Genomic DNA, 135357 nt, shown 5'->3' on the forward strand with positions numbered 1-135357 from the left:
CCATCATTGACTTCCAACTTCTCCCACTGTTTCAACAGCCTGAGGACCTTCTGGTCAGCACCATGCCTCTCACGCCTCGATGGCCGCTTCCGAACAGCGACAAAGGGCAACACCTTGGAGATGCAGGGGTCCTGCTCCTGACTCAACCTGAGCTCCTCGGTGGATAACATTGGCAGTGTATCCTGACCACCCGACAGATGCTGAACGTGCTGGACCAAACTGAGTGCTGTGAATACTGATGCATCAGGCCAGTCACATTTGGCTTGACAAAAAGCCCTGACCTCAGCTGCATCACAAGCAAACCCAGATCGCGCACTACTCAGTGTTTGGGACTGGCAACTGAGTCTGAAAACATCTTGCACAGAGTCCCCCTCAACCCCGTCGGCTTCCTGAACAAGGGCCGGGTAGGGCTCCCTAAGTAGCCTCTGACTGACGGGCTTGGAAAAAGGGTCGCGACTCAATGCATCCGCCACCACGTTTTTCTTCCCTGGCAGGTGTTTGAGATCGAAGGTGTAAGATGCCAACTTAGACACCCAGCGGATCTCACACGCGTCAAGCTTCGGCTTCGTTAGGAGATAAGTCAGCGGATTATTATCTGTCCAAACGGTGAAGCTTTGACCCTTCAGCCAGTGGCTGAACTTTTCACAAACACTCCACTTCAGCGCCATGAACTCCAGTCTATGAGCTGGATACTTCCGCTGTGAGGCACTGAGGGACTTGCTTGCAAAACCAACAGGTCTGGCCTTGGACTCTCCTCGGGGTACTTGAGACAGCACCGCACCGAGTCCGTCCAAAGACGCATCGACCGACAAAATGAAAGGCACCTCAAAGTCTGGATGGGCAAGCACCACACACTCCAGTAACATCGTCTTCAACAGATCAAATGCTTCCCCACATTCCACCGTCCAGTCTGCGGAGGTAAGCTTACGGAAGCTGCCATGGGGCTTCTTATCCTTAGCCGACCTCCCCCTCCTCTTTTGTCCAGCTGTAAGGGCGAACAGGGGCTTAGCCACGGAGGAGCAGTTCGGGAGGAAATGCTGGTAGTAAAATACCATACCAAGGAAAGATTTGATCCTACGAACAGAAGGCGTGCACCCATCACCTTCCATGAGATCCTGCACTGTCATGTTGGAGATGACCTCTACTTTGGAGGGATCGACAGACACACCTCCGCCATCAACCACGTGGCCCAAAAACCGCACCCGCTTCTGCAGCAGATGACACTTCTTCGGAGCCAGTTTCAAGTTGTTCTCCCTCAACCTCTGAAACACAGTGCGGAGCCTCGACAGAGCCTCAACCTCTGACGGCGCAAAGACAAGAAGATCATCAAGATAGCACAAAAGCTTCGTGAAGTTCAGATCCCCAAAGATCCCAATCATCATTCTCATGAAGGCTGCAGGGCTATTACAAAGGCCCTGTGGCATGCGATTGTATTCATGCAACCCAAGGGGAGTCGTGAAAGCAGTGTACTTCTTGTCATCTTCATGCATTGGGATGTTGAAGAAGCCAGAGGTGAGGTCCATCGTACTAAAGAGGCAGTTACCACCCAGCGCGGCAAGACAGTCCGACTGGTGTGGCAAGGGATGAGCGTCTTTCAAGGTCCGAGCATTCAGCCATCTGAAATCAGTGCAGATCCGAAGCCCGCCATCCTTCTTCCATACCATAACCAGCGGTGAAGCGTATGCGCTCGAGGACTTCCGGATAATCCCTTTCTCCTCCATATCAGTGAGAACTTGTCTCAACTTCTGATAGTGGGCTGGGGGAACCCTCCTGTAGGGCAAGCAAAAGGGGCGCTCATCCACCAGATGGATGCGATGTGTGTATCCTGTGACCTCGCCACAGTCCAGAGAGTCCCTGGAGAAGATGTCATGGTACTCGGTGAGCAGCTGAGTGAGCTGGGACTTGCATGCCTCACTAACCTGACAGGAGCTGAGGTCAATGTCACTGAGTCCGAGCTCTGACAAACTCCTAGCCGGCTGGACAGGGGGACAGGCACTATCTGTGGCGTTGGACTCATGCCTCCCTGCAACTGATTGCAGTCCCTGGAAAACATTAAAGTCCTCAATCGCCAAGCATGGAAACACATCAGCCAACTTGCAGTTCCTTTTCAGTGTGATGGCTTTGTCAGATGGATTGACAACAGTCATGGGTACCCACCTATCACCCCAGAGCGGTGTGACAAGTCGACCTACGAGGACACTGCGTGGCATGGCCTTGGAGTCTGTCGGCTCCACAACAACAGTGCTTCCAGCTGACATAGGCACCTTAGCAGGAAGTCTGCCCCAGACTAAGTGCTCGTGCCTCGGTAAGAGTGTCACGGCCTGGGTGAGCTTAACAGTACCTATCTTCTCAGGAACTGCACCACCCCTCCAGCGCTCTACATTCGTGAACATGGACAAGAACTGTTCAACGTCAGGACTAGACGGATGTTCCTGTCTGGACGCGATGTCCCAGTACTCAGTACCACTCTTGAGTACATGGGCCACATGTTTAATGACGTTTGTGCCGACTATCAGATCATCATGCTGACCGGGCACGACCAGAGTGGGTATGACAAAGGAAACACCATAAAGCTGCATGTTGAGGTCATAAAAACCATCAGGCCTAGTCTCCAGACCACCGCAGCCAATCAAGACAATGTTCTCTTCAGGCTGCTGCTTCTCAGGTAAAACACCCCCAGAGCGGAGCTTCTCTACTGCATTTTCACTGATACTGCATGACATAGAGCCAGTATCCAACATGCCATTAAGCTGCACACTCTGGTTGATAAGAACAGGAGCATAGAACAAGTCACTGAAAGCCTGAATCCTCTGTGTCGCCTGAATGACCATACGCGAACCCTGAGGTGCTTTGGCACACTTGTCTTCATACAAGTGAGCCAGGTCGGAGACATCAGTGAGGGATACATCTACATTACCCACACCATCCCTCTCTAGGTGTGGGTTTAGTAGTTTAACGGACGAGACTGACGACCAGCTCTTCCACCAGGCTGAGAACGGAGCTGGTTGGGCGGCTGAGGGTGAGGACAGTCCCTCTTCCAATGACCAGGAGACAAACAGTTTATACATCGGTTCTCCCGGCTGCAGTGGGAAAATGTGGAGTGATCCGGAGACTTACAAACCCTGCACAACCGCTGCGGTGCGTCTGGCACCCGCCCTGCAGCGCTAGCTGGCGGTTGAGTCCGCGTCGGTGTCTGGACTGCAGCGCTAACTGGAACCTGAGTCTGCATTGTGACCAAACGGTCTAGCAAGCTCACCAAACTCCTCATATAGTCATCACCGCCAAAGACAGGTGCGGGAGACGGTGTAGGACACCTTGCACAAAATGGTGTAGATGACGCATGAGCCGGGACGGGAGATGGTACCACCGGCACGGTCGTGTTCAAGTCGGGAGCCACGTCGACTACAGGGACATGAACCTGTGAATGGAACCTACGCTCTACCGCGCCTGCTTCACGTTGTCCACCTGCAGCAACACGGTACTTCCTCTCCAGCATGTGCTCATCAAGCCTCTCTTGGATCTCGCTAGCAGACCATTTCCCTGCGGACTTGAACTTAAAAACATTGGCAAGAGACTGATCTGGACAGTGTTTGATAAACATCATGCTTACCTCATGGCTTGGCTCTTCAATACTACGGCCTTGCCGCTTCAAGCATTCGTCAGCCACCTCCACTGTCTTATTAAGCCTAATCCAATACTCCATAGCGTCCTCACCTGGCTTGGGCAGCGTACTGTAAAAGTCCGCCAGGGGCATGCTCGAGTATGTGAAGTCACTAAAGTGTTGCTTCAGTACATCAAAAATAATGTGGGGGTTCACTATGTGGTCGACAGATGTGTTGCGCAGCTTTATCCTCACCACGTCCCTTGCTTTCCCCATAAGCTTAGCTAGAATCTCATGTGACTGCTCACTAACTGGAATGGCTCGCTTCCTCAAATACAAAGTCATAAGGCTCTCCCACTCATGAACTGTAAACTTATCAGAGCTGTCGCCCCTGAAAATAGGAGGCTCCCTAGCGTCTGTCTGCATTACTACTCTAACACTAGGCACTGTCTCCGAACACTGTTCAGCAGACCTAGCACTGTCTGTGTGTGTGTTTCTAAGCATTTGTGTTTCCTGCAGCTTAGCAGTGATTGACTCTCCTATCTTCTCTGCTAACCGAGTAATGAGCATGGCTAACTCACCCACTGGCTGCTCGCTGTTACCTAGCACAGCCCCTTCGCTGATACCTGGCCTGGCCCGTTCTACGTAGCGTGTGGAGGTGAACTGAGGAGTGCCAAATGTGGTCGGGTCTCTAGGTCCTGGTGCTCTGGTGTCTGGTTCCCCGCCCTCTAAGAGCTGCCCGAAACTCCTACCTACACCTAGCCGTAAACCCCCACCCACATCTAACTGGTAACCCCTCTCCATAGCACACTGGCGATCCAAAAGATCCTGATCAGCAATGTTACCCCCACCTATGTACGAACCACCCTCTGCCATGTTCCTACCTCTAACACTCAGATAAAAATAAAAAATAAAATAAAAAAGTGAAAAGCTCAATTCATTTAAATAATTGAATCTAGAAATCACTAAGAGATTGAAACAATCACACACAATCAACAAATTCACCAATAGATGAATCACATATGCACATATCCAGTAGTTTAGATCAATAGATTATTCACACGAGTCCTTCAATCACATCAACATTAACCTTTTTTTCCTTTTTTTTCGTGTGTTTTTCTTCCTTCAGTATATACAAATGTCCTGTTCACAAGCCCAGTCCATGGTAACCACAGCTATGACTGTCCAGTGTCCACACAGCTCAACTCCAGTCCACTGTAACATGAGTGTACAGTCTGTAGAAATACCTGAGGACGTCTGGAGCTTGATGACGACAGCAGCCTCCCGCGGCGAGCAACTGATGTCACTCTCAGGATCCAGGAGGGTCACGGCACCAATGTAACGGGGGCAGTCCTATGCTGTTCTATGCTGGTCAGCCTGCTGCATGCCCGTCACTCTCATCAGTAGCTCTGCGTTGTGTTCTAGTTGTGTGGGGCCCCAGGTGTTGTGGGGGGCCCTCAGTCTCTCATCATCATCATCATGATCAAGGAAGGAGCGGGGACACACAGGACTCTATTTGGCCCACCTTGCCATTTATTTTGGTTTCAAACCCTTCGACAACCGTCCAGTCCTCCAGCGGGAGCGGTGTTTCTTACGGACGTGGGGGTCGAAGTTCAACCACTGCCCGGACTCCACTCGTGTGCGTTAGAAGTAGAAACCGTCCACGGGACTCCGATGTAAGAAAGGATAAACAAGTATTTTATCCTACAGCTTGCAGTATCTTCTTACAGGGATACTCAAGGTTACGTTCTCCTCAACCAGCAAAACTGTCCCACGGTAAGAAACACGTGTGGCTCGGCTCGATTGCTGCTTGAGACTCCTCCCACAAAACAAAAATGGCCTCTCCCGCGTTCCGTCTTCCGTGTACCCATAAGACCTCTCTCTTAAAGCGACAGTACACGTATATGACGGTCGTTGTAAAACACATAAAAGTAAATAATGACATAAAATAAAATGTAGTAAACACAAATAACAGCACACAGACAGGATTTGGTGATATTTCATACTCAAACAAAATAAAATAAAAACATTAATTTTAACCTGGTTACATAATGGTGAGTGCTTCTCTCATTGTCGCAGAATATCTGAGCTTAACCAGTTCACTCGTTTAGCCCGTAAATAAATTGTTCAGTTATCATCCGTTGTTGCTGTTGGAAAGAGTACTTTGAGGAGCTGATGAATGAAGAAAATGAGAGAGAGAGAAGGTTAGATGATGTAGGGCTAGTGAATCAGGAAGTGCAGTTGATTAGCAAGGAGGAAGTGAGGGCAGCTATGAAGAGGGTTAAGAGCAGAAAGGCAGTTGGTCCTGATGACATACCTGTGGATGCATGGAGATGTTTAGGAGAGATGGCAGTGGAGTTTTTAACTAGATCGTTTAACACAATCTTGGAAAGTGAAAGGATGCCTGAGGAGTGGAGAAGAAGTATACTGGTACCGATTTTGAAGAACAACGGTGATGTGCAGAACTGTAGCAACTACAGAGGTATAAAGTTGATCAGCCACAGCATGAAGATATGGGAAAGAGTGATAGAAGCTAGGTTAAGAGGAGAGGTGATGATTAGCGAGCAGCAGTATGATTTCATGCCACGAAAGAGCACCACAGATGCGATGTTTGCTTTGAGAATGTTGATCGAGAAGTATAGAGAAGGCCAGAAGGCGTTACATTGTGTCTTTGTAGATTTAGAGAAAGCATACGACAGGGTGCCGAGAGAGGAGGTGTGGTATTGTATGAGAAAGTCGGGAGTTGCAGAGAAGTATGTAGGAGTGGTGCAAGATATGTATGAGGGAAGTGTGACAATGGTTAGGTGTGCGGTTGGAATGACAGATGGGTTCAAGGTGGAGGTGGGATTACATCAAGGATCGGCTCTGAGCCCTTTCTTGTTTGCAATGGTGACGGACAGGTTGACAGACAAGATCAGGCAGGAGTCTCCATGGACGATGATGTTCACGGATGACATTGTGATCTGTAGCGAGAGTAGGGTGCAGGTTGAGGAGAGCCTGGAGAAGTGGAGGTATGCACTGGAGAGAAGAGAAATGAAAGTCAGTCAGAGGAAGACGGAATACCTATGCATGAATGAGAGGGAGGACAGTGGAATGGTCAGGATGCAAGGAGTGGAGGTGACGAAGGCATATGAGTTTAAATACTTGGAGTCAGCTGTCCAAAGTAACGGGGAGGGCAGGAGAGAGGTGAAGAAGGGAGTGCAGGCAGGGTGGAGTGGGTGGAGAAGAGTGTCAGGAGTGATTTGCGACAGAAGGGTACCAGCAAGAGTTAAAGGGAAGGTTTAGAAGATGGTTGTGAGAACAGTTATGTTATATGGTTTGGAGACAGTGGCACTGACGAAAAGACAGGAGGCGGAGCTGGAGGTGGCAGAGTTGAAGATGCTAAGATTTTCACTGGGAGTGACGAAGAAGGACATGATTAGGAACGATTATATTAGAGGGACCGCTCAAGTTGGACGGTTTGGAGACAAAGCAAGAGAGACAAGATTGAGATGGCTTGGACATGTGTGGAGGAGAGATGCTGGGCATATTGGGAGAAGGATGCTGAATATGGAGCTGCCAGGGAAGAGGAAAAGAGGAAGGCCAAAAAGGAGGTTTATGGATGTAGTGAGGGAAGACATGCAGGTGGCTGGTGTGACAGTGGAAGATGCAGAAGACAGGAAGAAATGGAAACAGATGATCCGCTGTGGCAACCCCTAACGGGAGCAGCTGAAAGTAGTAATAGTAGTAGATCATCTGTTGTTGCAGTTCATTGTTAGCCCCAGGGTAAAGTTGATGGAACAGCCTCTCTACCTCACCTGCATGTTTTGGCAGGGACTCGCCGTGCTCCCTTACTCTGTTTGAACTGAATCGTAGCCACTGCAGCTTGGTTTTCTTCTCCGTAGCGGAGGGCTAGAGCTTCGCATAGCATTTCATAATCACATCACGGCTGTCTCAATAGGCTAGCTAGCGCTGTCCTAGTAGCATCCCCCGCTAAACTGACGGCCAGCTAAGCACCTTTATCTTCATATCCCCATCTATTGAGTTCACTCACAATCTCGAACTGAGTTTGGAAAATCTCCCAGCTGGACTTACCCTCATAGGTACACAGTAAAAAACTGAGTGTTAATTTAACTCCGAGAGTGTACAAATGGATCCTTTCGGGTTCATTTGTACACTCTCAGAATTAAATTAACACTCAATAAGTTAAATGAACACTCAGGATTTTACTGTTTAAGGGGTTGTTTGCGAATCCGGTGATTTTCCCCTTCCCCGTGTCCTCTCTCAACCCCTGCTGCACCTCCTTGCACCTGTCCTTTCCATCTCCAGTTCGGCTAGGAGGCGTTCTGTTTCTTCCATTAGTTTATCCAGTCGTGCCCGTCGGCTGCTTGGCTGCATTACTACTGGCTCCTCATCCTCCTCGTCGATACCGTCTATCAGAATCTGTCATCGTACTTCAGACCTCGCGCCTCCATAGCTAGCTCCTGACGGCTCAAAAGCTTATCTCTCCCCCGGCGTGGATTCCCAGTCACGGATCCCACTTCTGACACCACTGAAGCATTTCAATCCATTGAAAGGCCAGGACCACGTAATATCAGTTGAAACAGTCAGGTTTATTGCCCTTTTGTTTACAGTCACGACCCGCACTAGCTGCTTGCCGCCCAATCCAAATCATAAGACCCCCCCCCTATACACACACACACACACACACACACACACACACACACACACACACACACGTTCATCAAACAACCGCCCAAAAACCCTTAAAAAGCCCACCCCTAGCGGTAGCTGACCCCTAGTGGTCGCCTAGTTCCAACTAGTTATTGTAGCATATCAGAAAGCTGATATGCTACAATATGAACAAAACATTACTGCGTCTGAGAAAGGAAAAACTCATTTAAATTCAACTCTTAGTAATAAAAAAAAATAAACAAAAGGAAAAATACTCAATATTCAACTGTTGTGCAATAGAAAAAAGAAAGCCACTGAGAAGTAAAACAAAGTGGAATTGACTTGACTTATGCATTTTGAATCCACTATTGGGAACCTTTCTCCAACATGCTCCATTCCATTGTTGAGAAAGAAGTCTTGATGGCTCTCATTGAAGTTGAGGTTGTGTCTGTTGATTCCCAGAGATTCTGTCCCATAGTAGAGGCAGTTGGCCACCAACTTGGGGTTCTAATTCCTTGGCAGCTGGTGGAGTGTGTGCCTTAGGGGCAGACATCAATAACATCTCTTTACCCTGCTTCTTCTTTATTCTTTTTTTTATGTCTGTGTGGCTCCACCAAAACTTTCCTCCCTCCACCAAAGCCAGCTCTCCCACCCCTTCCTCCTCTACCCCTTGGGGTGTCCCTGTTAGCCCCTCTCCCTGATGATTTGAAACTGCCACCCCTACACCCCCCCCTCCACAATCCCCAAAGCCTCTCCCAGCTCCTCCACCTCGCCCACCACAAAAGCCTCCTCTTCCTCCACCTCATCGGTACCCACGAGGACTGAAACCGGTGGGAGTGTACAGGGGCAGCATGGGCATCAGGTCTGTCTTACAAAAGTCCGTGTTACAGCACTCTATAGTCCTCCAGGTATGAGACATCTTACGCTGGATGAAGGAACCTTCGTATGGCATACAGCCTGAGGTGAGGATAGCCTCTCTATGCTCATCTTCTTCAGTCATGGCAAAACAGTCCGTTGGTCTGGCAGGTGTTGTTGCTGGCGTTTTCAGGACAGTGTCCTGAGCAATATGTAGCCCCGGTAAACAAAAGTCCTTTAAAAGGGTTACAGTCAATAAGAGCAATGTAATGTAGCAAATTCGGGGGACAACGTAACCACAGGAACTGCCGCGGCCGGGAAGCGAACCCGTATCGCCCGCACCGCAGAAAACGTCGCTAACCGCTCGACTCAAGCGTCAGACTCGCCAACCAGCAGCCAGCGTGTCTTCTTATCCATGCACGTTACAATAAGTTAATAAATAACTAAATAAGTTAAAGAGACTAACATGCCCTTTCTGAACACATTTTTTAACATTGGGAGTTTGAATCACAACCGAAAATAGGAGGGTTTTATGAATTCAAAGCTACTGTCTTCCTGGGTGGTTGGGGCTCGGTACCGCTCGTCATTTGTTATTTACAAGGGCGATCCTTTACGAGGATTACAGTTTCGGGGAGGATTCGGTGATACAAATAACTGTTAGACAGATAGATGATAGATATTTAGATAGGTAAATATCAATACGTCGTAGCAAGATCGATAATAAAGTCTCAGCAAAATAGCACAAACTCGAGCCAAGTAGCTAGCAGGAGGGGGTGAAAAACGGCTTCTCCGTGGTTTTATAGCATCTCGCTACAGACGCACCCTATATGCAAATTCACTGGCGTCTACGTACCACCGGCACAATTTGACACTGTACACCATCTACAGTCAATCACAGATCTCTCGAATTTTCAGATTTTGATGTCAGTATCACTTTAAGTTCATGGTTTCATCTTAAATGTTGTTAAAAATGTTCAAAATAGTTGTACTATTCCTTTAACGACGTGACTGTAACAGCCAATCAAATAACTCCAGCTCCGCACACAGGAGGAAAAACACGAGGAGCACAGCAGAGCCTGTTAGCGAATAGTGAAAAGGAAGAAAACAGGAAAGAAGTAACTTTTGATGCTGCAAACTTTATTTTTAATTTTTTTTGGGATGATTTTTCTTTGTTTCACACGGTCTACAGTGCCGAAGATTGTATTTAACTAAGTTGAACAGGACTTGGTGGGTTTCTTTCGTTTACTGTGTAATTAGCGCATTTCCTCGTTTTATCTGTGAAGTGTTTAGTTTTATCTGCTTTATGACCAAGCTATGGTGGCAATACGCGGCTTGGAACTGTGTATCTTTCAGTTTTTTTGCTGAAAAAACGAAGTAACAGGCTAAATCAAGTTCGGACATGTTAGTAACTGCGCCGCCATTAAGCTGTGTGTGTGTGTGTGTGTGTGTGTGTGTGTGTGTGTGTGTGTGTGTGTGTGTGTGTGTTTACAGCTAAAGCCTGTATTTTGGGTGTAAAACTCCACTCAGGTATTTGAGTTAAACTAATTAGCAGAAGGAAGACTAAATTATTTTTTATGTATGTTGTACTGTTACAACAAGAGGTGATTTTTGTTGGGGTTGAAGAATTGGTTTGGCGTTGCATCCCCGCGCGCTGTGGAAACAAGATGGCGAGCCACCCAAAGGGATAAGCTGCTGGATAGACATCTTTTGTGAACGGTATCCTCACACTACAGATAAGGACATTGCCATGTTTCACTGGAAAGGTGGTAGGACGGAGACATTATTTTCTGGAGATTGCTGCGAACCGCAGTGGATGCTTGTGGACAGTTCCCGCGTCTTAAACAAGGGACTATTGTATTGGTTTGTGCTGTCTGAAGTTATTGTTTATGCACTGGATGGTGAACTTTTGAGTTATATTTAAGATTTAAGTTGTGTTTAATTTAATTTTAGTTTTGAGGTATACTGGTAATACAGATGAGTGTGTTACTGTGAAATATTATGATTTCTGGTTAATATAAACAAGCTGGCATTTAAACTTAGTTCCCAGTCTGTGGTCTATTATTGCCATTGTTTTAATTCATCTACTGCTCCTCTGAACCTAGTCTCTGGTCCTAGATATCTGTTTACCCTCACAGATGCTACAAATAGCAGCTGAGGAAGCGGGCAGCATCCTTTGGAGCCACTGTGGATTCCTCTCCGGGCCGGCGGGCCTCAGATTTCACCCCTGTCCCCTGAAGCACGTGGTCTGGGTTCTGCCCTGCAGCTGCAGAGTCAGACTCTGTGAGCTGAGGCTCATCAAGCTTTGGCGTCCAAGTGATGTTGCCATCGCAAAGGTATGCATTGCACACCCACTTGAGAAAGCTTTTGTGAACGGGGCTCACGTATGGCTCGCAGACTGTATTTGGGCAGGACTCTGTAAACATATCACGTGCAAGAAGGTCTACCACCGGCTGGTCGTTGACAACACAGCAATTGGTGTGCTCACAAAGCTGCTCTAACCCGTTCACCGTGCCAGCTGTCTTAAAAATGGTGGCAAACTTAATGTATCAAATTATAGACCTGTGTCTTTGCGACCTCAGTTTTCTAAAATACTTGAAAAATTCTTTGTAAATAGACTTGATGACTTTATTGACAAATATGAGTTATTGAGGGACCATCAATATGGGTTTAGGAGCAATCGATCGACATCTATAGCAGTGATGGATTTTATAGACAATAAAGCAACAGCAGTAGATAAGAAACAAAACACTGTAGGTGGTTTTATTGATTTACGTATAGCATTTGCCACGATCATTCCTTACTCTTGCAGAAATTGGAACACTATGGTATACGAGGTGTCACACAATGCTGGTTAAGAAGTTATTTAAATAATAGGTTTCAATATGTGAAAATTGAAAACAGCGAATCACATCTAAGAAGAGTAACTTGTGGTTTTCCACAAGGTTCAGTTTTGGGACCTAAGTTGTTTATACTTTATTTAAATGATATTTCTATGGTATCTAATATGTAGAAATATATTACGTTTGCTGATGATACAAATTTATTTTATTCTGGGGAGGACATGAAAGAATTGTTGAGAACAGTAGAAAGGGAATTGAGGATGCTAAAAAAATGGTTAGCTATTAATAAATTATCACTAATGGGGCGTCCGGGTAATTTAGCGGAGATCGCTCGTTTGAATCCCTGTGTTACCTCCGGCTTGGTCGGGCGTCCCTATAGACACAATTGGCCGTGTCTGCAGGTGGGAAGCCGGATGTGGGTATGTGTCCTGGTCACTGCACTAGCGCCTCCTCTGGTTGGTCGGGACGCCTGTTCGGGGGGGGGGGGACTGGGGGGAATAGCATGATCCTCCCACGCGCTACGTCCCCCTGTGAAACTCCTCACTGTCAGGTGACAAGAAGCAGCTGGCAGCTCCACATGTATTGGAAGAGACGTGGTAGTCTGCAGCCCTCCCCAGATTGGCAGAGGGGGTGGAGCAGCGACCGGAACAGCTTGGAAGAATGGGGTAATTGGCCGGATACAATCGGGGAGGAAAGAAATAATAATAATGAAAAAAAGTTATCACTAAATGAAAATAAAACAAAATTTATGGTGTTCAGTGGTTTTAGGGTTAATTGTGAACTAAAACAAGTTAAATGGAGTTGAAATTGAAAGAGCATTTAAAACAAAAATTCTTGGAATTGATTATCGATCATAAACTGTCAGAAGCCACGTATAGAATATATTAAACGGAAATTATCTAAATCTTTTGCTATTCTTTTCAAAACAAGGGATCTGCTGAATAGAAATGTTTGCGTATATTGTATTCATTGATAATGCCATATGTCATACTGTGTTGAGGTTTGGGGAAATGTTTGTAAAACAAATATAGACCCTATTATTAAATATCAGAAAAGAGCTATTAGAATAATAAATAAAGCTTGTTACCGTGAATCTACTTCTCAATTATTTATATTGTCCTGCACCTTAAAATTCTTATATATTGTGTATTTAAAAACATTGGAAATACTTTTTTGTGCTAGAAGTAAAGCCTTACCGTTTGTATCCAACATTTTTTTAAATTAAGAGAAGGAAACTATAAGAGGGTTGTGTATTTTTTAAACATAAATTGAGAACCAATGTAAAATACAGATGTGTTTTAGTTTTGGGAGTCAAGCTGTGGAATGGTCTTAATGATGAGTTTAAATTGTGTAGCTCACTGTTGAGTTTCAGAAAATCTTTAAAATGTAAAATAATTAAGGATTACAACTTAGTATAAATTCTTTTTTGTTCTTCCTTTTGTAATTCTGATATTCTAGCTTAATTTAAGGACTGCATAGGATAGGCAACAATAAGCCTGTGTCTGACATTCTTGTGTAAGAAATCGGGTTGGTGTGAAGCGTCTAGTGTGTTGGTGTAGTGTTCTGTGCCTGTCACATCTCACTCTCAACCTTCACCGCTGGCTAGCAGAAATGCGAACAGGAGAGCCGAGCATGTAAGTCTCCCTGCTAGTACATAGCCTCTCCAACAGCAAGCCCTATGTAGTGCCTCCTCGTGGTGACACATGGTAACTGGGTACACCTTGGACCCTGGCTGAACTACAAGGGACTTGGAGGAGGTCTGGCTCCTAGACGTGCGGTACGCAGGCCCACCAGTGTGTGGATATTCCCTGGTGCCCATGAACCAGCCCCCAGCTATGGGTTAAATAGTGCCACTGCCTAGTGGATACCCCGGGAGAGGAATAGGTTACGGGAGTAAACCCCTACAGAAAATCAACGTCCACAGTGCTTTTGTTTTTTGTTTTTCTTGCCCTTTTGTATCTGTTTAAGTTGGAGAGTACTGCTTGCGTCGTGTGTGGCTGCCACTTCTCCCTCTCATAGCCCCCCCTTCCCATCCACCCCTGAATGTTTGTGCCATGTTTATCTGTTGTCTTGTTTCACCACCGTTTATTGTAAAGCGACTTTGAGTGTTAGAAAAGCGCTATATAAGGTTGATTTATTATTATTATTATTATTATTATTATTATTATTATGCCTTGGGCTTCAGCCTATTCCTTTTTCGGTCATTGATTGAGTTTTGTTGTGTGAAATGGTCTGATGTAAATATGTACGAGGATGATTTTTTTTTCTGTCTGTCGCATATGTACACAAATGTATGACCGAAATAAATCTTTTATTCATTCAAAAAAAACAAACACTGATTCTCGAGATAAGGGACAAAACATGTCCTACATCGAAAAGTCTTTATTGCATTAAAAATCAAAATTAATAATAATAAAAATACTTTAAAATTTAAATTTGAAGGAGGTCTGTATACTTATGAAATTAATTTCATATACTTTTAAACAATTTCATTAGAATTTGTCAAAATGCAGACTGTACTCTGAAAGTACATGTAACTTAACCTGTCCTCAGCAAGAACTCATAATGTCAAACTGCCAAAAAAGTGTTTAAAAATGCTACAAACTAAATAAATATTGGGCGGCACGGTGGTGCAATGGTTAGCGCGGTCGCCTCATAGCAAAAAGGTCCTGGGTTTGAGCCCCAAGGTAGTCCAACCTTGGTGGGTCATCCCGGGTTGTCCTCTGTGTGGAGTTTGCATGTTCTCCCCGTGTTTGCGTGGGTTTCCTCCGGGGGCTCCGGTTTCATCCCACAGTCCAAAGACATGTAGGTCAAGTGAATTGGCAGTACTAAATTGTCCCTAGGAATCAATGGGTGTGTGTGTGTGTCGGCCCTGTGATGGCCTGGCGGCCTGTCTAGGGTATCTCCCTGCCTGCCGCCCATTGACTACTGGAATAGGATCCAGCATCCCCCGCGACCCTGAGAGCAGGATAAGCGGTTAAGACAATGGATGGATGGAAATGCTACAAAATAAATATCAAATGAAATTAATGGTTAAATAAGATGTCACATAAGACATAAAGTGAACTTTAAATGATTTTTCCCATAGAAAACTGCCTATCAAAGTTGCATCCTCGCTTTCCGTCAACTCCGTCAGATTTTTGGTAACACTTTCTATGAAGCTTGCATCTATAACGCCCTATAAGCATCTATAACGCCCTTCAAATGTAGCTATAAGTCATTGTAAGATTCATTATAACCATGTATACGCCCTCACAACACCTCATAACCACCTTTATGATACACTATGTCAATTTAAAATGGATTTACGCATTATAAATAGTCATCATTAGCCTGTTTATCTGTCAAATGTCATAATGCATCATAGCCAAATTGTTTTGCTTAAGCTTTGTAGAGATGCATAATGAGACTTCAGTGCTATTTCAGTCTTCAGCCATAGCCGTTAGTCATTGTAATACACATTATAGGAAAGTATGGGCATTATAGATGTAATAGATGCTTGTAGGGTGTTACAGATGCAAGCTTCATAGAAAGTGTTACCAATTTTTTTATAATCCTGAATAAATAAGGCAATGTCATGGTCAGCTAAAACCCTGAGGACCCCTTTTCTACTTCCTGCTGTTGATGTATGCAACAGTGGGACACTTGTTCTGGTAAGTTTTCAATTTTATTACATGTTAAACAAACAATGTTGATATCACTGCAGTCACAGCTTTGACATGTCAACACTGTCTTCCCATTATGATAATCTTAGTTAAGAATTGTGGAATAAATGTTGGCATTTAAGTTTAGGGTATAGAGAAGGCTAGCAACTGCAGAAAAAAACAAAATGGTTCCATTGTACCAGACACGGTTAAGATGGAAAGACAATTCATTTTGTCAACTCCATCAGATGTCAACTCCGTCAGCTTTTATGTCTGATGGAGTTGACGTTGTCTGTCAGAGTTGACGTTTAAGGTGATGGGGTTGACAAGTGCTCCCAAAAACTTTTTATACAATGGAGCCATTTTGTGGGTAACAACCACATATGTCCACATAAGACAAACCTATATTTATTGCTTTTATCTGTACTGCAGGCAAGCATGGCTAGAAAGAAACTGTCACTGGAAGAGCAAAGAAAGAGAAGCGGGGTATCAAAGATTAAGAGAAGAGAGAAATTAAACAGTGACCCAGATGGCAGAAGTGAGATTATAAAGAAGGAAAGACAACGGTGGAAGGAGAGGATTCAAGACAAGACAGTGAGGCAAATAGGGGTATTGGGATCAAGGGAGCAGAGGTGTCAGAAAAGGTATTGGAGGGAAAAGGTCTAGAAAGTGCAGGGCTATGCAGAATTCAGTGCAGCAAGTAGACACACCCCCACATAGTCCACTAGACCAGAGTACCGAAGAGCCAAATATGAGCAGATGTGCTCTTGCAAGTGAGAGGGAGAGAATAAAAACTAGGAAAGGCATTCATGGGAAATAAAGGCTTTGAAAGAGAAAATTAAGAAGATAACGAAACAGCGAAACCGACTGAGAAATCAAAAATGGCGAAAAAAGAAGGCTCAAATAATTGACAATTCCAAATGACAACCAAAAAAGAAGAGATAAAGCGCAAATAGACTCCTCACAGACAGAAACTGAGAGGATGATATCAGGAAGCCGACTTAGAAATCCTAACATCAAGAGAGCTCTTCTCTTCCACAATGTTCTCTGCCAAGAACTTAACATGAAAAAAGTAACACCTGTGTCACGGAGATGGGCACCTGACAAATCATCTCATTGACAGCTGACATCAGGCAAGATTCTAAAGAAATATCACCTTCTTCATAAGATCTGCCAGTTTGGTTTAATGTATATGCTAATGAGTGAAATGAAACAGACAGCACAGAAAAAGACAAACATTTTCCAGGGTATCAACCAGACTGTTCAGGAGTTCTTTGTGAACTCTTCTCGCATGACAACAGATAAAACTGACACCATCACAAGGAACAAGATTAAGCACCAGCAAATGATTCTGACTGACTCCATGATCAACCTCCACAGTGAGTTATTGAACAGGAACCCAACTGTGAAGCTCAATTACTCTTCCTTCTGTGTTCTGCGGCCCTTCTATGTTGCAGCACCAAAGGCATCTGACAGGAAGACATGTCTGTGTCAGTATCATGAAAATGAATACTTAATGCTTCAGGTTCTAAGGTCATCGAGTGTTGTAAAGTCAACCAAACTAGAGGACAGCTTTCAATTAGTTTGTTGCTCTCCAGCAAGTGAGGCCTGCCTGCCTTCTTAAATAAACACACAATTCTGGCCCCAGAGCAAGATGGAATCAATGTTGAATGGAGGCAATGGGAGCGAGTTCAAGAAGAAACAGCTAGTGGAATCCACTTCAACATGAAACTTAACTTGCACAGCGGGAGTCTTTCAGAGCTGCTCCGTCTATACGAGGAGATATTACAAAGTGAGACCACAACATATGTGTGCTTGGTTCACAATCAAGCAAAAGCATACACAAATTTAATTGAGACCTACAGTGAGAACACAGTCATCATACATGTTGATTTTTCAGAATCCGGGAAGTGCAATATGCCTCTTAAGTTCATGCCAGGTAGCATTTTGCACTGTGTCAGAGTCGAAGAGACAAGATGCTGCAGCAATCTGGACATACATGGATCCAGTCCTAAAAGATATTCAGACAAAATTTCCATCAGTTACCACTGTGCACTTTTGGTCAGATGGTCCCGGTAAACAGTATAAGAACAGGAAGAACTTCTTCCTCCTTTCTGAGGTACCACCCACATTGGGCTTCAGCATAACCACATGGAATCATTTCCCAACATCCCACAGCAAGGGTACCCCAGATGGCATTGGGGGAACAGTAAAAAGAACCACAGACAAATTGGTTCTGTGAGGAAATGATGTGACGGATGGAAGAGAGTTCTTTCAGAAGATCTCAAACAGTCTGAATGGTGTTCAGCTGTATCACACTGAGGAAGAAGACATGGAAAAATATGACACACTTCTCACGCAACAACACAAACAGGTTCCATCGACAAGAAAAATACACCAGGTCATCCCACATCAAAATAGTGTCTGCCACAGACAGCTGTCATGCTTTTGCAGTGAGCCATTGAATTGCCAGTGCTTTACCCCAGCTACTTTCTGTTTACATGGCTGCACAGAGGAACAGCAGACTGATCCGAGGGCCAGGAAGAGAGGTCCTGCGGCCATTGTTGTAGACACTGTGCACCAAGATGTGAAAGTGGAGTTTATGCACCCCCATGGTCCAACAGCAAATGTTCACCCAAAACAAGGGAGGAGGGATGTCTGTTTCTGTCCAGTCAAAGACATTCTTCTGAAACTTACAGGGTCCACTCCAATCAAGCTGTACAAGATAGCTCTACAGCATAGCCTCTGATGTAAAGGACTTCATAGAGCGCAAGCATGTCTGATGCCTGTTGCCCAATGCCTAAGTCATGCAGGTCAGACAAAAATCACCAGGCAGTCTTTATTAGTTAGTTTTCGTAGTCTGTTGTCATCTCAGTCAGTTCAACTTATGCATGACTCCCCTAATGGGGTATAGGCTGTCGACAAGGGACCTCTCTTGGTCATTAGTTTTCTTTTGATGCCAGGTACATCCTAGTCTCTTGATGTCTGCCTGGAGATCCCGTTGCCAGTTGTTCTTTGGCTGGCCTCTCTTCCACTTCCCTTGAGGGTTCCATGTCAAAGCTTTTCTGTTCTCAATCAGTTGTTAGTAAAATGTATTTGTAAATACTTAAATCAGTTTTCATTGCCATCAGTTGTTTGTCAACACCGTCAATTGTTTGTTAACACTGTCAGTAATTGTCAACACATCAGATGAAAGTTTTTGTCCTTTTTCAAAGAAATATGTTACTCTTTGTTCAATTTATTGTGTTTATATATTAAAACGCCAGCTGAACTACATGCAATGATGTCTTCTTTGCCTAAGAACATTGATTATATATGTTTAATATTAAAAATGAATGTAAAAAATTAGGGGATTTTGAAATTGGATTTTTTAAAATAGTGTGAAATCAGAACAAAAGTGTATATAATGCATTTTATTACTTAACTCTGTTACAGAACACCATTATTAGATACTTGAGGACTTTATACTCTTGTTGAATTGATCAAATTAAAATATTATTATTGGTGTGTCTGACAGAGTTGACACAAATCAAGTAATGAAGTGAATAAATGTTAATTTTCATAAAAAGTGTTTTAATAAAAAACCTGTTCCCTTACATGGTTTGTTAGCTTAGACCTTTGTTTATAAATATATTAATTTCAAATTAATGTATATAAAAAAATAGAAGACCTACAACATGTTTTGTCCCTTATCTCAAGAATCAGTGAAAAAACAAAGCCTATCGTTTTATATTGTTCAAGTTATTGAAAATTGTTTTAATGAAATACATTCATTTTGTTCAATTTAATTGGTACTCTTTTTTTATGTTTTTGGTCACCCACCTGTCAGTTCTGCTCATTTATTTTTCTATAACAATTACTGTAGTTAATACAAGACACAACATTCCAGTGCTAATCATTTATCTTTATTACACTGAGTTAAAGCACTCCAAATAACAACAATCACTGTCAAAACACTCAATACAGAGAGCAAAATGAGACATCCGCAGATCGAAACAGATGGAACAGAGGGAGATAACAGATAATTAGAATATTTATAATTACAATTAAGACAAGTTCTCTTTCTAATCAAGCATCAAATCAAATCTAATATAAGCTAAATCATATCTAATCAAAGTGCTATATAAAATGCAACTTGATTGATTGATTGATTGATTGATTGATTGATTGATTGATCCAAAAATATGAGGAAAGTATTGTTCTTGCAACTGCTTTTGTAATGGGTTTTTTTTAACTCAAACTTAATTTAACCATGGTAAGTGAGCTGCCACTTCAGTACACTTTAACAACAAATATTAGTGCACTACAGAAAATTACAGATAAACATTTAAACACACAGTATTATATTATATACACTACCACTGACTATCCCTGACAACAAAGTCACACCATTCAAGTCCAGAAATTAACAGCTGACCCTGGATCTGCCAAAATCCATGGATGGGATTTCCCTCAGTGTATGTGCCCTCACTGATCTTAATGTATGGTAACTCGAAACATTTGGACATTTAATTTCTTCAGGACCAAACCCTGACTGCCCCTTTGGATCATATACTATGCCATCAGGTATACTATGCCCCATCCCAGGTGCGTCAGGGTGGATAAGGAACCCACAAGGATATTGATTGACCTCCCTTGCTCTGCAGTACTCTTCTACTGCTGCAGTTTCCATGACCAGCCCCCTCCTCATGTCTGCAGTCTGATGGCTGGGTCTCAGAAGCCTTTTCGCCAGATTTTCAGCAGAGGTCCGTCCCCTGGTGTGACAGACCTCTGAATTTGGTGGAGGTGACACAGGACCGCCTTAGTTGGGGCCACCTTACACAGGAACTCTGCTGTTTTGAGCTGTTCTCAATGTTGTGAGCCGTCTCGAATTATGTTGCCCGGGACATCATGTGGAGCTGCTGATGCTCAGAGCAGATGAAGGAACAGGTAGAGGGTCCCAGCCTGTAACCAGAAAGTGGCATCTGTGGGGGAGAATGGGCATCTGAGTGTGGACGGGTCTTCGGCACTGTTTTGTTGGCAAGTGATAGGACAACACACTTCCTTCTTGCACTTTACCCAACTTAGATTCTACCAGAGGCACTATGGCCGTAGTTGTTATGAGAGAAGCCACATCACTAGAAAGGTCACTGAAGACCTCGTCCACCCTGAGCGTGCAAAGTTCATGCAGAGGTGAACTGACTTCCATATAGAAGTTGCTCCTATGAAAAAGACACAAAAAAAACTCATTCTCACTCAAAAAGATGAACTCATTGTTTGCATAAAGTAAGCTAAAGCATGCATTCAAATGAAATACCTGAGAATAAAGAAATACCTTATTTGTATTTAAGGAGTAGTAGAAAGACCTTATTTGTGTGAAAAGCCTGAAAAGATCAGGTTTGGACTTTTTTTGCTTGATCCACTGACAGTACGAATGCCACCAATAAATGCTAAAACAAATTTTTTTCCTATAATGTAGCAGATGATTACTTTATCTGATGTCTTACTGATAAGATTACTACAAAGAATATATTTTGACAATAATAATAATAACAACCTGATGCCTTCTACCAGTCTCCTTTCCCAGGGTCTGGCTGAAAGAATCACCATGTCATTCACCAGACCAGGTTTAACACCCTGCATTTAAACAAAAACAAGTTTTCAATACACATAAATAAATATCCATAAATAAAATAAAAGTACCGTGTTAAGAAAGTTAGTTACCATGGTTCTTGGTTTATGCCACTTCTGTTAAGTTTCTGTACAGTTGTGTGTTGGGGGAACAAAGGTGATCTTCAGCTGAGAATAATGTGCAGTCCGGTAAAGAAGTGCTGCTACATGGTTGCATAAAGCTGTCCCTGCCACACAGGTACACTGGGAGCTTTGTAGCTGCACAGGATGGGAATCCCTAAGTACAATCTTTGAAAATACACATATCTTTTACAATACATATACTGTACTTTCTGTCAGTGCAGTTAAACATTAAAACATTCTTCTTATAAACAATAAATTAGTGAACTTTTGTTATAAAGGAGAATACATGAGTACAGAGTGAAAAATATGATGTATGAATTGATTATATGAATGAGAAAAAAATGAACCAAAAAAACAACAGTTGATACGCACTAGTGTGTAAATAAAAACTTGTAGCCAAATCACTACTAATCTCATTTAACAGAATGTGTGTAAAACAAGTGACAGAACGCAATATAGTTTCTGTGAATCCCATTACTTATTTATTACTAATTTTACACACTAGGGTTATGTATGGGGTATCTTCGTGTAGCGAATTCGGGAAAGCAGTCCGGGGCCCGCTGCAGCTAGGACACGAACCCGGATCTCCCGCACCTGGGGCGACTACGTTAACCAGTCGACTAAAGGGTCCGACCCGTTAGTCAAGGGCTAGCGAGTCTATTTATCCGTCCATGTTACAATACGAAATGTAGCCTTTAACAGTATTAGATTCATAGCAGTCATATTAATCACTGATTTGACGAACAGGAATTTGTCTCATGAACCAGTCTGAACTGAACCTGCAGGATAAATTTCCCTTATGCTCAAACTGTGAGGCTTTTGACATTTCCTCATAGATCTATAGCACTCAACCCTAATGGATGGTTCTCCTGTTGAATCCTTGTTTCAGGCTTTTCACGTTAGGGAAATTGTAAAAGTGATTGACGAATAGAAACATAACTGTAATGATCTGTGCCCTCTGGCTATGTTAACTTATAACATTAATAAAGCAAGGACGACTTCTCTCGTGCTGGGTGTTTATTCACCGACCGGATTCCGACTGACGTTGTTACGTACATCACGTGACTTTGTTGTGGCGCTACGGAAAGCCGTAAGGGACATTAGCAAATCAAATATTACTAGCAAATATTACATCACCCTTTTTCTGAAAAGTGCTGCTTTCTCTGCAGAGATACAGACCACATTGAGCACGTTTATAAGCGAATACAATCTTAATAAGAAAGAATATGAAAGTGGAACTCTTATATAACTGGACTGCAACAAAGTAGTGTAAAACATTTCCTTCACTGTCTAAATGTGACACTGTAATAACAGTTCATCTTTTTTTTTCATTTCATTACTGGTAACTGCAAACAGCATGTAGGTACACAAGGTAAGTGAACGCTGTAAATATTTCTTTTCAAAACATAGCAGGTATAGTACAGGTTGGTGTACAATTCTCTCTTTTTTTTACATTCATAAGTCAAGGATTTGTCTTGGTTTGATCGTGCGACCTGACCTCGGTGTAACCAGGCTGTGTGTCTGGTTGTCGCTGATTGTTCGTGTCTGGAGGTTCAGCATGCTCTTGCTGATGGGCTTGTGTGTTGTTGTTAGCGCTGGTAACAGTCTGCTGTGAAGTGTGTGTGTGTGTAGTGTGAGTGTTCACTCTGCTTTGTCGCAGGTGTTGACGGTTGCGTTGGTAGATCTGACCTTCTTTGGTTTGGATGTGGTAGCTCCTGTCTGTGTTCGCTGGTCTTTCCACAGTTGCAGGTCTCCAGGATCCATCCTCCTGCCGGAAGCGGATTGGTGTGCCTGCGGGCAGGTGGGGCAGAGGTTTGGCTGTTCGGTTGTAGTATGCCTGCTGGCGCTGTTGACATACCTCTCTCCTTTTGTGAACATCCTCCTGACTGGCGATCTGTGGCTGCAGGTGTTTTGCTGTTGATGGGAGAATGGACCGCAGCCTCCGACTCATCAGTAGCTGTGCCGGTGATTTCAGGTTGTCCACCGGTGTGTTGCGATACTCCAGTAAGCTCATGTAGGGGTCTTTGTTCTCAGCTTTGGCTTTGTCCAGGATGCGTTTGGCCGTCTGGACAGTCTTCTCGGAGAGGCCGTTGCTCTGTGGGTAGTGGGGGCTTGTGGTGGTGTGTGAGAAACCCCATGTCTGTGAGAAGTTGTGGAACTCACCAGAGCTGTAGCACGGACCGTTGTCGCTTATGATAGTCTCGGGGATTCCGTGTCGAGCCATTGCTGCTTTCAGCTTCATGATGACGGCAGATGAGGTGCAGCTGTAAAGTCTCTCTAGCTCGAAGAATCTGGAGTAGTAGTCCACAGTGACTATGAAGTCCTGTGAGTTCCATGTGAATAGGTCTGTGCCTATCACTTGCCACGGCCGCTCGGGTATGGCGTGTGACATCATTGGTTCCTTTGCATTTGCGCTGCGCCGTTCTTGGCATATGCTGCAGTCTGCTACCGCATCCTCGATCTGTTTCCCCATGCCAGGCCAGAACAGTAAGTCTCTTGCTCGGCATTTGCTTTTTTCCACGCCAAGGTGGCTGGCATGGATGCGCTGTATCATGTCCTTGCGAAGCTTTTGGGGGACAATGATTCTCTCACCTTTGAACAGGATACCGTCCATTTCTGAGATTTCTGCTCTGTGGTTCCAGTATTCCTGGATGCTGGGCGGGCACTTTTTCTTTGTGTCTGGCCAGCCAGTGAGTGTGGCTCGTCTGAGTGCGGTGAGCTGTGGATCTTGCGCTGTTTCCTGCTTGATTTCTGTGAGTCTTGTGTCGCTCACAGGGATGTTGCTGAGGACTGTGTGCACTTGGGCCTCCATCCCTTCCTGTAGGTCACTGTCGTGGTGTTCTATTGACTTGCGTGACAGTGTGTCGGCCACCGGTATGTCCTTCCCGGGGCGGTGGATGATTTGGATGTCGTATTTTTGGAGCGCCAGGATCATCCGTTGCAGCCGGGGTGGTGCTGCTGCCAGTGGCTTTTTTAGTATTGCCTCCAGAGGCTTGTGGTCTGACTCCACAATCACTTTTCGTCCGTACATGTACTCGTGGAACCTCTTGCAGCCGAAGACCACAGCGTAGAGCTCCTTCTCTATCTGTGCGTAGTTTTCTTCAGTGCTGTTGAGTGACTTGGACGCATAGGCAATTGGTTTGCCATCTTGGAGCATGACAGCCACAAGGCCACTTTTGGATGCATCCACTTGGAGTTGCAGCTCTTTCTGCGGTCGAAATATGAGAGTACTGGACCTGGGTGCTGTGTAATGAGATTCTTCATCTCCTGGAACGCCTTGTCATGGACTGCATCCCACACAAACTCACTGTCCTGTTTCAGAAGCTGTCTGAGGGGTGAGTTTATCTGTGAGAGGTGTGGAGCGAATCTGGCGAGGTAGTTGATCATCCCGAGGACTGTCTCCAGCTCTGCTTTGTTCTGTGGGGGTTGCATGTCCTTGACCGCCTTCACCTTGTGTGGGTCTGGTTTGATGCCTTCGTGTGAGAGCGTGTTGCCGAAGTAGCTTACCTCGGACACGCATATGTGACACTTGTCGGGGTTGAGCCTCACCCCTCGCTCCCTTGTGCGCTTCAGCATCGCTCTGAGACGCTGGTCATGTTCCTCTTTAGTCTTGCCGAACACTAGTATGTAGTCCACTATGGCCGTCACACCGTCCAGTCCTTCATATGTTTCATCCACGCGTCTCTGGAACTCGTCTTGAGCGGACACGATTCCGAATGGCAGTCTGAGGAAACGATACCTGCCAAACACTGTGTTAAATGTCGTCAACATTGAGGATTCAGTGCTCAGTTTGATGGCCCAATAGCCTGACCGCGCGTCTAACACGCTAAAGTACTCAGCTCCAGCGAGCTTTGTGGTGGCGTCCTCCAGCGTGGGGAGGGGGTAGTGAGGTCGTTGTATCACTTTGTTAAGATCTCTGGGGTCTAAACACACTCTAAGTTTGCCTGTCTTTGGCTTCTCAACAATGACGAGTGCGTTCACCCATTCTGTGGGTTCTGTTACCTTACAGATTATGCCGCCTTTCTCCATGCTGTCAAGCTCGTCCCTCAGTTTGCTGCGTAGGGCGATGGGGATTCTGCATGGCGGGCAGACAACCGGCGTTGCATCTGGTGTGACGCGGAAGGTGCACTCGCCTGGGAACTCTCCTATTCCCTGGAAAACATCTGCATACTCATCCATTATGCTCTGTGATGTGACATTGTTTTCCTCGCTCACAGCCATCACTATTTTTACCAAGTTTAGGTCACGGCATGTTTTCATTGCCATGACTGGTGGGGCGTTTGTGTCAATGACGTAAAAGTCCAGCATCATTGCATTGTCTCTGTACTTACATTTGAGTTTGCATGTGCCTTTCACGCTCAGCGCGCCTCCTCCATATTCAGTGAGTCTGTATTGCTGGGTTCAGTGTCACATTTTTGAACAGCGCCTGGAACAGGTTGGTGGGAATAATATTGGCCTGTGCCCCAGTGTCTAGTTTAAACTTTACCTTCTGTGGAGGTGTGCCAATTCCAACCTCTACGTAAGCCTGCTCGTTGCTTTTTCCGTTGTTCTCTATTGAGATGCAGTCTATGTACAGCTCTGTCTGTTCTCCCACAGCGGTGCTCTCCACTGTAATGTTGTCGAAGTACAGTTCTTCCTGCTCTCTGTCAGTGGTGTACTCTTCTGGGTTCTCTCCGACGGCATGTACTGTGCCGCGGTAGTACTTTGTCTGTCCCTGGGAGCTAGACTTGCATACTTTAGCAAAATGATTGAGCTTCTTGCATTTAATGCATTGTTTACCCTTAGCTGGGCAAGTGGCTTTAGCGCCGTGTAGCCCTCCACAATAGCTACACGCCCTGGCGGCGGTGCTAACGTTACCCTCCCTTTGTCTGAAGTTAGCGTTAGCTGCTTTGGGTGCGTTCGGTTTGTAAGTCTTTCTGCCTATTGCGTGCACCGTTTCATGTGTGCTGCCCTGGCCCATAAACTTTAGCTGTTGCTTTGCTAGCTCGTGTGAGCGGGCTACATCTATGGCTTTTTCTAGCGTTAGCTCAGCTCCCTGGCTAAGTAGCTTTTCTCTCACTCTGGGTGAGTTGGTGGCAAACACGATGCGGTCCCTGACCATCTCGTCGGCATTTGGGTAGCCACAGTCTTTGACTAGGAGCTTTAGCTCAGTTACAAATTGTTCGAAGGATTCACTCTCTCCCTGCATCTTTTCATGAAATTTATATCTGGCATAAATCGGGTTTGCTTTGGGGGTGATGTACTCAGTGTACTTATCGTAGTACGTTTCTAGCTTCTTGGCTTGTTCTCCGCTGAGTGTCCAAGTGTTGTGCACATCGCGCCCTTTTTCCCCTATCCAGAGCAGGAGGTAGCTGCATTTCTCCTCTTCGTTCTTCCCGCGCAGGGGGCCCTTGAACATTAGCTCCGTTGTTTGTCGAAATCGTCTCCATGCTTCAGGTAAGTTCGCCGATTCCCAGTCCATCCGTGGAGCTGGAACGCCGTACGAATCCATATTGGGTATTTAAATCCCGCTACTCTGACACCATGTAATGATCTGTGCCCTCTGGCTATGTTAACTTATAACATTAATAAAGCAAGGACGACTTCTCTCGTGCTGGGTGTTTATTCACCGACCGGATTCCGACTGATGTTGTTACGTACATCACGTGACTTTGTTGTGGCGCTACGGAAAGCCGTAAGGGACATTAGCAAATCAAATATTACTAGCAAATATTACAATAACGTTAGCAGTAACTTATCACTACGCTAGCACTGGCTAGTATAAAAACATGCTAGGTGCTAAATTACACGTCCGGATCGTACCTTCGTAATTGTGTGGATGTAGCTTGAAACGTAAAGTTTGAAGTCCTTCTCCTTTGTGGTAACATGTGGCATGCTTCTTGGATAATGCGACAAACGTCATTAACCGTGAGTTTGGGTAGATCTTGGAGAGACCGAGTGAAAATCGCCATCGCTTCGCTGTTGGTGTCAGTTGTCTGTATTACTTCCGGCGCTGCCCGGAAATGATCGAGCTGGCCGAGTCGGAATGCGGAAGAGTATGCATATAGTCCATTGCTCGAGCGATTCTTGTCAGTCATTGGGAACGGATAAGTATCTCGTTGGGATGACAGCCGTGACAACAGAAAACGGAATTTTCAAGGACCCAAATGAGATCGGAAAGTTTGTAGGGCGAAAACTTGGAGATGTACGATCGATCAGCATAACCAGAAGTGTTTTTTTTTAACTAGAAGTGGGATGGTTATCATTGATTGCGTCTCAGAGCGATAGAGCCCTTAATATCGCGATATTTAGAAGTCTATGTGCGACTTGCTCCCCACTCGGATTAAAAGCAAAGAAGGGCGTGCTAAGTGACGTACACTGTCGGTAGAGGCTGAGATGTTTCGGGTTGTTGCAGGTGTGTGTGGGGCAAGAATGACTCCCGAGACGGAGAGAAGGTCAGTAAGTCTGTGTTTGACTTCTGAAAGAGAGTTGCCAGAAAGAGTATACCTTGATTATGTGAGCCTTTTGCTATCGAGAATATGGACATGTTTCTGCAGTATGTAAAGGACTCAGAAGATATGGGAAGGACAACTGCAATGTCGAAGATTCTAAAATTGAGAAAGTGCAAGTAAAGTGCCTGCACTGCAAGGGAAATCATGATTACGGGCTCAGCAGTGTCCCAAAAGAATCAAGGAGGAGGAAGTGAAAAGTGCGAACTATACCATGGCTTTTGCGGCCATAACGGCTGTGCTTCACAGGAGGGGAAACAGATGGGGCCGAAACCCGGGCCATAGGCGGGGCCGAAGCAGGAACAGAGGCAGGTGCCGGGGCTGACCTAGGAGGGCGTCCCCGCCGCGGGGGTAGGGCCAATTGCATTGGCTCCCCAATGTCCAAGTGAGCGGGCTTGAGACGGTCTATAGCGACCCGCTCCGGCCTGCCCCCCATGTCCACCACAAAGTTCTTATCCCCCGCCTCCAGGACGCGGAAGGGCCCGTCGTATGGGGGCTGCAGCGGGGACCGATGGCTGTCGTGCCTAATGAAGATGTACCTCGCCGATGGCAGATCCTTGGGGACGTAGGACCGGGGGAGGCAGTGTTGAGACATCAGAACGGGAGCGAAGGCACCGGCAGTGCTCCGGGACGCACTGAGGTGAGAGGCGGCCGACCAGGGAGCCGTAGCATACAGAAGAAACTCCCCCGGAACCCGCAGGGGCTGGCCATACACCAGCTCAGCGGAGGAGGTCTGGAGGTCTTCCTTCGGGGCCGAGCATGACCCACGGGAGCCGGTCCATCCAGTCGCAGCCAGTGAGGCTTGCCCGCAGAGCGGCTTTCATGTCCCCATGGAACCGCTCACAAAGTCTGTTGCTCTGCAGGTTGTACGCCGTAGTGCGGTGGATCTTCACCCCCAGGTGCTCAACGACCGCCGTCCAGAGCTCCGAGGTAAACTGGGAGCCCCGGTCGCTCGTGATGTCACCCGGCATGCCAAAACGGGCCACCCAGCAGCCGATGAACGCCCGTGCTACCTCTGCTGCCGTCGTGGAGGACAAGGGAATAGCCTCTGGCCACCTGGTGGCCCTGTCCACAATAGTGAGGAGGAACGTATAACCACGGGAGGGGGGCAGGGGACCCACCAGGTCAACATTGACGTGGTCAAACCGCCTCTCTGGAACCACAAACGGCGCCAAAGGGGCCTTGGTATGGCGGTGCACCTTGGCGCGTTGGCATGCCACACACGAGCCGGCCCAGGCTCTAACATCCTTATGGAGGCCAGGCCAAACGAACTTGACGCTCACCAGCTTGGTCGAGGCCTTCACTCCCGGGTGGGAAAGGCCGTGGATGGTGTCGAAAACTCGGCGCCGCCAGGAAGTAGGCACCAGGGGGGGCGGTTGACCGGTGGAGATGTCACAGAGGAGGGTGGTGTTGGCCGCGTCGAACGCCACGTCCTCCAGCCGTAGCGCCGTAGGGGTCGACCGGTAGTCTTGAACGGTCGCGTCCTTGGCTTGGTCCGCTGCCATAGCGGCGTAGTCGAGTCCCAAGTGAACGGCGTTAACAACCGCCCGTGAAAGGCAGTCGGCGGCGACGAAGTTATCCTTGCCCGACACGTGTCGTATGTCCGTGGTAAACTCGGAAACCGCCGCGAGATGGCGCTGCTGACGCCCAGACCACGGTTCTGAGGTTTTGGCCATACAGAACGTCAGCGGTTTGTGGTCCACGAAAGCGGTGAACTGTCGGCCCTCCAATAGAAACCTAAAGTGTCTGGTTGCGAGGAAGAGACCCAGTAGTTTCCTATCAAAGGTGCTGTATTTGCGCTCGCTCTCACGGAGTTGTTTACTGAAGAACGCCAACGGCTGCCAGCCCCCCTCACCCCACCCACTGCTCACACACGGCCCCCACGGCGTAGTCGGAGGCATCCGTTGTAAGGGCTATGGGGGCGGCAGGCGACGGGTGAGCTAGCAGCGCAGCGTTGGCCACCGCGGTCTTGGCGGCCACAAAAGCCTCGTCCATCCCCGAAGACCAGTCCAGCTCGTCCTTAGACTTCTTACCCCGCAGGGCCTCATACAGGGGACGCATGATGTGGGCGGCACGGGGCAGGAAACGGTTATAAAAGTTCACCATCCCCAGGAATTCCTGCAGCGACTGTACAGTGCGGGGGCGGGGGAACATGGTGACAGCCTCAACCCTGGCAGGGAGGGGAACGGCCCCCTGTGGAGTGATGTGGTGCCCGAGGAAGGTGATGGACGACTCCCCGAACTGACACTTAGTTGGGTTGATGATGAGGCCATGTTCGCTGAGCCTGTCGAACAGCTGTCTGAGGTGCGTCATGTGTTCCTCCGCCGACGCGCTGGCCACGAGGATGTCGTTTAAGTACACAAACAAAAATGGCATGTCGCGGAGCACAGAATCCATAAGGCGCTGAAACGTCTGCGCCGCCCCTTTAAGGCCGAAAGGCATACATAAAAACTCAAAGAGCCCAAAGGGTGTGATGACAGCCGTTTTTGGGACATCCAGTGGGTGGACCGGCACTTGGTGATACCCCCGCACTAAGTCGATTTTGGAATAGATGGCAGCGCCCGCCAGGTGGGTAGAGAAATCTTGTATGTGCGGTATGGGGTACCGGTCGGGGGTCGTGGCATTGTTTAGGCGACGGTAGTCCCCGCACGGGCGCCAACCCCCGTCGGCCTTAGCAACCATGTGAAGAGGGGAAGCCCACGGGCTGTCAGAATGGCGGACAATGCCGAGGCGCTCCATAGTCGAAAACTCCTCCCTGGCTATTGCGAGCTTGGCCGAGTCGAGGTGTCGGGCCCGGGCGTAAACTGGGGGGCCCACTGTGGTGATATGATGTTCCATGCCTTGCTTGGCCACCGCCGAGGAGAAGGTGGGTGTGGTGAGCTCGGGGAAATTTGCGAGCAGGCATTGGTATGGATCCCCGGTGGAGAGTGTGTTAGCGAGGCACAGCGCTCCAGCCCCCCCAAGCGTACAGGGGTATGACGCAAAAGAGACGGCATCAATCACGCGACAGTTTTTAACATCCACCAGCAGGTTGAAAGCACAGAGGAAATCCGCACCTAGGAGCGGGGTGGATACAGCAGCCATCACAAAGCCCCAGCCGAAACGTCGGCCGCCAAAACACACGTCCACATGTCTGATACCGTACGTCCGAATGGACGTGCCATTGGCGGCGTCCATCTGGGGGCCGTGACTGTCGGTCATCGTGTCCACAGCTTGTGCTGGTAGTATGCTGCGTTGAGCCGCCGGCCCGACAAGGAGTCTCTGATGAACAACAGCTTGCAGTCACGGCCGTTAACGAGCGCCGGCCTTGGCGTTTCCCTGAACCCTGTAACTGCAGGGTTTGCGACACTGTTTTGCTTTTGCCCCAAACCTGGCATGGTAATAACAGAGCCCGTCGTCAGGTTGGCGGCGGGCTGTCACCGCAGCCGCGGTGTCCATATAGTCGTACACAGGTGGTGGTGGGGCGGTCTTGTGGGGTAGCAGGGCATGCACAAACTGTTGCCGGTTGGCCAGGAAAACCCTGTCTGCTTCAGCAGCCAGAGAACGGTAGTCCTTGGAGGCGGCGAGAGGAGAACTGGCCAGTGCTGTGCGTACAGGTGCGGGGAGCTGCCTCAGAAAAATGTGTGTGAAAAGAAGGGCCGGATCAGCCGATCCCAGCACAGATAGCATTTTTTCCATTAACTCAGATGGTTTGCCGTCGCCGAGGCCATTCAGGGACAGTAAACGGTCTGCCTTCTCCAGCTCCACAGTTCAAATAGTTTCAGGAGGAATGTCTTTATAGCATCGTACTTGCCAGCAGCTGGCGGAGCTTCCAACAGTGTCATTGCTCGCGCCGTTGTCGATGCGTCTAACGCCGCCACTACGTGGAAGTACTGCGTTGCATCCTGCGTTATCCCTCTCAGCTGGAACTGGGCTTCCACATGTTGAAACCACAGCCGTGGATTATGTTGCCAAAAGTCGGGTAGCTTCACAGTAGCGGTGTAAATGCTAGCGTTAGCAATAGCCATGTTGTTAGCACCGGCGTCGTCGTTGTCAGACATACTCGTATTAGTAGTTCGATCACGTCGGGGTCACCAATGTGGAGTTAGAAAACAACGAGACAGGAGACATGAGAGTAGACGTAGTCGAGGTAGTTTACTAGCTCCAACTTTGCATGTCATACATTCGACAACGACACTGAACTGTGTACCGGAAGCGGAAGTGCATTATCTGACCCCTCGCCTCTTCCCTTAAAGGTACACCGTCCTCTTAGGTGAATGTCTCTAGTTATATAGATGTGGGTCACCACAAGCTCTTTTTTTTTTACCGGGTGAGCGCTTGCCTCAAAGAAAGGGCTTACTGTGACTCTTGTTGCAGAGAAATATTTATAGCTGCAAGCATTCTTTGATGTTCTTACCTGGATTATTGAGCATGCATAAAGAGGAGGAGAAGGAGAAGAAGCAACATGTCGCCATCCCGCTTTCGGTGTGGGAAGATGGCGGTGCGAATTCACGTTTGCGGCGGCCTCACCCAGTACCGTCCATGAAGTGTCCTTGTCCACGTCTGCGTCTAAATTTATCTTTGTTTGATTGCTGGGAGAGCTTGGTCTGCCTCGTCCTGAGGGCCCAGGGACCACGGCCCTGCCTGGAGCGGTGCCCGAAGAGGTAACACCGAGGTCGGTCTGACAGAACGCGGAAGCGGGGCAGGCTAAGCTAACTGTTAGCCCATGCAGACCGGCAGTGCCGATAACACCGAGGGCAGACTGGCGGCGGCCTCGCTTGGCGTTGACTGTGTTTTAGTGTCGTCGTGTGGAGTGCGGGGAGGTGTGTCGGAGGTGTCTGGCTGGGAGAGCTAGCGTTGGATTGGCTGGGGGAGCTTGGTCTGCTGCGTCCTGTGGGCACAAGGACCACGGCCCTGACCGGAGCTGCTCCCGAAGAGGAAACACCGACAGTCATTCTGGCTGGCGTTTGGTCTCCTTGACAGTTTGTTTGTTTGTTTATTTATTTATTTGTGATATATGTGATATGTTGTTTAGATATGTGTTCATGTAGTTCTTAGATATGTGTTTTTGTCTTTGTGTTGCACTGCTGTGGGCTGGGGGAAACGATGTTTCGTTTCATTTCATGCGCGCAAGGGCATGAATTGAGTGTTTCTGATTCTGAACATGAAGGGCCCCGACAGGGGGCACTGTCATAAGGAACGAGGATGACATCTGCAATCCAGTTTGACACTGAAGAAGAGAGTGTGTGTGAAAAAAGAAAGCACAGGCCGTCACCACATTAAACATTAGCTAGTACAGGCTTCGCTAGTGCTGCTATGTGCGATCAATGATCTTATACTGGGACTCAAAAGCCTGAGGACAGAGAGTAACCGCTGAGAGCGGGCCATGCTGTTCTCGGAAAGGTAATGAGCCGTAAAGCCCTTGGGTCTCGGCTTAGCAGCGCCCACAAACTGCAGCGAAACTGGAATGATTGGCAGCCCAGGTTGGTATGCCTCCGCGGGTAGAACTGGTTGAAGTAGTGGTGATCGGCCGGGCCTGAAGCTCGGTAGCTTCACTTAGCATCTGTGGCCACATGGGAGGGCATGGTTAGCCGTGTGAGTCACTGTAATAACGTGAGCTAGGAAAGCTTCGGGTTATCCTCCGAAGTCTCAAGCTAGAGTTTATTGGACGCTTAGCGGAGTCCAAACTGTGTAACAAGCTAAAGGGTAAAGTGTGTACGCGCTCCCGCCTTACTGTCGTAAGCTAACTTGCTTCCTCTTTCTTCTGCTAGGTGCTCGTATTTGAACCCATTTACTTGAAATCTATTCATCGATTGATTTAGGGAAAAACCACGGGCTATGATCGTACACTTAACCCTACACATTCAATTCAATAGCATGTTTAACCTAACCATAGAACAGGGTAGACGTATAGCTCCCTCTGTGTTGCCTGACTCAGTCCCTTACAAAGCTAACAAGCGTTAGCTATATGACATTGGCTATCGTGATGCGATGTCTTCGCAGGACCGTAGTGATTGAATAAGTGACATGGCATATGGCTCGTATCGGCGCGGCCATTGATAACATGCGGCTGTCATTAACGAGTGTTTTGTCTGCCCCGCTCGCTACTTAGCTTGCCAGACAGCCAACTGCTAGCTTCAGCCCAGCCAGTTAGCTTTCGGTCAAAGCTACCCCACCCTTTTGTAGAAACCCAGTGTCGACCCACAAAGTACCTTTTGGCTTCAGCCGCTCAGGTACCAACCTGCCGCCCGCAACCCTGATGATCTCCAACTGCAGCTTATAAGGCATGAGGCACACAACAACTTCCTTTGGACGAGTGATGGATGTTTGGAGACGCGATGTGTCAGTAATTTAATACATATCGACCCATCAGTTAGTCATGTTACAATTTCCTTCCAAGTTAAGATTGTCTTAGCTAAGCAAAAAGGAAGGTTTTGGTGTCAACAGTGAACATGCAACTATTCCTCGTCAGTGAGAATGTGTCCTTGTAGAACTACTCCAAAATGTACCTTGCTAGTGAAATAAAGCAGTGGGGTAAATGCTAAGTTTCATTGAGGGATCATTATCAGTAGGGTGTCACAATATTCCATATCTGGTGCATGTCTTAATAAGAGAACAAAGGTTGAACTAAATTGAGGAAGAAAGTTAGTAAATGAGAATCCAGTCTGCAGCCATACACCACCTGTCAAGCCAGTAGAAGATGTGAATGACTTTCACATCTTTTTAATTCTTTTTAATTTTTACTTGCACTAAAATGTGTAAGAATGTATTTTTTCTGCCATCATGACATTTTGGGGTTGATTTTAATGTGATGTTGAAATAGTGACAACCTCAGTCTTCCCCATATTTCTAGTTTACTTCACCGCATTGTAGGGTCTTTGTTGGACTTCGCTACCTAATCTTTGTTTAACACTTGTTTTGGAGATTTTTCAGTTGCTTGTTTGCTTACTAAATCCCACACACTGCAAGCTTGGAATCTCAAAATCTATTAAAACAGTCTGTAGGTAATTTCCTACCTCCCTTTTAGCTGACCAATTTACTCCATCTGTTTATTGCTAGATTGATTATGCTACTGCTGATTTCAAATTGGTTACCTACATACTGTCTAGGTGTAGGCTACATTTCTCGCTTTGCCTCTTTCAGAATATGTACTAGTGTCTACCATTGCCGCATGCAGGAAATCCAATTGTTTAACTAATATTGCATCATAGATTCATTGAAATTTGGTCATTACAATTCATGAGCACACTTGGTGTTTTACAGCTGTACAGCCCCTCCCCCGAAATCCCAACTGGGTAGAAATACTATATGAACATCAACTAAGCTTAGTTGACATTGGCATGCCACCAGAATAACTAGTATATGAGAAACACACAATTAACTCGATATCAAATGACAAAGGTACTTTTTCACCTAAATATCAGTAGTAATTTCTTCACAAGGTACTGTGATTACAATCAAATGACACAGATAATATCAATGTAAAATAGACATTCCGTTTAACATAAATCCATTTTAACCTCTATAAATGTCATCTCCAGATTCAGTGGGCTCTCTAAATAGCTGTACTCAAAACATGTTGATTGCAGTCCACATTTAAGCAAAGAGACACATGCCTGCTCTACTGGACACAAGGAATCAGTTTCCAACTGAGAGTCTACCCAATGCATTTAGGCTTTAATCTTAGCTTTCCCTTGATTATTCTGATGTTCAGAATTACTCAGCATCAAATGTGCCTATGCACAGATTGTCAGCAATTGTTTAGCTGTTACATATTGAGTTACAGTTTAGCATTAGCATAGGTCAGATTTAACTATGATCAAAGGTATCATCTTTCTGTTTATTACTATCTATTATGAAGGTCATCAGTCAGGACTTATGTAAATAATTAATAGCTGTTGAATTTCAGTGGTCGTTCCCTCTTCACATAGACGGCCTGTTTGACTCTCCAAACACTGGTTTGAACGGGGAGTCAGAGGCCATCTATGTGAAGAGGGAACGACCATCCTTGAACTTGGGGGGGGGGGGGGTGTTAAGAGTACATCTGTCGCCATCTTGCAATGCTGTGATTGTAAACATTCCCAAATCATCTATGAATAGTACACACGGCCATTGAAACTCTAGTTAATGCTCACGGTAATTTGCATATGAAACCGATCGTTTTCATTGTTCATTGTTTATTAGGGTGGGGATACCTGCAGCCAGGTGAGACTGAAGAGATCACTTAGATGAGTGATGAAACATTTCTCTCAATAAACATGTCCAGATGAACTGATTTAACTTTCTTCTTTCTTTGATCAGCTGAGGAGTTGGCACTCAATTGTGGTATAAAATGCGTTTTTCAAAGGTTTTGAAACATCGCAACCATGAGAGATCCTTGATCATACAGTCATAACTGCACAAAAATGTTTAGGCTGACAGGCCCAGTAGTGTATGAAATTACCTGCGGACACACACACAAACCCACATGCGCGCGACTAAACGCTACTGCCTCGCAGGCATACTAATACACTGCGTGTATGTGATATAGATGGATAGTTGAGTATGATCATTTCTAAACTTCATATATCTGTAATCAGGCCAAATAGATTTTTGCTCCTTATAAGTGAAACTTGGAAGTTTAGCTAACATTGATACCTGCTACCGGCACATACATGATACAAGGTTTCAAGTAAAAATAGTTTTCTGTTTTCTCTTAATCATAAATCGTTTTGCAGAGACTTCACATCCAGAAGTTAGAGGAATATCCAAGTTGGAGTACTTAAAGAACATTAGCTTTATTTAAAAAAAAAAGCCTTATTAAATTCACGTGTCTGTGCAGATGCCAATATTAGTTTGACTTCTGTGTCAAATGGAAAGTAGAGAAAAAACATTTTTGTGCTCCTAAATAAATGTTGATTTAGAAAATTAAAAGGTGGGCTTCCGGGTAGCACGGCGGTCTGTTCTGTTGTATAACAACACTGGGATAGTTAGTTTGAATCCCCATGTTACCTCCGGCTTAGTCGGCGTCCCTACAGACACAATTGGCCGTGTCTGTGGATGGGAACCCAGATGGGGGTATGTGTCCTGGTCACTGCACTAGCACTTCCTCTGGTCGGTCGAGGCGCCTATTTGGGGGGGATGGGGGGGGGGGTAGCGTGATCCTCCCATGCGCTACGTCCCCCTGGCGAACTCCTCATTGTCAGGTGAAAAGAAGCGGCTGGCGACTCCACATGTATCAGAGGAGGCATGTGAGGGGATGGAGCAGTGACTGGGACGGCTCAGAAGAGTGGGGTAATTGGCCAGATACAAATTGGGAGAAAAGAAGTTGGTGGGGGGGTAAAAAATGAAAATAAAAAAGGCAATTGCTTTGGGAAACGCTGGTTTTCCTAAAATGCTAACCTTTTTGTCAAAATGTAGGCACCGATATTTGTTGTACATTTGTCAGTGTTTATTCTTTACCCAACTATGCATATAACTGGCTAACTGGTTCCCTTTCTGTTTGGATCTGAACATGCCTTCAAATGCTCCAGAGGTGACAGTGTGTCAGCCAGCCAGGACGGTGTGAAGTGCAGCGCCTCCCGAGACCTCGGCCCTGCAGCTCTCTATGACGCGGTGCCCTCGGACTGCCCTGGCTCCCCACCTTCACTGCGCAGTGATGCCTATGTATCTACAGATCCACTTGAAGAAGAGGGTGAGAGCTCTTTCACTGCCGGTGGGGGTTTAGCCGAAGCTCTCTTAACTGTAGTGGCTTGGGTTGAGTGTGGATTAAAGACGTTGTGACTATTACTTTAATTACGCTTGCATGTATGGTCACACATAATTTAAGGTAGTTTGATGGATTGTTTGTGCACATCTCCAAAATGTTGGTCGCTGTGTCTGTAAGGTGCAATACCCACGTAACCCATGGGGGCAGTATACAAGCAGTAACCGCAATCAGTGACGTGTCTGTGAATGTTCTCATTCATCCAGGTCCAAAGGAATTGAATCAAGTGCAACTGGACATATAACCAAGTCCAGTTGCACTTGATTCAATTCCTTTGGACACAGTCAGTGACGTAACATGTACGAGATAGATGGCAGATGGAAACATTACAAGAGAAGCTGCCAGCGCTTGTGCCTTACCTTACCTTTAATCGATTTATCTTTTAAATGTTCAGTCAGTAAATATGCAGACAAGTGTGTGAACAATGCCTCTTACGTGGCCACCACTTTGCGTACGTACAGGTAGCATTATTTAAGTGTGTTTTTGGCCTAATTATAATAAACAAATTGTTACTTAATCTGTCCATTGTTTGGTTTTGGCTGATAAATTTGTGAAGTTCATGATCAGTTTGAATTAGGGTAGAAATTTAGAGTTTTAATCAGTTTAACTTTTAAGACTCAAAGCTGCTGAAGGCAACTTTCTTTAACACAATTTCCTGAAATCTCCTTCATATACCAACTGGTATCCATCCAGTGTACTCTAAAAAAAAAAAAAATCCAGTCTCTCTGGCAGCTCATGGGGCTTCATTATGAATCATCAAAAAATCCATTCGGTCTGAATGAAACAACACATTGCTGCTAATGAGCATCGCTAACCAAATCATGTAGTGTACACATGCAGGGCAGCGTACTTTGGAAATAGTGATCTTTATAAGCACCTCACCTATAAGTAAAACATTGCCTCACAACAATAATCTTGGAGTAAGAAAGGGATTTGCTGAAAAACTTTTTTTTTTACCTGCATAGATTATCAACAACGATACAAGTTTAGCCAGCTACGACAGACAACACATACATGCGCGTGAGCTGGTTTGGAGGGAGGCGTTATGGGAGGGAGGAAGTAGTCAGGGGGTGGTAGTAGTAGTAGATTTTTTTGGAGGGTGTTATGTCGAAATTGCCCACCTCTTCAAAGTTACCTACAGCAGCCTTAAAGGGAGATTTTTTTTTCCATTAATAATCTGCACTTCCAGTAAATGCTGGCGGTCTGTCTGTCTAAATCTGTTGGTAATGCTCAAGAATTTGAACAAAAAAACTACCAGATACTGTAGGCTCTCAGCGGCTTTGAGTCTTCATTATCCCTGCTAGTTGTGGCCGGCTGCAGTGCAACTGCACCCCAGTAGTATCCCCAGCTTCTCATTGTAGTATTTCTTCTAATTTTTTTTATTGTTCTGGTTTATACAAATAAGTCTTGATTTTTAGACTGTGCCATATGTTAATGAAATGCAAATTCATCCATAATGTCCTGTACATTGACACTGAGAATTCATTTTTGTGTTCCAAAATGCTTCAGGTATGTTAGTCATGTAACATCACCATGGTGAACGGGGAAACTGCCCCCGGAGCAGAGGTTAGAAAACAAGCATCTCAACCAATTCGCTTTGTTGTTCTTCCATCATGGCAATAGAGGCAACATTGACAAGTATTGTCTGTTATAGAGATGCCACCCCTATGGGTATTACGTGGAAATAAGGTTGAAGATTAGTGAAATTTCCCTTTTAAGGTTTCTAAATGCCTCAAATGAACTAGTTTGTATGATGCACCATCTGACCATATTGGACAAGTTATTTATACATTTCCCAAACTAGAAGCTGTCCCCCATAGAGGGGAGTGTGATTATAAACAGGAAGTCTTTCTTATTGCGACACGAAGAGCCAAACAAATGCGATTAAAGGTGAACACTCTTTAGAGTTTTTCCTTCAAGGTATTCATGTTGAGCATTTAACATGGTAGGGGGAGTAGTTTTGTGACCAATGAATAGATAGAACTTGCAGACCATTTGAAACCTGGCCCATTTTCACACCTCAGAGAACGTGGAGAATCACTGGGGAAAGTAGGCATAGACTTTAGAATGTCTGTTTTGGAAAGTCACGAAAATGTTTGAATGTAGAACTCCCCAATCTGATACCTTTTTTTACACTAAGAACCCGTGGTCAACCCGAGCTTCCCAACATGGGACTGACCTGTATGGGACCCTTTTTATACCAAACCTGATGACTTGTGTTCTACCCATGAATAGCCGTTTGCACAAGAAAATGGGACACCTGTCAGGCATTGCATCATGTTGTCTACTGTGTGGTTTATGTCATTAACAAAGGGTGCAAACTTTATTTACAGTCAGTTCAGCATGGAGCTGACCATGGTGGACAATTTCTCCTGGACGATTGCATTACTTTGCTTCATTTCTTAGTTTATCTCAAATGCTGCAACTTTACCAACTCCAAGCAGTCATTGGGCAGAGGAGAGTACAACGGATGGTGGAGCGGGTCAGACATCACCAGCAGTATTTATAGGGGAGGAGAGCGTTTCTGTTGTCCTTCACTGCGACTCTTGAGAGTCTGGGTCACATTAGTGCATCATGTCAGTCAGTTATTGTTCAACCTGTGTCAAGGTGTTTTCACTGAGTGACCTGCATTACACACGCAGGTCTGATCTTGATCTCGAGGTGGGTCGTCCACACAGGTTGCTGGACACGAATCAACCCTTTTACATCAACGCTCAATGTGCGTCTGACGCAAGGGGTGTGAACATCTTACAGGAGCTTTCCGTCACTGTCCGATGCTCCCTTACATTCTGAACACCAGTTCGTTTGAAGCATGCCACAGTGCTTAGTCCATGCTTTAACCATGACAAAGCCTTGTACTATCCATTCTCTTGGTGTGATAATGGTGATGTTTACATTAGCAGAGCTGTGAAAATATATACACTATTCAAGAATTGACTTCTTTGGGTAAAGTGAGATTTTCGTAGTGATACAGGGCAGTTGGGCTGTTGAAGTGAGGCCTCTACTACCATTGGTTTCTTTTTTTGCTTTGAATTTATTCAACTCAGTCACACTTGGTCTGTTTTAATAAGCCTCTGGCATGTTACATATAAGGCCCTTCAAATCTCTGCGTTGTCTGCCTGTCACTTTATAATGATGTTCTCCACATGAAAGGATATAATTACTAGTATTGCCTGACTATATTCCTAATGTGTCAATAATCAAATCTGAAATAAAAGAACAAAAGCAGTAGTACTCTGTGAACTCGTAAGAGCCCTGTAGGTCCTTCAGGGAATTCTTGTGTGTTGCCGTTTGTCATCAAATGCTGTTCTTATAACATTCAAGTAGTTTTATTGAACATAATTTGCTCATCAGAAATTTCTGAAAATGGAACGTAAGATTTAGGAAGATACAGCAAAATATACACCTGTCACTTATACCCCCATTTATGTAATACCAAATTCTCTAATTCCATTCTAAAAATAGAAAATTATTTGAGGCTCCCATATTAATTTAGGCCATCAATTATGGGGTTGAGGCCTGAAAAAGAACTAGCAGATTAGATTGATGTCTAGTGATATGAAACAGTGATATGTCTAGTGATATGAACTATGAACAGTGGCTGTGTGGATTTGACTATACCACCACTGACACGCCTTCCCTTATGGGTGTTTCTAAGGAAATGAAACAAAAACCAGACTATGACTTTTTAGATTTTTTTTTTAATCTTTTTTATGGGCATTAGGAGTGGTATGTGGAAAGCACCTTGCCTTCCAAATGATCTCTGTCATCTGATGAGAAATAGATCTCTTTATTTAATCTTTCTGCTGGTGGATCTCATCCATATTTGCTCTCTTCCACTGTAGTTGCTTTAGTAAACTGCCCGCAGTAGCACTATGTCAGAGAAACTTAAATGACCTTGGAGTTAAATAGTAAATCTGTCAGATCCTAAGGCCAATACTGATGTCAGACACAGGCCACGGTACTGTACTTTTTGAGGGTTTGTGGATTTTCAGGAACCAGATTGCAGAATTCAATCCAGGATTAAAACAAAGACTCAAAACAATTTAGAGAAAAAGAATTGATTAATCCTAGGGGAAGGTGAGACTAATTGGAGGGTGGTTGGTGAGATGGTCTTCGGGGATGGGCAACATGACCCAGAAAGGGCCGGTGTGGGTGCAGGTCTTTTTTTCCAAACAAGCAGTTACACATCTGAGTCTACAAATCAAGGTCCTTAGCAAAGACTTGGTTAACTAGTAGAATCAGGTGTGTAACTGCTTGGTCTGAACAAGACTATTGGTTGACTAGTAGAATCAGGTGTGTAAATGCTTAGCTGGAACAAGACTATTGGTTGACTAATAGAATCAGGTGTTTAACTGCTTGGTTGGAACAAAGACCTGCACCCACACCGGCCCTTTCTGAATCATGTTGCCTTCCCTGCTTAACAAGAATAGGTCAAAACCTAGTATATGGCTGGAATGTGTATGGTCAATGTTTAAAATTGTTGCCAGTTTTTTTTTTTTTTTTTTTTTTACAGGGTGAGTCTGGTAGTATCTATAATATGAATTCCTGGATATTAAATGTTCATCTGCAATTTTCTGTAGTGGTCCCAAGGATATTTGTTGTTAAAGTGTACTGAAGTAGCATATTACATGACATGGTTAAGCTATGTTCGAGAAAAATACTTTCCACTCATATCTTGGGATGTTTGACTTGAAAGAAAACTTAATTTCAAGTATACTTATTCTAATTATCTGTTAACTCCCCATCCTCTTACGCCTGTTTCTATCTGCGGATGTCTCTCATTTTCTAAGCCTCACTCTGTATTGACACAGGCGAATGCACAAAGAATGGATTGTGGCCACTAATAGCACCATGAATTGCGCATCATTTGTGACTGCTATCTGCCCCGTCTCAAGGTCTGATTCACAACAGATATTGCGCGTGGGGTGTCCGGGTAACATAGTGGTCTATTCCATTGTTTACCAATACAGAGATTGGCAGTTCGAATCCCCGCGTAACCTCCGGCTTGGTCAGGTGTCCCTACAGACACAATTGGCCGTGTCTGCGGGTGGGAAGCCCGATGTGGGTATGTGTCCTGGTCGCTGCACTAGCGCATCCTCTGGTTGGTCGGGGTGCCTGTTCAGGGGGGAAGTGGCAGCTGGTGACTCCACATGTATTGGAGGAGCCATGTGGTAGTCTGCAGCCCTAACCTGGATTGGCAGAAGGGGTGGAGCTGCGACCAGGATGGCTTGGAAGAGTGGGGTAATTGGCTGGAGAAGGGGGGGGGGGACAAAAGATATTGCATGAATGATATTACAGCGCAAACCTGCTCATAAAGTTTTGCAGCTGAGTGCAGTTTGCTCTTGTTTTGCATCTGATTGCAATTATCCATGTGGCAAAGTGGCTTTGCGCCAAGAACACAGTAGGCAGGTTCAATGTCATCCTTTGATGTCATCAGGTATAGTAAGAATTGTTGGACCTGGCAACCTGTATCTATGAATATTTTCAATCTTGGTAGATAAAAAAAATGATATTCTCCTGCGAAATATCTTCTTATGAGCACGCCTGGTATGACGATGCCTTCGTCTGGGCAGGAAACCCCTTATAAATGCACTGCAGTTATCACCAGCTCTCTGAAGATGCTAATAATTTTCCCTTTAACTGCGTATGGCTATTTGCGCTGGGGTTTTTTGAATTGGATTTTTTCTTTTTTTTTTGCAATTGGTGTCATTTGCATAGAAAGGGGTCAATTTTGCGGCAAATGTATGCGTATTACCACATTTAAATACGTGCAAATGGCACTAGAGTACCGAGATGCTATTTGCTTGGTAGCGGAATTAGGGGTGCGTTTTACACTTTGCGGGTGTTTTGAGAATTACATTGTTTCTGAATGACTTATTTCGGCAGGTTTACCTTCTGTAAAAGCCACGCAATCCTTTTGTGAATTCGCCAGTGAGTGTTTTTTTTCTTTTTGGATCCCCCCCCTTCTCCCAATTGTATCCGGCCAATTCCCCCACTCTCCCGAGCCTTCCCGGTCGCTGCCCCAACCCCTCTGCCATTCTGGGGAGGGCTGCTGACTACCACATGCCTCCTCCGATACATGTGGAGTCGCCAGCTGCTTCTTTTCACCTGACAGTGAAGAGTTTCGCCAGGGGAACAAACAGGTGCCCCGACTGACCAGTCGAGGCACTTGTGCAGCGACCAGGACACATACCAACATCCGGCTTCCCACCTGCAGACACGGCCATTTGTGTCTGTAGGGATGCCTGACCAAGCCGGAGGTAACTCGGGGATTTGATCTGGCGATCCCCGTGTTGGTAGGCAATGGAATAGACCGCTGTGCTACCCGGACGCCCTCCAGTGGGTGTTTCATCAGTGATTATTTGGAGTGCTTTAACTGTGTGACAGCGCTAACCACTGTGCTACCATGCACTGGAAGGGCACCCTAGAGGGCTTTTTATCTAATTTTGTCCACTGGAAGGGCACTATATCATATTGTCTTGCACATTGGGCCACCCTAGAGGGCCCTTTATCATGTTTTATTTTGCATAGGGGACATGCAAGACGGCACTTTTGCCGTGTTTTTAAACCCCTGACTGAGTCTGCTAGTTCCTTCGCAAAACAAAAGATGGAGCTTTTTTAAAAAAATTTTTTTTATAATGATCTAAATCTAGATTTTGATGCTGATCATTTTAACCCCATTATCTCCTGAACCCTCCCAACCTAGGTGGATATGAAGCTGGTAGAGGTCCGTGTGACATTACATTTGGTTGGAAGTCGCTGGGGGAAGAGTTGAGGCTCAATGACGTGACGGCGGATTTGACTCCTTTTCAGCATGGAAACCGTGCTTTAGCTTCAAAGGACATGAGGAAATCACAGGGTAAGTCTTTTGACTAATTAGACGTGTCTCAATCAGGAGCTTCATTTGGATCACTCAAAACTGTAAAACGTATTCAGATGCCTTGATTAAAATGAGGGGAGTGGACTTGTCATTTATGATTCAAGATGAGATGTTTCTTGTCACATTGTTATTTACTTGTGTGATGCAATTTTTCCTTAGCATTATCCTCAAGAGCTCATGGTTTATTCAGGTTTTTCTTATAAAATTGTACTAATCTGCACTTTCAGTAGTTAGGCAAACTTGGGGAACGTAAGTTTGAAAAAATCAGGATGGATATAAACTAAATTTGACCTTAAGTTTTATTATCTCTGCCAGGCACTAGCCTGGAGGGGATTGTGTGTTTGGTCGCACGCAGGTGTGTGCGTGTGTGCATGTCTTGTGTCCACGGCTAATGTTGCAAACTATTGGACGTACAGGGCCTTGCAAAAGTATTCAACCTCCTTGACAGTCATCATTAATTTCTGGATTATAAAAGATACTCATACATCTGTTCCTGAACAATATTATTTTTGTGAACCCATAAGCTCTAACAGCATGTTCCCAAACCAAAATAAGTTGTTTCGCTGACTTTTTATTAAAAGCTAAAATATAGTGCTTGCGTAAGTATTCAACCCCTTGTGCTCTGAAAGCTCCAAGTTTACACAAATGACAAATTATTCCTAAAACAAACTCAGGTAAACACAATTGGACATAATTAGTGTGCACCTGTAAGATATTAAAGTAATGGTCTCATTTATGGGTATAAAAAGCATTCTGTGTTAAGTTCATTAGCTGGGCGTGAACTCGCATCAGAAAGTAAGGAGCACAATACTGAAGTAAGAGACAAAGTGATTAAAATGCAGAAGGTGGGAAAGGGATACAAAACAATATCCAAGTGTATGGATGTCCTACGGAACATTGTTGGATCCATTGTCAGAAAGTGGAAGCGGTATCACACCAATCGCACCACCCAGATGCTTTGTAGGACAGGCCGGCCCTCAAAGCTAAGAGTCTGAGCAAGATGTGGGCTGGTGAGAAAAGCCAAAGATGATCCTACAATCACTTTGAAGGAGCACCAGAGGTCAGTGGCTGAAACTGGAGTAAAGGTGCATGAGTCAACCATATCATGGGCTCTCCATAAATCTGGCCTGTATGGAAGGGGTGGCAAGAAAGAAGCTGTTGCTCAAAAAACGTTATATGTATGCATATAAAAGTAAGCATGAGAGAGATCCAGTTAGGATGTGGGTAAAGGTTCTGTGGTCAGAGGAGACAAAAGTTGAGCTTTTTGGCTATAACTCACAAGTGTTATGTGTAGCACAAACCTAACACTGCTCATGCCCTAAAAAGACCTTCCCTACAGTGAAGCTGGCGTTGGCAGCATAATGCTATGGGGTTGCTTTTCGTCTGTAGGCACTGGGAACTTTGTCCAAATTGAGGGAAAAATGGATGGAGCTAAATACAGGGAAATATTGGAAGAAAACCTGTTGCAATCTGCCATAAAACTGAAGCTTGGCTGAAGGTTCATCTTCCAGCAGGACAATGATCCTAAGCACAACGCTAAAGCAACAATGGCATGGCTCAGCAACGAAAAGGTGAGGGTTTTGGAGTGGTCAAGTCAATTTCTGGACCTCAACCCCATTGAAAATCTGTGGCACAGACTGAAAATCGCAGTCCAGAGGCGCCATCCCACCAACCTGCGAGACCTGTACAAATTCTGCCAAGAATGGACAAAAATTTCTCCGGAAGAATGTGCAAAGCTTGTACATGCTTACCCTAAGAGAATCATGGCTGTTATTGCCGCAAAAGGGTACTCTACAAAGTATTGATACGTGGGGGTTGAATACTTACGTAAGCACGATATTTTAATTTTTAATTCATTCAAAAAAAAGTCAGTGAAACATAACTTATTTTGGCTTTGGAAACATGCTGTTACAGCTTATAGGTTCACAAAAATATTGTTCAGGAACAGATGTGTGAGTATCTTATAATCCAGAAATTAGTGATGACTGTCAAGGGGGTTGAATACTTTTGCAAGGCACTGTATAAGCCCAAGTTTTTTGTATGATTAAAAACTTTGGAAAAACGTTTGTTCTCACTATCTCTGCATTCACTGTCCCTCTCTGCATTCATTGTCTAGCTCGCTCAACCAATGCTGCTTTTCGTCGCTGCCCGCTCTGAGTCAACCATGCGTGACTCTATCTATGGTTGAGTCAGATCAGGCAGTAATGGTGTCAAAACCAAAACATCATGTATTTGGGAATGAATGAGTTTTCAAGTAATTAGAAGTCGGTCGTATTTCACAAGCCAATAAATGATTCACTGCTGATCTCAGCCAGGAGAACTGGAAGAAGACTGGATAAACCAAAAATAATTCTCCTTTTTCACCTAACTGGTACATGGAAGTGCCGTAAGCTCCAGTGTTAAAACTCCACTATAAAAAATACAATTTCAAGACTAGGATTGATCACAGTCACAGCTGGAAATCATCTCAGTAGCTACAATAAAACATTTTCCCATGGCTGAGCTATGTTTTCTTTCCGTTTTATGAATGAAACTCTTATCAGCAGAGCAGCCATTTGCCTTGATTCATTTTGTATCATGAAAACCCATCCATCCATCCATTCCATTACCCAAACCGCGTATCCTGCTCTCAGGGTCGTAGAGATGCTGGAGCTTATCCCAGCAGTCATTGGGCAGCAGACGGGGAGACACCCTGGATGGGCCACCAGGCCATCACAAACCCCCCCCCCCCCCCCGCCACGCACACACACCTAGGGACAATTTAATATGGTCGATTCACCTGACCTACATGTCTTTGGACTGTGGGAGGAAACTGGAGCACCCGGAGGACACCCCCATAGACACAGGAACATGCAAACTCCACACAGAGGACGCCCAAGGAGGCCCCCAAGGTTGGACTACCTCAAGGCTCAAACCCAGGACCTTCTTGCTGTGAGGCGACCGTGCTCACCACTGCATCACCGTGCCGCCATCATTCAATTCAATTCAACTTATTGTCATTAAAAACAATGTGCAGGCGCATGTTAAAAATGAAATGAGGGCTGTGGCTTCACCAAACAGTGCAAGACGGACACAGACCAAAACCGCAAACACAATATAAGATATGCACACATGAAGACCAAAAGCTAAAAATAAGTTAAAAAAGAGCTGGAGTGCAAAATATCATGTCACCATCATGAAAACCATGATGGTTAAACACATTTAATGTCTTTTACTAAGGGCTTTTAAATGATAGCCTGATCTGTGTCATTACATGTTAGACTTGGCTGCTTTCATGCCAGGGTAGGCCTGCATATTAAACCCCCCCCCCCACACACACACACACACATTTCCTGTTCAACTGTCTTGGGCACTGTGCCAAAATCTTATAATGGCAGGATGGTTTTTTTCTGTCTGTGCTTGTGTGTAGTTTCCCTTTTCCCAGTAGGTGGAAAAAAGGGGTGGTTTGTCACCAAGACTGAGAAGTGGAGATGTGTAAGCCTGACGGACTCCTCTGGTTTAAAAAAAAAGAAAAAAAAGAAAAGTGGAAGTCGGGGCCCGGGGGTGCCCCAGTGGCTCACTTGGTGGAGCGCGTACTTTATCGCAGAGGCCTGGATTTGAATCCGGCCTAGGGCGTTTGCTGCATGCCTTCCCCTCTCCCTCCCCTGCCTTTCCTGTCCTGTCAATACAAAATGAAAAAAAGCAGAAATGGCGGAAAGTAAAATCTTTATCTTTAAAAAACTGTGAAAGTTACCGTCGCTCTTTTATATGCACTGTTTGCTGTTTGTCCACCACAAAACACAAGAAGATTAACCTGGTTGTCCGCTTGCTCAGAAATTGTCAATGACTTTCTTGCCAACGGTTGTAGCAATTGGATATGTAATGTTTTGAATATGACATGTTGCAAAACTGAGGCTGACATTCATGTGTAAGCTGAGCTTGTGTGTGGTCCTTCCCATGCAGACAGAGGCATGGCTCACTCAGAGGAGTCTCGGCTGGCCAACCTCCTGCGCCGCGTTTCCCGAGAAGATGACCGGGATCGCAGGCTTGCCACCCTCAAACAATTGAAGGAGTTCATCAGCCACGTTGAAAACAAAGTGGTCAGTCCAGTGTAAATTAGGATAGATTTCCAGTATAGATAATATTTGCACTCCTCATTTCCCAGTACAATCAGTTTATTCTGAACAAATCTCAGTTTTATTCTTTGTTTATTTGCAGGTTGTTTTAAGCATCGTGCCAAATTTTTTCTCTGTTTGATGTTTACAAGACGTACAGCAAATATATCTTCAATTATTTCAGTTCAATGTCTTAAGCTATTGTAAGCACTATTATCGTGTTGCCAATAAGTTTAAAGTGTGTGTAAAGACTCAAAGTATGAGGATTGTTACTGGTTGGAGTTTTATGCTAACCTTTTTATAAATCAGCAAATTGACAAATCTGATTATGTAAATTATCTCCCTGAATACTGCAACATGCAAAACAGAAAGGGGTTGTTGCATACCTATCCATCTTTCTGCTGTCACATGCTCAATCTGTTAAGTCTTTATTTTTCTTAATTATTTTTCTTACAAACCAGATTACCAGCAGATAGTTCCTAGTTAACTCAAAAGGCCATCCGGATTTTATGTTGAATCTCAAGTGCTGTCGAGGCAAATGGATCAATTTGGTAACTCTGTGGTAGTGTGCCGACACTTTTGTCGTACAGTATGTCATATTGATAAGGTATTCTTTACAAAGTGATAAATCCACCAACTCTTATAGGGGGAGTGATGGGACCAAAGTCATTCTGACTACTTTTTTTTTTTTTTTGCAGCTGTCACTATGGTAGCTTTATTGCAGTGTATCAAGTAGCTCTAATTGTTTTACCCTTCTCCAGGCTCTGGTGAAACAGTTGGATACCATCCTTAGTACTCTTAATGACATTTTGAATGAAAGGTAAGCTGAGCCCCTCCGGTGTTCCATCCTTACTCTAAGGGCAATCATTTGTTTTGTCAATTATGTATTTTGTACTTAGTACTGACCAAAATGCTCCTTTAACAAGCTGCATCAAAAAATCTTCACTGCTAATGATTTGCAATGCACTATTTTCAACATCTGTCTATTCCTTATCCAATGGCCCTCCCCCTCCTTGTCTCTCTACACCTGTGTAGTAGTAAGCTGTTGTGGGAGATGAGGCAGGAGGCAGCAGCTTGCCTTGGCCTGCTCTGTACAGCGTTAAGCTACGAAGCTGAGCGTATCTTCAAGTGGCTCTTCCTAAAGTTCAGCTCATGTGGCCGCGAGGAAGTCAAGCTGCTGTACTTGGTGGCAGTATACCGTGCCCTGGAGGCAGCTGGCGAGAGAAAGGCCTTTTCGCCTGTCATGCAGGTAATGAGACCAAATCCGTCCGTGTTTATACCATTTTCTAGTTTGGATTCGTTTGTTGATATGATCAAAATTTAAATGGAAACCTCACCGTTTTTCAGCTTTATCTCCATTTATAAATCCTCCATAATACTCACTATAGGACGACATCATTTCAGTCTACTTGCTCTGTGTTTCTGGGGAGTGCTGTGGATAGGCTGAACATTTACCTGCTGATGTTGTCATCGCTGGGCATTTCAGACTAATGAAAAACACAAGTCGTTTCTCTTCCTGATTCTTGGTCTCGCCTCCAGGGAGAGGGAACAAGGCACACGGGGCAGGAGTCTACTTTTAACAAGGAAGAGTTGATAAATGATACAAGATTCAAGATTACTTTTTGTCTCAAAGGAAGTTTGTCTTGGACATGAAGGCTGCCACATAAAAATACATACATTATAGTGCAGTAACAGACACAGTGCATAGCACAGACAAGTGCAGACTAGGGGTGTAACGGTACACGTATTTGTACTGAATTATGGGTCTTTCGGTTTGGCACACATGTACTAAACAAATGCAGCGTTGTTTTAACCACTGCGCGTGTGTAAATTTTGTGTGCAGTATTTAATTTAAAACTCACCGAGTTTCCCCCTAGCAGTTTTTGCAAAGGGCCGGATGTTGTATGTTTTTTATTTGAGAAAATATTTATGTTGCACAGTCCTAATGTGAAGCTGAAAGCTGCTAATGTGAATACAAGTACAGTAAAATTCAAGGCTGCACCTTAAAGTATGTTTAATTTATATTTTTTATTTATTTGAGAGAATATTTATTTTGATTTACTTTTAAGTAAACCTACTTTTAGTAGGTTGCAGCCGGTGGCAGCAAAATCCCCCCCCCCCCCCATTTAAGAAAGAGAGCCATGGGTTTCCAGGTGGTGTGGCGGTCTATTCCGTTGCCTACCAACACGGGGATCAGCGGTTCAAATCCCTGTGTTACCTCCGTCTTGGTCGAGCAGCCCTACAAACACAACTGGCTGGTAGCATAGCAGTCTATCCTGTTAAATTCCAACACGAGGATCGCCAGTTCGAATCTCTGTGTTACCTCCGGCTTGATCGGGTGTCCCTACAGACACAATTGGCCATGTTTGCGGGTGGGAAGCCGGATGTGGGTATGTGTCCTGGTCGCTGCACTAGCATCTCCTCTGGTTGGTCGTGGAACCTGTTCGGGGGGAAGGGGGAACTGGGGGGAATAGCGTGATCCTCCCCCATTGTGTCCCCCTGGTGAAAAAAAGTGGCTGGTAACTTCACATATATCAGAGGAGGCATGTGCTAGCCTGCAGCCCTCCCCGGATCGGCAGAGGGAGTGGAGCAGGACCGGGACGGCTTGGACGAGTGGGGTAATTGGACAGGTACAATGGACCTATCGCTAAGCCCCGCCCCCCTTAGTTACTGTTGCTAACTCGGACAAGCTACTCGGGCTGACTAGAGTGTTACAATGGCAGCTATCGGTGTCAGAACTACACAACACAATCTTGCCTTACCTTAGAACAAATGTAGACATCCTTGTTTATCTTCATTACATTGAGTTGACTGTGTGGTCTGCCACACAGCTTAATCCACCGGAGACATTTGGCGCTGTCTTGTTTTGGTTTGGGAAATGGGATAAAATATACCCCATTGCCTATCCTCTCAGGATACCTCGTATCAGTGTTGCATGTACCCCATGCACATCGTTTTTGTTCAACTTATATCCATAAAACGTCACAAAAACCACAACTTCGGATGCAACTCTGATGCTACTTAATGGAGTCGTTAGCTCTAGATGTCCGAGTGAGCTCCCGTGTGCATTTGGTACTACACTGCCATATGTTGATCTGCATTCGAGGGGCGGGGACTGAGCAATGGGTCCATTGGGGAGAAAACAAAAAACAATTGGCCGTGTCTGTGGGTGGGAAGCTGGATGTGAGTATGTGTCCTGGTCGCTGCACTAGCGCCTCCTCTGGGGGGAATAGCGTGATCCTCCCACTCGCTATGTCCCCCTGGTGAAACTCCTCACTATCAGGTGAAAAGAAGCGGCTGCTGACGTGACTTGACTTTACTTGACTCTACATGTATTGGAGGAGGCATGTGGTAATCTGCAGCCCAACCCCAGATCGGTAGAGGAGGTGGAGCAGAGATCAGGACGGCTCGGAAGATTGGAGCAATTGGCCAGATACAACTGGGGAGAAAAGCGGGTGGGGAGAGAGAGAGAGCCATAGTTTGTTCAGTAAACCACTGTTTCATAAAGAAGAAGCCATTTTATGTTTTGTTTCTTTCCCCCCAGCTATACCAAACCGTGACTTTAAAACCGAGGTACTTACTGAACCATGATTTTTGTGTACCATTACACCTGTAGTGCAGACATAGTGTGTTCAAATTATGTGCAACACAGCCACTCATTTCACACCCTCCTTATGTCCTGAGTTTAGGAGATTCACTAATAGAGGAATGAAGGAGTTTTTATACCTGTTCAGGTATATTTTCCTGTATTTAATTGGAACCCGTAGTGTCTACCTGATGGGAGCAGTTCGTATTCTGAATACAGGACATGAGAGGGGTCAGCGATAATTTTCCTAGCCTACGCATTGCACACATTAAATTGTAATTTTTAAAAAGTAAAATGTGAAAAGCTTAAATGGCTGGCTTAAACTTAACAGTCGAAATGATGCATCAGTAGAGGACCTGATGAATGAGGACATATTTCATGATGTCTTGGCAAAGTCTACTGTACAGTAGTGTTTGTACTTGGGATGTGAACGTGTACTACACCTGTACACGTTTACATGGTGCAATGTTTGCCGTTTAAACGTGTACACGTTTCAGGATTTCTGTGAATTTTGAAAGTATGTCGGTGCTATACCGCTAGAGGTCGCTGTTGCCTTATTATTCCATAGATTCACCGCCGTTAAGGTCGCCAATGTCGTATGACACAACTAGGCTACACCATTTACAAAAGATCGAATATCTCTGGATGAGTATGCTTTAGAAACTTGCTGGGGTTTTTTTTTTTTTTTTTTTTGGGAGCTTACTGCTTCCGCGAAGCCCTTCGGTGCGATTAGATCCCGCTGAGAAGCTTTCTAATCCAACCTCGAACTTCAGTGTCTTTGTAGGCTACAATGAATCCGTAATGGTATGTCTTTTGTGGTTATTTATTCATTCATGTTGAAAATAGTCCTTGTTGACATTGACAACCCCTGTTGTGCTTTAGGCTATACAATAATGTGACATCATTATTCATATTCTGATCGACATTTGATTAGCCTGTTAAATGGTAAGCATTTTTACACACGGAGACCAGGTGAGCTAAAACTATGAAAAAATGAATAGCTTTTAATAGTTCAATAACGGTTGTTTACACATGGATAAGCAAACTTGCGAATATCTTCCTTATGTTTAAAGTTTTTCACCAAACATGTCATCCTCACGTCTCAGTGTCTGTGTTATAAAACAAAAAAGGTAGGCTATAACAGCCTAAACATTTCTGACCATAGCCTAATCAAAATCGCATTCTTCTGTTTCACTGTAAACATAACATAACACATCCTTAGGTGTCTGCATTCCAAATTGAAGTCCTCGCATCTCATAACATTTCAAATTTGCAACACCAAAAATATAGAGAAAACTAAGAGCTGAGGACAGATGAGGCGAGGAGACAGCGTGCAGTCTTGAATGTAGTGCTTGGTCTCTTCTCGACTTCTTCCCTTTCACATTACACATCCGTGTTGCGTTGGCAGCTGGAAACAGAATAACATGACCAAGAATGACATTAGCCATTATGTACAAAATCACTGAATGCAAAGTTCACTCAAAGTTCATTCACTCTGATTATGTCAATATGGAATTGAATGGCTATTTATCGATTAAGCTAGCCAATAGTTATCTAAGCAGCCAAACACTGGCTAACTAACTCAGGCCATTTACCCCAAAGTTAAACTGATAATTACCTGGGAAGGTTTTGGTTTAGAAATATGAGCATGTTGACGTTCTCTGGTAGAAGCCTGGACCGTAGTCTTGTCACAAGTCAGCCTGCCGCGGAGAAGACTCTCTCTGACAGCACCGATGTGGCTGGTATGCAGAGAAACCTAGCTAGATTTGACATGATCGGGTATTCTCCTTAATGGGCCTTCCACCATGGAAGGGGGTTTACATCAAGGTTACTGGCCGGTAGGGAGAAGTACCTCTCCAATTCGGATTCTGTGCTCTCCTCTTCCGTGTAGGACGCACCCAAGAGAAAGGACATGTCACTTGGTTTCTTTGCATTTGGTTCTCCATCTTCTTGTTCGCGTGAATCGGGTTCTGCTCCTGTCTTTTCCCTCTCTTCTTCAAAAAGAGCCTCCATGTGGGTTTTTGCCGCAGCTTTCACGTTGCTTGACAGAAACCTCAGCTTCTTGTGTCGGGGGTCAAGGACTGCAACCACAATAGCAGGCTTGGATGCAGTTTCAATGTCCCACAGGAGAAACCTGGTAGCCAGTGACCCTCGCACAGTGTTGACAAAAGTCGTGACCGTGCGATCACCATCCATTGGCTGCAGGTGGTCATTCATCAGGCCGCACACCATAGGGTAGACCACTGAAAGTGACACGGCCTCCTCACTGCAGATCATGGTGGTGGCCATATCCAACGACTTAAGGACTGGATCCATCTCCTCCATGATTCTCCAGTAGTCATCCCTCAGCTCCAGGTTGCGAGCATCCCCCGCTTTGGTGGCAGACCGGTCTGAGAGCACAGCGGTGACCGCCCACCTTTGCTCGAGCAGCTGTGCAAACATGAGATATACCGAATTCCATTGGGTCTTGCAGCACTGTGTAAGTGTATGATGTGGGAGGGCCATCTGCTCCTGCTTCACATGGAGAGCAAGCATCGCTTTGGTGCTGTGATTGAAGTGAGCAACCAGCCTACTGCATGCTGCGACGATTCTCTCCAGGCACGGGACAGCTTTGAACCCGTCGTTTATGGCCAGCTTAATGGTATGTGCACCGCAGCTCACGGACTCCCAGTCACATGCCTGATTAGCCTTGATAATATTGGCTGCGGTATTGTGGACGCACACGTTTACCCGGGCACTCTTGAGCATCCACTCCACCACAATGGTGTTTAGCTCCTTCTCGATGTAGTCTGCCGTGTGGCTCTCTTCCATGTTCTGTGTGGCTAGTACACATGACTGCATTTCCCATTCCTCAGCGATAAAATGACAGGTCACAGTCATATATGACATCGTGTTCAGCGAGGTCCAGCAGTCGGTCGTTAGTGCTACATGAGGCGTGTGCAGTAGCTGGCGCTTGATTTTAGATCCACAATCCTGGTACATCTTTCCCACCCTGGTGGTGATGGTCTTCCTAGAGGGCATAGAGTAACCTGGTTGAAGCTACTCCACTAGCCTCTTAAACCCCACATCTTCGACGATGGACAAGAGCTGCATGTCAAGGGCAACCATTTCGAGTATGAAGTTGGTAATCTTTTCGCCCCGCGCCTTGTCACAGCACCTCGCGAAAGCTAGCATCGTCTGTTGTTGTCCGTGACTTCTCACTCGGGTGTTTTAGTCTGATGTGGTTGACCATGGACCCGGTACTCCCACTGTAAGCCAGTTCTGTCTGACAAATGCTGCATTTTACTTAATTTCCTTCTCCGTTCTTTTCAAAAAGCTCCCACATGGGGCTTCGCAGATTTTTACTAGCCGCCATCCCATGCTTCAATTGCGCTCGCAATTGTCACGCAGCAAAGAATGATGATGTTATCAGGCATTGTATTAAAAAAATTTTTAAAAAACCTTTGTTTATCGGTTAGGGATTTTTATTAAACAGTTGTGGTTTCATTTCCGTGTACACGTGTACACTGACACACCCCTAGTTTGTACGAGTCGTACACTGAAGAGGTGACATGATTTGGAGCAACAGGATGAGAGACAGGGTTGGATCTCAAACTGCAGCATTCTCAATTAATTTTGGGTATTTTAGGGATGACAGTCTAGTCAGAACTTGATTTTAAGCAAAAAAAGGTAATTTTCCCAGTTAATATTGGGTGCATTTGACTTTCTTTTTTTTTGCTTTTAAATTCAGGTAACATTCAAGATTGATATACAGTGGCTTCAGAAAATATTCAGACCCCTTCACTTTTTGAACACTATTTTGTTGTAGATTTAATTTTAAATGGATAAAATTACCATTTTTGCCCATCAGTCCATACTTAATAACCTAACAGTGGAATCTTGTTTTTAGAAATTTTTGAAAATGTATTAAAATTCAAAACTACATACCTGTGGAGGCATGGAGATGTTTAGGAGAGATGGCATTGGAGTTTTTAACTAGATTGTTTAACACAATCCTGGAAAGTGAGAGGATGCCTGAGGAGTGGAGAAGAAGCATACTGGTACCGATTTTCAAGAACAAGGGCGATGTGCAGAACTGTAACAACTACAGAGGTATAAAGTTGATCACCACAGCATGAAGATTTTGGAAAGAGTAATAGAAGCTAGGTTAAGAGGAGAGGTGATGATCAGCGAGCAGCAGTATGGGTTCATGCCACAAAAGAGCACCACAGATGCGATGTTTGCTTTGAGAATGTTGATTGAGAAGTATAGAGAAGGCCAGAAAGAGTTGCATTGTGTCTTTGTAGATTTAGAGAAAGCTTATGACAGAGTGCCGAGAGAGGAGGTGTGGTATTGTATGAGGAAGTCAGGAGTAGAGAAGTATGTAGGAGTGGTGCAGGATACGTATGAGGGAAGTGTGACAATGGTGAGGTGTGCGGTTGGAATGACAGATGGGTTCAAGGTGGAGGTGGGATTACATCAAGGATCAGCTCTGAGCCCTTTCTTGTTTGCAATGGTGATGGACAGGTTGACGGACAAGATCAGGTAGGAGTCTCCATGGACGATGATGTTCGCGGATGACATTGTGATCTGTAGCGAGAGTAGGGTGCAGGTTGAGGAGAGCCTGGAGAGGTGGAGGTATGCACTGGAGAGAAGAGGAATGAAAGTCAGTAGGAGCAAGACGGAATACCTATGCGTGAATGAGAGGGAGGACAGTGGCATGGTCAGGATGCAAGGAGTGGAGGTGACAAAGGCATTTGAGTTTAAATACTTGGGGTCAACTGTCCAAAGTAACGGGGAGTGCAGGAGAGAGGTGAAGAAGAGAGTGCAGGCAGGTTGGAGTGGGTGGAGAAGTGTATCAGGAGTGATTTGCGACAGAAGGGTACCAGCAAGAGTTAAAGGGAAAGTTTACAAGATGGTTGTGAGACCAGCTATGTTATATGGTTTGGAGACAGTGGCACTGACGAAAAGACAGGAGGCGGAGCTGGAGGTGGCAGAGTTGAAGATGCTAAGATTTTCACTGGGAGTAACGAAGAAGGACAGGATTAGGAGCGATTATATTAGAGGGACCGCTCAGGTTGGACGGTTTGGAGACAAAGCAAGAGAGGCAAGATTTAGATGGCTTGGACATGTGTGGAGGAGAGATGCTGAGTATATTGGGAGAAGCATGCTGAATATGGAGCTGCCAGGGAAGAGGAAAAGAGGAAGGCCAAAGAGGAGGTTTATGGATGTGGTGAGGGAAGACATGCAGGTGGCTGGTGTGACAGAGGAAGACGCAGAAGACAAGAAATGGAAACGGATGATCCGCTGTGGCGACCCCTAACGGGAGCAGCCAAAAGTAGTAGTATCCATTTTAAAGTTAAGTCTAAACACTGTGTGCAAAAAGTGACTGAGTCTGAATAATTTCTGATGCCAGTGTACAGTCACAATAATGAAATTGAGTTTCTCTTTTAAGAGCAGGGCAGACTAGTGTTAAAGAGCAGGGTAACCAAATTGACAGATCTGCTTCAAAATACTTTATAAATGTGGGAGATGTATTGCTGTTGACATGTTAAAATGTTTTGAACCATGTATAGAACTGATTTGCGGAGTTGGACCGTTTTTGGGTATTTTTCCCATTTTCCTTTCTTGATTTTTTTTTTTGGCCGGCTTCCTTGGTGACGTCGCCGTCTTCCTTTCGGTGCCATGCCCCCAGAGTCTGAAACGAGTGGACACTGCAGATTTTTACGCGTTTTTGAAGCTTTGTTTTATATACTTTGCAACATTTTTAATCATACAGAATTGGCTGGGTGGTTACTGATATGTTTTCCTGGGGTATGGGTATCCAAAAACACAGATTTGAGCTCAGTCACCCACCACTTTAACATTAATATATACACAACAGTCCTTTTGGTCAAGCACAACAACTGAGTGAAAGTGCACAAGTCATTAGTGTATTGCAAGGGATAGCTTGTTTTAATATGGGATGACATTAAAAATATATTTAGACCTTGACATTATTCAAAGATATTTTGTATGTATTGTATTTCGAATTGGTTCTCCTAATAAGGTCTTTTTTGGTTCATTGCGTCTTCCTAGGGACCGCAGATGTAAATTAGCTTCCACAGCTAACTCTGGCCCAACAGTTGTGTTGTACATGGCCCCGGTTAAATAAACTAATCAAAGTTTTGCTGATACGAGTATTCAGTTAATGAACAAGCGGCATTCAAAGCGCATGTAAAAAAAAAAAAACCTTTCGTGTGACAAGATAAGTTGTTTGACCTCAGTGCTACTGCTGTAACCCTTATTTTATTGGTTTGGCCTATTGGCCGGTGTTGTCATTTGCCAACTGGCTCAGATTTGATTTTGACATCCTCAGTCCTATGTATCATATCATCCTCCTTTAACAAACTTGGCTCTACCTATCCAGAGTTTCTGTACCAGCCTGTTGCTCAAAAGTATATCAAAATCAAGTAAATTTGAAATAAAAAAAAGCCGGACAGACTACTTATTTAACTAAAAAGTCGGCATATTGCATTAGCAGCAGTCCTAACAGTCTTGTGTTGTTAACCAGTGGAGTTTTAAAAGTATGAACTGGTTTTGTTTGGACTTGAAATTAATGTTATTGAAATGCTGGTAAATTGTCTTTGCCTGATAATCCTTGTGCTATGGTTGGTATTGGGCTTATTTTGGCAGTTCTGTAGAAATTTGGGATAAAAAAGGGTATTATTGAAAACAGCTTGGCAAAACAAGACATCTTTCGCTCTATACAGTTTGGCAGAGGTGGCTGTTACTTTCTAGAGGTGGCATCCACACCCCCTGTGTTGTCTGCCTGTTGCGAGTACAGTGACTGACCTTGTGGGCGTTATGTTTCAGCTGGTGATGAGCAGCCTGCAGTCCATCTTGGAGAACTTGGACACCCCAGAATTGCTGTGTCAGAGTGTTAAGTGTATTCTGCAGGTGGCCCGCTGCTATCCACATGTCTTCAGCACCAACTTCCGGGTGAGTCGCATGGCCAGATCAGTGGTATTGTTTCTAAGTTTTAAATGTACACTTGCCCTTAGATTATAGAACAAGGGACATTTAATGATGTGTGAAGTGTGCCATCTGGTATTTTTTGTGTATGTGTACAATTGTGTATTCACTTTTTTTAAGTCCTTGTTCAACAAAATGTTGTACCCTCCACTCACAGAATAACTTATTTTGCCATTGTAGGACACAGTGGATATCTTGGTTGGATGGCACATTGATCACACACAGAGGCAGTCACTAACTCTTCAAGTCTCAGGTTAGACTGATTTCTAATTTTTACCCCCTAAAAACCCACAGTTTCTGGGCATTTTTCTTTAAATAGGGAAGCTTGGAATAGGGGGATGTTATGACTTTTAGCATAGATCATGAGCCATCTTTAAAGTCACATTGACACAAGCTCATTTCAGGTGCCTTAGCCTTGGAATTCACCACGATGGCACAGTACCATGGTGTTTGTCGCTTTAACTCTATCCTCCAGGGTGGCTGCAGAGTTTGGAGCAGTTCTGGGTGGCAGACTTGACCTTCTCCACCACCTTGCTTGGACAGTTCCTGGAGGATATGGAAGCCTATGCAGAGGTAAAATAATCACTTGACTGTCATGAATCACATGAATTATGGGCCATCCTTTCACTCAGTGATACTCGCTCATGTGCCAAGGAGAGCCATATGCGTGCATGTTTTCTTGTCAACACACCAATACATCTGCTGATTTCACTAATCAACACACCTTCATGCAGACAGGGAGGACTAATTAGTGAAATCAGATGGTGCAGTGTTTGGTTGGGGAAAAAACTGCATATGGCTCTCCATGGTACATGAGTATCACGGCTTTAACCTCTCTGATGTACTGTATAATCATCTCTAACTGAACTGCTAAAACCAAACTCTCGTCCATTTCCTAGAGACTTTGGACCTGACATCTTAAGCTCTGGACTAAAATAATAGAGATTGAACCAGTTTTTTTCCATCCAAGTAATTGGAAAAAGGCAGAAAGTGAATTGACTTTGATTTTGTTTCAGTTGATTTTTAGGACATGTTACTTGTGGCGCTTTGTATAGAGCCTTTAACATTGGGAGAATTCTGTACCTGATGCAGCCTTTCTCTTGTCCAGCAGTTGTGGCAATCTTTAGTGCAGTGGTTTTCTTTATTTGACATCTACCTTTCAGGACCTGAGTCACGTAGGGTCAGGGGAGATCCTTGACGAAGACATTCCTCCGCCCATGGTATCATTGCCCAAACTGGCAGCATTGCTACGGGTCTTCAGTACTGTGGTTCGCAGCATTGGAGAGCGCTTCAACCCAATTAGGGGCCCCCCTATCACAGAGGCCTATGTGACAGATGTAAGGGCAACAGAGATTCTTTGAGTTTAAACAAACCACATTGAAACATTGTGGTGGTGTGTTATGGTAGTCTAAAGCAAAATTGGTAACTGTTTTGTACACTGTACCTGTTCCCAGTTTTTAATCATTTTTTTCCACCCACTGCTTCCTCTCTCCCTGCCCAGGTCCTAAACCGGGTCCTGGTGTGTGTGACCACAGCCAAGCAGGTACTATTCTCAGAAGCAGTGCTTACAGCGGGCAACGAGTGTGTTAGTGTGTTGCTGATGAGCCTGGAACCCTCTGCCCAGCTAATGGAGGCCATTTTAGCTTATGGGCTAGACCAGCTGGACTGCTGCAGAGCCTGTGGTTCCGATTACAGTCTGGCTGTTCTCAGCCTACTAACCCTGGTAAGATTCTCACACGCATCTTCCATTTGTTTCTCATGGAAAATGGCTAGATTCCTGCCCTTTTCAGTTAATGTTTTGGACTTGGTGTTTATTGATGTTGAAAATCGGGAATTAAGAGGCATAATGTTTTTCTGGCTTGCTGGGAGGGAAAAAAGTCTTCATAATGGACTATCTCCATGTCACAGTTTTCTTGTTTTATGTGTTGAATTGTAATTCAGACAAGTAAAGAAAAGGTTTATGAATGACTGGACTATATGTGTGTGTAGATAACTACATGTATATCAAAATAATAGAAACTATTTGCATATCAGAAATTACAATAACATAATATACAGAAAATGGGCAAACATACTAATTGCCCTAGCTCTTGCAACTTTGGCATTCTTCATCAGAACACGTTCTTTCTTGGTTTTTCAAAACAAACTTCTAAAGCCTGTCTGTGATACCTCGGGTGCAGGTCCATTAATAGAAATTCTCAGGCTAGCAGCCAGGTGCTCTCCTTTCAATTTGTTTCTTAGGTCTGTTTTTACTTGAAAGACAAGCATGAGACAGGGACAAACATGCATGTAACCATTTAGAAGCACAAGAGAAAATGTACACATTGTGCTTGCTTGCATGGTTGAAGATCAGTCACCCTGTTCATTTTTTAGAAGTTTCTCCTGCAGTTTATGCTGGATACAGGGTTGAATATTAGGGTTCTGCAAGCAATTTTCAAGTTGTAATTGATTATTTTGCAATAATAGTGATAACATGAATAATCAGTCATGTTGGTCTAACAGGCTAACTTTAGCAAGCTTGTTAGCTAATGTTAATGTTAAGCTAATGTTAGTTTTAAGTGTTGATCTCAATGTTTAGCTAGCTAGTCCAGCTACTCTAGTAAGTTACCTAGGACATTACACTCAAAAATAGCAACACATTAAGGGAAGGCTTTCTTTTGTGGACCTGGTGTGCACCCAATCAATACACGGATGGCTAAATTTGGCATTTTTTCTATCGACATAGAAAAATAAGACATTGACAGCTTATTAACAGCTTAATAGCTCAAATTCAAATGAAACGGCCATATGCAGGTTGAATGAGTTTTTTTAGGTGTTTGCCAAAACAAACCAAATGTTAGCGGGAGTGACTTGCCGATGTGCTAATGGTGATGTATTTTAGATTGTGGACCAGATCAACACAAAGCTGCCTGCATATTTTGTGGAGAAACTACTGGCACCCAGCTCGCAACTATTGGAGCTCCGCTTCCACCAGGAAAAAGAGGTGTGTGTGTGTGTGTGTGTGTGTGTGTGTGTGTGTGTGCGCGTGCGTGCGTGCATGCGGGTGTGTTGCTTGACAAAAATGTGTAAAGTCGGTAACAGGACAGTTTCCTCTGCAGGTGTTTATTGTGTTTCACGGCACTGCTACAGCAGGGTCCCCAACCTTTTTTGCACAGTGGACCAGTTTAATATTGACAATATCCTTGCGGACTGGCCGGCATTTAAGTAACCTTTGGATATTAAACACAGCGCATATTTTCCTCACATGACATTAAAAACATTGCAACTCACCAATATCACTGAATAAATGGGAGCCCTGGGCTTGTTTCTCTGCAACAAGACGGTCATGACATGCGAGTCATCGGTCGCAGTAAAGCCATGTTTTAGGTACGACTCTTCGTATTTCCTTTGGAAAGAAACTTTCTGTCTTTCTTTCTTTTTTCTTTTTTTTTGCAGTCTCGGCCTCTGCTGTCTCAGCGTTATCATTGTCTTAGATCTTTTATTTCGCGTACCTCTTCCGGGGAAACTCAAGTGACATTTGTTTTTTAGTCATGATAGCTAGCTAGTTGCAACACCCACATGGAGTAGGTAAGTGGGTGACGACCTCGCGTGCGTTGCGTTACGCAAGTTCAACATCAGTATCCTCATCCTGTTTGTGGGCATGACGGGGAATGGTGAGGACAGGTGCAGCACAGACAGACCATGCCATTTAAATGTAATTACTGCACAAATAGCCTATAATGTTATATGTTTATTATTCACATTTTTTTAAATTAACCCTCCCGAATCATATCGTTTCCTCGCGGCTCGGTGGTTGGGGACCACTGCTCTAGAGTAGTGAAAAGCACTTCCCAATTATTACTGAAACTTAAAATTTGAATTTCTCCATATATTGTCTTTGTCATCTGGCTTCAGTCATCACTCAAATATAATGCTGTACCATTCGAATTCAGTGGTTCTATATTTGGCCTTTCTTGTTTTAAGTGAGAAGTAAATGGGCATCCGTGTAGCATTGCCTACCAACACGGGGATCGGCAGTTTGAGTCCCCATGTTATTTCCGGCTTGGTCGGGCGTCCCTATAGACACAATTGGCCGTGTCTGTGGGTGGAAAGCCGGATGTGAGTATGTGTCCTGGTCGTTGCACTAGCGCCTCCTCTGGTTGGTCGGGGTGCCTGTTCAGGGAGGAGGGGTAACGGTAGAATAGCGTGATCCTCCCACGTGCTATGTCCCCCTGGCGAAATGCCTCACTGTCAGGTGAAAAGAAGCGGCTGGTGACTCCACATGTATCGAAGGAGGCATGTGGTAGTCTGCAGCCCTCCCTGGATCGGCAGAGGCGGTGGAGCAGCAACCGGGAGAGCTCAGTGGGGTAATTGGCCAGGTACAATTGGGGAGAAAATCCCAAAAAAAAAAAGTGAGAAGTAAATGTATGTTCAGAACACGTTCTACTTGAAGTATTTGATTTCTCAGTATTGTAAAAAAGTATTTTTTTTCCTTTTTTTCTGTGCACCAGGTGATGTCAGCCACTCATGGCGTCTATCAGGCCCTCCTAAGCCTTAAGAACATCCCCACCCTGGAGGCAGCCTACAAGTTGGTGCTGGGAGAGATGTCCTGTGCTCTCTCGAGCCTTATGGTGCCCCTAGAACTCAACAGCACGGGTCCAAACCAGACCTCAGTCTGCCCCTGCCCTGAAATCCGGCACCCTGCCTTTGCCTCTCTAACCCTGCCCCCAGAGCGGGCCCAGTTCATTCTCATTTTTAACCTCAGTGCCCTCACCACCATTGGCAACACTAAGAACTCTCTCATTGGGGTGAGAAACTATTTCACTTTTTCCATCTTATGAAGATGAAAAGAATAATTCATTTAATAGACATATCTTTAGTCTTTTGTATTTTTCCCCCATATTAGAATTTTCTTCCTTCAGATATGTTTTTTTTTTTTTTTTAAACTTACCAACACCTCTGGTGATACTGGTAAACACACTGGTGTTGCCACTCTTAAATCCCAGAGATTTATTTGAAATGAAAGTCGCCAGTGCTGTTGTATCAGCACCTTCCCCACAGCTGAATTAGGAGAAAAAAAACCATTTGGATCAGCCTGAGTATTAGCTGTATCTGCCGAGTATCTGTTGGTGAAGGTCTTCTGCAAGATTTGTCTGACATACTTTCTTGTTAGCCACACTGACAGTAACCATCAAAATTTGCAACTCTTAAAACACTCATGATTTGGATTTTTTTTTTTTTTTTTAACTGTTGTCTTGAAATACCCCACCAGCGATAGAAATACACCACCAGTGATAGAAAGTATCAAAAAGGATATTTTCTGCTTGTAAATCTTCAGGATTCTACCTTTGAGAAACTTAAGGCTTTTTGGCATAGTTGGTATTCTCTGTGTAAAAAGTTCACAGTTGAGCTTGAAGCTAGTTTTACCCCTTGGTTTCCATAAGACTCCTTAGAAGCAGATTTTTCTGTTTACTTTTTTCTTTGCTATGCATATTCAAGTGAAGCCCAAACTAATCTAATTGGCTAGTGTCTTGACATTCTACCTCTTGTTTAGATGTGGGCCCTGTCTCCCACGGTGTTTGCCCTGCTCAGTCAGAACCTGATGGTGGTTCACTCTGAGCTGGCTATCTACCATCCTGCCGTCCAGTACGCTGTGCTCTATACTCTTTACTCCCACTGTACAAGGTAACTTCCCCGCACACACTGAATTATCCAAAATGAGTCAAAATTTATACCATTGATGTGTTTAGCAGGCCACACAATATCTGTTTTTATTTTGAATGACCCTTTCTGCAATGCCATGAAAATTGGCACAGAGGTACGTTGTCAGTCCTCTACCTAACTTCATGATCCTTTTAATTTTCAACCCCCTCCGACGTTTTGTTCTTTTTTTTCTCTTTTGTCATGACCATTTTCTGTCCACAGGCACGATCACTTCATCTCATCCAGCCTGTCGTCGTCATCTCCCTCGCTGTTTGATGGCGCAGTCATCAGCACTGTTACCACAGCAACAAAAAAACACTTCAGCACGCTGCTGAGCCTTCTGGGAACCTTACTGGCCAAAGAGCACCTCTACTCCGAGGCCAGGTATAAACATTACATATGGCTTTAATTACTCAGCTCCACATGTTCTGTTTTAAGTATTTCTTCTGTGTTCACACAATGAAATTGGCTTTGTCAAGCAGAGCAAAGGTCAGGCCCTTAGTACTTTATTAATTTTTTTTTACCAAGAAATTAGTGATTATTCAGTGTTAAAATTAAATAAGTTGAAGACTTTTCGTTGTTTTAAATAAGACTGCTTGGAAAGGCGATTTCTGACGGACAAAATACTGATAGTGGCTTTGCCATTCTGACTGGAGTGGTAAAGGTAATGCCTTGATGGCACAGCAAAGAGGGAGAAGAGTTAAAACTGAATGTAATAATGACCAGACTAGTGCAGGAAAGGGAGAACCGAGTGGCAGCAGAACAACTATATAGTTTACCAAATACAAATAAGATGCAGCAGCTAGGGCGTCCGGATAGCGTAGCAGTCTGTTCCGTGGCCTACCAATACGGGGCTTGCCAGTTCGAATCCCTGTGTTACCTCTGGCTTGGTCAGGCGTCCCTACAGACAAAATTGGCTGTGTCTGTGGGTGGGAAACTGGATGTGGGAATGTGTCCTGGTTGCTGCCCTAGCGCCTCCTCTGGTCAGTCAGGGCGCCTGTTCGGGGGGGAGGGGGAACTGGGGGGAATAGTGTGATCCTCCCGCACGCTACGTCCCCCTGGTGAAACTCCTCACTGTCAGGTGAAAAGAAGCGGCTGGTGACTCCATATGTATTGGAGGAGGCATGTGGTAGTCTGTAGCCCTCCCCGGATCAGCAGAGTGGGTGGAGCAGCGACTGGGACTGCTCGGAAGAGTGGGATAATTGGCCAAGTACAATTGGGGAGAAAAAGGGGGAACATCCAAAAAAAAAAGATGCAGCAGTTAACTTTGGAAGTCTGCGTAGAAGTCTTGTTTGATGGATGAAAGTTTCAGATTATATTTCAAGTTCAAGTTTCACTTTATTGTCATATACATATAAAAAGTACCATGTACCTTCAAATGCAGTGATATGCATGTGCCCTGGCTCTGTCGGCCCTTAAAACTGTATAAGGAAATGATAAATTACAAAAACGATAAATAAGAAATTAGAAATCCCGCAAAATAATAAGGTTGGAGTGCATATCTTGGGTCTCAGGAAAAAAAAATTCTCTTTGCCATATGTTGAAAGAACATTGCAAACAGGTACGTACATGGCAAGCTGCCTTACTGGAAACATATGGGAAGTTAACCCCAGAGTCATGTCCTCAGTGAGCCAGTATTTCTGTAGTGTGTATTTGTTGTGCTGTATAGGAAGCTGTTGCTGACCTGGGCCCAGGAGATCTCTTTGCTGTTGAAGAAGTCTGATACCTATACCCCCCTTTTTACCCTGCCCTCCTTCCACAAGTTCTGCAAAGGCCTGCTGGCTAACGGTAAGACCAGAAGTCAACAGAATCAAGATTTGTCATAGCTGAATAAAAATTCCGCCTCTAAACTCAGAAGAGCATTCTTCATTACTTTGGGATCCACAAAACTGATGATTAGGAACATCAGTTTTGCTCTTTCTGAAATTGTGTGGAGCGCACCTCCCTCTGCAGTCTCCCTCTCTTTTTTTTTTTTGATTAGGGATTTGGATTGTTAAATGCAATTCGTTTCCAGTTTTGGTGTTTTTGATTTAATCTCAAACTGTGCAGCCAGACTACAGCTACAATTGGTATAAAAAGTATACACACCCCTGTTAAAATGACAGGTTTTGTGATATAAAAAATTGAAACCAAGATAAATCATGCAAGAACTTTTTCCACTTTTTTTTTAAATCAAACTGTAAAATTCCATTGAAAACAATCAAACAATCTAGGGGGAAGAGAAAAAAAACATAAGAATAATTTGGTTGCATAAGTGTGCGTACTCCTAAACTAATATGTTGTTGAAGCACCTGTTGATTTTATTACAGCACTCAGTCTTTTTGAGTAAGAGTCTATCAGCTTGGCACATCTAGACTAACTTGTCCAAAACGTTGATCTTCTTTTGGTGAAGCCGTTCCTTTGTTGGTTTGGATGTATGCTTTGGGTCATTGTACTGAAAGGTGAAATTCCTCTTCATCTTCAGCTCTGAAGGTTTTGCACGAAAATCGACTGGTATGTGGAGCTATTCATAATTTCCTTCCACCTTCACTAAGGCCTTGTTCAGACTGCCCGCCAAAATCTGTTTTTGGGCATATCCGGATTGTATCCGGATTGATTTTTAGGAAGTCTGGACAGCAAAAAAAAAAACAAAACACATGCAATGCGATTTTTCAAATTGGATCTAAACCACATTTGGAGGTGGTTTGAAATGCAATTCCAATCGGATTTCTACAGATGCGTCTCAGTCTGAACATTCTGACCACCCAAATCAGATTTCAAACTGTCTTTTGCGATACTTGCAACGCGACACACAACGATGATGTCAAATCCAAGGTGACAGAAGTGGAACCCGCAATCACTGCAGCACGAAACATCGCAATGTATACCAGCCTCCTCCATCGCTGAGTTTGTCTGGTGCAATGGAGGAGTTCTTCACCGCAAATTGACAGCGCAGTTGTTTTGGAGGGCGAGATGATGGATCCCCATTTCTAATGCTTCCATGTCGGTAAACTGCGTCACCAGCATACATAGATACTCACACCTGTGTCATTAACACTGCAACACATGCAGATAGCATAGTGATGTCTGGACACACAAATCCGATCTGATCACTTGCAAATAACAGTGCAGACAGTCTGTCTTAAAGATCTGATTTGAGAAACAAATACAATTTGCCTGCAGTCTGAACAAGGCCTAAAGCCTCAGTTGCGGCCGAAGAAAAGTAGCCCCAAAGCATGATGCTGCCACAACCATACTTCACTGGGGTATGGTGTTTTTTTGGTGATATGCTGTTGTTTTTGTGCCAAACGTACCCCCCCTTTTTTTTTCTCCCAATTGTACTTGGCCAATTACCCCACTCTTCCGAGCCGTCCCGTTGCTGTTCCACTCCCTCTGCTGATCTAGGGAGGGCTGCAGACTACCACATGCCTCCTCCGATACATGTGGAGTCGCCAGCCGCTTCTTTACTCCTGACAGTGAAGAGCTCCGCCACAGGGACGTAGCGCATGGGAGGATCATGCTTTTCTTTTTGTTTTGTTTTTTGTTTGTTTGCATGAAGAGGCTTCCTTCTTGCCACCCTACCACATAGCCCAGACATATGAGGAATAGAGGAGATTGTTGTCACATTTAGGGAGCAACCAGTACTAGCCAGAACTTACTGCAGCTCCTTTGATGTCGGTGTAGGCCTCTTGGCAGCCTCCCTGACCAGTTTTCTCCTTGTCTTCTTATCCATTTTGGAGGGACATCCTGTTCTTGGTAATGTCACTGTTGTGCATCAAAAGCATTGGAAATGATCTTGTGCCCCTTTCCTGATTGATACCTTCCAACAATGAGTTGATGCTTTGTAAGCTCTTTGTGGACCATGGCTTTTGCAGTTGGATGCAACCAAGATGTCAGGAAAATCCTACAGGAACAGCTGAACTTTATTTGGGGTTAATCACAGTCACTTTAATTGATGGCCAGTGTATACTAACTACTATTTAACATGAGTTTGAATGTGATTGGTTAATTCTGAACACAGCCAGATCCCCAATTATAAAAGTGTTTGCACATTTTTGCAACCAAGTTATTCTAAGTTTTGTTTTTCTTTATTCCCTAAAATGTTGCTGATTGTTTTTCATAGGTTACAATTTTTTAAAAAATAAGTGGAAAAGTTATGACACTATTCATTTTTCGTATATTTTTTACATTTATTTTAATTGTTTTCATCATAATCCTTGTTTTATCAGCTCTAATTCTCTTTGTTTTAATTATGCTCTTGTGACTTTATCCTGACTGTGTTTTAGCTTGTTCTGTGGATCACATCTGGCATTATGTCCTATATTTTTATTGTATTTTGTTGTTTTATCTTGACTATGTGCATTATTTTATCCTGTTACGTAAGGCACCTGTGTAACATTGTTTAGAAAGGTGCGATATAAATAAAGGTTATTATTACTACTATATCACAAAAACCTGCCATTTTAACAGGGGTGTGTAGACTTTTTATATCCACTGTAGAAACTTTGCAAGTATTGTCTGGGCGTAAAGTTTCATTCTTGTTGGAGCAGAAATGCGTCAAACTGGATTAGTATCAGTCCCATGTCCTGAGATGTTTTGAACAAGGTTTTTTTTTTTTTTTTATCTTGGCAGCACTCAATGAAGAGCCAAGCATCTGCCTACAAACGTGCAACAGCTTGCAGGTCCTCTCCTCATCCCTGTCCACAGAGCTATTGCAGAGGTAATGAACAACACACTTGCACTGAACTCTTTGTCATAGTGTGTTGTGATGGTTTGACTGGAGTTCCTGGATACACCAGAAACATAATATTCATAGTGTACGTCCTACAACCTTGCATAGAATTACACAAACAGCAGTCAATAATCCCCAGTGTACACAACACACAAGACTGAAGTGCAGTTAAATATTGAATATTCACTGAAAAGTTAAATAAGATTGTGTGTATATAGCACTTTAAGAAATCCATCCAGAAAGCCACAATTCAGTTGGCGGGGTAATATGTTCAGAGTTGAATTACCAGTTAATTAATCAAATCAAAAATGCAATAGGTCACACACACAACTAACACAATGAATTCAAAATCTGTATTCGGGGTACTGTGTTCGCTATTCAGTTATTTGTCAGTCAGTCATAAATCAAATTCAAATGGCTTCATTGGCATGATGTAACACTGTACATATTGCCAGTCACCAAATCACCGCTGCTGGGATTTCCCAAAGCTGACCAATCCTTTGTGTCCCACAGCAAGTTCAGGAGACTTTTTAACCTCGGTTCCTTTTTATGTTCCAAACTGTTAATCATTATTTTTGCTTCAACACTCAGTAAATTCTTTTACTTACTTTGGTCTCTGCCAACATTAAATGGGCATCCTACCATAAAATAGTTGAAAGAGGGATGGGTTACCAAGCACAGGATTTGGAGAATAAATTCAGGAAAGCTATTCTGTGGGTGTATGCATAATGGTGAGAAACGGTGAATATAGTTGAAAAGTATGGCGTTACTAGCTGGATTCTAATGTGTCTTCACTCTGATGTATTTGATATGACTCTGCTGTTTTCCTTGATCTCAGATGTGTGGATGTATGCAGAGTACAGCTGGTGCACTCGGCTGTGAGGGTGAGGCAAGCCTACAGCAAGCTGCTCAGGACAATCCCCTTGGATGTTGCGCTCGGGTCAGACACACATTGTTTCATTAAGCACTGTTGGTTAATTTTAGAAATACTTCAGTAACCATACATAAATATTTGGAATTTGTTCAACTAATAGGTGATTTTTGTGTGTGTCAGTAGTAACCAAAGCCATCCAGAAATGGGGGAGATCTCTTTGGCCATCCGCCGCCAAATGAGTCGAGCACCAAGCAACACCTTTCACCCTCAGGATTTTAGTGATCTCATCAGCTTCATACTATATGGGGCCCTGCACCGTGGAGGGTATGTCTCACTATATCTCTACAGTGAACTTGATTAAGTCACACCTTCCACCAAGCGGTTTGACTCCTAATGATTGGAAAATTGGGCTTAAGTTAAAAAATTATAGAATTTTCCTTTTGTGGACAAATTGTCATTGGTATGTTATGGTGTAGCACCAAGGTCAATCGGCAATGCAAATTGGGCATTAAATCAGTTGAGTTTTTTAGGGCTGTTCCCTTCTGTTTAGTGAACTGAGGTTGTCCAGTGATATTTTTTTTTGGGGGACGGGTGTTGTTTTTGTTTTCTTGTATAAGCTTAGCCAAAAGTTGGCTCTGCATGGGTTCCTTGACCTCTGTCTCTACGGAGAAAATTAATGGGCTCCTGGATGAATACCTTGAAATAAGGTCTTTAGTCAGCACAATCGTAAGAGAATAGGAACCTTTGTAACAAAATCATCATTCAATTTTTCCCCATAGAGAAAAGGATTAAGAGAACTTGTTAAAAAATGCAAACTCCCCATGCCATCTCTAGATCAAGTAGTTCAAAAATCAAATGATTTAAAATTGATTTCATATTTCTTCCTAGATTACTCCTTTTCTTTTATTTTGTGACTTTGGCAAATGCTGTAAAAGTATAGTGCCCAAGTGCTGTTAATTGTGAAACAGTTGTTGGAGATGAATAGGGCATAGCTGAATTCTGTCATGCCTTTTTTGTAATCATTTTGGAGCCCTTCTGAGTTCTTTTTGTACACAACTCCATAGCAAGGAGCCCTGGTTGGAGCGCCTGTATCATAGTTGCCAGCGGCTGGAGAAGCGGGAGGGCAGAGGAAGTGGAGAGGAAGGAGGTGGCAGTGGAGCGGGCTGTGTGCCGCGGTCCCTGTTGAAAACCGAGGCGGTCCTGTGGCAGTGGGCTGTGTGGGAAGCTGCACAGTTCACCGTGTTGTCCAAGCTCCGCACGCCACTGGGCCGTGCCCAGGACACCTTCCAGACCATTGAGGGTAAGGAAACACCATTTCTTTTTTGTTATGCTTGGTGCAGTTTCATCAATGCCATCACATGTCAGTTTCCCATTATCTAGGACTTCTCAATTGCAGTGGCTGGGTAGTTACTCTCGAGTACTACTACCTACAGTAAGCATATGCTGATCATTCCTCAAGTTGAACCAGGAAGTTGCTAAGCAATGCGATCGACCATTAATAATATCTGACATTTCGGTTTATAACTTTTTTTTATTTGAAAAATGTTTCATCACTAAGCGCATGGTTTAGATGATATGTGGTTTATCCCATAAAGGCACCATAAACCAGCATTTAGAGCACCGCATCCTTCAACAATTTCACACATATCTGAATGAATCGGAATGGTCGGGTGAGATTTTGTGAGAGGAGGGTGTTTGGTTTGACCAACAGCCAATAATGGCTGTTAGTCGGTTTCTAGAAGATTATTTTCCTGCCACTTTACACTCTTTGCCCTTTCTCTCTTCCCCTGCTTCCTTCTCAGGTATGATCCGCAGCCTGGCAGCCCACAGCCTCAACCCGGAGCAACAGGAGCTCGGGGCATGGAGTGGGACTGGAGGGGACAGTGACAGCCACCACTCCAACCAGCTGCGCTTGTCTCTGCTGCTGCAGTTCTTGGAGGACCTTGAGAAGCTCATGTATAATGCCTATGAGGGCTGTGCTAATGCCCTCACTGCTCCACCAAAGGTGCGCATTTGAGGTGGTGAATATGTAAATCATGCTTTACGTTGTGATTTGCCCTTTCTCATTCAAGCCAATTTTCAAAGTTTCAAGCTCATTTTCTCTGCTTGCGCCAAGCTGATTAAGTCTAGCACAAGACAAGGAAGCTTTATTCTAAACACAAGAAATGTACATATTGATGGATATGAGTTGCTGATTTATTAAACTGAAGAAATTAATAAGGTTATGGGATGCTAATGATTGGACTCTAAGCAACTGGTTATAAGTGCAATTACCTTTTTAACCTTTCGTAATCAAGCTGCCATTAAAAAGTTATAATTGCCATGAACGTTCCGCAAGACTGTACAGAATCTTCAGTCGCAAAGTGCAAAAGACCCACAAATAAACTTAAACGTTTGGAGTATACGAACAATCAAATGTATGTACATAGACCCATGCATGCACGCAGACTATTGTCCTTTAAAAGAAAGGGTACACATCTTTTTGGAAGTGTGTTCTCAAGTATGCTCAGAAATGACAAAAGTTCTCCTCTCCATTCCTCTCTCAGGGCATTAGGACATTTTTCTACACCAACCGTCAGACATGTCAGGATTGGCTGACCAGGATCCGGCTGGCCCTGATGCGGGTTGGCCTTCTGTCTGGCCAGCCTGCTGTCACTGTGCGACATGGTTTTGACCTACTCACTGAGATCAGAAGCAGCAGCACCCAGGTATGTACAAAACTAATCGGTACAACACCACTCACTTGTATTCTTTTTAGTAGGAGTTGACCGAACCAAATTATTGGATCTGATATTCAGCATTTTTAATCGTTATTTTTATTTTTATCCGATTGCCAATAAAATGAAATGATTAAAAAATGTGCTACTGTGGCTCTGATACGGCTGCCTCTCCCTAACTGTAGTCACCACTCTGTGGTCTCAAGCATATCCCACCCACAGCACTATCTGATTGGTTACATGTCATGAGTAATAGCCTATCAACATGCATTTGCAGACTGGCGCAGCTCCGGTGAGCGAGTGGAGCTGTTTCGAATGTAAGGCAGCAGATATTCCCAAAGTTGCAATAAACATCACAATCCTCTATGCTGAAGTTGCAAAAACACAATTTTATGATCTATTTCTCTTAGTATGCCCAGTTTCCCAGTTACACCACTAAAGATGCCCAAATTTGTGCACTTTGTTAAAGTGATGTACAGTTAACTATAATGAGATAATATATTGAGTTCATTTATGTAGCTATAGTTATATCTTTGCGTAATGTTTGTGCCAGTGCAACTGGAACTTATTTTAGCTACCATATTGCAAACGTAACATTACCCACGCATATGAGTTGGTGTTTTTACATGTTATTAATGCAGTGCCCATTCATCCCATTTCACACTCGAAGGAATACAGGTGTAATCCCCCCTCCAACCACAGTGTGGGTTGAAATAGAGTGGCGCTGTTCATGTTTCCACTCGGTGACTCCACGGGCAGTGAAAAAGCCAAAGGAATATTGGGGCAACCCCCTAACCACAGTGTGGGTTGCCATGGCAGTGTGGCGCTGTTCATGTTTCCACTAGTTGGCTCCACGAGAAGTGAAGAAGCAGAATTTTGACTAACTATGCTGAAAACTCAACTGCTTACAGCATTCTCAAGAACCGCTCATCCAAGCAATTTCACACTCGACACTGCACTTGCTTGCGTCCTCAGCAATACACCAGCCAAGTGTGAGTCGGTCAGGTGAATGGTTGTTGAGAAAATCCCATCCCTTATAATTCAGGGTCTTGTATTGAATCAAAAAGGGACGTGATTTGTCCCATATTTTAGTACACGTCATTTCATATATATATATACACTAGGTCCACAAAGTGCTGAGAATAACATATCAAGTAAAGTCAAACCAGTTTTACAAGTGGAATGGAGAAGTTTGAGTGGTGAGCTACAGACCAGCGCAACATGTCAAACATGGTACACTGGTTAATTTGCACACCGTGTAGGCGAAGGTGTTTGGCCATATTTGTTGTGCATCCTCCCTTGCACGAAATAATTTTGCCACAGGCATTGTGCCAACCCTTCTTTTTTCAAGGCAAAATGAAGCCACACTTTCGACCACCACTTGCTCTGGTCCATGATGGCGCACATGTAACTTGCAGAGCTGGAAACTATGGAAGCTGCATGCTGCCACCACGGCAACTGAAACTCACTTTACCGCGAGTGAAATTTATTTAGGAACCAATGGACAGAATTGAAATTTGAATTTCTTAACTTTTCCTTTAGAATCGGAATTTTGGAACCAGTTCTCGATGCCCAACCCTAGACTCAGTAAGCATAGGGCTGAGCTGTGAGAGTTGTCTGGTGACCCAAAGAACGATTGCTGAACAAGTACATTTCAATAGAGGTTCATCCATATGCTCCTTTTTGCCAGTTGTCCTCCTTTGACCTCCCTCTCCCTCTACCTCCCTTCAGGGTTCTGAGTTGGAGGTTCCTCTGATGATGCTGGTAGAGGCTTTGTGTGAGATGCGTTGTCCAGAGGCTATTCAGGGACTAGCGGCCTGGAGCCTCTCAAATACCGGCAAGAGTCTGGCATGGCTCACCTCCGTGGCCCTACAAGCTGAAGGACGGTAAGAACACGCTTCTTTTTTTTTCTTTTTTTTTTTTGTTGTTTTTTTTTGTTGTTTTTTTTTTTATGTAGCGGTGAGTTGGAGTTTTGGCAGCAACACTTATGTTTCCTGGTGTGACTGAAAAAAAATCACACTTCATTGGCACGTTTCTCTCTGAAATCTCTTAGAAAAATATATTCTTAAATATTTTATTCGCCATTGTACAGGTAATTAGTCCCGTCAGTTATCTGTGGCTGATTTAAGTTTGTTCTACTGTATTGATAGACAGTCTAGAATAAGTTTCACCTCTTTGTCCTTCATAGATTTGAGAAGGCTGCTATGGAGTACCAAGAACAGCTGTCTGCCGTAACAGGGATGGACTGCTCCATCAAAGGCTTTGATCGTACCCTGCTCATGCTGTCCAGCTCTAGCAACAGCACCAATACCAGTCCCAAACACACAGGCATCGGTCAGTGAAAAATAACTGCTTTTGATTTAGTTTTTATTTGGGTTGTTGGAGCCCCCCTCCGATATTAGCCTGTATTTCAGTTCTTGTTTTGGGTTTTGGAGCTGTCGATTAAAACCATTAAATAAGCACTGAAAACATATATTTGTTCCGGCAGTTACATAGTAAATTGTTTTTTTTATGTGAAGCAGAAGTTGTGATGCTCTTACCTTTGGTGTCCCATCAGCACAAGATTTAAAAATGGCAACAAAATTGAAATATATTTAGACAAGACAGACACTGATCTGCAGTCAGTAAGAACAACAGTGCTGCCATTCTAAGTCTGTTTTCATTTCATCAGGCGATGGCAAGAAGACGTTGCTGCTCAAGTCCAATGAGTGTTCCCCAGAGGTACTCAACTTCCTGGCCAACAAAGCCTGTCAGTGCTACATAGCACTTTCTGACTGGACATCTGTGCAGGAGTGGCAGGCCAAAATCCATGCCCTCAAGAAAAATGCCACCAACCCAGCAAATGTCCACCTCAAGACCGACTTCAATTACATACAGGCCCTCAGCTCCTTTGAGGAAGGAGACTTTACTGAATGTAGAACCCAGCTGGAGCTGCTGCCTGGAGAAGACTATGGCCTGCTCAACTCCACTACCGCCAAGGATAAGCTGGGTAGCCTGAATCACTTCAAACAGATACATATGTGACTAACTATAGTTCATCAGTGAATCGTGTTTAATGATATTTACATGTTTGCCAGTTGCACAAAACAGTGAAGTCAAGAAAAGGCATGCCATTTAGAAGCAACCTGGTATTAAAATGATTGTCTCCTAGAAGTTTTAGTCACTTGTTTTCAATGGTGTATATTTAATTCAGATTTGAAGAGGTTGCTGCCTTCAGTATTGAGTCCAGACCCGTCTGAACTCCAGAAAGCCATTGAGGTGCAGCTCCTACGCAGTTCTGTGAGTGCCTTTATGTTAGCCAGTCACCAGCAAGAGCAGAAGACCACAGCCACTTCAGAGTGAGTTTCTTAAATTGAAAATTGTTTATGCGCCACCTGCTTTTTTTAGTTTAGAGCTGTGAGTGTTTTAAAATGCTGTAATCCTATGCTTCTGTCTTAATTGATTTACGTCATCAAGGTTGCATCCTGTTTACTTTTTGATTTTTGTTGCATTATCCATATTTTGAGATTCATCTTTCTTTTTTTTTTAGATTTTTCTCCAAAAACTAGGAGAGTAAGGCTGAATTTTTCTTTTTAAGAGTTATGTTCAACTTCCTAGGCGTCAGGTGGCGTAGCAGTCTGTTCCGTTGCCTACCAACACAGGAATCGCCGGTTCAACTCCCCATGTTACCTCTGGCTTGGTCAGGCGTCCATACAGACATAATTGGCCGTGTGGGTGTGCTGGTCGTTGCACTAGCGCCTCCTCTGGTCGGTCAGGGTTCCTGTTCGGGGTTGGGGGGAATAGCATGATCCTCCCACGCGTTACGACCCCCTGGTGAAACTCCTCACTGTCAGGTGAAAAGAAGCGGTTGGTGACTCCACATGTATTGGTGGAGGCATGTGGTAGTCTGCAGCCCTCTCCGGATCGGCAGAGGGGGTGGAGCAGCGACCAGGATGGCTCGGAAGAGTGGGGTAATTGGCCAAGTACAATTGGTGAGGAAAAACTGTGGGGGGGGTTCAACTTCAACAAATCATGCAATTCAAACAAAATTAATCCGCCTGTGCTGGTAGTTTAACAGCTGGCTGCTGTTTACTTGCTGTCTAAAAATCAGATGGACAAACTTGTAGGAACCGTAGAAAAGTCAAAATCAGTAGTTAACTAAGATGCAGTGAAAGTTTTTTTTTTTTTTTTTTTATCCAACATTTTAGTATTGGGTAGGGGTTGTCTTTCAAGAATAAGAAAGGATAACATTTGCTTGTCTGAAGCTCATTTTCTACTTCCTCCTCTGTTATCAGTTGTGGAATGTCAGTTATTCCCATTTACCGCAAGTGATCTGAAAGTGACTGTAGAGATGGTCAGTCTTCATTTAGATCTACCCAATTTTTTATTGAATAAGTATTCTTATGAAGAATTTTGTATGCAGATAGATGTAATTTGAGTGGTGGAACATTGCATTTCTTGAAGCAAAAAAAAAATCATGGTTGTATCATTTGTTTAAAGCAAGTAACAGCCCATCTCTTCAATTGTTCAACTGTAGCTCAAATAAGGAAATGCCTTTCTGCTTTAATTGTGTGTGCATCCCTACACTCTACAGTACTCTGGTGCGCTATCTGAAGCAGATAGGCCGGATCTCCCTGGGCCCTCTACGTTTGTCCACCCTCACTCTGTCTGACTCCTTGCCAACCCTCCCCGCCCTACAGTTACACTGTGCTGCAGCTCTGGAGAAAACACTCACTGCACAAGAGGTACCCATATAACTTTTCTTCTGTGCAGAACTTGTCCTGTCAAAAGAAGCAAATCCAAACCTTTCCTAAAGGTCTGTGTCTTGTATGGTATGTAAATCATCTGTTGTCCCCCTATCTAGGACTGTATGATACCTCTGTATTGTGAGGCTCTGAGCTCCTGTAAACAGCAGGATGTCCAGCCCTGGCTCCATGCCCTCAGATACACAGTCTTCCAGAAACATCTCCTGCTTAAACTCAAAGGTAAACAATTGAGTAAGAGACACAGAGAGGTATGTGCATGTGTGAGTTGGTGCAGACCTTTTTTTATAAATTAAATTGGTTCTCAATTTTTTTTTTTAATGTTATCCTATCAGGACTCAAATTTACCCTCTGCTTTTTTGATGACCTCCTTCATTGTGTTTGGATAACAAAATATTACCTAAGTTGCACCTTACAAAGAACAAATACAAAACATGGATGCATCAAAGTATTTGAAGAATTTTTGTGGATAGTTCTACCTGCAATTTATTAAAAAGAAAAAAAAGTCATATTAAACTTGCAAGCCTCAAACCCCACACCATTACAACACAAAGCTACATTATGGTTAAACTTCATGTAAATCATTAGTGTCCTGGTTGGTGTACCATAATTGGAGCTTTATGATGGACTTTTCTATAGAACAGTGTCACCAGAACGTATACGGAGTTTGGAAGAGAGTAGTTGAAAATATACCGTAGAAGTGGGACAAGGTAATGTCCAAGAGTTGAACTGACCTTTGTCTGCTCACTGAAATATGAATGCTCAAGTTAAAGACAAACCTTGTTTTTGTTTTTGCTTTTTTGGGTACCAAAATATGTATGTACGAAGTGTGTAGTTGACTCCTCTGTGATGCAGGAAGTCAGGTTGGGAGTTTCTTTAGGAAAGTTTTTATCTGGTATATTGGCATACAGTATCAAAATTTTCACCAAGGATTAATAGGTGAGAGTGTAGTTCAGGCAAAACACAGCAGTTTTGAAATGAACTGTTGGTTTGTCTCCATTTGGGAAATGGGTATGTGCAAAAATAACATTGGTGACGCACAGGAGGACACTGGAGACTATCACATACCTCCCTAATGGGTCTCTAATCACAGAAGCAGGACGTAATTGCACATTATTGCGTATAAGAACTGAACCTCTGGCTTTACTTTGGAACTTGGATTGGAAAAGATTGCCTATCCACCTCATGGATTTGCTAATGGTCAAAGCTCAAAGTTGTTCTTGCAGTTCTTCTGTCGGCTTTTAGCTGAGACCTTGTTGCCCTTCATGGAAGAATCAAGGCCTTTTACATTCAAGCTTAAAGGTCAAAGCCCTTTCACTAAGATTATAGGTACATCTGAGGTTAGAGGGGATGAAGGAGATATTTGCAGCTGTAATGTCTCTCTTATACATAAATCTAATGTAGAAATCTTTGTTTTATTTTTATCAAAAAAGACCCTCAAATTGACTCAGTTCTGAATTCCTTGCTTGTGTGGGTTTTTCCATCGTGAAGGTAAATTCCTTAAAATTTGAGGTGAGGTTAGAATTAGCATGATAACCAACATAGTTGCCATTTCTTGCATTCATGATAAATGGATGAACATGGATGTGCCTACAGTGCTGTATTTGTCCATGATGGCAACCCGGTCTGAATAGTGAAGAAATCTGAACAATAAAAATCTAGGCGTATCCTTCCTCTACCTGACTTTTGTCACTGTGTAAAACAGTCGGCCCGCGCTATCAAAAATCTTCCCAAGGAAGAGAGTTGAAGGAGACCGGATCACTTTCTTTGTGTCCCTCTGGAAGAACTATTAGTGGTAGATAGGACCTTCTTGCATGTTCCTGCAACTCGGCCAGCCAGTTAAATGCTGTCATTGTTTGTCAGTCTTTCTTTTTGCTTGTGAACATAGGTTTGATTTGTGTTAATGAAGCTGGAGAGTGTTTTCGGTGCTTGACTCTGACATAGTTTACTGCTTTGTCAATGCACAAGATGTTGGATTCAGAAAGCCAATAAAACAAGTTCATCCTCACTAGCAGAGCTCCAGGCATTTGTCTGAGCTCCAAAATACCAGTGTCCATCTTGGTGCTACTCCACTGATGTCTACTGTAAGCTACATTGAGCTTTGGCTGAGATAACGCCAAAGTGGGCAGAGCTACCTCAAACTCACTCTTGAAGCTGAAAGGTAGCGCTGTCCCTTTCAGCGCTCTCGAAGCACCAAAAGAAGTTAAGATGAGTAGCGCTGAGATGGGTGGAGCTACTCGTCTGAGCCTAGCTGACCGCTAAGCGAGTGGGATTGTACTTCTACTGGAAGCCAATGTTAAACTATATTGTTTTGACTGCTTACACTTGTACTGCTTACTCCAGAACCATTTTAGGATGAGGGAGTCCCTAATTTCAGAGGTGGTATTCCTCTAACCAAGTATGCAGTGTACCGCTCCCTCCACTAAACTCACAAACTCACACAAAGCCTCAGCAGATGAGTATATCCACAATGAGCAGAAGCTTCCCCCTCATTGTCTAATGCAAAGAAAATTCTTTTAGCAACTTGGAGTCAACGATTGGGGGCGGGGGGCGGAAGTAACATATCCATACACTTTCTGAATATTATCCATTTTGAAGAATGATGAAGTTCGGAAAATTACTGTTACTAGATGCAAGCTAGTACATGCAGCCATGCTTTCCAACCAACTTTTTTTTTTTTTTTGATCGGTGCATGTTTACAACCCAGTTAAAATATTCTACAGGTGGGTCCGCAGTGGTGTAGCAGTCTAAGCATTGGCTTTGTGTCGATTCAGTTGCCCACTGGGGACCGGGGTTTGCGCCCCGGTCTTGTCAGATCCGACTATGGCCGGACTCGATGAAGCAGCAATAATTGGCAGCGCTGTCTTCGGGAGGGGGGCGGAGTTGGCTTGTGTTTGTCACATGAATGCGTCTGTGTGTGTCAGAAAAAGCAGTGGTTCAGCCTGGATTCGCCTTGTCATGAAAGTGGCGAGGCGTCTCCTTCGAGACTGCCGGCCAGAGAGATGCAGTTGGCGAACGTATGCAGTACGAGGGTGGGTGTTTGAACTAAAATAGGGATCGATTGTCCACTAAATTGGGAGAAATCAGAAATTAAAAAAAAAAATATATATATATATATATATATATATATTATTCTACAGCCCACTTATTGGTCACTGTGTTGACTGAGAAACACTGTCTTAGTATCAAGCTATTGACTTGCGCTGTTTACCTAATCCAATCGTTGTCATTCCCCTTTAGTAGGGAATGTTGATAAATGCTGAAGTTCATATTTCTCTATACCGTTTTGAATGTGTGTTTAGTATAAACATGCATGGCCGTGTATTGTCCATATGATGGTTTGAAATGTTCTTATTTACGCTTTGGTCCAGGTTCTTCTGCCCCCTTAGATGGCCACCTAATGGAGCTGTGTCTGACCGCTGTCAAATTTGCCCGGAAAAAGGGAAACATCGTGCTGGCAACTCGCCTCCTCAACCAGTGCAGTGATGCTGAGGGCAAAGGAGGAGAGGAAACAGAGGAACTTAGCAAGGCCTTCAAGCATCTGACCCTAGACGGCGCTGTTGGTGAGAAGTGGGGGGCAGAGCTACAGATAGAAAAAGCCAAAGTGCTCTGCACCGCAGGTAAGGTATAGGACGCATTCTGTAGATGTGTGCATTTTAAGCTAGAGGACCCTGGTCTGTATTTAATTTCTCAGTTTTTAAAGTCAGTGGAACCAGTTAAGCCTTAGTATTTGTCTAGAATCACTTGGAGACTGAAGTGTCACAGTCCCAACTGTTGTAAAAAGAAATTTTGTATGAGCTTATCCAGGGACTTTTGAAGGTATTCACCCCCCCCCCTTGAATTTACTGTTCCTGTTACACCTTCACATTTTCACGCATTAAAATATTTTTTTTCCTTTCAACACAAGAAATAATGCGATAAAATCAACATATTCATGAAGCAAAAAACATTTAATTAAGAACATTCGTTTTCTAAATCTGAAAGAGCTGTGTTTCTCTTGGCGCAAATATTCACCTACACAGAGTCGATGTTTTTTAAACAGTTACAGCTTTGATTCTTCTCATGCATGTTTTTATGAGCAGTTAGATTTGGGGATTTTGACCATTCTTCCATGCATATTTCGAGATAATTACATCTTGAGGAGAGGGGAAAAAACATTTAAACGTATTTTATAATTGTTTTTGCAACACGGCAGCATGCAAGTGGGGTGATTTTTTTTTTTTTTCTCTCCTGAAGTCAATATACAGGGCTGTCAAACCTACCGTGGTTCAAGTGTGTGTGCGTGTGCGTGCGTGCGTGCGCACGTGTGTTCATGCATGCATGTGTACAGGTAGATTTTTAAATCAGCTGCATTGCAATTTCTCCTTGACAGGTATACAAGATCCACGGATGGAACCCTGCAGAAAATGATTTCTCAATAATTTGAATGCATTCAAGTCGTTATTCTGAGTGTGGTTTATTCTCCTTTTCATTGAAAACCCACAGGTTTAACTTTGCCCTACTGGTATAATTGTGTGTTGCTAATAAATTCTGTTAATGATCCTATCGACAGAAGAGCTGATTTCAGTCAGTTTTTAATATGAAATCATTTGGGCTACACAGTAATTAAATCTTTAAGTGAATTTATAAGTGTTTTTAGACTCCGATATTTCTTGTAACCAACCAGCCTCCATCTGTCTGTATTCTGTCTCACCCTAGGTCAGTCTGTGGCAGCCATGGAGATGCTGAGCTCATGCGCACTTTCCTACTGCCATCAGGGGAAGTGTGAACGTGCTGCGTGCCGGTCGGTTCTCACTCTGTGCAAGTGGCTGCTGGCTGACTGGAAGGACCTGACCCCACAACTTAAACAGGTATTGCTTCAACATCTGCTCATCTGCAATCTTTTCTTTTGCCATAACCGTGCCCCTTTTTCAGTCCTGATGCTGAGCACCGATACAGCGCACTATTTTTGCTCGAAAACAAAATGGTTTTAGACCAGTAATGATGATATTCTCCTTAGTAGGGATGGGTATCATTAAGATTTTAATGGTACTACTAGTCTTACCAATACTGCTTATCGATCCAGTACTTTAACGATACTTTTATCAGTTCTTTTTATTATTTTTTAAAAGAAAAAAGCAAAACAAATTAAGAACAGAATTAGCGTTGCTTTATTTTCTCATGTCTGGACAGGGCGTTACTTTTAATCATCAGCCCATACTTGTATAATTCAGTTAACTCAGTGTGGGCTCTAGGCTGCTAGCATACATAACATAGCTGAGGTGGATGGGCCAATGAGAGATGAACTATGAGCTAGGCAGTTGAAAACTGTACATCTCTCCCCCTGTACATGATGTACCTTCGCTAGATATTTCTTAAGATTATGTTAGGGTGTCCAGGTAGCGTAGCGGTCTGTTCCGTTGCCTACCAACATGGGGATCACCGGTTCGAATTTCCATGTTAATTCCGGCTTGGTCAGGTGTCCCTACAGACAGAATTGGCCGTGTCTGTGGGTGGGAAGCCAGGTGTGGGTATGTGTCCTGCTCGCTGCACTAGCACCTCCTCTGGTCGGTTGGGGCGCCTGTTTGTGTGGGAGGGGTAACTGGGGGAATAGCGTGATCCTCCCACACGTTATATCCCCCTGGTGAAACGCCTCACTGTCAGGTGAAAAGAAGTGGCTGGCGACTCCACGTGTATCGGAGGAGACATGTGGTAGTCTGCAGCCCTCCCCGGATCAGCAGAGGGGGTGGAGCAGCGACCGGGACAGCTCGGAAGAGTGGGGATAGTTGGCCAAAGTAAATTGGGGAGAAATAGGGGGGAAAATCCAAAACGAAAAAAGAAAAGATTGCTCATGTTTCTGCTCTTATGTGCAAGAGAGTTGTTGCAGCTGTGGCAACAAGCATTGCCCCCATTGAGTAGTGAAGTATAACCAGATTTTTGACCATTAAGTTCTCTCCGCCGTTGTCACGAAGGGGAGGCTCTCTCTCCCTGTATGCTTGTGTGTGCATGTGTGTGGACTCCTGAGAGGGCAGAGAGCTGGCCCCGCCCCTCAGCTCACACATACGACAGGCTCTGAGAGAGAGCTCTCTCTTCTGGATTGGGAATAGTGAAAATGCATCTTAGACGAATGTCCTAATCTTATTGCAAATTAGAACCCGAGTTGGTGAGATAAAAGGTGCAAGATAACGTTTATGTAGCCTAAATAAATAGGAAATTGATTTTCTTTATTTCTCTAATACTGATAGCAGAACCGTTTATGTCAGAGCTTATCAATACTACAGTCTTTTTTTTTTAATTACAAGTATTATTTCTTGTAGAGTGCTTTGTATCTAACAGCGTACATCATGTTCATTACCAACCGTAGTAGTTTGGACTTTTATTTTAGTATTCATCAGTGATGATGATGCTGTGTTGATCCAGGTGGTAAAGGGCTCAGGAGCATTTAACACAGCCAACCCTGGCACTGCTGGCAATTTGTCTCTTCTAAGCCGCAACATTGCTGCACTGTTAGAATTGCCCATGGAGGACCAAGGTATTCCCCACATCACTGCTGAGACCACAGGTAATGCCCATGAGCAAACAGACATAAAGGGAACAGCTAAAGAACACCCGGGTCTTCGTATTGTGGCCGAAGTTTTAAAGTTTTTGTTTTAAAGCATGCCAATATAGTAGTTTACACATTAGCAGGAACACTTGAGTGTCAGATCTAGCATGGATAAGGGAGGCTAGTATTGGTGTAATATGGCCAGTCTTTTTACTTCTAGCCAGGATTCAAACAGTGACACTCTGTATCACCTGGAGGTTCTTGACCCTCGTATGTGGCAGGCTGGAGAAAGACACTACTAAAATCTGTTTTTTTCTTGTAAACACTTCACTTCCAGACCAAAGGGGGGAAATTCATGGCATGTACTGATATGATTCATTGGAAATTGCCAGATAATACTGTTTGATTAACCTTATACAGTGCCCATTTCTACAGATTACATTTTGAATGTTTATCAATATTAAAGCTTCACCAAGTACTATATATGAAGTTGACATTACTTTCCTCCAATGAATTCATGATAATGGATAACAAATGGTACAATGCAAAAACATTCAATCAATAAGCTTTGATTCTTGTGCAGTTTACCCCTTAAGTGTGTCTAATTACCTGTACATTCAATCTGTTTTCCCAACAGTTTCAAATAACTTTTTATTCTCACTGGAATTGGTGCTACAGAATGTAATTAGTATCCAGTGCTGATTTTTTTGTTTTGGGGTTTGTTTGTTTTTTGGACATGGCCATTTAGTTTTGTAAGGCATTTTACCAGTTCACATATAACTTTCATGCCTCTTTAGTGAGTGTGGGTGTGGGGGAGCCAGACTTTGTGCTGGGCCAGCTCTACCAGCTCTCGACCAACCAGGCTCCAGAAGTTGCCAAGTCCTGGGCTGCCCTGGCCAGCTGGGCTTATCGCTGGGGCAGGAAAGTGGTTGATAATGCCAGGTTAGTGGACACAATACTCTTTTGCGAGGTCTGACATAACTCTTTTTTTTCCCTCAATGGCAGTTCCAGTGGCCCATAGAGTTACACTGTTCCCAGATTTTTTAAAAAAAAGAAAAGTTGTTTACCACTATTGAGCACTACCATCTCCATTCTTTGACTTATTGGTGACCCTTATGGGGCATAACACAACATTTTATGAAATTCATTAAATCACATAGAAACAATCCATTCCACCTTTTGTGTGTGTTTCTCAGCTGCAAATATGCTCACAAAGGAAGATTTGGCAAAGACGGGGTATCGCACAATAAAACTGAGGTCATCTGAACCCTGAAACAAAAGTGATATCACAAATTCTTATCTCACAGAAACTCATTGGGTCTAATTTTATACCAGTTGAAACAATGGAGGGCTTAACCAGTCTCACAAACAAATCTGCCTGATCCCAACTTTAGTTGCATCACTTATTAATTACATGACTTGGGAAACCAACTTTTTTTTTTTTTGATCGGTGCATGTTTACAACCCAGCAGCACTTTTGTTGAACGTGCATTGTCTGGGATCAACTAACATGGCAAAGTATTGGCAAAACAACACAGATGAGAGAAAAAAAAGCCCTTTGTCTTTTTTATCAGTAGTTATGGGTTAATTACACCGGGTGGAGATTTGCAAGAAGTATTCCTGGAAGAGGCTCGCATAATCATCTCTGCAGAATATGAGGAGGAGCCCCCCTGCGCTCTTACCTATTGCCCCTGCATTTTGTGACTTATTTTCTTTAAGAGAATTGATTTGTTTTACCATTTAAACATTCAAGCAGTCAAGCATGAATTGAACTCATTCATTAGGGCAATAGAGAAATGAAATAGCCATGCAAGCCGATTTTTATCTATGATTTGTCTTTTTTGTCTCTTGTAGCCAAGGCGAGGGTGTACCCCTCCTCCCTGCAGAGAAGAGTGAGATTGAGGAACTACTACCAGCGACTACCAGCAAAGAGGACAAAGATGCCTTCTTCAGCATCCTTGGACAGGCAATGTGTCGACCTGCTGGCATACAGGTATCTGTCATCAGTAATTTTCCATTGATTTCAACTGTAGGAATGCTTTGTCCAGGTGCAAGCCACTTAATCATTTTATAATTTAAATATGTTGGTATCTTAGTATCTTTAGTTCTAGTTCTAGGATTTCATTCTTATTTTTGGTTTCATTTGGAATACAGACTGATAGTTTAATGTAGTTATGGTCAGTGCTCATGTGTCATTCTGTCATTTGAAACATCAGTTGAAGTTTCACTTACCCTGTCTTTTGTAATATTACAGCATGATAACTTACAACCTTTTACTAGGACACATCTAAAACTGAATAAAATTTGTATTATTAATGCGATCTTGTTACACTAATATTCTCTCCCTCTCCCCTCTCCCATTCTTAATGCATCTTTATTTTGGGATATACCGCTACTTTTAATTGTCATTGTTTTCTAATAACATCCCTGCTCTTATTTGTCCGCTACTGACTGTCCCTTCCCCCCTCCTTCCCACCACCCCCTCCAGGATGAAGACATGGCCCTGCAGCAGGAGGAAGATGATGAGGACGATATGGTGGATGTTATCTGGCGCCAGCTGCTAGCGTCCTGTCCCTGGCTAGAAGAGGCAGGCCAAGCGGTCACTGACGGCTTGATCAGAGTATGGAGGCGAGTGGTAGACCGTATCTTCAGCCTCTACCGGGTGTCCTGTAGGGCATATTTCACATTCCTTAAGCTCAATGCCGGACAGGTGAGGCTCAAACACAACATCTAAAGTACTGTGTATGAAAGGTATTGATCATAGAATAGCTCCAAGATGAGCATTAACCTTGTCATTGGCGTTCTTCTTTTTGAAAGTTAAAGTAAAGAGACATTTGGGTGTGAATCCAACTGTATATCACTTCTGTTAATAGATGCCCATTGACGAAGAAGACCCCAAACTCCTGTTGTCTAATCAGAACGGTAAGCAGAGCAATGACGACGTGATAGTCATGGCAACACTGCGTCTCCTCCGCCTCCTAGTGAAGCATGCTGGCGAGCTGAGAGAGGAGCTAGAGCTTGGCCTGGCATCCACTCCCACAGCACCCTGGAGAGGTACGGCATCTTATTGCAATGAATGTCCCTCCTCTGATACAGTTTTGGTATGAGAGGTGGTGTGTTTTTTGTTTTTATTATTTTATTGTTTTGTTTATGAAGCATTTCTCTCTCATCAGGCATCATCCCCCAGCTGTTTTCTCGTCTTAACCACCCAGAAGCATACATCCGACAGAGCATCTGCAGCCTGCTTTGTCGAGTGGCCCAAGACTCTCCACATCTCATCCTCTACCCTGCAATAGTGGGCTCACTCTCCCTGGGAGGGGAGGCCCAGAATGCAGGTATTTTCATGAATTTCTCACCTTATTTCCTTGCCCTTCTCACGGAACACTCTCTCTCTCTCTTTCTCGCTCTCTCGCTCTCTCTCTCTCTCTCTCTCTCTCTCTCTCTCTCTCTCTCTCTCTCTCTCTCTCTCTCTCTCTCTCTCTCTCTCTTTAGCATGGACTTGGAAAGGAACTTGCTTGTTCCCTCATTCACATATTAGTGATGGGCATTGGTTCATAAGTAAATATTTGAATATTCTAACAAAACAATTGATAAGTGAATATTTGTTTTCTGGGACCAGCTTTTAGCCTACCCATGAAAGACTGCATAGCCTAAATCAGTGTTTACCATTACCAATCCAGTTCTCAAGGTCCTCCTGCTCTGCAGATTTTCATTGGTAACCCTGAATGCGTAGGTCTGCTTGCACATTAGGTTTGCACTGCACACTAGCATCACCATTCTGCTGGAAATGCTTCTACAGTTCACTCCTTTCTGTGCTCGCCATTTCCCTACCTGTAAGAGATGTTCATAGCGTTTCCTTTACGTATGCTTACAGCAAGCGGGAGGTAATTGTTGCCAAGTAGTTTGATAAGTTCTATGAAAACATATTCCACCAGCTTTTCCATTATGAATACTATTTTCATTTGCTTGTTAAAGGTAGAATGAGTAGGATTTGTCGATTGTGGTTTGTAAAGGCAACATTCAAAGTTGGCACCTTCTCGGCTCATCGACACCAGAAGCGCATGCCCCCCTGACCACAGCTGCCAGAACACATCCCAGTGTACAGGCCAACTCCATGTCGCTCTTCATTCCCTTCCTCTCCTTCAGTGCTCGCCAGCGGGTGAAAGCCAACCCCAGATTCACTCTCGTTTTGGAATGAGCTTTGTCCGCTTGGCGTTTCGCCTCGTTATATTTGTCTCTCTCCGGCACTGTGTCCACCATTGTCGTAGCGTCCTCTTGGAGGCCTCCTTACGATCTCAATCTGGCACCTGGTCGCTACATTTTTATAGAGTCCCACTGCCCAAAGGTTAATGCCCAGAAATGTCCCATACACCGCAAAATAAGAAAATATGGGCAGAGGACATAGTCTCTGCAGATACAGACACTGCCACACATGTTTAGTGGGTCATAAGTGATGATTGAGGGGGATTTTTTTTTCTTTCCCTCTTTCTCCCCACTTGTGATCCAACCGATTATCCCACTCTTCCGAGCCATCCCGGTCACTGCTCCACCCCCTCTGCCGATCTGGAGAAGGCTGCAGACTACCACATGCCTCCTCCGATACATGTGGAGTCGCCAGCCGCTTCTTTTCACCCGACAGCGGGGAGTTTCACCAGGAGGATGTAGCGTGTGGGAGGCTCACGCGATTCCCCCAGGAGAGGGATTATTTTTGTGTGAGTCTATACGTTTTTTTTTATAATTTTTTTTTTTAGAAAATTCCTACTCATTATACCTTTAAAGCAGAGATGAGAAATGAAAACAGACTAGATGTAGTTTTTGTTACTTCTCCAGTCCCATCTTGTCACTCATTCATCCTTATTAGTTTGTGAAACTAGATGTAACACTGAGCTGTACGCATCAGCAAAGGTTAAAATTGTTTAAACTTTGAAAACAAGTGGAGCGCTCAGGAAGCTAAGCTCTAGAGAGTTCTATATTGGCTCAAGAACATAAAAAGCATGACCTTTCCATAGAAAACAGTTCCTGCTTTTTTACAGGCCTCTGCTGGATTCACAGTGTAAGGCTACTGAATGCAAATTTCCTTAGTCTTGACTTACTTGTACTCAATAATAGCATTGAATTGTTATAGCTGAAACATATCCATTGTTCTCTTATCAAACAAATCACTTGTCTCCTCCTTAATCTCCACCCAATACTTCCAGGGAGCAAGCTTCCCTCGGCCCTACCCACTTTTTTAGGAAACATGCAGAGAGAGGGCCTGGGAGACGAGGAGGAGGAGGAGCAGCCAGGCAGCCAGCCTACCTCTCAGGAGAGCAGTGGTGGAGGAGGAGGTGGAGGGGAACTAGCGGCACTATGCTCCAGCCAGGACCAAGCCATGATGCAGGACTGCTACAGCAAGATTGTAGAAAAGCTGTCATCAGCCAACCCTACCATGGTGCTGCAGGTATGATGCTCTGCACTGGAAATCAAATCAACATTTGTTTGATTTTACAAAAATATAATACACTTGAAAGTGGAATCATATGATTCAAAACAGAACTATTTGAAATCTGGTTTAAATGATTGTGCAATGTATTCAACAGTTAAAAGGATGTATATGAATTACCCTCGCTGGTCAAAATGTAATTGATTGATTCTCCATAGAGGAAAATTAAAAATTAGGTGAGTAAAATATGCAAGTGGGAAAATTATTGGCCCTTGGTTCTGCAACTGAAGTACATTGTGAGTGGAGTCTACTTTTTTGTTGTGATGAAATTATTACAAATTAAAGCAAAATTGAAAGTGTTTCCACATAATGTTTCTACACTTGCTGCAAATTTTTTGTTTGATACCATGAGATAGTTAGCGTAGACGTGTTCATAAAAAATAAAAAAACAGGAAAAGTAAATTGGGATGGAGTGTCTTAATAAGGCAACACAACCAGCCATTTCACATGATTCACAAATTCAGCCAACAAGGTATAGGGCAATACTGCTCTTAACTCTGTTAATATGTTCTTTTTCTGGTACAAACCCCTTGAAAAGTGCTTTTAGTGCTAGCAACTCTTTAAAAAGGCATATGTGGGTGTCCGGATGGCGTGGCAGTCTATTCCGTTGCCTACCAACACAGGGCTCACATATTCGAATCCCTGTGTTACCTCCAGCTTGGTCGGGCGTCCCTACAGACACAATTGGCCATGTCTGCAGGTGGGAAGCCGGATGTGGGTGTGTGTCCTGGTCGCTCCACTAGTGCCTCCTCTGGTCAGTCGGGGCACCTTTTCAGGGGGGAGGGGGAACTGGGGAGAATAGCATGATCCTCCCACGCGCTTTGTCCCCCTGGTGAAACTCCTCACTGTCAGGTGAAAAGAAGCAGCTGGCGACTCCACATGTATCGGAGGAGGCATGTGGTAGTCTGCAGCCCTCCCCGGATCCCCAGATGGCTCGGAAGAGTGGGGTAATTGGCTGGATACAATTGGGGAGAAAAGGGGGGGGGGATCCCCCCCAAAAAAAGAAAAGGCATATGTATGTGCGGCCCTTAGCCACCTGTGACGCTGTTCACCCCGTTACCATCTTGCGAACGGTACCAGAGCATCTGGTCCCAAACCAACAGGTTTAAGGACAGCTTTTACCCACAAGCCATAAGAATCTTGAACTCAAGACTCTTGACCATTGAGCGCACATACACATACACACCTCTCTGTCATACACTGCACACTTCATTTTATACTGTGCTCTTCACTTTTCTGCTGTACCCATTCCTGCACTATGTATATATTTATTACATATTTATTTACACAACCATATTGACCTCAGCTTCTGTACTATTCTTCTGCCATTTTTCATTTTCGCATGTTTTTATTTCTATTCTAAGTTACCGTAGTGATTACCTCTGTAAATCTGTTGTATTTCAGACTGTTAAATGTTAAAGGTAGAATGAGTAGGATTTGTCGGTTGCGGTTTGTTAACACAATATTCAAAGTTGGCACCTCCTCCCAGCTCGGCTCAACATCACCAGAAGGACATGCCCCCTGACCGCAGTTGCCAAAACAAACCCCAGTGTACAGGCCTACCCCGTATCGCTCTTCATTCCCATCTTCTCCTTCAGTTTTCGCCAGCAGGTGAAAGCCGACCCCAGATTCACTCTTTTTGAAACGAGCTTTGTCCGCTTGGTGATGGTGACTGTGTCTTTTTAGCACTGGGTCCGCCGTTGTCTTAGCTTCCTCTTGGATGCGTGGTTACAGTTTCAATCTGACACCTGATCCCTTCGGTTTTATAGTCCCGCTGCCCAAAGGTTAACACCCAGAAACGTCCCGTACACAACAAAATGAACAAAATACAGGCAGAGTACAGGGTCTCCGCAGATACAGACACCGCCACACACGTCTAGTGGGCTATAAGTGGTGGTTGAGAAGTATTATTTTTGTACGAGTCTATACATTGTTTTTTAGGGAAGTCCTGCTCATTCTATCTTTAAAGTTTAGATTTGAGATTTTAGTTTAATTTTACATTTTTGGCTAGTAAATACTGTTAAAAGTTTGGATTTCTGATTTTAGTCGAACTTTAAATTTAAATCTTTTTTTTTTTTTGAGGTTATCTTGATGCCTACGCATTTCATTGCCAGCAATGTCTGCCACCGCTGTATCATCGTGCATTTGATAAATAAAACTTGAAACTAAAAAAAAAAAACTTGAAACGTGCCTTTACTGTGCCTTCCAGGTGCAGCTGCTGGTGGGTGAGCTGCGCAGAGTAACCCTGCTGTGGGATGAGCTCTGGCTGGGGGTCTTACAGCAGCAGCACATGCATGTTCTACGCAGGATTCAGCAGCTTGAGGATGAAGTCAAGAGGGTGCAGAACAACAACACCTTGCGCAAGTGAGTTTGGCACACAAAAGTGTACATTTGATTTCAGTTAGCAATTGCGATTTTGTTCTTGAAGACGAGCCCCAGAAAGTTAGAACAGCCGAGTAAATGACAAAAAAACAAAGGTATTTGACAAAACATCTTTTTCCAAAGGCGCAAGACAAAATATCTTGATCACCTAACAGAAAGAGTTGGTTAGTGAAGAGGATTTTACATCATAAGAGACATGATAGCTAGAAAACGACATCCCTAGTTTTTTCTCCCCCCTTTTTCTCCCCGATTGTATCTGGCGAATTAACCCACTCTTCTGAGCCGTCCCAGTCGCTGCTCCACCCCCTCTGCTGATCCGGGGAGGGCTGCAGACTACCACATGTCTCCTCCAGTACATGTGGAGTCGCCAGCTGCTGCTTTTTACCTGACAGTGAGGAGTTTTGCCAGGGGGACGTAGCGCATGGGAGGACCACGCTATTCCCCCCAGTTCCCCCTCCCCTCCGAACAGGCGCCCTGACCGACCAGAGGAGGGACTAGTGCAGCGACCAGGACACACACCCACATCCGGCTTCCCACCCGCAGACACAGCCAGTTGTGTCTGTAAGGATGCTCGACCAAGCCGGAGGTAACACGGGGATTCAATCAGGCGATCCCCGTGTTGGTAGACAACAGAATAGGCCGCTTCACTACCCGGACACCCGACATCCCTATTTGTTAACATGAACTAATATTGATGAATGATGGTAAATGCAGACAAGGATATGCGTCATTAATATGGCCAAAAAGTAGAGAAGAAAGCAGAAGTGCAACTGTGTCTTGGGTGTGTGACTTGCCATCTGAAATAAAGCCATTTTAATGTTACTGTAAAGACAACAGTGTGCCATGGATTCTTTTGAACGAGGCTCACGAGTTACAATCCTACTTAATAAAAATTAATGAGGAGCTCTTTGAGTCTTATCACCTACAAATGGTACTCTCGCGAGACATTGCTTAAGACCTTTGGCATTATTTATAAAATTAACCTGCACTACTTTCATATGGCCTTGCCCTACAGGGATGAGAAGATGGCCATTATGCGTGAGAAGCATTCAGCACTTATGCGTCCAGTGGTGTTTGCCTTGGAGCATGTCCGCAGCATCACAGCAGCTCAAGCAGAGACACCACATGAGACCTGGTTCCAACAGAGCTATGGGGATGCCATTACATCTGCTCTAGAGAGACTCAAGAGCCCCCATAACCCAGCCAACCCTGCCAGCAGTTGGGCTCCCTTCAGACAGGTAAGGGGACCTGGGTCGTGCAGTAAGGGGTGTGCATTTCATATATGAACATTTGTTATAAGATGCTACAAAAAATGGAATTGAATATAACTCTGTGTGTGTGTGCGTGTGCGTGTGTTCAGATCATGATGAGCCTGCAGCAACGTTCACAAAAGCGAGCAAGTTATCTGCTGCAGCTGAATGAAATTAGCCCTCGCCTGGCATCCATGGCCACCACAGAAATGGCCCTGCCTGGTGAGGTATCTGCAAATGATGCGGTCACTATCCGGAGTGTGGGAAATACCATTACTATCCTGCCTACCAAGACGAAACCCAAGAAACTCTTCTTCCTCGGCTCTGATGGACGCAATTATCCCTACCTTTTTAAAGGTGGGGGATAAGTCTTTGGTTTTATGCACCTGTTAACCTCTGTTGAATGAGAAATGTTATTAGATTTATGCAGTGGCCACCATCAGAAAAATGTTAAAAAGTTTTGAGGTTTTTTTGTAAATGAGGTGATGGGGCTGAGTGAGACAATTGGTATAAGGCAATATTTTCTCTCTGTCTCAGGTCTGGAGGACTTGCACTTGGATGAGCGTATCATGCAGTTCCTGTCCATTGTCAACACAATGTTCACCAAGGTCAACCAGCATGAGCAGCCACGTTTCCACGCACGCCACTACTCTGTCACACCACTGGGCACCCGCTCAGGACTCATCCAGTGGGTGGATGGTGCCACACCGCTCTTTGGCCTCTACAAGCGCTGGCAGCAAAGGGAGGCTGTGCTGCAGGCCCAGAAGGTAATACTCAACTGCCTTGTGTCTGTTTTCTCACAGCACAAAGTAAATAACAAGACTTCAATAACAGGGTCTAATGATTGGTAATTATTAACACAGAATCACAAAAGCTTTATTTCCTCATGAACAAATCAGTGATTATCTTAAGGCACCCCACTAGAATTTTGGTCTGAAATTGAAAAATGGTATTGCCAGGTATTAAGTGAATTCTGAATATCATTTAAAATCTGGGTCTTGTTTATCTTGTACTGATTAAGTGACAAAGTGACTGTAACATTGTCTAATATCTTTGTTCTTCATCCCCACTTGGTCTTCTCTCCCATTTGTCCACCCTCCTACAGGCCCAGGACTCATTCCAGCAACAACCCCAGCCAGTACCTCTGGTCCCTCGCCCCAGTGAGCTTTATTACAGCAAGATTGGGCCAGCCCTAAAGGCAGTGGGCCTCAGCCTGGATGTGTCGCGACGGGACTGGCCACTCAATGTGATGAAAGAGGTGCTAAAGGAGCTGATGGAGGCCACACCCCCCAACCTGCTTGCCAAAGAGCTGTGGTGCTCCTGCACCACACCCAGTGAGTGGTGGAGGGTCACTCAGGTAAATTAAACGGGCAAACTGCTTGATCTAGGAGTTGGTAAGGCTTGGACCACTCACAATTATCATGGGTTGCATATGGAAGAGGAGATGGCCGTTATAAGCATGGAGAATGGATTGATTTCATTTTTTGGAAATGTGTAATCGTGTTTTTCGAGTATAGTTAGTCGATTTTTCTTTGTGTGTCATAGTTATTACAGAGCTATGGTTGGTGTATGTTTTTAGTGTTTGTTTTCCATATAAAGCTTTGTTCATGATTTTCTGTCTTGGCTGCAAGAAATTGGTGTAGTCATTGTAATAGCCAGATTTGGTGAGGCCATTTAAGATTGCTCATAAATCAGAGTAGGCTATCTTATTGTTGGCTAGACTACATCAGTTTAGTCCCACCACAATCCCTAACCAATTAAGTCATAAAGAGCTGTAGACAGTTGTTTGGATCTACTCAAAGAAGTGCCAGGACATGCGGATAAACACAGAAGTTCTGGGGATGGGGGACTGATGGGGTCTGTTCTTGATTTGAAGTGTAATAAAAAAATCAAGTCAAATTTATCCAACAATTGTCCCTCTGCTGGCATGTTGGCTCAATGGTTAGCACTGTTTCCTCGCAGCAAGAGGGTCCTGGGTTCAGTTCCATCTGTGTGGAGTCTACATGTTCTTCCCATGTTTGTGTGGATTTCCCCGGGGTGCTCCAGTATCCTCCGATAGTCCAAAATGTATGTTAGATGAATTGGACTGGTGACCTGTCCAGGGTGTCTCCCTGCCTTCCACCCAATACCTGCTGGGATAGGCTCCAGTTCTTCCTGACCGAGAATTGGATGAAGAGGGTATAGATAATGGATTGATTGAATATTCCATCCATATCCATGAGCAAGGTGTAGACTTGCGTACCCAACACATATTGTACTTCTCATTTCAGTATCCAATTTGTTTTTCCATTTAGCTTAGCGATCGTGCTGCATGTCCACTTGTCACTTTGAGAGTGGAGGAAAGATGCATTCGGTCCTTTAAAACAAGCATAAACATTGGGTGATAGTGGTAGGCATACCTCGGGTTTTTCTAACGGTTAAAACCCAACCTATAATTTTAAGATGTCCCAAGTAATGCAACATGCAGTATAGTTTTTATGGGTCAGGGAGTAGTCTCAAATGGAGAGATACCTATGTTTTATTAACTGGTAAAATGCAAGTGAGTTTAACACGTGGTCATGGAAATGTTTTTAGTTCTTTTCAGTTAAATGGCGTTTTAAGCATAGATATTTGGCTGATATCCATTCTCTTGCTTCCTGTAGTCATATGCGAGATCCACTGCTGTTATGTCAATGGTTGGGTATATCATTGGCCTTGGTGACCGTCATCTGGATAACGTACTGATCGACATGTCCACTGGAGAGGTGGTGCACATCGACTATAATGTCTGTTTTGAAAAAGGTAAAATATGGAAGTCTCTAGGTTGCTAGATTTTAAATGCAAGTATGAAAATGTAAATTCAATCACTATAACCTTTTCACTTTCATTTATGCATGCATAAAATGAAAATTTAAACGCATTAAACTAACTTGCATTGGAATAATCGTGTCTAGAATACATTTTTGTCAGAATATTTTCATTAGAGAGCCATTTTAATTCATTGCTGCAACCAAAATAGATATATAATTTAAATGGTACTTCATTGCTGGAAGCTTGCTGAAAATCTTCAATATACTTCCCTGTAAAAGATTTGCCTGTGAAGTTGCATTAGGCTGAAAAAAACAAAAACAATGGCACTACTGGTGTGTAATTTGTTTTTCCAATTCTCCAGCCCTCCTAATGAAGCCTTTTCATATAATGTATATAGGTGTAAACTTTTTTCCCCCCACAACTGCCATTTATTTGGAAGCAAAGCTAAAGTGAACTGCTTTTGTGTGCTTAAAATTTACATTCATACATGATGCGTCACATGTTTGTATTATCAGGAAAGAGCTTGCGGGTCCCAGAGAAAGTGCCTTTCCGAATGACCCATAACATCGAGACAGCCCTGGGTGTCACTGGGGTAGAGGGCATCTTCAGGCTCTCATGTGAGCAGGTCAGTTGGACTGAATTGTCTTATATTTTTCATGCAAATCCATGTGTTGTCCACCAACTTTTGCATCTCAATCCCTGGCTTCCTGTATCAGTATACCAAACCATCAAAAGCACTTCCTTGTAAATTTGTGATTATCCATCCATCCATTATCCAAACTGCTTATCCTGCTCTCAGGGTCGCGGGATGCTGGAGCCTATCCCAGCAGTCATTGAGCGACAGGCGGGGAGACACCCTGGACAGGCCGCCAGGCCATCACAGGGGCCAGGCCATCACTCTTGGCAAATGCTTTCGCTTTCGTCCTACTTTATACACTTAACATCTTTAAATGTAAAAGAACACTTTAGTAAAGTCAACTCACATTTGGCTTTCAACTAGCCAACCCTTGGCAATAAACCTACTCCGTGACACCACCAGCACGGGCTGGCACGATCATAGCTAAATACATATGTAGTGTTTAAAAATACAGTCACCATGTTATCTACAACAAAGCACCTAGTAATATATCAATAGAAGGTACCAGGCAATGACAGCCTGGGACTAAAAAGAGTAATATTTGCTTTTACTACGGTATTTAAGTTTAAAGTGCATAAAAATTGGTCATTGGGATGGTTTTACTTTTGGGGATTTTTGGTTGGTGCTCTGGCATCTAATCCAAGTATTGAATATCCATATTCATCTAATCCAAGTATTAAATACCCATATCCATCTACCTTTTTTGCCTTCTCTCTTATACTCGTCTCTTTTCCCTCTTTCCCTTTCTCTATGTCATTCTTGATATTGAGCTTTCCATCAGGATCCTTTTTCACAAAGGATGTTTGTAATTGGACTAGTGTCTATTTCCAGGTTGTGCAGATGATGCGGCGGGGCAGGGAGACTCTGCTGACTCTGCTGGAGGCCTTTGTCTACGACCCGCTGGTGGACTGGACAGCTGGGGGGGAAGTGGGATTTGCCGGAGCGGTGTATGGAGGAGGTGGACAACAGGCCGAGAGCAAGCAGAGCAAGAGGGAGATGGAGAGGGACATTACTCACTCTCTGTTCTCTTCCCGCGTGGCTGAGATCAAGGTTAGCCATGGCAGTGCACTGTCTCCAGGCCAAGATGTCTGGAAATTACAGCGCTATCTCAAAAGCCCTGTCATTATTAGAAGGCCCAGATTTAGAGAGTATTGGGTTTTAATAAAAGAAAATTTAAGTTTGACATCCCATAACTTGCCAATTTAACTGCATGTTGTCTGTCACAATGAGTCTGTGGTCTGCTCTACTACAGCAATGTAAGATATGCCATTTACACTATGTAGCCTAATCTAATAAGTTCTTATATAAGTTTAAAGATAATTTACAGTTTCTGAACGATAAGTAGCACTGAAGTAGGCTAACTTTCTTAGAACCTGTATTGTTGAAATAAGGAAAAATAAGCCAAAGGGAGCCAGAGTGGTAGAAAGCCCTGTATCAAATGTATCCTTTCCTGTGAATATGAATATAATTGTGAATTCTCAGGTAAACTGGTTCAAGAACCGTGAGGAGATGCTAGCTGTGCTGCCCCAAGTGGAGGAGGCAGTGGAGGAGTACTTGGCACTGCAGGAGATGCTCTGCCAGGGAGAAAAGCTTCAGGCCAAGCTGCTAGAGGAGATGGCCTTCCTGGAGGGAGCTGAGAACCGTCCTGACCACCTCATCCTTACCCTAGAGCAAAGGTCAAGAGGTTTCCCTGGCCTTTACCATTAGCCACACTATAATCCAGTTTATAATGTAACTAGCTACACACATTGTTTTAACTAACAGCAGTGGAAAGTTTTGACATGCTATCTTGTTAGCATATTGACTTGAAGTAAAACCCTTTTAATAGTAGGAAATAATTGGGGTGGTAAAATTTCCAGCTTCATTCTTACATACTTGATGAAAATTTTTTAAGGATAATCAGTGCTACTTTTCCCCTCAGAGATGCATGGTAAGACTACTGGTTACAGGATTTGTCAGTGTATTGGGGTGGGGCCTATAAACATTGTAGATGACAATACATACAGTATCGCTACTTGTTGAAAGCTCTTGATGAAATGGCTATCCACCCTTCATCTTCACAGGTATTCTGAGCATACCCAGCTACAGACACGGCAGCGCACCGTGCAAGAGGCTATCCAGGCCAAGCTGACTGACCTGGACCAATGGATCTCCCAATACCAGGCAGCCTTCTCCAGTCTGGAGGCCACCCAGCTGGCCAGCCTGCTCCAGGACATCAGCAGTCCTATAGACCTCGGTGAGGCTTACTGGAGAGCAGCGTGGGTGTAGCCACTCCAATGAAGTTGTGAGGTTGAAATTAGTTGGTCAAGTACAGCAGTAAAGCCAACAGAGCTACCTTAAAGGGAAAGACCTGAGCTGAGCTTCTTTTCACTTAGACAAAATCTTAACATCTCTCCACCTCTCCTCTTTTGACTCTTAGGCCCTCCCAGCTATGTGCCAGCCACAGCCTTCCTGCAGAATGCGGGCCAGGCCCACCTGATAAGCCAATGTGAGGGGCTGGAGGCAGAGGTAGGCGCCCTATTACAGCAGCGTCGTGGAGCTTTACGAGGCTGTCTGGAACAGCTGCACAGCTACGCCACAGTGGCACTGCTCTACCCACGAGCCACCCTACTGCGCCACCGGGCCCACCAGTGGAAGGCGTGGATGGAAGAGCTGCTACGAGACATGACAGTGGAGCATTGCCAGCACATCTACAGGCAGTCAGTAGCTATGCACTCCCTGTCCTCTCTCTGGCTTTAGGTTTCCCTTCTGATATCATATACGACCTACAGATGCCATTAAGGCTGTGTCTAGTGGTGGTACTGTATCCAAAAACTTCATATTGAAACCTTTGAATAAAATGATATTATAACCAATGGCAAAAACTACGAAAATAAGACCAAGGGTGTAAATTAACAGAAATATCCTTTAAAGCTGAAATCGGTGATATCCCAGATCTGTCCCTCCAGTTGGCAGTGAGAACTACAAACAAGGTGCAGCAGCGGTTGTTGCTTATGTGCTGTCACCTCAGCAGTAAACAGTTTCCACCCTAGTAAAAATGGCATCCTTAGACTAAATTTAACGCAGACAATTTAATGTATTGCAAACTACATCAAACTATATGGGCATACTGTTCCACTTGAATATTAATTGTAGAACTGGTAGATTATCTGTCCCAAAAGAAGCATTACCACAACACCACATTTCAAAAATGTCAACATCAGTATATGGAGAGTTCCTTCAATCAGGGTAAAAATACCAAGCAGTTAGTATTACATAACCCAGCTCCCTGGTCCTGATGGATAAGCTTATTATTGAAGAAAAATAAGAAAAATTAAATTAATTCAGCTTTATAATTTCATTAGTCCCTTTCTTTGGTATAGTTTTTTATGGTCTTCCACCCAGTCCCTTCTCTCCTGTCACCATTATTTTAACTTTGACTAAATAAAAGGGTTGGTTTAAAATAAATGATTTAATAGTTGTCAAAATCCAAGGCTTTTGGCTATAACTGAGCATCTCATATGCATGGCCTTTACAAATACATCAAGATTCCATCAGCATATTACCCGCCATTTCATATATTATTAATATGACATGATCAATAAGATTGAAATTCAGTCTCCCTAGAAAATGCATCACTTACCTATGTTATCTTTATTTCAGAATCTCATCAGACACACAGCTGGGTAGGAACTAGTTCTCATCTCTAGATATTTACCACATTTCTCCCTCCTGACCAGGTACGAGGTCCTATTTGCACCCCAGCCCCCTTCAACGACCTGCCAGTTTCTCTCGAGTGTGGAGCTGGCCCTTCAGCACCAGGCAGCAGAGACCAATGCCCGTGTGGTGCGACAGGCAGAACGTTTCAAGGCTGAAGGCACCACTGTGCACGCCTGTGAGGAGCAGCTGCAAGAGATTGACCGCTGCATTGCCGTTTTCCTCCGGGAGAACGGGGAGCCAGGTTCCCTCAGTCTGGCAGGGATCATCACTTCAGCCTTGTGCACACTCACCAGGTGAGCAAGGTCAATGGTTCCGTTAGCTGGCTATGGCCAGCTTTTGACTGATAAAAACACTTAAAAGCCAGTAAATAAAACTGTTGCCAATCAAATTGTCAAAGAGAAAAAAGTCACATGGAAAAATGCTTTTTATATACTTGTATTTTAGAAAATATTGGCTTTTAAACTTTTGTTCTATATTTTTTATGTATGTGCTGCAATGCCAAAGTCAAATATAGTCATTGTTTATGGCACAGTGTCCATGATGATTACACTTTATGAATACACTGGAATTCATTTCAGCGTAGTTTACAAACTCCTCATATGAGACTTGGGCCAAGTGTCCCTTGACCAGGCAAAACTGGCTAAGACTGCTCAGATTATCTCCAGTCCCAGTGTGCCAGTCGAGAGCAGATTCTCTCTCCAAAACAAAAAATACTGTCTCAAGATCACACCCTCACAAGTGCAAAGTTGCAAAGAATATGCATATCACAAGCAGCTCCAAGGAGTTTGACATTTTTGACATTTTTTTTCCACCCCCAGCAGCTGCAAGTTATTTTGTGCAGACCAAGGTCTGACCAAAATAACTTAGGCTTAATTAAAGCAGTCTAGCTTCTGTTGTGTTTGTCCACTTAGTTTTATTATTAATTAGTTGCTTAAACATTCCTATCGCTTGCAAAATTTGTCCTATGAAGAATATCTCGGGTAAATGTGACTGACTTTTTTTGTCCTTTCAAAATACCAATTTGTCTAGACAGCAACACAAGTTACAATATTTTGTTTTTCAATAAAACATCACCTTAGGAGCAGCATATGACTTCATTTTATTACAACTTAACTGACTAATTTCTGACATGAATTCCCTCATCTAAATAAACTTTTAAAAATTTTTTGTTCTGAATCTGTGGAATCAATTACACATTTTGAGGATGTCTGGTAAACTTCTCAAATGTCTGTTATATTGAAATGTGGCTGTCACATTGGCCAGCGACATTATTTCCTGACAGAAATCCTGGTTTAGATATGGGTGTGACAGCCCTTTCCCATTTTTCTTCCAGTGAAGATGCCAGTTGTCTTAACATCAGTATGTGCGTGTTGAAAAATACAAAACAAAGAAGGAAAAACTTGTCAAGATGTACATGTTGAAGTGATCCATGGAGCATGTTCACATTTAAAAACAAGATCCCAGCAAAGATTGGGTTTCAGTTAATTTCCCTTTTGCACAAAGACATTTTGTAACAGCAAATCTTGAAAAACTGCACAGAACCTAGTTTTGTTGGCGGCATAGCTCTTTTTAGAGAAGCTCAGAAATGTCTTTCCCACCCAGGCGTAACCTGGTGATGGAAGGCGCTGCTGCCAGTGCCGGTGAGCAGCTGGTGGATTTAACATCGCGCGACGGGGCCTGGTTCCTGGAGGAGCTGTGCACCATGAGCGGCAACGTCAGTGCCCTTGCTACACTTCTGCAGCGCTGCCAGCTTCTACCCCACGACCTAGAGCTACTGGCCCCCACACACACCACCCAGGCTATCTACTTGGCCAATGCAGTCTACACCTGTCTGCATGTAAGTGGAAGAGGGAGGCTGGCTGCTGGTATTTTTAATTCGATAAACTGTAAATGTAGACATAAAATGCAAGTTTGTTGAGCTGTCTTTTACCTGTAGGGTGTTGGGATTATGTGAGCCTAACCCATCCCCCATCATGCTCATCAGTCTCTCTCCCACCACATTTTTTCCACCTTGCAGGAACTGAACTCCAACTTCCGTCAAATCATTTTCCCTGAGGCGCTGCGCTGCATGCTGAAGGGCGAGCCCACCCTGGAGGCGATGCTGACGGAGCTAGAGCAACTAGTGGAGCAGTGCTCTGATGGCCTCAGCTTGCAGAGTCTAGCTGATGGCCTTTATGCCAGCCTGCGCTCGGCTGCTATGGGCCTGGACCAGGACTCTCACACTCACTGCCTCCATATCACCAGGTAGGGTGGGATTCTAACAAATTGATTCATGCCTAGAAAAGGGTTTGTGTGCAGAGTGGTCCCGCTCCAATGTGGTTAATGGAACTGACACTCCCAAAGTTTAGCAACATGACAGGGTCAGAACAAGATTCAGAGATTTTGGTTAGATAATACACCATTACAAAATGCATTCCTGCATAGTTTTCCTAAAATATTACAAAACAAAATGTTTTTCTTTAAGTTTAAAATGGGCTTCCTTCATGTGTTCATGACAGTAATATACTACTGAGAATTATAACTGCAAACTGTCAGACGTGATTGGATATCTAATGTCAAATTTAAAATGCAGTGCTTGCCAACTAAATTGATATTTCAGTAGTATCTTAATTTCCGCAAAGAGCTGTGTTAACTGTGCTAAAATGTCAAACGCTCACTTTGCCACCAAGAAGATGAGATATTATGGGGTGGGGGGGGGTATTACACCACCCAAATGTGGGTTATTGCACCTGTGGAAGAGCTGTCTTGACACTACAATGAAGTGCAACAGATATAGGTATGAGAAAGCACAGGCAACATTGACCCTGGTCTCTCTGTGTGCATTCAGGATGCTACGTGCACAGTACTCTGAACTGATCCAGCCTCATAGCATGGACAGGCCAGGACAAGATGCCCCCAAGATGTCCGCTGGCCAGATGCTGCTCGTGGCCTTTGATGGCATGTTTGCCCAGCTGGAGACGGCGTTCGGACAGCTTACTGAGAAGGTAGCACTCAACATAATGTTTTGTTGCTTAAAACTACTTTAAAGGGTGATGAAACCCCCAGATTCATTCCCTCTCTCCTGACCCCACTATGAAAAAAAAAATGCAGTGAAATGGATATAGAGAGCAACAATGGAGGGGGGGGGTGTCTATCAAAAACTTAGATGAAAATGGATAGGGCTGCAGTTTTCTCTGAAACGTAGTTATACCAGGGGCAGTGATTGATGTAGAGTTGTACTAAAGTACGGCAATACAAAACATCCGGCGACGTTCACCTACTTGTGATTTTTTTTTCCCCTCAATTACCAAAAAGAAATGATTTAGTGCCTGAAACCATAGCATTTCAAAAGATACACTTATTTGCCAAGTTAATTACTTTTATTATTGTCTGCTACCTCAAACATCACCCAGCTATCGGTTAATGTCTCAAATGACGTGTTAGTGTTTCTGACCCCTTTAATGTGCGTTTCATGTCAGCACTTTTTTCGTACCTCTGTGTATTCTCACTCCTTGTTTTCCCTTCACTTCCTCAGTTTCTTTAATCTTCCATCTCTCTCATTTTCCCTTTTTAAACCTTTTCCTTTAAGTCTAATCCTTAATTCTTTTCACTTTACTCTCGAATTCTTAGTTCTCGAATGTAATTTTGATGTATAGCATTTTCCCTTTCTCCATGTATTGCTATAAGTGGTTGTCAGTGAATGTAATTAAACTATGCCTCACTCCATCTCTTCATGCTCTTCCTCATTCCCTTTGCCTGGGTCCAGTTGAGTTCCCTTGATGTGCCGTCAGCCTGGAGGAAGGTAGACGTAATTAGGGAAGCACGGGGGACCCAGGTGCATTTCTTTGACAGCCTGGCTCAGCGGCAAGTCCTGGAGGAGGTCTTCTTCCTCAAGAGGCTGCAGACCATCAGGGATTTCTTCAGGCTTTGCACCTCCTTTGCACAAACTCTTGCCGGTAAGAACAGTCCACCTGTCAAGGCATCTCGAGACGAACGACATTTGGTTTTCATATCCATGTGTTCCTCATTTGGATACTTGAATTAGTTTATGCCATCTCTGGAGAGTCAAAGAAAGTTGAATCAGTTCATCTGGATTGTAAGATGGCAACAGAACGGGAAGTCAAAGAGGCCATCTGTGTGAAGAGGAAATGACCATCCCTAAACCAAGAGGGGGGGACTAAGAGTACATCTGTCACCATCTTACAATCCTGTGATTTTAAACATTCCCAAATCCTCTGTGAATAGTACACATGGCCATTGAAACTCTAGTTAATGGTCACACCTATATTTGCATATGAAATCAATCATTGGTTTCGGTTGTTACGCAACTGTATTGTTTATAAAGGCCCAGACACACTAAACCGACTAGCGGCAATGAAGGCCGACTGTTGGGTCGCCTGCCATCTGGGCCAAAAAGTAGCCCTTGAACACATTGCAAAGATGACAGCCAATGACCAACTAGCATGTACGTTCTTTACTGTTTTGCTAAGTTGAACAGCCAATCAGAGTGATCTCTCTCACCGACGGGTTCTGCCAATTCAACATGCTGAATCGGCTGAAAAGCTGCCGACGGGTCCGACTGGCGCCGACGGTGCAGGACACACCGCAAAAAGTAGGGTCACAGATGCTGACTGGCGGCCCGACATTGGCTGATGGCCTGGTGTGTCAGGGCCCTAAGGGGTGGGGATACCTGCAGTCAGTTTAGACTGAAGAGGTCACTTAGATGAGTGGTGAAATGTATGTCAATAAACGTTGTAGCCAGAGGAACTGATTCAACTTTCTTGGATTTTCTTACCTTGATTATTGTGCATGCTTAAAGACAACTCTGGAGAGTTTCTGTAAGCCCTCGAGTTACTGAGAGTTGCCCGAGAAGTTAGGAATGTATTTGAAAAGATGGCAATAATCATCAAGTGGAGCTTTAGTATTTCTGCTGCTTTTCGAAAGTATCTACTAGTCTATATATCTGATGACTTTAACCTGATAGGGTCTCACCTTTTTGCTATTAATATGGTTAGTGGCGGGTTCACAGCTTAAAAGCAGATCTGGCTACAAGTATGTATGGCAAAAGCAAACAGATCAAGATATAAAGGGAGAGAAGCTCCACATTTGCTCTGGTGGCTGGTTTCAGACTAAAACTTCAGAGTGGTTAGGCATCTCCTCTTGTGCTGATATATTCTGAACTCCCCTTTGTGAGAGGGTAGCCAGTGACCTGTACTTGGCCTGTGCATTGACTTGTAGGCCTACTTAATAAGGCATAAAAATTGTTTCTGGCAAGGAACAGGGTTCCATGTGTCCTGGTAAATATGGACTAGACTAGTTTTCCAGTCATGGAAAACACCTGGAAATACAATTAACCAAATTTCCTTGGAATATTATTGAGGTTATGGAAAATGTTTGAGTTAAAGTTGGATTATAAAATATTTTTTAACCCACTGAGATGTTATATTTTGGTCTGATATTTAGCTGAGATTGCTTTTATTTTAGCTGCAGAGATTGCCCAGTAGTGCTTGACATTTGGGTGGTATGTTCAGTCACCAGCTAAGTTACACAGTCCATCTAGAGCAGGGGTCTCAAACTCAAAATTCCTGGGGGCCAGTTGACAGGTCGTCTTATGGAGGAGGGCGGTGCAATAGGGATGAAGAAAAAAACTGTTCAACGATATAACCTTCACATCGTTTTTTTATTATTATTTCAGAGTTTCACGGGGAAGGCTTTCACACTATCAAATGCTACAGTGACAAGTTGGTGTGGCCCCCTGCAGTTTTAAATGAAGAGTGTTAAGTGAGCTAGCCTACTGAGTTTATGTATTCGCAGTGCCTGGCTACTGTGTGTGTGTGTGTGTGTGTGTGTGTGTGTGAGTGTGAGTGTGAGAGGGAGCGAGTGCTGCAAAACTGACATTAGGCTACATGGTCTGCAACTGGCCTCACAACTAATCTTAACGGAGTACTTAGTGCAGAACACAGAAACGTTTAACAAAAAAAAAAAACACTTAAGTAACATGCAAAATGGATACGCGGTCCGGATCGCTGAACAAATTTAAAACATAGCGCAGGCCGCACAAAACTGCCTCCTGGGCCGGTAGTTTGAGACCCCTGATCTAGAGACTGTTGAGGCTTCCACTGATAGTTAATACTGAATAGTATGACCTTTCCCGAGCAAAAGCTATCATGTATAGCCAAGCAGAAGTCCTGGAAAATGTCCTTAAAAATTATTTCCTAAAAAGACTGGCGACCCTGAAGAAACTGCTTAGTTCCCCATTTGCTTGTGAAGACCTTGCCGCAAATGTTCGGCTATGATTTTGTTTTTCTTTGTTTCAATGCACCCACATCCTGGTGCATGTTTGCCTGTCAGCCATGATGGCTCGTACACAAAATGAGCTAAATTAGGCGTGCTGCAAGGGCATTCACGCATGACATCACCTGTTACATTGCATCAGCAAAACCAACAATCTTCCTCTTGTTATTTTGCCGCAGCAATTTACTGCAGATGTGAAGTAGGGCATTATATTTGTGAGGAAATGATCCAATAAGAGATTAATTACACTCTGAGCTAATTGAATCTGGACGTTTTGCCAAAACGTAGCCGGTTAACAGAACCCCAGCCCAGGCACAGAGTGCCATTTTATCCTATGTACTGGTAAATTGTGTATTTCTGATGTTAACAAACCCTCTTTTTTCAGGAACCTGCCCTCCATCAGCTGAGGACCCCTCTACTTCCAACGGGCCCATGGTTTTGGGAAAGCCTCTGTATCGGGGCGCTGGAGCTGCTGTAGGGTCAGGTGTGGCAGTGGTGAGCGAGGAGCAGATGACATGGCCCATCAAGGCCTTCACAGCAGAGTTTGTGCGTCAGATGTTGATGGGGCTTCCTTCTCAGGCCCTCGGTCTGTCCCTCTGCAGTACCCTGTCTGCCTTGGGGCTGGATGTTGTTGCCCAGGTGGAGGCCAAAGACTTTGGAGCTGAGAGTAAGGTGTGGCAGTTAAATTTTATTTTTTTTTAATGTTTTTAATAACAAATTAATTTTAAGTTTTATGGCAGGTAAGTGAGGGAAGCCATGAGGACAAACAAAAGTTAGGTAATTTTGTTTAAGTGGATTAGGAATTCAACCAAGCAGTCTAGTTCCTTTACTGCCAGCATCATTTCTAGGATAGAAGAGACTACTTGAAGAGCTGGCTCCTTGCTTAAGCGATACTAACAGACTAACCACCAAAGCTAAATTGTACACACATTTGGCGGGTGGGTGGGGTTAATTTCAAGCAGAAAACTAAAGCCAGCTTCTGTACTGTCCATTGTGAAGGTGTCGCTGGATGAGCTATGTAAAAAGGCTGTAGAACAGAGCTTGGCGTCGGGCCGGGTCTCCCAGCTCTTGCTGAATCGAGCCGCTGTGTTGGCCTCCTCATATGACACAGCTTGGAAGAAAGTGGACCTGCTCCGGAGGCTAGAAGCCAGCCTGGACGCAGCCAAGGTCAGCCTTCAAAGGACTCAGCTGCATATCACAATGTTCCAGGTGAGAACTGGTTTGTTATGGGTTTGTTCTATATATGTGTTCATTTCACTGGCCTCACAAGCCTCTAAACTTGTAATTATTGTGTCAAAGTTTATTTGTTGATGTTGGTTGTGAAACAAAAAAGAGGCAAAATTACAAAAGGTCTCAAAATCTGTTGGTATTCATGTCCTATGCCTATGTTTTTCTTCCTTGTGCCCATATGTGACTGTGTGTGTCCCCCAGTGGCAGCATGAGGATGTGCTGGGGCCCAGGAGCCAGCCGTTGAGTGTCAGCCCTCCATCTCGTTCCATCATCCTGAGCAACATGAAAAAGAAGCTGTACAAGCTGAGTCAGGACGAGGCTGCCATCGCAGCCATTCAGGTCTGAAACACATTAAAAAAAAAAAAAATTATTGAATTCAAAACTTTCATGGTACAATAAGATCACATGTTAAAATAAGTCTAATGAGAATGGCCTCTGCCAGTGTTCAAACCCATTGAGCTTTACTTCAGCCCTCTGAAAGTTTCACCCAGTCAAATGTCAAAATCCTGTGATATGGTTCGAAATATTTGAGAAATGGTTTGTTTGTTGTCGTTAAGAGAGAATGCGTTCATCATGAAGACACCCTAAAGCAGAGTAATTGTTTAAAGCTTTTATCATCTAAGAAGTTTAAAAGCTGTTGATCTCAATCCCTGTCAAATGGCAAAGGCAGCATAATGTTACATAGTAAATCAACAACTCGGTTTCTTTTCTTCTTCTTTTTTTTTTTTTTTTTGTTTTGTTTTGTTTTTTTGTTTAATTGATCATTGTCTTGTCTCTTCCTCTTAAGGAGAAGCTGGCCTCACTAGAAGCCAGCATCGAGCAGCGTCTGAAGTGGGCAGGGGGCGCCAACCCAGCACTAGCCCCTGTACTCCAGGACTTTGAGCTGACCATTAGTGAGCGCCGGGCCATGGTGGCTAGAGAGAACCAGCGCACCAGCCAGGTATCGGACACAAAGGATTTCCTCTATTCATTTAGCATGGGTGGTCCACTGAAGCGCTAACAAAAATGTTTCGGAAGTCATTTGTGTATCAGAAATTCCTTGGGTCAGGAAAAGTTTTTTGTTTTTTTCCAGCCAAGGTCCATATTGACAAATGTAATCTAAAGTTCTCCTGGTAGCGACACTGCCAGCAAGCTGAAATTTTAAAATGGAATCAACCTTCAGGGCGTCCGGGTAGCGTAGCAGTCTATTTCGTTGCCTACCAATGCGGGAATCGCCGGTTTGAATCCCCGTGTTACCTCCAGCTTGGTCGGGCGTCCCTACAGACACAATTGGCTGTGTCTGCAAGTGGGAAGCTGGATGTGGGTATGTGTCCTGGTCGCTGCACTAGCGCGTCCTCTGGTCGGTCGGGGCACCCATTAGGGGGGGAAGGGGGAACTGGGGAGAATAGCGTGATCCTCCCACGCGCTACGTCCTCCAAAACTCCTCACTGTCAGGTGAAAAGAAGCGGCTGGTGAATTCACATGTATCAGAGGAGGCATGTGGTAGTCTGCAGCCCTCCCTGGATCGGCGGAGGGGGTGGAACAGCGACCGGGACGGCTTGGAAGAGTGGGGTAATTGTCTGGATACAATTGGTGAGAAAAAAAACCCCCCCCCAAAAAACTGAATTTTGATTGCCTTTCAGAAGTGACTTGCCTAGCGTACCACCAGGAAAAATGAGCCTGCATTTTATTAGTGGCCAGTTTTTTTTTTTTTTTTTTTTTTGGGGGGGGGGGGTTTTTACCTGCTCAGTGGAGGAAGTAATAGCATCATGTGCTGTGTTTAAATTCCTCAGGTCACCTTCCTGTGCTCCACCATCCTGAACTTTGAAGGCCTTCGCACACGGACCCCTGAGGCCCTCAACATGGATGCAGCTCTCTTTGAGCTGCTGAAGCGTTGCCAGCAGACCTGCTCCTATGCTGCTCAATTCAGCAGCACCGTGTCCCCGCTTGAGCTTCAGCTGCTGCACAGACTGGTGGGTTTGAACCCTGATTTTTATCAGGAGTGCATGTTGGCTGCATATGATCAGGTCTTCAGATTCTGTTTTCCTGACTGTTCCCCTGGTTTCCAGAGCCCAGTGCTTGATCTGCCCATCGGCAGCCCCGACTGGCTGGTATGTGCCCAGAAACAGCTTAACCAGGAGTTGAGTAGCCAGCAAGCGGCCCAAGAGGAGAGAGAGCAGCAGCTTGACACTTGTGGAGAGACCCTTCAGCTGCTCGTGGACTCCATCAAGGGCATTCTGTCCACACACAACAGACAGCTGGCTGACGTCAAGCATCTGCTACGCGCCATGGCAAAGGTAGGTTCCACACACTGTGAGGACTTTTTTTTTTCTCGAAGGAGCAAGAATCAGAATCAACTTTATTGGCCTAGTGCAGTTCTGCACACGAGGAATCTGACTCATTTCACAGCAGCTTCTAGCACTTGGATACATCACTCACACAAGGAAAAAAAGAAAACGAAGCAAAAAAGAAAAAAACTGAAGTTGAGGTATTTCAGACCCTGTTTGCCATACTAGCAAGCTGTTACGTGCAACACCTAAGGAACTAAGTATATTAGTGCTTTAAATGGACAAAGACAAGGGCTTTGTAATACTTGACATATAACCTTTTTTTTTTTTTACAGGCTTTCTCATCTTCATCTGTTAGGTAGAACTTAACTATTGCACAACTACACAATCTAAGGAGAGATGGCAAAGGCAGGCATGCACACCAATAGACACTTGGTATAAATGTGAGAAACGATGCTCAGTGTGGCTGGATATTATGTTGCTCTCCTTGATGGACCCATTTTGGCTCAAACTCCGGCAGTAGATGTGATCAAACTGTCTACCTTCCCTGCCCTAGGATGAGGAGAATGCAGTTTCAGAGGGCGAGGAGGTGGCCTACGAGGGCAGTGTGCGTCAGTTCCTGTTGGAGTACAAGGCGTGGCAGGACAATGTACAGATGGTGCTGTTCTCGGTGGTGCAAGCCACAGGCCAGCCACGCAGCCAGGAGCAACTGGAGCTGCTGCAAGAGATACCCGTCACCCTGAAGGAGCTCCACACTCAGAGCCAGAGGTAGGCAAGGAAATGCACACACATACACCAGTGTTGCCACAGGTCTGAAACATACTTGTGGTGGTAGCCGACAGAAAGGGCTGGCATTATCTGCCAGCACAAAAATGGTCTACTACATGTGACAAACAAATACATGTGACCTTTTACACAATATTTTTATTTATTGAACATTTCTATTAATTTGACAAGGTATTTCATAGACCCAACCTCCCCCTCTATCTACCAACATGGGAAGACTAAGATGAAGTAAAAAAAAAATGTAAAAAAAATGTATTAAAAAAAAGGAATAAAACACTGTTTAGTGTGTACAAAGATGGCAGAGTTTGTCATCTTAATCGTTCAAAGAGCTCCAACACCTGTGCATATGGGAATGCCTCTGGTGCTGGTCCATTTATCGATATTCGCATGCAGCCAGGTGCCCCCTTTTCAGTCCATTTCTCGGGTCAGTTTTGACCTAAAAAAACAGACACTTGGCTTTAAATTAACGATACAGAAATTAGATGCAAAATATATTTAGTGCTGACAGAAAGATAAAATTAAATTACCCTGCTGTAGAGCCCTGCAAGGGCCAAAAACTCCAATCCTGCCTGGCCTGTGGTGTTCAAGCCCTAGCCCGGCCCGAAAAAATCTGCAATTTTTCAGCCCGACCCAAGACCGGTAAATTTGCTTTGGGAATACACTTTCATTTTTATTCAATTTTATCAGCGTGGGTTTTAGCATTTAGCATAGAAACCCTAAACTTCTAACATTTTTCCTTGCAGACGCTTTATTCTTATTCCCCTTTTGAAAATTGGTATTGGTGTAGACCCTAAGAAAGAGTCCCTCAGCAGTTGAGCTTCAAGGTCGCAGTTCATCAGGTTACCTTGAGTTATGGAAGGAGTCGTGGACGTGCATGCACTCATACAAAATTAGTCACTGGTGAAATAAAACTAGATACAACAGTCAGCATCCATATCAAGCGTTTAACTCTTAGAGGTATCAGTCTGTTTGCTTTGTCTTCACAGTGTGTATAATGGGCTGGTGGGCTTTGCATCTCCACTGGTGACTGAAAGAGACGGTGAATGTGCCAGCCCCATTTCTACAGCGCAGACCAGCTTTGCCGCAGGTATATGCATCCCTGTCACACACAAACACACGCTCTACCTCATTAGAGAAAAGGGGCTGTATGGTAGGAGGACTTTTTGTAGCTTTTACCTTGATGTTAAAAGGTGTGTTTTGATGCATCTTCTATGTATCTTCCAGCGGTGCGATGTAGCGGGATGAAAACCCAGCCTGACTCCATGTCACAGAATGCACGCAAGGCCCTCCCTCGTAACCTGGGCACCCCAGCAGACACCCCACCCAGCACGTTACTGATGACCAGCAAGGGGCTAAATCCCAGTCCCAAGCGGGCCGTACGCGACCCCAAGACGGGACGAGGTACAGCCCTTTTCAACATGCCCCATTCACCGTTCGCTTGGTTGATATGCATCTTAAGATGAATTATGTCACCCCAAAAAAAAAAACTCAATTTAACTCTTGACATCTTGCTACCTGGATGACTGAAATGAATGCCACAAATATCTAACCTTGTAGTCACTTTGGTATGTTTTTGGGGTTCTTTGCATTGTAGCTGTCCAGGAGAGGAACTCCTATGCTGTAAGTGTGTGGAAGCGGGTGAAAGCTAAGCTGGAGGGGAGAGATGTGGACCCCAACAGAAGGATGAGCATAACTGAACAGGTACAGCACGCACCAATTACATGTCCTTGTTGTGTATAACATTTGTATTACTAATTATCAAGTCTTTGACAGGATTCTGTTGCATTTTTTACCTTTTTTTTTTTTTTGGACTGTTAAGAGCTGGGTAGTAGTCTTTGCTTACCATTCTGATTTTCATTAAAAGAGGCTATAGAAATTATATGGTTTAAAATGGGGGGGGGGGTGTCAACCGGTGTCTGTCAGGATGTCTAACTGATCCTGTCTCCTCTCCAGGTGGATTTTGTCATCAGAGAGGCCACCAACATGGATAACCTGGCCCAGCTGTACGAGGGCTGGACAGCCTGGGTGTGAACGGGGTATGCCACTTTATCTCTTTGGTCCAGCAAAGGCTCAGAGATCCACCAGAATCCAGTGGGTCTGGGGGCAAAGGAGTCGCGCAGCACCCGTGCCACACAATGGGGGGAGGTAGGGGGGAAGCGGATGCCTAGACCACCCCAGCCCCCCCAAACTCCTGAGGCACCCAGCCTGAGGGGGCCCACCTCGTAGCAGCGCTGCAACCACCACTACCCCGCCCATCAGCGATCCAGCCAACACACCGCTCAGTGGATCTGCAACCTGTCTCCTTTATGGTGTTTGAAGGGGCAAAGGCTGCCCAGGATGGGGGGAGGGGAAGGGAGCAAGGGAACCACAGAATGTCAGACGACGTAGTTCCGTCACCCTTTGCTTTGAATAACCTTCCCTCCTCACCTGCACAATCCGCTAGCAGTGTTCCACCAATAATAAGAAAATAAATCACAGCGATCCTGTCGACCATACTAAACCACAAACACAACTGGGGAATCCACTAGGAGGCAGAATCGAGCAGGATTATGCAAGGACATTGTACGTTTGCAGGCTTGGCCTTGTATTTGCAGACTGCCCCTTTTTTTCTTTTTTTTTTAAAGAAGTACCCACCTGGGCAAAGCGTCACGTCGCCGGGTTCGGACTTTATCCACAAGGCAGAAACTGCGGCTGAGATTTACGGGGCGTCAGATTGGCCAGTTGTTTAAATCTTTCCTCCAACAGTGCGATGGTTGGCCCACGGCAGATCAGCATGGGATGTGATTGGGCGGATGTGATGTGGAGTAGGGGTAGCAGAATCCCACAGGCTAAATGGACCCATCTGAAGCCTAAGTTTAAAAAAAAAATCTTTTAAGGGGGAAATCGGTATAATCAATATTCTTGTTTCTCCTCAAAACTTGTATCTCACAGAAACAAACTACCTATTTCACACATACTAAAGTAATCTGTATCGTCCAATTTGGCAGATGAGTGTCAAGTGAAGATTGTTCTTGTGAGGAACACTTACTCCAGTTTTAAACGTTTAAAAAGAAACAAAAAAACAGCCTGTTCAGACAGGATGTTTTTGAAGATTGATTTAAGCGAGGACACAATGGATCTGAGAGTTGACGGGTGACACACCACCAGAAAACCCACCTTCTCCTTTTTCTTCAATGTGCATCTTTAATCTGCGTTGTGTTGTAAACTTTTCTCCCAATCTCTACTTTAAATAAGAGTAAATTGCCTCCTTTTCTGACTTGCCTGTGAAAGCTGTCTTTCCTGATATGTATTCATCCTCCTTCCCTTGATGCTTGCGTTTTATTGATGTTGACCTTCTAATTTTACCTTTTTATTTGGAGAAATTAAAGAGAGCCAAGTGATGTTTTGGTGATGGTGCAAATTGGTATTTCTCAAAGATTTTATTGGATTTTGTTTGCCTAATAAATGTGGAATTAAGAGGTCTGGACTGTCATTCCTTCAGTTATTTAACTTGATTTTTAACTAGTGTTTCAAGCTGTTAGTAACACATGAATGGATTTTGAATCGGTGTTTACAGACTTGTGAATATGTAGTGCCATTTGGTGACAAGTATGCTATTAAAAAAACGTGCTGGGTCGGCACTCAACGTAAGATATGACATTATGAAAAGGCCTCTCCTCCACACTTTGAAATCAAATGTTATCAGAGGATATGGTAAATTGTCAAAAATTCCTTCCTCAAAATGGATGAAATCCAACTAATGGGACCAGAATAAAGAAAATTCCAGGCGGAAGCCTCCAAAAAATGCAACACTGCACCATTTTCTCCAGCCACACTTTATAGGTCGCCACCTGAAAACAGTTTTGGAAAATAGAGAAGACAACTATGTAATGACTACTACTACCACTTTTGGCTGCTCCCGTTAGGGGTCGCCGCAGTGGATCATCTGTCTCCATCTCTTCCTCTTCTCTGCATCTTCCTCTCACACCAGCCACCTGCATGTCCTCCCTCACCAGATCCATAAACCTCCTCTTTGGCCTTCTTCTTTTCCTCTTCCCTGGCAGCTCCATATTCAGCATCTTTCTCCCAATATACCCAGCATCTCTCCTCCACACATGTCCAAGCCACCTCAATCTTGCCTCTCTTGCTTTGTCTCCAAACCGTCCAATTTGAGCTGTCCCTCTAATATACTCATTCCTAATCCTGTCCTTCATCACTCCCAATGAAAACCTTAGCATCTTCAACTCTGCCACCTCCTGTCTTTTCGTCAGTGCCACCGCCTCCAAGCCATATAGCATAGCTGGTCTCACTACCATCTTGTAAACCTTCCTGCCTGCACGCTCTTCCACACTCACTGTTACTTTGAACAATTGAACCCAAGTATTTAAACTCATCCACCTTCGTTACCTCTACTTGCATCCTCACCATTCTGCCCTCCTCCCTTTCATTCATGCATACTATGTATTCCATCTTGCTCCTGACTTTCATTCCTCTTCGGTGCATACCTCCACTTCTCCAGGCTCTCCTCAACCTGCTCCCTACTCTCACTACAGATCACATTGTAATCCGCGAACACCAAAGTCCATGGAGACTCCTGCTTGATCCTGCTCCTGTTTATTTATAAACATACAAACTATGTATAAACACATACAAACTAGTTACAAACACATACAACTGCTTATAAAAACTAGTTATAAACACATAAAACTGCTTATAAACACAAACTAGTTATAAGCGTTAACACGTTAATATTTTAACGCTAAAAAAATTAACGCGTTAACGCGTTGAAAATGGACACGTTAACGTTTCAAAATTAACGCTTTAACACGTCGAAAATGGACGCGTTAACGTGTCGGTTAATTTTCGTTTCCTATATGCTATTATAAGTTAAATGGAGCAGTGAAATTAAATTATCAACGTGTATAGAGTTATAGGCATAGTGTTGTACCCAGCTAATTTATTTTTTGCAGTATTACTTTTGTTGTTAAATTCCTTGTGTAGTTTGGAATAATATGGTTGGGTCCATTAAGTAGCCTGCAGGCAGTGGTGGAAAAGTAACTAAGTAACGTTACATTTACTCAAGTACTTAAGTACAAATTAGAGGTACTTGTACTTTACTTGAGTACTTCCATTTGATGCTACTTTATACTTCCACTCCACTACATTTCAGAGGGAAATATTGTACTTTCTACTCCACTACATTTATTTGACAGCTTTAGTTACTTTGCAGATGAAGTTTTGACACAATGGATAATATAACAAGCTTTTAAAATACAACACATTGTTAAAGATGAAACCAGTGGTTTCCAACCTTTTTTTGGCTTTTGATGTACACCTCTAGCAGCTACAACAGTAACATGCTGCTTACACACTGATGTTTCAGTATTAATAATCTAATGTCATATATAATAATATATCAGCCAGAGGGACCAAACCACTACTTTTACTGCAATACTTTAAATACATTTTGCTGCTAATCCTTATGTACTTCTACTTACTTAAGTAAAGGATCTGAATACTTCTTCCACCACTGCCCGTAGACAACATGACTACATAACTAGGTAATATTCCAATTTCAACTCAATATTAGTTAGGACAAATAACGTCAACAAAAAGCTCTACATTGCGTACTAGACCCCATGAACCTTCCTGTAGTCTTTAGCCATTATGCTTCTTTGAATTGCATTAACACTGTGTATGCCACACAGCTACATATTGCAGTGAATACAAGGCTAATGTCTTCCTACATGTACTTACAGATACGTATCTTGTTACTGGCGACTCATTCCGGATGATAGCCTTTAATTATCATGTGGGGGTCTGCACAGTGAGCCGCATCGTAAAGGCTGTGGCAGCAGCTATCTGGGAGTCCATGGTGAGCGAGGCGATGCCTACTCCAACCCTGGAGGACTGGAGGGCCATAGCAGAGGAGTTCCATCATCGATGGAACTTCCCCAACTGTGTTGGCTCCATAGATGACAAGCACGTCGTCATCAAGGCCCCCTCCAACTCCGGCTCACTCTTCTACAACTACAAGGGGACATATTCTATTGTCCTCTTGGCAGTTGTAGATGCACAGTACCGTTTCCAGGTGGTTGACGTCGGCAGATATGGGAGAACCAGCGACGGTGGGTCTCTACACAACTCCGCTTTTGGAGAGGGCCTCCGAGATGGCACCCTGGACCTCCCACAAGACTCCGTGGTTCCAGGAGCAGAGCACAGAGGCCCACTGCCCTATGTCTTTGTGGGAGATGAGGCCTGTCCCCTCTGCAGGAACCTGATGTGGCTATTCCCAGGCACCAACATTACCAGGGAGCAGAGGGTATTCAACTACCGCCTCAGCCGTGCCAGGTTGGTTGTTGAGGATGCCAGTGGCACATGTTCCGGCGTGTAATTGGAGTCGGCCCTGAGACTGCAGAGCTGTGTGTGAAGGCCACCTGTGTTCTTCACAACTTCCTGAGGGTCACAGACGTGAATGAGGCAGGACCACATCACCAAGTGCCAGAGGACACTGCTGCTGCTGCTGTTCTCCTGGATGTTGGCAGGATGGGGTCAACCAACGCCACAAGGGAGGCCATTCGTGTGAGAGAGAGCTTCACCTCACACTTCTGCCAAGAGGGTGCTGTTCCATGGCAAGAAAACGTGTAGAGCTCTACACAACCAAAAGGCTCTTTTAAGAGCCACCCATATGATGCATAAAGAGCAATGTTCCATCTGCACTGCATAAGCACAACTTTACTGTCTGCACAAGCACAACTTTACTGTCTTCATAAACACAATTTATATAGTCTGCACAAATACAATTTATAGGCCCAATCCCAAACCTATCCACTCCCCCTCTAACCCATGTATGAACTTCAAAACATTTGAAAAGGGTTTTGTATGTTCATTAAGCTCATTTTTTTCCAGGTATAGCCACGGCATTACCAACCAAGTTCAAGAAACTGAATGACATCTATAATAACAATAATAATAATAATAATAATTATTATTATTATTATTGTCTTTTGTAGCTGTTATTATACCTGCCCAGGGACTACAGTTGAAAATTAGTCAAGATGGCTAAACTTGCACATTTATTGAAATGTCTATTAATATGCACTGTCCCTGTAACTCTAAACTGTATAAATAAATAAACGTTACAGCATTATGACAATAATGCAGTGACAAAACAGAAACACTAAATTACATTACCCTCACATATTAAAAACAACAAATTATCTTTGTAATAATGTAACCACCCAATTATTACAATACTGTTTTTACCTTTGCCATATCACAGCTGTTCAGAGTAAGTACAAAAGACATCTCAACCTCAAACTTTGGGTGCTGTATTAACTACTCAAAAGCTTTCCATTCCACTGTGGTATGAACATTCTGATACTGAAACACTGTAATGAAAGACCTGATGGGTCTGAAATGCTAGTAATGTGTTAATTAAAACAACGTGTCGTGTTGTAAGAACAGCGTGCAGAGTGGTCTTTACCAAGTATAACAGAAATTAAAGCTCAGTATTCATAAGGAAACTTGTCCTATGACAACTGAATTTTATTTTTACTGGTGCAACTTTTATAATGAAGAAATGCAGCATTTTAGATCTACTATTGCAACTATCAGGTAAGTATTATATTCAGACACCAATGGAGTAGTCTTTGTAGTTTCTTTGGGAGGGGGGGCTTAGTTGTGATATAAGCAGTGGATTATAAAATAATCAATATAAAGTCCTAATGTTGTGAAAATAGATTTATTAATTACAAACAACATTTCAATTCAACAATTCAACATTTAACATAACACAAAATGGAACATTACACAAAGGTAATACAAATATTAAAAATGAATACATAAGTGAACTGAACATAAACTGAACCTAACCTAACATAAACAACTGAACTAACATACATGACTCAAATAGTCCCCTCCTGCCTCAAAAAGAAGCTGATGTATGCGCAGCTTCACCTCCTCCTTCTTGCGCTCTGGAAGCCTCCTGAGTGATGGCAGGAGGCTTTGGAAAAAAAGCTCGTCTGCGTCAGGGGTGGGTGTTGGAGGTGTGGATGGGGGGCTGGAGATAGTCTCGTCCAGAGCCTGGAGGAGTCTCTTCTCCAGTGGACCCATGAAGCCACTGCTGGCACAGAGGTCTACCTGCCCCCTTCTCTTAGTGGGGGGCTGTGGGGTGGATGGAGCTGGCTCGGTGGTGGCAGGCTGTGAGGTGGATGGAGCTGGCTCGGTGGCGGCAGGCCATGGGGTGGGCACACTTGTGGGGGGCCACGGGGTGGGTGAAGCCAGCTTGGTGGTGGGGGGCCGTGGGGTCAGCCATGGGGTGGGTTTAGCTGGCTCACTGGGTTGCACTCTGGGGGGGGGGCTGACGGTGGGGGGATTTACTGCTGGCTGCTGTACTGCAGGGAGAACGGTAGGGGGGATTGTTGCAGGATGTCTTGCAGAGAAGGGGTGGTGGCTGGATGCAGGGAGTGGGGGTGGATGGCTGCTGGTTGGGCTGAAGGGAGGTAGAGGTGGCTGGATGCTGGAGTGGCTGGTACATTTCTCTGAAGATTAGAGGAAGTTTCTCTATTCTCTAAAAAAGGAGCGAGAAACTCCATTATGGCCATGAACCGCCATGGCCATTGTGCTGAGGCCCCAGCCCCGCTCCTGTGTCTTTCCTCGACTTTTTCCTTTTCTTTTTTAAACTAATCCCGCAGACTCTTCCACCTTGTGCGGCAGATGTCCTCTAATGAGAACATAGGATGAAGAAAGTACATTGGTTTAATGTGTTTTACTTCACCGTTTCTAAATACAATATTAATTCTAACTTTGTCTTTTTGTGTGATAGTTGGTCATATGGTATCAGTGATATCACATGGTGTCATAGTGACAGTGCTATCTTGTAATTGTAATTGACTTGGTTGTGGACAGGGATGTAGTGGCAGTTTAGCCCACCTCCTAAACTTTAAAAAATAAAAATAAAACTTTAATATATCTTGCATCTGTTTGCATATCTTGTGACTTATGTGCTTATGTGCCTATGGGCTCTTGTATGTTTTCGTTAAATGTTTTTAATATGCCATAACCCTGCCAGAGATTGCTGTCATAATCTGAAGTAGTGGTCATGTCATATTTGTCTGTGCTTATGTGCTTTTGTCTGTGTTATGTACGTATGTTCTCTTTTTAATGTTTTTTATATGCCATCAACCTGCCAGGGACTGCAGATGAAAACTAGCTTGTATGGCTAAATCTGGCGCCATTTACATGATATACTCAAGTGGTCATATTAATTAATGTACATTGTACCTTCTTAAATAAAATAAACATACATATTTTTTTTCAACCCACCAGAAACACCAACAATCTCAGCAATCGTCCTCCATGCTGAGTTTCTCTGCTGGCTGTCCCTATATGACGGCAGGGAAGCGTCAAAAAGTACGGGATATGCTGACACAGCGGTGATTAGTCTCTCCTCCATGACCCAACTGACCTCCTAGCTAACCTCCTTGCTACTTAAAATATACAGAAAAACTACAACTGCCAATCGCGCAAACACTTACTGGCTGCACCTGATTGGACGAACGCTTTAAATCGCTGGGCGTTCCTTGGTATCTGCTCGCCGGATTTCAAAACGGATCAACATGACGATGTCATTCTACAGCTAAACAGTACATTATAACATGTTTCTGAAAAAATGTTATGAGGTAAACGGGCAACGCAGTAAAATATTCTTGCTTCATATTTGATCAACACCCCCTAGTTTGATAGTTTGATCGGAGTATCGCGAGCTGGACGCCTGATTTGCATAAAGTAGGCTAGACCTCAAATTTATGTAAATGAGAGCGGACAGCGGACGCCCCGTCTCTCGAAACTCCCCGCGACGCTACCAGAATGCATTGCAGGGCGTCCTACATAGACAATGAATGGGAAGCGTGGAAATCACGGATCCTGTGGACACATAGCATAACATGTCCATTTTCGACGCGTTAACACGTTAATTTTCGACGTGTTGCGCTTCATTTGACACCACAACGCGTCAAATGACCCGCAACGCGTCCATTTTCGACGTGTTAACGCGTTATTTTTCGACGTGTTCGCGTCATATGACCCGCAACGCGTCCAGAAAAGACCATTTCGACGCGTTAACACGTTAATTTTCGACGCGTTGACGCGTTAATTTTCGACGTGTTAACACGTTAATTTTCGACGTGTTAATGTAGAGGGTGGGAAAATAGTATAACGTGCATGAATAATAAGACACGCTGGCCGCTAGTTGGAGAGTCTGCCCCTTTAGTCGAGCGGTTAGCGATGTCTCCTGCCGTGCAGGCGATACTGGTTCGCTTCCCGGCCGCGGTGGTTCTTATGGTTGCGTTGTCCGCCGAATTCGCTACAAGAGCCTCTATTGAAAGTTAAATAAAAACTGACACCCCGTTTATTTTTTTGTAAATCTAAAACATGTAAATCGCTAGCTCCTATATAAATAGTCTTCTTTCTATACGTTAATTCATTTAAACGTTGTTATCTTCTGGTGACAGCAGGTGTCATTGTAATACCAGGTACATTAGGTAAACACCCAACTCAAGCGTGTTGGTTACTCAGGGCAGAATAAATATGGCGCTTAAGATGATAACGCACTAAACCCGTCTGTTCCTTACTGCTCCACAGCCATTTTAGGACTGTACAGTAACTTTAGCTACTGGCTCAGGCACCCCTAGACCTGAGGCCGGTAACATTAATGTATAGTAGGTTGCAGTATCACGAGGAGGCAAGATATAAGTTTACTGGTTTAATAGAGAACGACTGGTACATGGGTACACTACAATCAGATGCGCTGTCGCCACACTGAATGCCCTCTAGCGGCAACGTAGCATTTATAGGCCACTGTATTAATGCGAACAATAAAGTAGTCCCACAACACATCTCCTTTCCTTTGAGTCTTTGAGACAGTGCTTTCTATATGAACATATTATGAGGAAACCTTTTGTTAAAGTTAACTTAGGAAACATTTCAAAATGATTGCATTTCCAAACTGAACATCAACAAGTCATTAAACAAGAATTAGTCCTACTCTAAGATGATCTGGGTAGACTGCCAGTCGCCAGCACAGTTGCAGTGGATTATTCTGCCACTCAATGCATACTGTGTACTATTCTGGAACAAAGTCTTTAAATCTTTCTGGGGGTCTAACAACTCGGCCACGAGATGTCATTTTCTCTTGGGCTTGTGGTACCTCTGCTGCAGCAGGCAGATCCTTGTGGGAAGCAGGTAGGTCTGGCACATTGTCGTTGGCAGCAGGTGGGTGTGGTGCATCGCTTTCAGGTTGTCCTTCTTCAGGTGGAAGCGCGGCAGTGCTAGTGATTGGTTTCAGGTGACATCGGTTTCGGTGAAGGACCCCTCTCTCCGTCTGTACAAGGTAAGACCTAGGTGTGTCACATTGTCGTATGACTGTTGCATTTCTCACCCATCCCTGCTCATTGTCCAGCTTTACAGCCACTCTGGCACCCGGATGGAGTATTGGTAAGTCTCTGACATTGTTTCTCCTATTGTAGTTACGTCTGTAGCTTTGTTTTGCCCTTTCATCAGCTTGTCTCACCTGCTCGAAGTCTGGCCATGCCGGCTGTAGGTTTGACTTGAGTGTGGGGACCATTGTCTTGATTTGCCTGCCCAGCATGAGTTGTGCTGGGCTCACTCCAGTGGCTTGAAGTGGTGTTGCTCTGTAGCTCATCAGAGCTGTGAAGGGGTCAGGCTGTTTCAGGATCTTTTTCGCTGTCTGCACCGCCCTTTCTGCTTCTCCATTGGATTGAGCGTAGTGGGGACTCGAGGTGATGTGCTGGAAATCAAAGTCAGTAGCAAACTGGTCAAAGGATTGTCCAGTGAACTGTGGGCCGTTATCTGTTACAAGAACATCAGGGCATCCCCAGTGTGAAAACATGTTCTTCAAGCATGCTCTGGTAGTCTCTCCTGACAGGTTCTGTAGGTAGGCTATTTCTATATATCTGGAAAAGTAATCTACAACTACCAAGTAATGTTTCTTGTCTACCTCACAGATGTCCGCAGCTACCCTCTCCCAGGGGCGGTTTGGTAATGGGGTTGTCATGAGAGGTTCTCTCCTTTGACTTGGCCTTGACTCTTGACAGTGTCTGCAACTACTGACCATGTTCTCAATATCTTTCCCTATCCCAGGCCACCAGACACTTTGTCGGGCACGCTCCCTGCATTTAATGATGCCCTGGTGGCCATCATGAATACGCTGCAGTATTTCTCTGTGCATAGCTCGCGGTACGACTATTCTTTCTCCATGTAACAACAGGTCTTGGGAGTAAGAGAGGTGCTGTTGTGCGGTCTAGTATGGCTTTACCTGGTGGATGTCCGCTGCGTGTCTGGGCCACCCAGCACACACGTACTGCTTCACCATCTGTAGTTCCTCATCTTGCTCGGTCTGCTCTTTGACCATGTCTAGCTTTGTGGGTGATATGGGCCACGTAGTGTGGACTGCCTCCTCAAGTGCCCCGATGTCGCTGATGAGTTCTGTGATCTCTTGGGGGAATGCCGGTCTTGGATGTCTGGAGAGAGTGTCAGCAACAACCAGCAGCTTGCCTGGAACATACTCTGCCGTTGGACTGAACCGCATCATCCTCATAAGTAGCCTCTGACAGCGTAACGGCACTGAATCAAGGTCTTTGTTGTTGAACAGTGGTACGAGTGGTTTATGGTCTGTGTGAAGGGTAAAGCTATCTAAACCATAGAGGAACCTAGAGAAATTTTCACATGCCCACACAGCTGCCAAACATTCTTTTTCTATTTGTGCATAGCGCACCTCTGTGTCCATGAGGGTTCGTGAGCAATATGCCACCGGCTTTAACTGTCCATCATGGTCCTGTAGTAAACCCCCCCCTAGGCAGTGGCTACTAGCATCAGCACTGACTATTGTGGGCTTGGTGGTATCATAGAAGGCTAACACTGGTGCTCCTGAGATGAGCAGCTTCACCTTTCTGAAGGCCTCGTCTTGTACTGCACTCCAGACCCATGCCGTGTCTCCTCTCAGTAGGTCGTTGAGTGGTTTTGTCACTTCCGATAGATGTGGAAGGTACCTGCCCAGGTAGTGGACCATCCCTAGCACCCGTCTGAGTTCTGTGGTGTTCCTTGGTGGCTCCAGCTGTATGATGGCCTCGACCTTCGCTGTGTCTGGGCGGACCCCATCCTTGTCTATGATGTGTCCTAGGTAGCGGAGCTGTGTCTGGCGCAGGAGACATTTCTTGTTGTTGAGCTGTAATCCTGCCTCTTCGAGCGTCTGGAGCGTGTTCTGAAGTCTTTGCTCGTGTTCCTCTAGCGTGTTTTTTGCATATACCAGGATGTCATCCATGAAGACGACGACGCCTTCCTGGTGCTGCAGGGCCTTTGACATTTCTCGTTGGAATATTTCTGGAGCACTAGTAATACCGAATGGGACCCGATGGAAAAAGTACCTTCCAAACGATGTGATGAAAGTAGTGAGCTTGGCGCTTTCTTCATCTAGTGGCAGTTGCCAGAAGCCACTGGCTGCATCTAAGAGTGAGAACACCTGTGCATTGGCTAGCTCTGGAAGAATGTCGTCCATGGTAGGTAGGACATACTTCTCTTTTGACCGCCTTGTTAAGTTGCTTGAGGTCAACTCAGATTCTCACCTCTCCATTCTTCTTTGGGACAGGAACCATGGCTGTACACCAAGGTGTTGGCTCTTGGATCTCCTCTATCACGCCACTTTTAACCTCCTGTCCAGCTCCTTTTTCACTTTAGGAAGCATGTGTACCAAGACACGCCGAGACGTATTTACACTATACGGCTCAGCATCTTCTTTCAGGCTTATCTTGATTGGCTCTATCTTTAAGAGACCTATCTGGGGTGGGCAAGCACTACTGAGCTCCTCTACTCTTTTCACTAAGCCCATGGCGACTGCTACGTTCCTGCCTAGCAGATTGTTAACATTTGACCCTGTTATCACATATACTGTAAACATAAACTGGCGGCCTTTTACTCTGGTTGTGACTGTAAACTGCCCTGCACACATCAGTTTGCCTCCTGGGCTCACTAGGTGGGTTGTAGCATTCTGCAGTTGGGGTTTGTGTTTTAGGCTTTGAAAGGTGCTTTCAGATATGACAGTCGCGTCAGCTCCCGTGTCTATTTTAAAGTTTACATTAGTCCCTTTTATTGGCAGCTTCACAGTCCATGCTTTGTCTGAGTCAGTTGTTTGGTTTATCTCTCCTAGAAAATGTCTCACTTTTACCTCCTCTTGCGGTGTAGTTACTTCATTGACCACACGGGTGAGACATACTGCAGCATAATGGCCTATCTTTCTACAGTTTCTACATTCTACATTTCTGGCAGGACAAAAGTCTGCTTTTCCATGAGGTCTGCCACATCTGTTACACTTGTATCCATTTGTGTTACCTCTTGTTCCTTGTGCATTTGTGGCTCTTCTTTGTCCAGTCCTGTCGTAGCCTGCTGTTCTCCCTCTCTCACCACCACGGGGTGTGTATCTGCTGCAGCCACTTCGTCCAGCTGTGTGCTACAGTTAGCTGCAGCTCCTTGCTCGCTAACATGACTCTTCACTTGCTCTGACTGCCTCACTAGCTCGACTGCTTTGTTTAGAGTCAAATCCGGCATCAACTGTAATTTCTCTGACAGCTCTGTCTAATATCCCTACGACCAGTCTATCTCGGATATTCTCCTCCTTTACAGCTGCGAATGAACATGTGGATGCCAGCTCATGCAAACTCCTAATATACTCTTCTGTAGACTCAGCCTGCCTTTGCATCCGCTGGTGAAACTTGCCGCGTTGGTGAATAACATTGACTTTGGGCACAAAATAATTTTCTAGTTTCTGTAACACCGTTTCATAATCATCTTCCTTTTCATCCGCTCCGAACGTGAACGTCTTGTAGACTTGTTCAGCCTCTTTGCCCAACGAATATAGCAAAGTGCTGACTTGTACCTCTCCGTCTTTCTTATGGAGCTCCGTTGCAGTCCTGTAACGTTGGAAGCGTTGGCGCCACTCCGGCCATTGTTCTGAGTGAATTAAATCAAAGTTTTCTGGCGGTGAGAATTTCGCCATTTCGTCCGATTGTCTTCTGTGGCTATGGGTACGTAGACTTCTGACACCATGTGTAGTAGGTTGCAGTATCACGAGGAGACAAGATATAAGTTTACTGGTTTAATAGAGAACGACTGGTACATGGGTACACTACAATCAGATGCGCTGTCACCACACCGAATGCCCTCTAGCGGCAACGTAGCATTTATAGGCCACTGTATTAATGCGAACAATAAAGTAGTCCCACAACACAATTAACACGTCCATTTTCGACCGCGTTAACGCGTCCATATACTTTGCTGTACTTCCTCATTCCACCACAAAGTCTCCTTTTTTCCAGTTTAAAAACGTTTACTGAACAAATAGTTTCAATTACATCGTGTCACACGGTAGAAATCCTTTCTGCTCATGTGACTAACGCAGCTTTTTTTTGCTTTATTGAACAATATTTTTATAAACAAGGCAAGTCAACCGCAGTATAAAACATGTCTGAGTAAGACATAACAAACAAACAAGTGAAGAGAAAAAACATCCACAATCAAAATTCTTAAAAACAAGTGAAATGAAATATATAAATCAAACAATACTGTAAACTACTAATAAGACACGTTAGCCCCTGGCTAACGCGTCTGACCGTTCAGCCGAGCGGTTAGTGACGTCGCCCTGTGGTGCAGTACACCCCGTATCGAATCCCTCACCGGGCAAGAAAATAACCGGTTACAATACTACACAAACAATAAAGCAAAGATGATAAATTTACACAATTTGTTCTTCGATATGAATTAAAGGTTGATACATTCAGCGTCTATTCATTTGTAAGATCGCGCATATTTCAGCAGTTCTTTTGCAGATGTTAAATTCAGACATTTCAGGGATTTACTATTTGTAAAAGGTTATGTTATGAATTTTAGGGAGCTCTCTTTAAATGGTTTGACTTGGCTGACGTGTAAGGTGGGATGAACTCTCATGGACTTAGGCAGTTTGAGTTTCACAGCAACAGGATTAATAACTTTGGAACCCAGCCCCAGGTGCGTCGACATCAGCGGACCATGGCCAAAGCAGACGGAACCCTGACCTCCTGCTTGAGAGCTGGGAATAGGCTGACAATCATGCACACACTGGAACGGAGAGAGGCCAGAGGAAGCACAGGGGCGGGTGTTGTGTGCATACTCGACCCAGGTGAGTTGTTTAGTCCATTTGTTGGGGTTCTGGGAGGCCAAACAGTGCAGAGAGGTCTCCAACTGCTGGTTCAGCCTTTCCATCTGGCCGTTAGTCTGGGGATGATGACCAGACGAGTGGCTGTCCGATGTGCTGATGAGGGTGCAGAAAGCCTTCCAAAACTATGCCACGAACTCCGGGCCCGGTCCAACACCACATCCTTGTGGAAGCCATTTAGGCGAAACACATTATGTAACATAACCTTGGCCGTTTCCTTGGCTGAGGGCAGCTTGGGTAGGGGAATAAAGTGAACCATCTTGGAGAACCTGTCGACTACTGTGAGTATGGTGGTGTTACCTTCTGAGGGGGGAAGTCCAGTGACAAAGTCCACAGAGATGTTGGACTAGGGCTGGTGGGGCACAGAAAGACAGAAAGAGGGTGGAGTAAACCAGGAGCTGGGCGACGGGAAACCTTGTTGTGGGCACAGACGGGACAAGCTGCCACATACTCAGACACCTCCTTGTCCATTGCTGGCCACCAAAACCACTGACGGATGACAAACATTGTTCGGGAGACTCCAGGGTGGCAGGAGATCTGAGAGGTGTGAGCCCAGTGGATGACCTGAGTACAGAGGGTAGTGGGAACAAACAAACCGGAATTGGAATTGTGGATCCACAATTCCTTGTGGATTTGAAACATTTATCCAACAAAATTAGGAAATGTGTGTGTGTGTGTGTGAGTGAGTGAGTGAGTGAGTGAGTGGGCGGGTGAGTGAGAGAGAGAGAGAAGTGAGAGAGAGACATACAGAGATAGTTTTCTGGCATCAGGCCATTCTTGTGGGTACTTCTCTGTATTGTTGCCGTAGAGCACTTGCTATATAACAAAGTATACAGTGTCGTTGCTGTAACTTGGTATCTCGGACGTGATGCTGCTGTTGATGCAGCGTGAGCTATTGATGGCCCCTCAACCCGTTCTTCACATTCCTCCCATCTGGTTGCAGATATAGGCCGACATCCTGGGGAAAAAAGCCTACTTTGACTAAAGTTCTGTCCCCTTTACCATAGCAGCTTTAAATAAAGTACCCCCGTGACAATGCTCGTCGATGTGTCTCATTAATTGCCATGCACAGTTATATGTTGTGTGTAATAACTGTGTAACTGTATTTAACTATGATGTATGTATTATGTATACAGTATGTCACATACTGTATACATAATACATACGTCCATAGTTAGATACAGTTAGATAATAGACCAAAGATAAATTAGATAATCGGCCAAATACAATTAGGGAGAAAAAGAAGGACACCCTCCCCCCCAAAAAAATACACACACTGTATGTGCAAGTATGAAGATGAACTTGTTTTCTGATGTGATGAACTTGTATTTGGATGTACAGACTGTGTGGTAAAAAAAATTCATTAAGTAGGGCAATTAAGCATCTATATATCTATCTATCTATCTATCTATCTATCTATCTATCTATCTATCTATCTATCTATCTATCTATCTATCTATCTATCGCTGTGGTCAAATGTTACTTTTTAATGTCAGAAAAACAAAAAAATACAAAAAACAAAAGCAACAACAAAAAAACAATATGAGCAGCAGTTGTTGAATAATTTGGCCGTTCATTGTCAACAGTTGGTAATTTCCTATAACTGCATTATTGGCCCCCTCGTGTGTCTTTAAATGTATTTTCTTGCTGTAAGGTTCTAGAATTCATGTGATGTACAGCAGTTTGAGAGCCTATTGACTGACCATTTTACGTGTGGAGGTGAACGAGTGAAGACGTATAACGTGCAAACTGTAGATTGTGCTTGATTTGTGAAACAAGAATGAGGTCCCCATCAGAGAAATCTACCTCAGACTTGGAGGTATTGGAGTCTTATGTTCTGCCTGGCAGTACTTCCAACTACCTGCTGCAGTACTTTCTAGGAGAGGGCTGCTTTGGACAAGTGGCCCAGTGTCTCACACTAGACACAAAAGAGACTGTGGCTGTTAAGATCCTAAAAAATAAGAGCAAGTATGCTCTGGAGGCCGAGAAGGAGGTAAAGATTTCAGTCTACAAATGATTAGGCTGGCTAAAACGTTGATTGGGGTCCGCGGTGGTGTAGCGGTCTAAGCATCGGCTTTGTGTCGATGCAGTTGCCCACTGGGAACCGGGGTTCGCGCCCCGGTCTCGTCAGATCCGACTGTGACCGGACTCGATGAAGCGGCAATTATTGGCAACGCTGTCTTCGGGAGGGGGGCGGAGTCGGTTTGTGTTTGTCACATGAATGCGTCTCTGTGTGTGTCGGAAAAAGCAGTGGTTCGGCCTGGAGTCGCCTTGTCACGGAAGTGGCGAGGCGTCTCCTTCGAGACTGCCGGCCGGAGAGATGCAGTTGGCAAACGCATGCAGTACGAGGGTGGGTGTTTGAACTAAAATAGGGATCGATTGGCCACTAAATTGGGAGAAAAAAGGGGAAAATCAGAAATAAATAAAAACGTTGAATGTTCTGTTTTCTGATTTGCTAAAATATTTTGTCGCAGGGGCGTCGGGGTGGCGTAGCGGTCTATTCCGTTGCCTACCAACACGGGGATCGCCGCTTCGAATCCCCGTGTTACTCCCGGCTTGGTCGGGCATACCTACAGACACAATGAGCCGTGTCTGCGGGTGGGACGTCGGATGTGGGTATGTGTCCTGGTCGCTGCACTAGCGCCTCCTCTGGTCAGTCGGGGCTCCTGTTCGGAGGGGAGGGGGAACTGGGGGGAATAGCGTGATCCTCCCACGCGCTACGTCCCCCTGGCGAAACTCCTCACTGTCAGGTGAAAAGAAGCGGCTGGCGACTCCACATGTATCTCCATAAAAGAAAAAAAATCAAGTGCTCTTCTGTCGTACAGGAAAAGCAGACACATCAAAAAATATGCAACAGTGATCTGAAATATCAACATCCATTACACAGGGTACAGTAATATTAAGTCATTTTGATATGACTAAGTCTAGAGTATACCCCTTATTGTGGGCGGGTCCAGAAACATGCGGAGTGAGAGCAAATGCCCATAGTAAGCCTTTTCGGTTTCTTGCATCGGGGTCTGTTTGATTGTCAACATGAACATTGATGAAGCCGGGGAATTACACACGGGACATTCAAACATAATTTTAGGGTCTTTATTCCAATAGTAAAAATATGGATATATAAAAGGTAAGGGGTTCACAACATCCCACTTTAGCTCTGTGGGTGTGAGAGGTTTTGTGTTTTTTTGGTTTTGTTTTGGAGGGAACAATCGCTTCAATTCAATGCAGCTCGAAATACAAAAAAAAAACCAAACAACTTGTATGAATCCAAATCCAAATACGAATAAATACGGCAGTGGCAGCTTCTATGGATGAACATAAACAGTATTATACACCACTCCTTGTATTCACAAATGAAAATACAATGGAAAAAATCTAAAAATAAAACAACCTCTATTACATTGTTGTATTAGAATTAGCCTATTCTCTTGAAGTCTACAACAGCGAAATCAATTAGCTAACTCTTGTTCTGATGCACAAACATACATATGCACCTCGAAGTTATACAAATTTAAAAAGAAAAACTCTTATCGTTTGATTCACATTTGTAAACGATTTTAACAAACCCCAAAGGTTGAAAGAGCTTATGGCGGACACAAAACCCTCGCCGCCATCTGGTCTGCAATCGTTTGCCTTCTCTCACGTTGTGCCTTCTCTGCTCTGCATGGTCGAAAAAAACGTGGCCACAACAACCATTGTTCACTTCCTGACAGCGGGATAGCATTGGCCATACGTGTACCGTTCTTCAAGCAACAGTAACATAAATATCAATATAACATAAATAGGGACTTAAATAGTGGTTTCCGAGTTTATAAGAACTTAAACAAGTTTCTTTACATTCTACACTAATACTCCTTTACTATCGGGTTACACTCTCCCCTGCTTAACTATCGATGTCTGCATAAGTAGTCTTCACCTCTTTCAAAGCTTCTCTAAAGAACATTGAAACTAAATTCGCTGGGATCTGAGATACAACTGCTGAACTTAGGGACAGAGACTCTAAAGCTGATTTTGGCTCAATGTGCAGGTTTGTATGCACACCAGCATTGATTCTCTTACTCCTGCGAGGAGCAGGGATGGGAACCTGTACTACAGGTACAGGGATGGGTATGGGCTCTGAATCAACAGTTACTGACTGTCCCAATTCAGGGTCCAAAGTATCAGTCTCCATAACACTGGGCTCTACATCAGGCATTACTGCCTCAGTAGACTGAGGGTCAGAAACAGGTAGGGGATCGGTTTCTGGATTATTCTTTACCATAAGAGAAACCTCTTCAATCACAATTCCATCATCATGTTCTCCCATCTGACCTCTCTGATTCTGAACCTCCAGACTGAATAGGCTCACGGATTGGTCTGGTAATCTTTCTAAGCATAGGGCTAGGGAGAGTTGGATTTACACATGGCCTAATGTCTACCCTGTTCACTCTCTTAACAGGCCATCCCTCAACAGGTTGAACTGTGTACGTAGTTCCCTGTATCTCCACAACCTGATACACAGTTGCACCTCATGCATCCTGTATTTTGTTTCTCCCCAAAGGTCTATGTCGTAAGTACACATGCCGACCTTCCTCTTCCGGGGGGCAGGACACCTTGTCATTGGGAACAGCAATCTGTTCAGCAGCTTTCTGCTCTGAGTATTCTTTTGCTCGTGCATGTGCATCTCTTAGTCTTTGCTGAGGAACAGCCAACCAGTCAAGTTTCTTAACCTCAGAATGCTCTTGTCCAAGCAGAGCATCGACTGGGAGATAAGGATCCACACCATACAGTGGGTAATGAGACTTACCTGTCGTTGAGTGTGGAGTCACGTTATATGCATACACCAATTCTGGTAACTGCTCAGGCCAATGCCTCTTTTTGTCAGCGGGCAGTGTGTGCAAAAGCTCATGTAACATTCTATTAAAAGGTTCATATTGTATAAAAACTTAGAATAAAAAAAAAACGTTCACACTGTGCATTTCCTGTAGGATGATGGGGAGTAGTTCGCGTTTTCTTTAACCCATACAACTTGTAAAGTTCAGCTACCTGGCTCTCAAAATTTCGGCCCTGATCCGAATGCAACCGTTCAGGCACACTATACTTCATGAATCATTCCCTTATCAGCACCTTAGCTGTGGTGTCTGCCTTTTGGTCATGTGTGGAAAAAGCTTGTGTGACCATTGTAAACATGTCTGTAATCACAAGAACATTTTCTCTGCCATCTGTAGCTGGCTCAAGCACTGTGAAATCTACAGCTACAACCTCCAAAGGCCTCGATGCAAGGAATGATCTCATAGAGGGGTGAATTTTTGGATGCAGCATTTTAGTGAGACAACAGCACTGAAATCTTTTGACCCACAGCTCCACATCCTTATGCATCCCGACCCAGAAACACCTCTGTCTCAGTAAGTGTAAGGTCCTCTCAATGCCTTGGTGACCCATGGAGTCATGCACACTTTCCAAAACCTGATTTTTCAAGCAGGCAGGTAAAAACAGTTGAAAGCACTCCCTGTGGTGCACATCATTTACCACCCAGTATAGCATCCCATCTCGTTCCTTCACATGGCTCCAATGCTTTAGCGTGGACTTAACAGCTCTACTACTGAGACTCTTCCTTTCCTGACTATTTGGCTTATGCTTTTGATCCCAAAAAGACCGTAGCACACTAAGCACAGGATTCTGACTCTGAAATGTACACAATGCAGCGTTAGAATACCCAGGCAGGCTAGGTGCAGCCTCCTGAGAGCGTACTGGGTACACTGGCTCTCAGAGCCCGGATGTGGTTTACTGTACAGCATTCCAGCCCTACTGTGACTAGTTCAGGCTCTAGTGCAGTTCCTTTGCATCTCATCTTACAAATGGTAACACAGTCATCAAATTCAGCATCTTCCCCATTAGTGTCAGGCTCCCCTGTTAACGACTGCCATGAGAGGGCATCAGCTGCTGCGTTGCACCACCCTGGACGATACCGAACTTCAAAAGCAAATGCGGCCAACTGCGCTACCCACCTTTGCTTTATGGCCCTTAGTTTCATATTTTTGAGATGATATGAGGGGTTGTTGTCAGTCACTACTGCGTGAATTTTGAACCAAGCAGATATCCACAGAATTTGTCTACTATTCCCCATTTGAGTGACAGTAGTTCGAGCTTCATGCTACTATAGTTCTTGACATTCATTTCTGCATTTTTCAGCCTCCAACTAGCATATGCAATTACCCTTTTTTTGTCATCTTGTTGTAGATATAGGACTGCTCCTAAGCCATGACTACTCGCATTGGTCTCTACTATGAATGGACGGGTAAAATCAGCATAACCAAGTATGGGTACACTGGTAAGTTTTTCTTTCAAGATGTCAAAAGCATTTTGACATTCTGTGTTCCGTAATGCACAAAGCATTTGGTTGACTTTAGTTGGGCTGCCAGCGTTAAGACACAAATTCACAACGTCATTAAGTGGACCGGCAATCTTTGAAAAGCCCTCAACATATCTCCTATAATAGCTACAAAACCCAAGGAATGATCTAAGTTCCTTTAATGTAGCAGGGGCTGGCCATTGTTTTACAACTGCTACTTTTCCAGGATCTGTCGCTATAACCATATGTGGAGATTTGATGCCCAGGAACTTGACTTCTTTTTGGAGGAGATGGCATTTCTCCAACTTCACCTTCAGTCCTGTCTCTTTAAGGCATTTTATCACTGTTTCTAGCCTCTCCAAGTGTTCCTGGAAACTCTGCGAATACACTAGTGTGTCGTCCAAATCAGTGGCGGCTGCTGACCAAAATGTTTGGTGAAGCAGCAACCCAACCAACAAACCCCTATTATATTGTTAAAACATCCCTCACTGTATGTGTAAAAACAGCAAATCATTAAGCAGATATAAATCCCAGCATATTATGTCAATGGTCTTTTATTCAAAAGACATGACTGACATAACAATCTCTGTTCTTTGATGTAGGCATTTCCATTTGATACAATAATTTAAAATCAATCAATCAAACAAACAGACATTTCAGGTTAGGAGTTACTTGGACTTCTGACAGTAGTGGATTATCTGACAGGGAGGAGGGCACAAGGAAGGGTCTGCTGGTCTTCTGTGCTGCAAATACCGACATAAAACATATAGATTGGTTCAAGTAAACAACTTTTCACCTTAGATAGATTAGAATCATAATAAAATTAAGTCACACTGATGAAGGCCAGTGCTGCCGCAACGCGTTGGTGTGTTTTTTACATTTTCACTTGAGTCATATATTAGCAAATTAATAAAGGCTTTTTAATTTTTTCTTCTTCAAGAATGCCTTGGTCACGTCTTCTTTTTTTGTGTTATATATATAATAAAATTAATTTGAAACAACAATATTTACCAATGGTAAGAGCTGTTAGTTCTCTGCTAGGATAATGCTGAGAACAATGGGAGGGGACTAAGCTGGTCTGGGCTGTGCTTCACATGAGAGTGAAGGGCTGAGCTGGACTGTACTGCAAACAGAAGTGTAGCCTGAAAAACATAAACTCAGCATATGTTCATGACCTTTTATTCAAGACACATGACTAATATAACAATCTCTGTCCAAATAGGCATTTCTAGGCAGAGGAACGGGTATGTTGGTTTTCTGGTGATTCTGTGCTGGAAACAGAGACATGAAACACATTAGTTCAAGTGAACAAATATCCAAATTTGAATTTTTGAAGCATAATAAAATGAATTTGAATTTTTCATGCCCAGCTCTCTCATGTCTGTATTTATTTATTTTAAGCTGCATTCACAAAATTTTTCCAAACTATCAGAATAGGAACCCTAATCCTGGTACCAAAATTTGAAGCAGGGGGAATTACACACAGAACATTCAAATATAATTTTAGGGTCTTTATTCCGATGGTAAAAATATGGATAAATAAAAGGTAACGGGTTCACAACTTCACAACATCCCACTTTAGCTCTGTGGGTGTGAGAGGGAGTTTTTGGAGGGGACAACCGCTTCAATTAAATGCAGCTCGAA

At 44.1% G+C, this 135357-nt stretch overlaps 1 protein-coding gene across 1 annotated transcript; it reads left to right on the forward strand.

The window, feature by feature from the left end:
- The first annotated feature begins 33103 nt into the window (after positions 1 to 33103).
- On the forward strand, positions 33104 to 114600 carry smg1 (SMG1 nonsense mediated mRNA decay associated PI3K related kinase). The gene is made up of 64 exons (XM_056287794.1): positions 33104 to 33276; positions 37306 to 37466; positions 44248 to 44400; positions 48364 to 48500; positions 49277 to 49335; positions 49551 to 49764; positions 58936 to 59061; positions 59275 to 59347; positions 59570 to 59667; positions 60258 to 60431; positions 60596 to 60817; positions 61976 to 62077; positions 63585 to 63881; positions 64628 to 64758; positions 64999 to 65160; positions 66446 to 66564; positions 69388 to 69475; positions 70326 to 70427; positions 70545 to 70685; positions 71426 to 71661; positions 72164 to 72366; positions 72908 to 73069; positions 74810 to 74964; positions 75267 to 75412; positions 75750 to 76067; positions 76272 to 76416; positions 77652 to 77802; positions 77922 to 78042; positions 81192 to 81440; positions 82519 to 82670; positions 84220 to 84361; positions 85141 to 85285; positions 86198 to 86336; positions 86832 to 87053; positions 87217 to 87397; positions 87517 to 87678; positions 89542 to 89783; positions 92035 to 92189; positions 93223 to 93445; positions 93568 to 93814; positions 93995 to 94224; positions 94563 to 94814; positions 96100 to 96238; positions 96763 to 96872; positions 97716 to 97934; positions 98367 to 98560; positions 98948 to 99120; positions 99304 to 99583; positions 100604 to 100876; positions 102186 to 102420; positions 102601 to 102827; positions 103411 to 103567; positions 104329 to 104518; positions 107242 to 107528; positions 107856 to 108065; positions 108288 to 108425; positions 108874 to 109026; positions 109859 to 110038; positions 110135 to 110362; positions 110910 to 111121; positions 112126 to 112226; positions 112364 to 112540; positions 112734 to 112840; positions 113093 to 114600. Exons 1-64 carry the CDS (start codon positions 33200 to 33202, stop codon positions 113168 to 113170), a joined length of 11082 nt encoding a protein of 3693 aa, XP_056143769.1. The 5' UTR covers positions 33104 to 33199; the 3' UTR covers positions 113171 to 114600.
- The last annotated feature ends 20757 nt before the right edge of the window (positions 114601 to 135357 follow it).

The sequence above is a fragment of the Lampris incognitus genome, chromosome 10 (assembly GCF_029633865.1).
Source record: "Lampris incognitus isolate fLamInc1 chromosome 10, fLamInc1.hap2, whole genome shotgun sequence".
Lineage (NCBI taxonomy): Eukaryota > Metazoa > Chordata > Actinopteri > Lampriformes > Lampridae > Lampris > Lampris incognitus.

Coding starts and splice junctions, on each gene's coding strand:
- smg1 (XM_056287794.1), top strand. CDS start 33,200: ATGAGCCGTAAAGCCCTTGGGTCTCGGCTTAGCAGCGCCCACAAACTG. Junction 33,277..37,305: donor TGGAATGATTGGCAGCCCAG/GTTGGTATGCCT, acceptor CAAATGCTCCAG/AGGTGACAGTGTGTCAGCCA. Junction 100,877..102,185: donor GCCTTGTGCACACTCACCAG/GTGAGCAAGGTC, acceptor TTTCCCACCCAG/GCGTAACCTGGTGATGGAAG.